This window comes from Ranitomeya imitator, chromosome 5 (genome assembly GCF_032444005.1).
Source record: "Ranitomeya imitator isolate aRanImi1 chromosome 5, aRanImi1.pri, whole genome shotgun sequence".
NCBI classification, from domain to species: domain Eukaryota; kingdom Metazoa; phylum Chordata; class Amphibia; order Anura; family Dendrobatidae; genus Ranitomeya; species Ranitomeya imitator.
In genome coordinates, this window is record NC_091286.1 from 569,827,921 (window position 1) to 569,972,099 (window position 144,179).

At 46.6% G+C, this 144,179-nt stretch overlaps 1 protein-coding gene across 3 annotated transcripts; it reads left to right on the top strand.

The window, feature by feature from the left end:
• Positions 1 to 553: 553 nt before the first annotated feature.
• On the top strand, positions 554 to 71,557 carry PLEKHB2 (pleckstrin homology domain containing B2). 3 transcript variants are annotated; one of them, XM_069727794.1, is made up of 8 exons: positions 554 to 655; positions 33,779 to 33,826; positions 51,261 to 51,413; positions 54,297 to 54,399; positions 56,156 to 56,195; positions 59,221 to 59,301; positions 64,476 to 64,581; positions 70,342 to 71,557. In XM_069727794.1, exons 2-8 carry the CDS (start codon positions 33,790 to 33,792, stop codon positions 70,467 to 70,469), a joined length of 648 nt encoding a protein of 215 aa, XP_069583895.1. In that variant the 5' UTR covers positions 554 to 655; positions 33,779 to 33,789; the 3' UTR covers positions 70,470 to 71,557. The 3 variants fall into 3 exon arrangements, with proteins under 3 accessions (XP_069583895.1, XP_069583894.1, XP_069583893.1); XM_069727793.1 differs by having other exon boundaries at positions 558 to 680; XM_069727792.1 differs by lacking the exon at positions 554 to 655 and adding an exon at positions 28,388 to 28,525.
• The last annotated feature ends 72,622 nt before the right edge of the window (positions 71,558 to 144,179 follow it).

Here is a 144,179-nt window from a genome sequence, read left to right on the forward strand (position 1 = left end):
AGCAAAAAACATGAGAAAAACCAAGCAAAACCGTATTTTTTCTGCAGCTTCTTTCCTGCCAAGAGATCAGGTTTTGCATAAAAAAAATGCTAAAAAAGCTAAAAAGGCAGCACGTGAACTTACCCATATTGCCAAGAGAGCAGGTTTTGCGGCAGAAAAAAAATGTAGCAAAAACGCAACGTGTGAACTTAGCCTTAATAATGACAAAGTATGAGTAAAAGTCGGACGATCAGTATGGGATTTTCTTTTTTTCTTTTGCACACCTATAGACTTGAATGACCCATTCTCAGCCAAAATAAATAAGATCCTGCAATTATGTTTTGACATGGACACTCGGTCTGTGTGAAAAATCTGTCATTAGAACAGTCTTATTGAATTTTTTGGTCAGTATCGTGTCTGATTTCTTATTTATGTAACTGCCCCCTTTATTTTTAGTGTAGTCTGTGAAACTACAAATCCCAGCAGCCTTTGGAACAAGCTAGAACAAATGGCAGCAGCTACAAATAAACAGTCAGCAGTCATAAGACTGTAGTGAAGTCACTGAAGGAGGTGCCAGACAGGAGCTGACACTTGCCAGCATCTGTGTGAAGACGTCGAGAAGAAGGAGCTGCATAGACATAACTACCAGAAGAGGGAGCAGCAGGTGATCGGACAGGTGAGCAGCAGCCTCCACCTAACAGGTCAGTGTGCCATAAGTAACACCCCAGACTTATAGTAAACTTCTGGAACTTTTCTGTACCTTAGATTTGGAGTCATACATAACACATCTGTAACATTGGTCATCACTAGGGTTGAGCGAAACGGGTCGTTCATTTTCAAAAGTCGCCGACTTTTGGCAAAGTCGGGTTTCATGAAATCCGATCCGACCCCTGTGCGGGGTCGGCCATGCGGTACGCGACTTTCGCGCCAAAGTCGCGTTTCAATGACGCGAAAAGCGCCATTTCTCAGCCAATGAAGGTAAACGCAGAGTGTGGGCAGCGTGATGACATAGGTCCTGGTCCCCACCATCTTAGAGAAGGGCATTGCAGTGATTGGCTTGCTGTCCGCGGCGTCACAGGGGCTATAAAGGGGCGTTCCCGCCGACCGCCATGTTACTGCTGCTGATCTGAGCTTAGGGGGAGGTTGCTGCCGCTTCGTCAGAAGCAGGGATAGCGTTAGGCAGGGTCCATTAACCACCAAACCGCTTGTGCTGTAGCGATTTCCACTGCCCAACACCACCTTCGGTGTGCAGGGACAGTGGAAGCTACATTTTTTTTTTTTTCCCCCTCAGCGCTGTAGCTCATTGGGCTGCCCTAGAAGGCTCCCTGATAGCTGCATTGCTGTGTGTACGCCGCTGTGCAAACCAACTGCTTTTTTCAAAGCACAAATCCTCTTGTTCCTTCCTTTCTGCACAGCTATCTTTTTGGTTTGTCCACACTTTTTATTTAATTTGTGCATCAGTCCACTCCTTATTGCTGCCTGCCATACCTGGCTGAGATTACTGCAGGGAGATAGTAATTGTTGGACACTCCCTGTTTTTTTTTTTTTTTGTGGGAGATTAAGATTGACATTTCTGCTAGAGTGCCATCCCTGTGTGTGCCATCTCTCACTCAGTGGGCCATAGAAAGCCTATTTATTTTTTTGCTTGATTTGGGTTATAAAATCTACCTGAAAAAATCACTACATCAATCAGTGGGAGAAAAATATTGGCTTCAGGGCTTGTGTGCCACTCTTGACTCCTGTGTGCATCATCACTCACTCAGTGGGCCATAGAAAGCCTATTTATTTTTTTGCTTGATTTTGGTTCTAAAATCTACCTGAAAAAATCACTACATCAATCAGTGGGAGATTAATATTGGCCTTTGGGCTTGTGTGCCAGTCCTAAGCGTGCCATCTCTCTCTCTCTCTCTCTCAGATAGTGGGCCATAGAAAGCCTATTTATTTTTTATTTTTTTTATTGGGTTTATAAATTTTCCCTGGAAAAAAAAAAAAAAAAAGTGGGAGATTAATATTGGCCTCTGGGCTTGTGTGCCAGTCCTGAGCGTGCCATCTCTCTCACAAATAGTGGGCCATAGAAAGCCTATTTATTTTTTTTTTTTTTGGTTTTATAAATTCTCCCTTAAAAAAAAAAGGGAGATTAATATTGGCCTTTGGGCTTGTGTGCCAGTCCTAAGCGTGCCATCTCTCTCTGTCTCTCAGATAGTGGGCCATAGAAAGCCTATTTATTATTTTTTTTATTGGGTTTATAAATTTTCCCTGGAACAAAAAAAAAAAAGTGGGAGATAAATATTGGCCTCTGGGCTTGTGTGCCACTCCTGACTCCTGTGTGCGTCATCTCTCACTCAGTGGGCCATAGAAAGCCTTTTTTTGTTTTATTTGTTTTCTAAATTCTCCCTGAAAAAAATCATTTTATTTTCTTTGGTTTCTAAATTCTTCCTGAAAAAATCATTTTATTCTATTATTTTTTTTTCCTAAAGTCTCCCTTAAAAAAAAAAAAAAAAATCAAATCAGTGGGAGATTAATATTTACATTTGTGCTTCAGTGACAGTCCTGCGTGTGTGGCATCTCTCTCATTTGTTGCCACCAACAACAGAGTGTGTAACATTGTGCCTGATTTTCGTTGTGGTCTCACTCACCTGTAAAGGGGTAGCTAAATCATACTGAAGTTATAGCTCACCGTGTAATTTGTGTGACAGCAACAAAAATACCGTTAGTTTGTTTACGTTTTTAAAACAATGAGGAAGTATGGTGGAAGAGGTCGTGGCCGGGGGCGTTCATTGTCAGCTGGTAATGAGGGTAGTGGTAGTGGTGGAGCATCAGCTGGTCGTGGGAAAAAAAATATTGCACCTAAGTCTGGAGCTGTGGAGCCAGGTTCGTCGTCTGGCTACACAAGGCCTCGAAAGCTCCCTTTTCTGGGAGTAGGAAAACCGCTTTTAAAGCCGGAGCAGCAAGAGCAAGTTTTGGCTTATCTTGCTGACTCAGCCTCTAGCTCTTTTGCCTCCTCTCGTGAAACTGGTAAATGTCAAAGCAGCGTGTCGTTAGTGGATGTTCACGGTCAGGGACAAGTCGCTTCCTTGTCCTCTTCAGCAAAAACAACAACAGAGAAGAATGCAGCAGGCGACACAACGGGTTACTCCATGGAGCTCTTTACACATACCGTCCCTGGCTTAGAAAGTGAAGCAGTTAACAGTCCATGCCCATTACAAGTTGAATCTGACATGGAGTGCACTGATGCACAGCCACAGCCAGACTACTATGCTGGTCCTTTGACTCAGACCACAACATTGCCCTCGCAGGGTGCTGATCAAGAATCAGACCCTGATGATACTATGTTGCCCCATCACGAACGCTATACCACCGACCGACACGGTGACACAGATGAAGTTGCACACGAGGTACAAGAAGAGGTAATAGATGACCCAGTTCTTGACCCCGATTGGCAGCCATTGGGGGAACAGGGTGCAGGCGGCAGCAGTTCTGAAGCGGAGGAGGAGGGGCCGCAGCAGGCATCAACATCGCAACAGGTTCCATCTGCCGGGCCCGTATCTTGCCCAAAACGCGTGGCAAAGCCAAAACCTGTTGGAGGACAGCGTGGCCATCCGGTTAAAGCTCAGTCTGCAATGCCTGAAAAGGTATCCGATGCTAGAAAGAGTGCAGTCTGGCATTTTATTAAACAACATCCAATTGATCAGCGCAAAGTCATCTGTCAAAAATGTTCAACTACCTTAAGCAGAGGACAGAATCTGAAAAGTCTCAATACAAGTTGCATGCATAGACATTTAACCACCATGCATTTGCAAGCCTGGACTAACTACCAAACGTCCCTTAAGGTTGTAGCACCCTCGGCCAATGAAGCTAGTCAGCAACGCAACATCCCTTCCGGCAGTGTAGGGCCACCATTTTCCGCACCACCTGCAGTATCTGTGCAGGTTTCTTTGCCAGGCCAAAGCAGTCAGGGTCAGGGAATCACCAGTTTCGTAGTAGGAAACACTGCATCTAGGGCACCGGCGGCAACAATACCATCTCCCACCGTCTCTCAGTCTGCCATGTCCACCGGCACCCCCGCTAGTTCCACGATCTCCAGCTCTCCAGTCCAGCTCACCCTACATGAGACTATGGTTAGAAAAAGGAAGTACTTAGCCTCGCATCCGCGTACACAGGGTTTGAACGCACACATAGCTAGACTAATCTCGTTAGAGATGATGCCCTACCGGTTAGTTGAAAGCGAAGCTTTCAAAGCCCTGATGGACTACGCTGTACCACGCTACGAGCTACCCAGTCGACACTTTTTTTCCAGAAAAGCCATCCCAGCCCTCCACCAGCATGTTAAAGAGCGCATCGTCCATGCACTCAGGCAATCTGTGAGCACAAAGGTGCACCTGACAACAGATGCATGGACCAGTAGGCATGGCCAGGGACGTTACGTGTCCATCACGGCACACTGGGTAAATGTGGTGGATGCAGGGTCCACAGGGGACAGCAAGTTTGGGACAGTTCTGCCTAGCCCACGGTCTAGGAAACAATTGGCTGTAGCCGTTCGCACCCCCTCCTCCTCCTCCTTGTCCTCCTGCAGAAGCGAGAGCTCGTCCACAGACCGCAGTCGCACAACCACTCCATCCGCAGCTGCCACTGTTGCACACCAGGTCTCCCATTATGGGGCAGCTACTGGCAAACGTCAGCAGGCTGTATTGGCTATGAAGTGTTTGGGCGACAACAGACACACCGCGGAAGTTCTGTCCGAGTTCTTGCAGAAAGAAACACAGTCGTGGCTGGGCACTGTAGATCTTGAGGCAGGCAAGGTAGTGAGTGATAACGGAAGGAATTTCATGGCTGCCATCTCCCTTTCCCAACTGAAACACATTCCTTGCTTGGCTCACACCTTAAACCTGGTGGTGCAGTGCTTCCTGAAAAGTTATCCGGGGTTATCCGACCTGCTCCTCAAAGTGCGTGGACTTTGCTCACATATCCGCCGTTCGCCCGTACACTCCAGCCGTATGCAGACCTATCAGCGTTCTTTGAACCTTCCCCAGCATCGCCTAATCATAGACGTTGCAACAAGGTGGAACTCAACACTGCACATGCTTCAGAGACTGTGTGAACAGAGGCGGGCTGTTATGTTTTTGTGGGAGGATACACATACACGGGCAGGCAGTAGGATGGCAGACATGGAGTTGTCAGGTGTGCAGTGGTCGAAGATTCAAGACATGTGTCAAGTCCTTCAGTGTTTTGAGGAATGCACACGGCTGGTTAGTGCAGACAACGCCATAATAAGCATGAGCATCCCCCTAATGCGTCTGCTGATGCAAAGTTTGACGCACATAAAGGATCAGGCGTCTGCAGCTGAGGAAGAGGGAAGCCTTGATGACAGTCAGCCATTGTCTGGCCAGGGCAGTGTACAGGACGAGGTAGCGGGCGAAGAGGAGGAGGAGGACGAGGAGGATGATGGGGATGATTATATTTTTAATGAGGAAGCTTTTCCGGGGCCACTGGAAATTGGTGGCGCGGCAAGGCCGGGTTCTGGTTTTTTGAGGGACACAAGTGACGTGGATTTGCCGGAAACTGCCCCTCAACCAAGCACAACCGCAGATTTGAGAACTGGAACTTTGGCCCACATGGCGGATTATGCCTTACGTATCCTCAAAAGGGACACACGCATAACTAAAATGATGAATGATGACGATTACTGGTTGGCCTGCCTCCTTGATCCTCGCTATAAAGGCAAATTGCAAAATATAATGCCACATGAGAACTTGGAACTAATATTAGCAACCAAACAATCAACTCTTGTTGACCGTTTGCTTCTGGCATTCCCTGCACACAGCGCCCGTGATCGTTCTCACACGAGCTGCAGGGGCCAGCAGACCAGAGGAGTTAGAGGGGCAGAAATCAGAAGTGGCGTTGGCCAGAGGGGTTTTCTGACCAGGTTGTGGAGTGATTTTGCTATGACCGCAGACAGGACAGGTACTGCAGCATCAATTCAAAGTGACAGGAGACAACATTTGTCCAGTATGGTTACAAACTATTTTTCATCCCTTATCGATGTTCTCCCTCAACCGTCATTCCCATTTGATTACTGGGCATCAAAATTAGACACCTGGCCAGAATTGGCAGAATATGCATTGCAGGAGCTTGCTTGCCCGGCAGCTAGTGTCCTATCAGAAAGAGTATTCAGTGCTGCAGGTTCAATACTAACAGAAAAAAGGACTCGTCTGGCTACCCAAAATGTAGATGATCTAACCTTCATTAAAATGAACCACAACTGGATTTCGAAATCTTTTGCCCCACCTTGCCCGGCTGACACCTAGCTTTCCTATGAAAAGGTCTTGCCTGTGGACTATTCTGAATGCCTTTTCCAATCTCGTAATTTTCTGCACCTGATTGTCCAGCATACGACATGTTTACACCTCACTAAATGGCCAAACTCCCCACACGGGGCCGTGGTATCGACACTTGGCGACAGCACCCGTGAGAGTGCAGTTTGTCTGAAGAGGTGGGTGAGCCCGCTTTTGGTCGACGGCACTGCCACTGGGTCCCTCATAGTACAATAAAGTGTCTCTGGCGGTGGTGGTGCGCACCCAACGTCAGACACACAATTGCAATATGAGGGGCCCTGGGCCTGTACCGCCGGCCACAAGACAGTTTCCCCCCACCCCAGCTCAAACAGTGCTCTACCACTTGCAAAATTATCTCTCACAGCTCCACCAATGTTTAGTCTATGCGCTGACATCCTTCAATGCCTGCCACTGACAATACCATTGTATTGACATTTTTGTTATGTTAGGCCTTCGATGCCTGTCTGTGGTCACTCCTTCCACTAGGCCTCCACTGACCACACCACTGCTGCCCGTGTACCCCTGTAACCAATTTAAAATTGCCTACAGCCATATGTTATTATTTTAGGCCTTCGATGCCTGTCTGCGGTCACTCCTTCCACTAGGCCTCCACTGACCACACCACTGCTGCCCGTGTACCCCTGGAACCAATTTAAAATTGCCTACAGCCATGTGTTATTATTTTAGGCCTTCGATGCCTGTCTGCGGTCACTCCTTCCACTAGGCCTCCACTGACCACACCACTGCTGCCCGTGTACCCCTGGAACCAATTTAAAATTGCCTACAGCCATGTGTTATTATTTTAGGCCTTCGATGCCTGTCTGCGGTCACTCCTTCCACTAGGCCTCCACTGACCACACCACTGCTGCCCGTGTACCCCTGGAACCAATTTAAAATTGCCTACAGCCATGTGTTATTATTTTAGGCCTTCGATGCCTGTCTGCGGTCACTCCTTCCACTAGGCCTCCACTGACCACACCACTGCTGCCCGTGTACCCCTGGAACCAATTTAAAATTGCCTACAGCCATGTGTTATTATTTTAGGCCTTCGATGCCTGTCTGCGGTCACTCCTTCCACTAGGCCTCCACTGACCACACCACTGCTGCCCGTGTACCCCTGGAACCAACATCAGAAAATATAAAAATAAGTATTTTGCTTATAAAAAAGAAAATACTGGAGAGATATCAAATGCAGACATTTTAACATTAAAAACAAACACATACAACAAAAATCTGGTACAGTACTAAAAATGGCCACCAGCTACAATAACTTTCTCCTGCAAGTAGTTAACTGAAAGGTTTTTTTCAATTTAAAACACAGATATGGCATCCACCGAGTGTTGTCCTGTCGCGTCTTCTTTATATTATTGCCAAGAAGATGCAAAACAATGAAAATAATAAAATCATTATTTACCAAAAAAATAGAGTAAGTCAAAACCACATTGCAAATAAACACTCATTACAAATAAAGAAACAGGGCGCGTCCGAGGGTGAGTATATACCTAATAAGAATATAATCACCCTCGGACGCGCCCTGCTTCTTTCCGACAGCCTTCCTTCCTAAGAATCAGCCCTTCCATGGTGTAGAGAGAGGGTTTGTTACACTCCAAGGTGTTCCCCAGGTTGCCTTTCCTGAGCTTCGATCTTCCGGCTCTCGTTTAGTAGTTGTTGGAAACTACGCTGCATTAGGCCTACAAATTGGGTATGGGGTGTAGAGAGATGGTGTGTTCCACTGTAGAGAGATGGTGTGTTCCACTCCAAGGTGTTCCCCAGGTTTCCTCTCCATTGCTTCGATCTTCATGCTCTCGTTTAGTAGTTGTTGGAAACTACGCTGCATTAGGCCTACAAATTGGGTATGGGGTGTAGAGAGATGGTGTGTTACACTCCAAGGTGTTCCCCAGGTTTCCTCTCCATTGCTTCGATCTTCCGGCTCTCGTTTAGTAGTTGTTGGAAACTACGCTGCATTAGGCCTACAAATTGGGTATGGGGTGTAGAGAGATGGTGTGTTACACTCCAAGGTGTTCCCCAGGTTTCCTCTCCATTGCTTCGATCTTCCGGCTCTCGTTTAGTAGTTGTTGGAAACTACGCTGCATTGGGCCTACAAATTGGGTATTGGGTGTAGAGAGATGGTGTGTTCCACTCCAAGGTGTTCTCCAGGTTGCCTTTCCTGAGCTTCGATCTTCCGACTCTCGTTTAGTAGTTGTTGGAAACTACGCTGCATTAGGCCTACAAATTGGGTATGGGGTGTAGAGAGATGGTGTGTTCCACTCCAAGGTGTTCTCCAGGTTGCCTTTCCTGAACTTCTATCTTCAGGCTCTCATTAAATTGTGGTTAAACGGAACAACTGCATTTGGCGTACTAGTTGGTTTGGGGCCTACTATCGGTGTCTGCCGCTCCTTGCTGTTCTCCTGGTTTCCTGTCCTGAAATTCCGTTTTCAGGCGCTCGTTAAGTAGTTGTTAATGTTAGACTGCATTTGGCCTACTAGTTGGGTTGGGGCCTACTATCGGTGTCTGCCACTCCTTGCTGTTCTCCTCCACTGAACAAAGCTGTGCCGCCTGTTTACTACGGTTGCCAATTTTGAACTGCATTTCGACTACTTACTGATTTGGGCCTACTCTCTGTGTCAGCCTCTCATTCCAGTTGTCCTCCACTGCAATGCCCCCTGATTAGTCCTGTGTTACCAATTTTGAACTGCATTTAGCCCACTTTATTCTTTGGGCCTATATCTGTGTTTCCTCCTCATCCTGCCCATTGCCCAGCCAGTGATAGATGAGTCTGCTGGTACATTGACCCATAACGCAACATTTCCCGTGCACGCTACACTGCAAGATTGTGACCCTGCTGAAAGTCAGGTCCCCCTTCCCGCATACCATACCACCTTACACGGGGACAAACAGGAAGGTGCAGATGAAAGTGCAGGTTCCTTCATCAGGTGGGGGGAGGAATACTAGTTGGCGACGTCACTGGCACAGGGCCTCTCATGGTACGCAAAAGTGTTGCTGCCGGTGGGAGGCGCCCCCGCCGTGCAAACACACCGCTGTACTTTGAGGGGCCCTGTGCCAGTGCCAATGCCAACGAGTGGGCCCCCCCTGCTTGCTCAGGTTCACAGCACTTGCAAAGTTGAAATACTTACCTCTCCCTGCTCCACTGCCGTGACGTGGTCCAGATTTCCTGGGTCCACTAATTACTTGAACCAGCCCTACCCACCACAACTTTAGCCAAATGACCCCCAATTTCAAATGCCTTCCAATTATTATAAGGTAAATTACGCTTGACAAGCTTCATTAAGAAGAATGGATGGTTTTGACATTAAAATGGGCACTCTAGGTGTTTTCCTGGCCCCCACTCACTGCCGACTATGCTGCCCCATTGACTTGCATTGGGTTTCGTGTTTCGGTCGATCCCGACTTTACGTCATAATCGGCCGATTTCACTCGACCCGACTTTTGAGATAGTCGGGTTTCGCGAAACCCGGCTCGACTCTAAAAAGGTCAAGGTCGCTCAACTCTAGTCATCACTTGTCCAAATGGAGCCCACAGAAGGGAAAGAAGCAGGCAGTGTTGTGGTTGTATATTATGACTGGGCGGGACGCTGGTCTACATGATCACCAACTCTGCACAAAAGTTTCTTAGGCCGGTTTCACACGTCAGTGGCTCCGGTACGTGAGGTGACAGTTTCCTCACGTACCGGAGACACTGACTCATGTAGACACATTAAAATCAATGTGTCTCTGCACATGTCAGCGTGTTTTCACGGACCGTGTTTCCGTTTGAAAAACATGGAGACATGTTAGTGTTCGTGGGAGCGCACAGACCCATTAAAGTCAATGGGTCCGTGTAAAACACGTTCCGCACACGGATGCTGTCCGTGTGCAGTCCGTGTGCCGTGCAGGAGACAGCGCTACAGTAAGCGCTGTCCCCCCAGCTTGTAGTGCTGAAGCCCGATTCATTTCTTCTCTCCAGCAGCGTTCGCTGGAGCAAAGGATTGAAAATTTTTTAAAAATTTTTTTGTTGTTAAAATAAAGTTCCCGGTAATCTCCTCACTCCCTCCCTCCCTCCCTCCCTCTTTCCCTCCCTCTGTGCGCCCGCCCGCTGGCATTAAAATACTTACCCAGCTCCCTCTATGCTTCCTCTCAGTGTCGCAGCTCTTCCTGTATGAGCGGTCACGTGGTCCCGCTTATTACAGTGATGAATATGCGGCTCCACCTCCCATAGGGGTGGAGCCGCATATTCATCACTGTAATAAGCGGCACCACGTGACCGCTCATACAGGAAGAGCTGCGACGCTGAGAGGAAGCATCGAGGGAGCTGGGTAAGTATTTTAATGCCAGCGGGCAGGCGCACAGGGGAAGGGAGGGGAGAGATTACCGGGAACTTTATTTTAACAATAAAAAAAACCCTGATTTTTCATTCCTTCTCTCCAGCGAACGCTGCTGGGAAGAAGGAATGAATTCTGGATTCAGCACCCAAAGCAGGGGACAGCGCTTACTGTAGCACTGTCTCCTGCACGGTGCGTGTGGTAGCCAGTCGGCACATGGATGGCACACGGCTGCCGCACGTGTGCCACACTGATGTGCCACATGAGCACACGGACACGGATAACTCCGGTACCGATTTTTCCGGTACCAGAATTATCTGGACGTGTGGGACAGGCCTTGGAGAAATTTACACCCTTAGGCCGGCGTCACACTAGGCGTAAGTAAATATGGTCCGTTTTTACGGCCGTAATATGCAGTAATTGTCCCAAAACACTGTTCCATATTCAATGCGAGGATGCGATTTTTACACACAAATTTATCTGTGTGGCTTCCGTACGGCGATTTTGTTTTCCCGCAGGCTTTCAAGCTTGAAAAAGGATTCTCATATCCGAAACGTTGCCACGCCTGCTCAGGCAACAAAGTCCACTTTTTTTCATTATTTTTTGTGCTGCTTTTCTTTTTTTGATACTATTACTGGAGGCCATTTGGACTGCTGGTTAGGAGAGCTTTGCACACCATTGAGGTAGTATTAGATGCTGTTCCTGTTTTTTCAATATATATATATATATATATATACAGTGGGGCAAAAAAGTATTTAGTCAGTCAGCAATAGTGCAAGTTCCACCACTTAAAAAGATGAGAGGCGTCTGTAATTTACATCATAGGTAGACCTCAACTATGGGAGACAAACTGAGAAAAAAAAATCCAGAAAATCACATTGTCTGTTTTTTTTATCATTTTTTTGCATTTTATGGTGGAAAATAAGTATTTGGTCAGAAACAAACAATCAAGATTTCTGGCTCTCACAGACCTGTAACTTCTTCTTTAAGAGTCTCCTCTTTCCTCCACTCATTACCTGTAGTAATGGCACCTGTTTAAACTTGTTATCAGTATAAAAAGACACCTGTGCACACCCTCAAACAGTCTGACTCCAAACTCCACTATGGTGAAGACCAAAGAGCTGTCAAAGGACACCAGAAACAAAATTGTAGCCCTGCACCAGGCTGGGAAGACTGAATCTGCAATAGCCAACCAGCTTGGAGTGAAGAAATCAACAGTGGGAGCAATAATTAGAAAATGGAAGACATACAAGACCACTGATAATCTCCCTCGATCTGGGGCTCCACGCAAAATCCCACCCCGTGGGGTCAGAATGATCACAAGAACGGTGAGCAAAAATCCCAGAACCACGCTGGGGGACCTAGTGAATGAACTGCAGAGAGCTGGGACCAATGTAACAAGGCCTACCATAAGTAACACACTACGCCACCATGGACTCAGATCCTGCAGTGCCAGACGTGTCCCACTGCTTAAGCCCGTACATGTCCGGGCCCGTCTGAAGTTTGCTAGAGAGCATTTGGATGATCCAGAGGAGTTTTGGGAGAATGTCCTATGGTCTGATGAAACCAAACTGGAACTGTTTGGTAGAAACACAACTTGTCGTGTTTGGAGGAAAAAGAATACTGAGTTGCATCCATCAAACACCATACCTACTGTAAAGCATGGTGGTGGAAACATCATGCTTTGGGGCTGTTTCTCTGCAAAGGGGCCTGGACGACTGATCCGGGTACATGAAAGAATGAATGGGGCCATGTATCGTGAGATTTTGAGTGCAAACCTCCTTCCATCAGCAAGGGCATTGAAGATGAAACGTGGCTGGGTCTTTCAACATGACAATGATCCAAAGCACACCGCCAGGGCAACGAAGGAGTGGCTTCGTAAGAAGCATTTCAAGGTCCTGGAGTGGCCTAGCCAGTCTCCAGATCTCAACCCTATAGAAAACCTTTGGAGGGAGTTGAAAGTCCGTGTTGCCAAGCGAAAAGCCAAAAACATCACTGCTCTAGAGGAGATCTGCATGGAGGAATGGGCCAACATACCAACAACAGTGTGTGGCAACCTTGTGAAGACTTACAGAAAACGTTTGACCTCTGTCATTGCCAACAAAGGATATATTACAAAGTATTGAGATGAAATTTTGTTTCTGACCAAATACTTATTTTCCACCATAATATGCAAATAAAATGTTAAAAAAACAGACAATGTGATTTTCTGTATTTTTTTTTTCTCAGTTTGTCTCCCATAGTTGAGGTCTACCTATGATGTAAATTACAGACGCCTCTCATCTTTTTAAGTGGTGGAACTTGCACTATTGCTGACTGACTAAATACTTTTTTGCCCCACTGTATATATATATATATATATATATATATATATATATATATATATATCAGTGAGACATCTACTATATAATTGTCTAAGGGTCACTTCCGTCTTTCTGTCTGTCTGTCCTTCTTTCTGTCACGGATATTCATTGGTCGCGGCCTCTGTCTGTCATGGAATCCAAGTCGCTGATTGGTCTCGCCAGCTGCCTGTCATGGCTGTCGCGACCAATCAGCGACGGCCACAGTCCGATTAGTCCCTCCCTACTCCCCTGCAGTCAGTGCCAGACACCGGCAAAGTACGCCTGCGCCGGAGCCGTGGCTGAAGATCAGAAGAGGACGTCTTGTAATGAAGATGGGAGGCGCCGCAGCGGACCAGAGACGCCCATCTGACCTGACCAGCAGCGGGACCGCCCCTGGGTGAGTATAATATAACGTCTTTTTCTCCTCTTTCAGGTAACATCGGGGGCTTATCTACAGCATTATAGAATGCTGTAGATTAGCCCCTGATGCCGGTGGGCTTACCTCACCCGCGATTTTCGGGGTGACAGGTTCCCTTTAATTCTGCGATAGATAGCAGAAAAGCCGGTAATTCAATTGCCGGCTTTTCCTATCTCCCTCACAAACCTGACAGGATATGAGACATGGTTTACATACAGTAAACCATCTAATATCCCTTCTTTAATTACATATTCCACTTTAGTAATGTAAGAAGTGTCTTTGTGTCAAATTTGGGGTCTCTAGCTATTAAAGAGATAAATCCCGGAAAAAATTGGCGTGGGCTCCAGCGCAATTTTCTCCACTAGAGTGGGAAAGCCAGTGACTGAGGGCAGATATTAGTAGCCTGGAGAGGGTCCATGGTTATTGGCCCCCCCCTGGCAAAAATATCTGCCCCCAGCCACCCCAGAAAAGGCACATCTGTAAGATGCCCCTATTCTGGCACTTAGCCTCTCTCTTCCCACTCCCCTGTAGTGGTGGGATATGGGGTAATGAAGGGTTAATGGCACCTTGCTATTGTAAGGTGACATTAAGCCAGCTTAATAATGGAGAGGCGTCAATTATGACACCTATCCATTATTAATCCAATAGTACGAAATGGTTAATAAAACACACACATTATTAAATAGTATTTTAATGAAATAAAGACACAGGGTTTTTTAATATTTTATTAGACTCTTAATCGCCTGAAGACCCTTGTCACCTGAAATAAAGCTAAAAAAAACAAACAACAATATTCCATACCTTCCGTCGTTACAGTCTTGTCCCCCGCTGTAAATCCATCTGAAGGGGTTAAATCATTTTACACCCAGGAGCTCTGCTAATGCAGCTGTGCTCCTGACTGTAAAACTTGGTGAATGAATGGAATGTACTGTAGTTACCTCGAGTCGCGGTGATGCGCCCTCTGCTGGATGAACTCATATGAACTCGAGCCTGGGAACTTTTCAGAATATTTTCCTACGCTCGAGTTCATATGAGTTCATCCAGCAGAGGGCCCCTTGAGAAAGGCTACACCGCCGAAACGCGCGTCGGGGAGGACGCCCGCAGACATATCCCTGGCATACTTTGGGTAATGAATCTATCCTTACTATGATCTATTACTGACTTCTTATGTATCATAAAATTATAGCCATGTTGCTGAATATGCTCAGGCTGTATGTGAAATGTGCAATATATACACAATTATGATTTATATAAGTATATTTGTTCTTGTGAACCCTTTTGGCATGTGCGAGTGGTTGTAACCCCTCCTTTTCCTTTTTTGTTGTCATCACTACCTGATTGTTTAATAAATACACTTTTGATATTTTGAACTATACTTGTGAGTTTTCGGTCGTGTTTTTTCTTGTCGCTTATACTTGTTGGCGACTTCCTTTTTTCATGTCCATATTTATACAGTATCACTACATTTGTATAATCTATTAGCACATTAGAATTATTGTGATCCTCTGTTGCTCTCATGAGGTGTTTTGACAGTAAACACTATGGGGCATCATGTGTGGCCATTATACAGTATGGAGCATCATGTGTGACCATTATACAGTATGGAGCATCACGTGTGGCCATTATACAGTATGGATCATCATGTGGGGCCAATATACAGTATGGAGCATCATGTGTGGCCATTATACAGTATGGAGCATCACGTGTGGCCATTATACAGTATGGATCATCACGTGGGGCCATTATACAGTATGGAGCATCACGTGGGGCCATTATACAGTATGGAGCATCATGTGTGGCCATTATACAGTATGGATCATTATGTGTGGCCATTATACAGTATGGATCATTATGTGTGGCCATTATACAGTATGGAGCATCACGTGTGGCCATTATACAGTATGGATCATCATGTGTGGCCATTATACGTTATGGAGCATCATGTGTGGCCATTATACAGTATGGGGCATCATGTGTGGCCATTATACAGTATGGAGCATCACGTGTGGCCATTATACAGTATGGATCATCACGTGTGGCCATTATACAGTATGGATCATCATGTGTGGCCATTATACAGTATGGAGCATCACGTGTGGCCATCATACAGTATGGATCATCATGTGTGGCCATTATACGTTATGGAGCATCACGTGTGGCCATTATACTTTACGCAGCATCATGTGTGGCCATTATAGAGTATTGAGCATCATGTAAGGCCATTATACAGTATGGAGCATCATGTGTGGCCATTATACAGTATGGGGCATCATGTGTGGCCATTTTTTTCCTGTTTAGAATTATTGTTTATGAAACAGTGTGATCAGCAGTGCTAAATGGGCGTGGTCAGGGCGTGGCCTGAATTGCCGCTGCGTGCACCGCAACCTTTGTCCCACTTTGCCTTCAAAAGTTGGGAGGTATGTATATGTATATGAGGGTGTTGGGTTCAGGTTATTAGACCTGAATCTACTGTGACCTAACGATGCGAACTGACAGCATGATAAATCCCTATAGACTACGATAGACATTGGAAAAGTTGTTAAAACCCACTAATTTTAGTGTGACTGTCAACCATGTACGCTGCGCTAAGCATTCATGTGTATGGTGGAGTTGGGAGAAAGAGAGCTTGGCTCCAAGTGAAAGGTTATCTAATTTATATGGGCACCTCATAATGCTGTCAGTTTCTAGCCTATAAGGTAAGGCTACACAGTGCAGTTTTGATAGTCCAAAAGAGTCAGTGTGTTAAAACTGCACTGGGTAGTCTTATCTTTAGGGAAAGTGATTACTGACTTTTTTTTTGTAGTGGATCCACTTTAAAAAAAAAAATTAAAAAATGAAAAAAATCGCTAAAACTCCCAACTTGGCTATGTGCCCGATGAATTCACTTTTGCTGATTTTTATTTTAGCGGAAACTGAGCAAAAACTTGAAGTTTTGAAGAGATTTCTGATTTGGAGGAGGATTTGAAGTCTGCACTTAGTGGCTATGGGCACATGGAGTCTTTTTGGAGCAGAAACTCTCCAAATCCTACTCAAAACGCCACAAAAATTTGTATTTGCCGCTGAGGTTTTGCTCCATAAACTCTGTGCCTATGTGCATATGACATCTTTGATACTCTGGAAAACTGATGAGTTTTTTTTGGGGGGGGGCTGAATGTGCTTCAAGAAACAGAAGATTCTTGAATTGCTTCCTAAGCATTATTCTGATGGTATTAGCCACTAGTGTTTCTTGGAAGGTCTTCCTATGATTTTTATGACTTCTTTTTTTACTGTCATTTTACAGTTGTGTTTTTTTTACTCCATTGAATAATGAAGAAACTACTAATGTCTTTTTAAGCAAAACTTCTGGGTATTGTGATGTACCAACTAGTTGTATCGTGAGAGACAGGTATGTATTGCACAGACAGAGGTTTGCTGCAATCTGAATCCAGGACAGGTTTCTGGGTCTTGTTGTCCCACAAAGGCTACGTTCACATTTGCGTTGTGCGGTGCTGCGTCGGCGACGCAACGCACAACGCAAACCAAAACGCATTGTTTTGTGACGCATGCGTTCTTTTTTGGCATGATTTTGGACGCAAAAAAAAGGCATCTTGCTGCGTCCTCTGCGCTCTGACGCGTGCGCCAAAATAGACGCATGCGTCACAAAACGCAATGCAATGCATGTCCATGCGCCCCCATGTTAAATATAGGGTCGCATGACGCATGCGTCGCTGCGGCTGCGCCCGACGCAGCCCGGCAGAACGCAAATGTGAACGTAGCCAAACCTGTATATTTGAAAAGGGCTGGATTTAAGGGTTAACCAGACAGTGATGGGCGGGTTTGGTTAACCACATACCTTCCAGGTGGTGTGTTTCTGTGAGCTCAGAAAGGTCCTAGATGCTTCCTGGTTGTAAGAGAGATGGGGAGAGAAAGGGTCTTGTGTGAGTCTGGAGTTCCTCAAAATCCACAAAGCTTCTGAGGGTCTGGACTAGTGACAGGACCAATATAAAGCCCGTCTGATAAGAAGGTAACCCAGAGCATGGGGAATTGTGTGCACTGCCGGGAGTTAGGGATTGAACTGTGTGGAAATGGACAAATATGGCAGATACGCGTCTAAAGCGTGCAGATGTATCCGCTGAAGAGAATGTACGGTATGTCGGGTCTGTGAGGTTTACGTGGCCTACAGTGGTTTATGATGGTGTAATAAACCAGAACTGAACTTATGTAAATGAAGAACCGGTTGCTGTATGTTTGAATATCGCTGCCATGTGACTGTCCCCCCAACCCGCTTAGTGATCGCTACGTCACAGGATGTTTTGAGCTTTCCCATTAACTTTCATTGTTAGGTACAGAGCAGAAAACACCAGAAAAATGAATATGTATTTTTTTTTCTTCAACAGCTTGGTGTTTTTAGAAATCTGAACTTCTTAAAAGATGTTCAAAGGCCTTTACATATGCACAGCAAGTTGTTTTTATATAGAAATTTAATACGATCATTCTCTTGAACACTTTTGATTTTTCAAAACAATAAGATATACAGTATGTAAAATAGGGGGCAGTGACCAAGCCATACAGATGCATACGAAAGCAGAGCACCACAGGCCGCCCCTGAGCACGAGGATATAATTAACGAAAAAACTGAAAATAAAGATTAAAAAACAACAACCACAAGACAGATTTCATCAACCAAGGTATCATTGTAATCAGTATAACAGCGCCGACCTGACACTGTCTGTAGGTTACTGCGCAAAATCCTGCTGACAGGTTCCCTTTAAGGCTTTGAAAGCCAGGAAGCAGTTAAAAAAGTAACATGTTCATTCTTTGGGGGCTTCTAATGGGATGCTGCTTGCTGTATAAAAAAACAAACAAACAAAAAGACAGAAAATATGCCAATGAAAATGCTTCAGGAAGACTGTCTGCTTTTTTGCAGCCTTTTGATTGGCCAATGCCTAGTTTGAAGCGTTTTCCGTCACTAGCTACTTCAAAGAAGTGGCATGCGCTTTTTTTTTTTTTTCTTCAACCTGGCATTGTGCAAAGCCTGAGTCAGTTAATACATGCCCAAATGATTCAGCATATGCACAGCAAGTAATTTCTACATAGAACTGAAGAGGAAGATTCTTTTCAGTGTTTCATGAGCCTTCCGACATTTCTAGCAGCTGCTCAGAAGATGGCACAGTGTGAGCATAACCTTGCACTCATGTTTAGGCTGGACTTGTTACTATAATGCACCTGTATCCTGCTCATGTCAAAATGACAATGGCCTGAGGCTATGTGCACAAGTAGGTGGGATGTCTGTGGATTTTTCCGCAACTGCTTTTGTAAATCCGCAGGTAAACCGCACTGCGGATTGCCTGCGGATTTACCGGGGTTTTTGTGCGGATTCCTCCTGCGGTGTTACACCTGCGGATTCCTATTGAGGAGCAGGTGTAAACCGCAGCGGAATCCGCACAAAGAATTGACATGCTGCGGAATGTAAACCGCAGCGTTTCCGTGCGTTTTTTTCCGCAGCATGTGCGCTGCGGATTTTGTTTTCCATAAGTTTACATGGTACTGTAAACTCAGGGAAAACAGCTGCAGATCCGCAGCGTCAAAACCGCTGCGGATCCGCAGCAAAGTCTACACCGTGTGCACATACCCTTATTATTTTTCTTCAGACTTCTTTTTATGCTTTAAATCTAAAATTATAAGAGGGGAAAATTTGAGAAGCTGGCCATGGTAACTAGTACAGTCACCACTCAGGCAATTCCTTATTAGATATTATATTCCTCATTGTAAAATAAAAATAACAGCTCCTCACTTCTGGCGCTGTTCCCCCATGGCTGTCTTGACATTATGTCAGGTGAGCACTGCAGCCAGTGAGCCGCAACTCTCACACTTCCACCGAATGTCCGAGGTTCCTTCAAAGGAAGTGAGTGAGGCAGCCCATTAGAAGACCTTGATATGCCACGTGAGCACTGCAGCCAATGTCACGCAATCCTTGAGGAAAGTGGCACCAACATCACTGGAATAATGCCTGTGTGGGAGCTGAGTATCTCTTATTTTAATTGTATACTATGGAATATTAAGAAGGGGCTTGTCCAAGTAGTGGACCAACCCTTAAATTATATATATTAATTTGTTCAACCCTAATGGGTATGCCATATAACCGGATGTCGATCGCATCAGTATCCGGACTGGCTGGCGGCTCTCCTGACCAGAGCGTGACAGCTGCATAGAAATACATGCTGTCACGCTTGGGTCAAGAGAGCTGCCAGCCAGTCCGAGCACTGCAATGCGATCGTCGTCCGTGGTATACGGTTGTCTGACTGTGCCCTTAAAGGTAGGCCATAGCTCTTGCAAAGCATAATAATCTGGCCATACTTTTAAGCTGTCAGATGATGATTCTTCTAGCTATTCCTCCCAAACCCAGCCATTTATGCTCTGCCATGTGTGTGTTTATCAATGGAAAGTCTGAAATTAGAAGGGTCTGGCAGGGGCTTGTGTTCTGTAGGAACAAAGAGTCGGAGTCATTTGAATTTTCCGTCTGAAGATCCCCATACATAGCCAGTACGGCTGACTTTTGGTGTATGGCCATCTATATGTAGCGTCCTTCTCTCCTATTGCCAGGAAGAGATTCCAGCGCCATGGACCCTGCACAGATATGTGGAGTACTGATGTCCATAAAGCACAAAGAACAGATACAATTGTCCGAGGCTTCATGTGACGATCCCATCAGCAGATAAGTTCATTCACTTCTGTATTTCAGACTGAGAACATAGGAAGAGTTCCTGCTTATATTCGTGGTCAGTAAATTGGAGGAGGTGGATGGGAGTCACATGCGATCCCTTCTTTTATTGCTAGTTTCTGGCACCGACACAAGGAGCCCACACAGGGCCATGGATTTGGGTTTTGCATATTCTGAAGGCGTAAAATGCAAGTTATCTGGAGACTTTCAGTGCTGGTTTTTGCAGAGATATAAAAATATAATGGGGAAACTTTATCCAAAATTGCAAGAGGGGGGGGGGGGGGGGATGTAAAAAATTGAGAGGGTGGGCATAGCAATCAGTCAGGTCACTGTTTAGTTTTTATAGGCAGTTTTTCTGCTCTGCCATTTTGACGTATTTTTCCTTCTTTTTTTTTTTTTTTTTTTTTTGCTGGATCGTCTTTCACTTTTTTAGGCCAGTCTCACACGTCCAGATAATTCCAGTACCGGAGTTGTCCGTGTGCTCACATAGGCCATCCGTGTGAGGTCCGTGAGTACGTTTTTAGGGTCCGTGTGCTGTACTTGTGCTGTACGGGTGTCCGTGTATTGCAACATTTTTTACAATTTTAACCCCATGACAGGAAAATCACACACGGACAGCACACGGACAGCATCCGTGTGCGGTATGTGTTTACACGAACCCATTGACTTTAATGGGTCCGTGTTATCCGTGCACTCCCACGAACACCGACATGTCTCCGTGTTTTGCAAACGGACACACGGTCCGTGAAGACACGCTGACATGTGCAGAGACACATTTATTTTAATGTGTCTACGTGAGTTAGTGTCTCCGGTACGTGAGGAAACTGTCACCACACGTACCGGAGCCACTGACGTGTGAAACCGGCCTTATGCACGGCAAACAATATGATTCTGCCCACCAAAGCTGGTTTTAGACAAAGTTGGGCCCAAAATGCTCACTAAGGCTACGTTCACATTTGCGTTGTGCGGGGCTGCGTCGGCGACGCAACGCACAACGCAAACAAGAATGCATGCAAAACGCATAGTTTTGCGACGCATGCGTCTTTTTTTTTGCCGGATTTTGGACGGAAAAAAAATGCATCTTGCTGCGTCCTCTGCGCCCTAACGCTTGCGGCAAAAAAGACGCATGCATCGCAAAACGCATGCAAACGCATGTCCATGCGCCCCCATGTTAAATATAGGGGCGCATGCGTCGCCGCGGCTGCGCCCGACGCAGCCCGGCAGAACGCTAATGTGAACGTAGCCATATTGCACCATCACACAGAAGCATTTCTGTTGTATTTGCATGTGCTGAGTTCAGGCCATTAAACGAGTGATCGACAGTATTGAAGTCGTTCAACGCTTGTTTCCCGCCCTCTTTACAGCAGCTGAAGAAGAATGATGGGAACAGAACAATCACTAGTAGATCAGTCTGTCCCCATACAGTATCATTTTATCAGCAGCACATCTACAGTTTACACTGGGTGATGTTCTGCTGAAAACAATGATTTTACTTCTGGCATAAACAATACAATCACAAGATGAATAGGTATCATTTTGTTTGTTTAGTATAATACACGCCCTACTCCTCCACATTTTATAATGCACCCCATTGTCCTGCATATTGTATAATGCACACCCCATAGTCAACCATATAGTATAATGTGCCCCATATCCCTCTATATACATTAATACACTCCCCCATTGTATAATGCACCCTCCATAGTCCTCCATGTAGTACAATGTACTCCTCATAGTATAATGCACTCCATGGTCCTTCACATAGTTTAACACATTCCCCATAGCCATCGATGCAGTATAATGCCGGTCCCACATAGTACATATAGTATGCAGTCCTCAATAGAGTATAATGCAACACACACACACACACACACCTCCGTAATTGCTTTAAACTGTATGGCCATTTGTAGACTACATCCTCTTTTCAACTGATGATGCCAATAAGTTGAATGTGGGGGGTGTCGCTGGCACAAGGCCCCTGACTCACGGGCCCCATAGCGCCTACGCTACTGGCTTGGGGCCCCTAGGGTAGCAAGGACCCTAGACAGATGACTAGACTGCATACCCCTGATGCAGGTCTTGCTGCCCGCTTCCGCTCTCATGACCAGAGACCCCTTTAAGATGCAGGGGGAGAGAAAAATTCATGCCAGCACAGAAGTTGTCTATATCACTGTTCAGAGCAGTGCATTGTGGTTATAGTAGTCATTATATAATGTAGTGTACAGTTGCATGTAAAAATTTGGGCACCCCTGGTCAAACTTAATGTTATTGTTAACAGTTAAGCTCCAGGGCAAGCGGGAAGAGCTGAGGCTAAGTGCCAGAACTGGTGCATCTAATGAATGAGGGCTGGTATTATTAGGCTGAAAGAGGGCCAATATATATGCCCCTTCCCAGCCAATTAATATCAACCTGCAGCTGTCTCTTTTGCCTTAATTGTTTATTTAAAAAGGGGGGGGGGGGGGGCAATACATACATAATTTTTTATTCTTGGGATCCACCCTGTTTTTAATAACCAGCTAATGCAAATTAGCAGACAGCTGCAGGTTGATATTTATAGACTGGGCAGTTCCATGGATATTGGCCTTTTTCCAGTCTAAATATACCAGCCCAGCTGTCTGTTTTCCCTTGGCTTGTTTTAAACGGTAATGCACCCTTTTTTTTTTTTTTTTTGTATTTAATTTAACGGTTTGGCCAATCATAGCCATTCCATTACTTGACATGACTGTGATACAACCTTTCAACAAGCTTTATTTATTAGAATTCTTGACCTGAACAGGAAACCGGACGTACAGTAAGAAGTCCTGTTCAGGGTTCACTCATCCCTACTTCCTACAGCTATGCCGAATCACTGAGCTGGGGCAAACAAGAAAAGATTCCCTAACCCTGCAAAAAGTCTATTCAAGCTATTTAGTGAGTAGGAGGAAGAGCCATACAGCCCTTAAGCTTTAGTCACACTAAACGACTTACCAACGATCACGACCAGCGTTGGTAAGTCGTTGTGTGGTCGCTGGGGAGCTGTCACACAGACAGCTCTCTCCAGCGACCGACGATCAGGGGAAAGACTTCGGCTTAGTTGAAACTGTCTTCAATGATGCCAAGTCCCCCTGCAGCACCCGGGTAACCAGGGTGAACATCGTGTTACTAAGTGCAGGGCCGCGCTTAGTAACCCGATATTTACCCTGGTTACCATTGTAAAAGTTAAAAAAAAAAACCAGTACATACTCACATTCTGATGTCTGTCACGTCCCCCGCCGGCGTCCACAGGGTTAAAACTGCTTTCGGCAAGAGCGCTGCTAATGCACGCACTGCTGCCGAGAGCTTCCCTGCACTGACTTGTCAGCGCCTGCAGTAACAGCGGTGACGTCACCGCTGTGCTCTGCTTTACGGCCGGCGCTGACACATTAGCAGCGCTCCTGCCGAAAGCAGTTTTAACCCTGTGGGCGCCGGGAGACGTGACAGACATCAGAATGTAAGTATGTAGTGTTTTTTTTTTTTAACTTTTACAATGGTAACCAGGGTAAATATCAGGTTACTAAGCGTGGCCCTGCGCTTAGTAACCCGATATTTACCCTGGTTACAAGTGAACACATCGCTGGATCGGCGTCACACACGCCGATCCAGCGATGACAGCGGGTGATCAGCGACCAAAAAATGGTCCTGATCATTCCCCAACGATCTCCCAGCAGGGGCCTGATCGTTGGTCGCTGTCACACATAACGAGATCGTTAGCGGGATCGTTGCTACGTCACAAAAAGCGTGACGTTGCAACGATATCGTTAACGATATCGTTATGTGTAACTCCCCCTTTAGAACTGCAGAAGAGATCATTTATGGACATCTTTAAACTATTTACTTACAATTGAACAGCCCCTACTGTTGACCCAAATCCTTCATTCCTTTGTTCTCCTGTAATCGCGCTCTTGAAAAACTGGTCAAAAATGTGCATTTCTTGCAATCTAGGCTGTGCAGCCCATTTAAAGGGAGCCTATCAGCAGGATTGTGCACAGTAACCTACACAGTGTCAGGTCAGCGCCGTTATTCTGATTCTGGCCCGATTCTAACGCATCGGGTATTCTAGAATATGTACAGTCATGGCCAAAAGTTTTGAGAATGAGACAAATATTAATTTTTCCAAAGTCTACTGCTTCATTTTTTCTAATGGCAATTTGCATATACTCCTGAATGTCAGAGTGATCAGCTTAACAGCAATTACTGTACTTGCAAAGTCAATATTTGCCCAGAAAATGAACTTTAACCCCCCAAACACATTTCAACATCATTGCAGTCCTGCCTTAAAAGGAGCAGCTAACATCGTTTTAGTGATTGATCCATTAACACAGGTGTGGGTGTTGATGAGGACAGGGCTGGCGATCAATCAGTCATGATTAAGTAAGAATGACCACTGGACACTTTAAAAGGAGGCTGGTGCTTGGTATCATTGTTTCTCTTCAGTTAACCATGGTTATCTCTAAAGAAACACGTGCAGCCATCATTGCACTGCACAAAAATGGCCTAACAGGGAAGAGTATCGCAGCTACAAAGATTGCACCTCAGTCAACAATCTATCGCATCATCAAGAACTTCAAGGAGAGAGCTTCCATTGTTGTCAAAAAGGCTCCAGGGCGCCCAAGAAAGACCAGCAAGCGCCAGGACCGTATCTTAAATCTGTTTCAGCTGTGGGATCGGACTATCAGCAGTGCCGAGCTTGCTCAGGAATGGCAGCAGGCTGGTGGGAGTGCTTCTGCACGCACTGTGAGGCGGAGACTCTTTGAGCAAGGCCTGGTTTCAAGGAGGGCAGCAAAGAAGCCACTTCTCTCCAGAAAAAACATCAGGGACCGACTGAAATTCTGCAAAAGGTACAGGGAGTGGACTGCTGAGGACTGGGGTAAAGTCATTTTCTCTGAAGAATCCCCTTTTTGATTGTTTGGGACATCTGGAAAACAGCTTATTCGGAGAAGAAGAGGTGAGCGCTCCCACCAGTCTTGTCTCATGCCAACTGTAAAGCATCCTGAAACCATTCATGTGTGGGGTTGCTTCTCAGCCAAGGGAATTTGCTCACTCACAGTCTTGCCTAAAAACACAGCCATGAATAAAGAATGGTACCAGAATGTCCTCCAAGAGCAACTTCTCCCAACCGTCCAAGAGCAGTTTGGCGCCCAACAATGCCTTTTCCAGCATGATGGAGCACCTTGCCATAGAGCAAAGGTGATAACTAAATGGCTCATGGAACAAAACAGAGAGATTTTGGGTCCATGGCCTGGAAACTCCCCAGATCTTAATCCCATTGAGAACTTGTGGTCAATCATCAAGAGACGGGTGGACAAACAAAAACCAACAAATTCTGGCAAAATGCAAGCATTGATTATGCAAGAATGGACTGCTATCAGTCAGGATTTGGTCCAGAAGTTGATTGAGAGCATGCCAGGGAGAATTGCAGAGGTCTTGAAGAAGAAGGGTCAACACTGCAAATATTGACTTGCTGCATTAACTCATTCTAACTGTCAATATAACCTATTGGTACTCATAATATGATTGCAATTATATTTCTGTATGTGATATAAACATCAGACAAACACTAATAATAACCAGAGGGCAGCAGATCATGTGAAAATATAATTTTGGTGTCATTCTCAAAACTTCTGGCCATGACTGTGTGTACTATATATAGCAGCCACATAGTATATAGCACAGGCCACAACATATTCTTGAATACTCGATGCGTTAATACAGGCCACGCAGTATATAACAGTGGCCGAGCAGTATATAACGCAGCCCAAACAGTATATAACACAGGCCACGTAGTATATAACATTGCCCACATAGTATATAACACTGCCACATAGTATATAGCAGCCATGCAGTATATAACGCAGCCCACACAGTATATAACACTGCCCACATAGTATATAACACTGCCCACATAGTATATAGCAGCCATGTAGTATATAACACAGCCCACGCAGTATGTAACACAGCCCACGTAGTATATAGCAATGTGGGCACTATATGCGCGGTTAAAAAAGATTTAAAATAAAAAATAAACATATACTCACACTCCGAAGGCCCCTTGAAGTTCTGACGCCTGTGTGCGGTGCACGCGGCAGCTTCCTGTCCCAGGGTTGGTATGAGCGCAGGACCTGTGATGATGTCACGGTCACATGACCGTGACGTCATGGAAGGTCCTTCTCGCATAGCATCCTTAGCACCGGAACCTGCCGCTTGCACTGCCGAGGACAGCGAGCGACCTCGGAGGGTGAGAATAAGCTTTTCTTTTATTATTATTATTATTATTTGTAACATAAGATGTTTTTACTATTGATGCTGCATACACAGCATCAATAGTAAAAACTTGGTCACACAGGGTTAATAGCTGCGTTAATGGAGTGCGTTACACCACGGCATAACGCAGTCCATTAACGCTGCCATTAACCCTGTGTGAGGGCTGACTGGAGGGGAGTATGGAGCGGGCACTGACTGCGGGGAGGAAGGAGCGGACATTTTTCCACCGTACTGTGCCTGTCGCTGATTGGTCGTGGCTGTCTTGCCAAAACCAATCAGCGACTTGGATTTCCATGACAGACAGAGGCCGCGACCAATGAATATCTGTGACAGACAGATATATATATATATATATATATATATATATATATATATATATATATATATATATATATATATATATATATAATATAATATATATATATATATATACACCTTTGAACTGTTTCCAATAGATATTGTGGACAACAGCTATCCTGTGTAGTTGACATGGACATGATTGGAAAGTGCTGAGCACATTGGTGGTCAGTGGTCACTTCTCCATTCTTGTATGCTTTGTCTAGGGAAACAGGAGTCAAAGACTTCCCTCTCCCAATAGAGTGTCACCTCTGGTGAATTTATGGTAAATACAGTGGATATTCCATAAACATCTAAGATGGAAAAAGATACTAATTTTCGTGTACAGTGGCATGTAAAAGTTGTCCTCTTTCCCTCAGCTGCTTATTAACCCCTTCATGACATGTGCCGTATATAAACGGCACATGTCGTGTCTCCCCCTTTGATGCGGGTTCCCGGAACCCACATCTTTTCGGGCACATGATAGCTGATTTGATTAGCTGACATGTGCCTCTAACAGCCACAGCTGGAATAGCGATCCATCCGTGGCTGTTAGCATGTTAAATACCACCCATCTGCGCCCCTGTTGCATGATTTCGGGGTTACAACTCTGGGGGGGCTTCAATGAATGTATGGATATTTACACATGACACATGACATTGATAAGAATAGTTTACGTTGCTTTACATTGATTTTGGACAGTGTCTTGTCTAGCCTCACACCATTCTGTTGATTAGATCGAGCTTGTTGAGTAAACTAATTCAATGTTTACTGACTAATTTAAGAGAGTTAAGTCATTTTTCTATCCACATTTGTATGAAGGGCAATTGTCCTTCTCTTACCCCCATTTTGCTTTCTTTTGCAGACCCCTAGCCCTTACTATGACCATTATACAGCATCAAAGTTCGGGTCCCCATTAACTTGTATTGCGTCTGGGGTCAAGTTGGGACACAAGCAAAACTTTTATCTCAAGCTCAGGCCGAACCTGGTGAACTGAACTTCCAGGGGTTTGCTCATCGCTAGTAGAAAGCCATAACTGCAGTGCTGGTTACCGGTAGGGATACCCATGAACAAGTCAAGGAAGTTGTACATTGCCTAACTTAAGTTTAGAGAACTGGCACCTTGTATTAACCCTGGTGCTTTGTTTCAAATATCACCCAGCTATTCCCTTAATATTGCCATAGAGTAATAGCAAAACTCAAGCTGCCCATGTATATAACCTAGATTGCACTACGTTCTCCATTATGACAGAAATCGAAGTGAAAGCAAATACCATTTTTGTTTTCTCTTTACTCCCTTATAGTGCCATTAATTCTCAAAATCTAGATTCCCTATGAGAAAATCTTTGTAATGTGGTAGGATACTAGAAAACTCGGAGTAAACCCATGCAAACACAGGGAGGACAGACAAAAGCCTTGCAGATGTTGTCCTTGGTGGGATTTGAACCCAGGACCCCAGGGTTCTAACAAACCAAGTGCTAACCACTGAGCCACCAATATCATTCTAGCTACTCTGAAACCATCTCCGTCTACGTTTTTGAGTTACATAAGTACGTAGGTACCTGATGTTAGTTTCCCATGGTGCAACCTCCCCCATGGGTGCCAACTGTGTCACGTAAACACCCAGCCCAACAACAGAAAAATCTCCCTGGCTTCCAAGTTATTATTTGCCTGGCATTAGGTTATTTTCTGGCAGACGTTCATTTCTACGGTCTTATTTCAGCTTTCTCCAATACATTGTCATAAAGAAGCATCATCGATATGAGCAGCAAACCGGCACCGGAAGACATTGATTTTGCACTGAGCCAGAAAAAGAAAAAGGGTATGTGGTCTGTGGCACGGCCTGCACCGGCAAGTTACATGTTATTAGTGGTAGATAATCTGGATACAGGGTGTATCATTGTTACTGGGGGCATTACTATAGGGGATATAAATGTAACAATCAACCTTACAGACCCCCCTACTAAATGAAAGCTTCAGGGTATTAGCTGGTTGTTACGCAATGATGGATAATTACACGAAATTTTGCTCAATTCTTTATAATCAAGGAAATACTGATCTCATTTTAGACGAGCAAACAAAATAATAAAGCTGGCCATAAATTGTACACCCACTTTGCTGGCAGGTTTAAGGGGGGCATTGGACAGAGATCTGATGCAAGATGCTGTGAATACCCCATATGCTGATGGCACATAGGCATATATACCGTATATATACGGTACGATCAAAAACCAGCGGGATGCAGGGCGACTGTCCTAACCATTTATTGATTTCCAGTAGGAGTTCTGGGGCCCTAGGAACAATAATAATAATTTGCCACAATAGTTGTGATCTAGGATACCCTTGTTTATTTCTTATTGCAGTAGATGTATGTTGGTCTTATACCGACCAGCAGAAAAATCTATGTCATGCGTAGCAACAGTCTGTGTCCCAGTAGACTACTTAAATCTCCAGGGTTCTCTATGTTTTCCAACACTTTATTATAATTTGTCACATGAGTTATTAAAGGACCTAACAGAAAAGTGAAAAGATTTTTATTTTCTCACTTGTCGTCCATTATACAATACTAGATGGCAGCCCGATTCTAAAGAATCGGGAGTCTAGAATCCATATATACTTTATTTATTCAAATGTAAGAATAATACAATTAATAAATAATAGTAAGAAAGAACAAAAATAATAGGCAGTATATGGAGAAAACACCAAACAAAAGTTCAAAATTGGTGTGAAAATGTCACTGAACCACTTCACAACTAAATATATATAGTTTTGGTAAATGGTATTATCATTTTTTTGACGAAATTCGGCAGGAGCTTGAAGAGCAACGTCACTGGGCCCGCCTCCACGCAGTAGAAACTTGCTGTGAGGTAAAAATTCAAAAATCACACCAAAATGGCGGGCGGAGTGTGTCACAGTACGGCACGTTTCTGATTGGTCGCTCGCAGCAGGCGGCAACCAATCAGACACTGGACACTGTTGACGTCACTTATCTCCGGACATTATCTCCGGACATTATCTCCGGACATTAGCTCCGGACATTAGCTCCGGACAAAGCCACGGAAGTTGGCACAAATTGCAGGAAGTAGTATTCTAGGCAATTATATATTAGATACATATATCTAATATATAATTGCCTAGAATACTACTTCCTGCAATTTGTGCCAACTTCCGTGGCTTTGTCCGGAGCTAATGTCCGGAGCTAATGTCCGGAGATAATGTCCGGAGCTAATGTCCGGAGCTAATGTCCGGAGCTAATGTCCGGAGCTAATATCCGGAGCTAATGTGCGGAGATAATGTCCGGAGATAATGTCCGGAGCTAATGTGCGGAGATTAATTGCCTAGAATACTACTTCCTGCAATTTGTGCCAACTTCCGTGGCTTTGTCCGGAGCTAATGTCCGGAGCTAATGTCCGGAGCTAATGTCCGGAGCTAATGTCCGGAGATAAGTGACGTCAACAGTGTCCAGTGTCTGATTGGTTGCCGCCTGCTGCGAGCGACCAATCAGAAACGTGCCGTACTGTGACACACTCCGCCCGCCATTTTGGTGTGATTTTTGAATTTTTACCTCACAGCAAGTTTCTACTGCGTGGAGGCGGGCCCAGTGACGTTGCTCTTCAAGCTCCTGCCGAATTTCGTCAAAAAAATGATAATACCATTTACCAAAACTATATATATTTAGTTGTGAAGTGGTTCAGTGACATTTTCACACCAATTTTGAACTTTTGTTTGGGGTTTTCTCCATATACTGCCTATTATTTTTGTTCTTTCTTACTATTATTTATTAATTGTATTATTCTTACATATTTTTTTTTACTCAGCATCTATTCATTATTTACAGGATCATTTACAGTCTCCTATGATACAGAATTGCTATATATATATATATATATATATATATATATATATATATATATATATATACAGTATATATATAATTGTCTAAGGGTTTTTCTGTCTGTCTGTCTGTCCTTCTGTCACGGTTATTCGTTCGCTGATTGGTCTCGGCAGCTGCCATGTCATGGCTTCCGCGACCAATCAGCGACGGCCACAGTCCGATTAGTCCCTCCCCTGCACTCACTGCCCGGCGCCCGCTCTGTAATCCCCTCCACTCACCGCTTACACAGGGTTAAGAGCAGCGGTAACGGCCCGCGGTGTAACGCACTCCGTTACCGCTGCTATTAACCCTGTGTCTCCCCAACTATTTACTATTGATGCTGCCTATGCAGCATCAATAGTAAAAATATGTCATGTTAAAAATAATTAAAAAAATTTAAAAAAAAAAACCTGCTTTACTCACCCTCCGCCGCCTTTCCCGCTCCTCGCCACGCTCCCCGGACCGCTCCATTGCAAGCGGCAGCTTCCGCTCCCGTCCGAGCGCTGGTGTGCGACAAGGACCTGCCGTGGCGTCAGTCATGTGACCGCGACGTCATCATAGGTCCTGCTCACACCAGCCCTGGGACGGGACCGGAAGCTGCTGCTTGCAATGGAGCGGTCCCAGGAGCGTGGTGAGGAGCGGGAAAGGCGGCGGAGGGTGAGTATAGCAGGACTTCAACGGGCTACAGGTGAGTATATGTTTATTTTTTATTTTTTTTAAGTCTCTATACTACGTGGCTCTGTGCTGGCCAATATACTACGTGCCTGGGCAATATACTAGTGGCTCTGCTATATACTAAGTGACTGGGCAATATACCGTACTACGTGGGCTGGGCAATATACTATGTGGCTGGCCAATATACTACGTGGCTGGGCAATATAGTACGTGGACATGCATATTCTAGAATACCCGATGCGTTAGAATCGGGCCACCATCTAGTGTATCCATAAAAATCTAATTCTATACTGTTGCTCTGTATGGCATACTAATTTTTTTTTTTTTTAACGTATCCAGAGACTATAGTGAGTGAGTCTCATCCGATTTATGGGAGAAACTAGATCATGTTGTGAGTTTTATCACATGCAGAATTGGTCAGTAAAAAAAAAATGTCTCATTTGCACTGCCCCATTGAAAACATTGGTCCGAGTACTGTCCGTTTTTTTTCACAGTCAGCACTCGGACCAAAAATATGGTCAAGTGCACAAGCCCTAAGAAGTGAGAGAATGAGGATCATTTGTATTTTTTAAAATAAACTTTTTTCTTTTTTCAAAACTGTGCAAAGGATTGATGAATTGTGCTCAAAATAATGGGTAAAAAATGCTCTTTTTCAAGCATTATTTTAGAGCAAAGACAGAAAAAGTAAAGTCGCAAAACTCCTTTAAAAAATGCAAAATAAATGTATAGATTTCTACAATGTATCAGGCCACTTATCTCATCTAGACTGGGTACAGTTGTATATTAGGCCTCATGTAGATGCAGGGGGTTAACTATAATGTGACCATGGGTTGGGGGGGGGGTGGAGGGGCAAAAAGTCCTTTTGTCCCATATTGGAAAACCTGTGATAGCTGGAGACCGTGTTGGAGATTTTGCATTGGGGCCCACAAACTCTAAGTTACACCGCTGTTCAGATGTCTGTTTTTTTTTTTTTTTGCATACGATCAAGTGTTCAATCTGATTTCACCATTTGTGTGACATCTGTATTTTTGTAAATGTTGATAATGGTGAGGAATTGAACTACAAGTAACAAACTGTAGCATTTAGTGCTTGTCATATTTGCATAACACTGGAAAACCATTTTAAGGCTTTATTCACATCACATTTTTTCTTTGTTTAGTGAGTATGCAGGAAAGCCTCAATATGCATCAATATGCATAATAAACATGTCCACGAGTGGTACTGTCCCTTTCCCCACACTCACGCAGGAGGTTAGATCAGGCGATTAGACCTGATACACTGAGAAATCTGCTCTAAACTAGGGTGGGGCATGTAGTGTTTTTTTTTTCTTTTCCTTTGAATGTTTCTACTTGGTTATCATTGGCCAGCAACATACAGGGGGAGAAGAACACACCCCCAGTGAAATCTCTCTAATAACACCCACTTTGACTTGACAAAAATATAACAATAGGAGCCAAATACTTTGATTTGCTAATGCCGCCACACTGAAGAGGCAAAATTCTGTGTCCAGCCTCTTGGAATACCGTCGCAACACACACACACACACACACACACACACACACACACACACACACACACACACACACACACACACACACTAAACGCCATAGACATCCATTTGCGCGGTATCACCTGCGGAACACCGTCGTGAACACGCCACCACCGGGATCAGCTGAATGATTCACTGACTGCCGCCATCTTTGCGCAGGAGGAGCGCATGTTCAGTTTTAATGTGACTGCCGCTATCTGTCTGCACAAAGATGGCAGCGGTATGATTTACTGCGCCTGCGCAAATTCCGCAGTGAATCATTCGGCTGATCCCGATGCGCAACATGTCTACAGGCAGAGGAAGCCGGTCACATTAAAGGGGTTTTCCCACGAACGAAAGTTCATTTTAAAAATTCTCTGCCTCTGACCATGTACAGAGCATACCACATCTCCTGGGTGGGGGAGGAAGCAAAAGACAATACTGATATTACAGCAGGGGATCACAGAGGATGTCTTTTGTCAGGTAAAATATTTCATTGACTGTTTTTAAACAATATTTTACCTCACAAAATGTATCCACTGTGATCCCCTGCTGTAATGTCAGTATTGTCTTTGAGGGGAGAACACAGCATAGGAAGGAGAGAGACAGCAGACAAGGGAGCTAGCACATGGGGTAGACAGGTCAAAGAAGAAAGCACAGACGGGAGAAGTCAGCACATGGGGAAAGAGAGAGTGGATAGGTGGGTGAGCACATGGGGGGAAAGATTCTCAACGCTGCAAAGCCTGCCCCCATCGTGACATTACCGCCCTCTCGATGCCTCCATCTAGATAAGTATAAAACACTATGATGGCCAATAATTATTTTTGACGTGTGTCCCATTAAAAACAAAAAATCTTTTTTTCTACTAAATTAATGTATTTTATGTTTTGCGATCTTAACGTAGCGGTGAGATGTGGTGGTCTGATCTGTCTTCAGCTTAATTTGACATAAAGTAAATCATTTATTCCTCACTTATTGATTTTCTTTTTTTTTTCCAGAAGTTGAAGACATGGCTTATATAAAAAGTGGCTGGCTTCTACGGCAAAGTAAGTCATATGAAATCTGCATTTTGAGGCATCTTTACAAAAGGAGTAATTGTTGTGTTATAACCGGTATAATTATATACTAGAGGTGGAACAATTGAATATTTCATGTGTGGGTTGTTTTTTTTTTTCCTTACACCTTTTATACACATTTTAGTCTATGTTGGCTCTTAGGGTTCATTTGCAATGTGCAATGTGCAGCATTAAATGACTGACCACTAGTGTTGAGCGATACCTTCCGATATCGGGAAATATCGGATCGGACCGATACCCCAAAAATATCGGGTATCGCCGATTCCGATACCGGAAACCAATGCAAGTTAATGGGACACAAATATCGGAATGAAAATAAACCCTTTCTTTCCTTGCACATCCAGTTCGGGAGGGGGGGGAAGAGTATGGGCGGTGCGTGGACGGAGACTGTGCGGGCCTCTCGGGGGTCTGTACGGGCCTCTCTGGGGTCTGTGCGGGCCTGCCGGGGCATGTACGGGCCTCTCGGGGGTCTGCGGGCCTGCCCGGGTCTCTCGGGGGTCTGTGCGGGCCTGTCCGGGGGTCTGTACGGGGCTCTTGAGGTCTGTGCGGGCCTCTCGGGGGTCTTTGTATCTGTGTGCAGGCATCGTCCGATGGGACTACAATACTACATACATACAAACATACATACATACATACATCCAACCATACAACATATATACATACTACATACATACAACATATATACATACTACATACATACAACATACTATATACTACATACATACAACATACTACATACAACATACATACATACTACATTCATACAATACATTCATACAATACATTCATACAATACATTCATACAATACATTCATACAATACATACATATAGACATACAGTACATATAACATAGAGTACATACTCACCATCACTTGTCACTTTGATACCCAAAGCCAGTGTCATCTGTAAAAAAATATTAAAATAACAAACAACCAATATACTCCCTAATCCGCAGAAATCCACGAGTGTCCCACGATGATTTCACGTGGAGAACAGCAGCATCAGCTGATGCAACCGCTCTCTAGGGGCTCCAGGAATACAATGACGGGAGGAAGGTATCCTTCCACACTGTATTCCTCCGCCGCTGTAAAAAAACAGTCCCTAGTCTCACTTTTGGCATTGCTGTGTGGGAAAGTCCCCACTCAGCTTATTGACGACTCTCCTTTATTAACCCGACTTAATGTCACCTTACAATAGCAAGGTGACATTAACCCCTTATTACCCCATATCCCACCGCTACACGGGAGTGGGAAGAGAGGGGCTAAGTGCCGGAATTTGCGCATCTTACAGATGTGCCATTTCTGGGGCGATGCAGACTGGTATTTGTAGCCGGGGGGGCCAATATCCATGGCCCCTCTCTAGGCTATGAATATCAGCCCGCAGCTGTCTGCGTAGCCTTTCTGGCTATAAAATATAGGGGGACCCCACGTCATTTTTTGGGGTGAGGGGCCCCCTATTTTAATAGCCAGTAAATTTCTTCTCTTACCCTTGGGAAAATAAAAAATTGGGGACGAAAAGATCATATTTGTGAAAAAATATGATTTTTTTTATTTTGACGGCTCTGCATTATAAACTTCTGTGAAGCACTTGGTGGGTTAAAGTGCTCACCACACATCTAGATAAGTTCCTTAGGGGGTCTACTTTCCAAAATGGTGTCACTTGTGGGGGGTTTCAATGTTTGGGCACATCAGGGACTCTGCAAACGCAACATGGCGTCCCATCTCAATTCCAGTCAATTTTGCATTGAAAAGTCAAACGGCGCTCCTTCCTTTCCGAGCTCTGCCGTGCGCCCAAACAGTGGTTTACCCCCACATGTGGGGTATCGGCATACTCAGAACAAATGGCACAACAACTTTTGGGGTCCAATTTTTTTCTCTTACCCTTGGGAAAATATAACAAATTGGAGCTCAAGTAATTTTTTTGTGAAAAAAAGTTAAATGTTGTGTTTTTTTTTTAAATATTCCAAAAATTAATGTAAAACACCTGAAGGGTTAATAAACTTCTTGAATGTGGTTTTGAGCTCCTTGAGGGGTGCAGTTTTTAGAACACTTGGTTATTTTCTATCATATAGACCCCTCAAAATGACTTCAAATGTGATGTTGTCCCTAAAAAATATTGGTGTTGTAAAAATGAGAAATTGCTGGTCAACTTTTAACCCTTATAACTCCCTAACAAAAAAAAAAATTGGTTCCAAAATTGTGCTGATGTAAAGTAGACATGAGGGAAATGTTACTTATTAATTATTTTTTATGACATATCTCTGTGATTTAAGGGCATAAAAATTCAAAGATGGAAAATTGCAAAATTTTCAAAATTTTCGCCAAATTTCCGTTTTTTTTCAAATAAACGCAAGTTATATAGAAGAAATTTTACCACTATCATGAAGTACAATACGTCACGAGAAAACAATGTCAGAATCGCCAAGATCCGTTGAAGCGTTCCAGAGTTAGTTATATGAAAAAGTTTGGGCACCCCTATTAATCTTAAGGTTAATGTTTTATAAAAATTGTTTTTTTTTGCAACAGCTATTTCAGTTTCATATATCTAATAACTGTTGGACACAGTAATGTTTCTGCCTTGAAATGAGGTTTATTGTACTAACAGAAAATGTGCAATCTGCATTCAAATAAAATTTGACAGGTGCAAAAGTATGGGCACCCCACCAGAAAAGTGACATTAATATTTAGTAGATCCTCCTTTTGCAAAAATAACAGCCTCTAGTCGCTTCCTGTAGCTTTTACCATTCCTCTTTACAAAACAATTCCAGTTCAGTTAAGTTTGATGGTCGTCGAGCATGGACAGCCCTCTTCAAATGATCCCACAGATGTTCAATGATATTCAGGTCTGGGAACTGGAATGGCCATTCCAGAACAGTGTAATTGTTCCTCTGCATGAATGCCTGAGTAGATTTGGAGTGGTGTTTTGGATCATTGTCTTGCTGATGAAAGATCCATCCCCTGCGTAACTTCAACTTTGTCACTGATTCATGAAGATTATTGTCAAGAATCTGCTGATACTGAGAGGAATCCATGTGTCCCTCAACTTTAGCAAGTTTCCCGGTGTCAGCATTGGCCACACAGCCCCAAAGCATGATGGAACCTCCAACAAATTTTACTGTGGGTAGCAAGTGTTTTTCTTGGAATGCTGTGTTTTTTGGCCGCCATGCATAACGCCTTTTTGTATGACCAAACAACTCAATCTTGGTTTCATCAGTCCACAGGACCTTCTTCCAAAAAGAAATTGGCTTCTCCAAATGTGCTTTTGCATACCTCAGCCGACTCTGTTTGTGGCGTGCTTGCAGAAACGGCTTCTTTCGCATCACTCTCCCATACAGCTTCTCCTTGTGCAAAGTGCGTTGTATAGTTGACCGATGCACAGTGACACCATCTGCAGCAAGTTGATGCTGCAGCTCTCTGGAGGTGGTCTGAGGATTGTCCTTGACTGATCTCACCATTCTTCTTCTCTTCCTTTCTGATGTTTTTCTTGGCCTGCCACTTCTGGCCTTAACAAGAACTGTACCTGTGTTCTTCCATTTCCTTACTATGTTCCTCACAGTGGAAATTGACAGGTTAAATCTCTGAGACAGCTTTTTGTATCCTTCCCCTGAACAACTATGTTGAATAATCTTTGTTTTCAGATCATTAGACAGTTCTTTTGAGGAGCCCATGATGCCACTCTTCAGAGGAGATTCAAACAGGAGAACAACTTGCAAGTGGCCACTTTTAAGTAGCTTTTCTCATGATTGCATACACCTAGCTATGAAGTTCAAAGCTCAATGAGGTTAGAAAACCAAAAAAAGTGCTTTAGTAAGTCAGTAAAAAGTAGGTAGGAGTATTTAAAACAAGAAAATAATAAGGGTGCCCATACTTATGCACCTGTCAAATTTTGTTTGAATGCAGATTGCACATTTTCTTTAAGTACAATAAACCTCATTTCAAGGCAGAAACATTACTGTGTCCAACAGTTATTAGATATATGAAACTGAAATAGCTGTTGGGAAAAAAAACAATATTTATAAAACATTAAGCTTAAGATTAATAGGGGTGCCCAAACTTTTTCATATAACTGTATAACCTCATAAAGGGACAGTGGTCAGAATTGTAAAAATTGGCCTGGTCATTAACGTGCAAACCACTCTTGGGGAGTAAAGGGGTTAAAGATAGAAGTGTCATTATAATGCTCCCGAATAAAATAATTGCCCCTCACTATATTGTCTGCATAAAATATGACCCCCACATTGTCCCTCTTATTGTACATGCTTTTTACACTGACCTCTCCTTTCCATACCGGCCCCCATTTTCACATTGTCCTCTCGTACTGTGTCCCCCCCTATAGGGCCCAGTATTTATACTGTACCCTCTCCTCACACTCCCCCTCCTTGGTATACTTTCCCCTCCTGGCTGTGCCCTTACACTGTCCCCTCATGCTACACATGCACACATTCCATCACCCTCACTCACCATACTCTGTCCACATATGTTTTCACATCGCTACTCATACTGTCTGCATACATTCCCCCTTTTGCCCCACATACGGTCTGACCTATCCCCCATACTGTTTCCTCATACATGCCCCCATTCCCCTCTGTTTCCTCATACATGCCCCCCATTCCCCCGTACTGTTTCCTCATACATGCCCCCATTCCCCTGTTCTGTTTCCTCATACATGCCCCCCATTCCCCTGTACTGTTTCCTCATACATGCCCCCCATTTCCCTATACTGTTTCCTCATACATGCCCCCCATTCCACTGTACTGTTTCCTCATACATGCGCCCCATTCCCCCGTACTGTTTCCTCATACTTGCCCCCCATTCCCCTGTACTGTTTCCTCATACATGCGCCCCATTCCCCCGTACTGTTTCCTCATACATGCCCCCATTCCCCAGTACTGTTTCCTCATACATGCCCCCCATTCCCCCGTACTGTTTCCTCATACATGCCCCCCATTCCCATGTACTCTTTCCTTATACATGCCCCCCATTCCCCTGTACTCTTTCCTCATACATGCCCCCAATTCCCCTGTACTGTTTCCTCATACATGCCCCCATTCCCCAGTACTGTTTCCTCATACATGCCCCCCATTCCCCCGTACTGTTTCCTCATACATGCCCCCCATTCCCCTGTACTGTTTCCTCATACATGCCCCCATTCCCCCGTACTGTTTCCTCATACATGCCCCCATTCCCCTGTACTGTTTCCTCATACATGCCCCCATTCCCCTGTACTGTTTCCTCATACATGCCCCCCATTCCCCCGTACTGTTTCCTCATACATGCCCCCCATTCCCCTGTTCTGTTTCCTCATACATGCCCCCCATTCCTCTGTACTGTTTCCTCATACATGCGCCCCATTCCCCCGTACTGTTTCCTCATACATGCCCCCATTCCCCTCTGTTTCCTCATACATGCCCCCCATTCCCCCGTACTGTTTCCTCATACATGCCCCCATTCCCCTGTTCTGTTTCCTCATACATGCCCCCCATTCCCCTGTACTGTTTCCTCATACATGCCCCCCATTTCCCTATACTGTTTCCTCATACATGCCCCCCATTCCTCTGTACTGTTTCCTCATACATGCGCCCCATTCCCCCGTACTGTTTCCTCATACATGCCCCCATTCCCCCGTACTGTTTCCTCATACATGCCCCCATTCCCCTGTACTGTTTCCTCATACATGCCCCCATTCCCCTGTACTGTTTCCTCATACATGCCCCCATTCCCCCGTACTGTTTCCTCATACATGCCCCCATTCCCCTGTACTGTTTCCTCATACATGCCCCCATTCCCCTGTACTGTTTCCTCATACATGCCCCCCATTCCCCCGTACTGTTTCCTCATACATGCCCCCCATTCCACTGTACTGTTTCCTCATACATGCGCCCCATTCCCCCGTACTGTTTCCTCATACTTGCCCCCCATTCCCCTGTACTGTTTCCTCATACATGCGCCCCATTCCCCCGTACTGTTTCCTCATACATGCCCCCATTCCCCAGTACTGTTTCCTCATACATGCCCCCCATTCCCCCGTACTGTTTCCTCATACATGCCCCCCATTCCCATGTACTCTTTCCTTATACATGCCCCCCATTCCCCTGTACTCTTTCCTCATACATGCCCCCAATTCCCCCGTACTGTTTCCTCATACATGCCCCCATTCCCCAGTACTGTTTCCTCATACATGCCCCCCATTCCCCCGTACTGTTTCCTCATACATGCCCTCCATCTCCCCCTATGCTCTTCACTTTGTGTCCTCAAATCTCCCCCACACATTAAATCCCCCCCCATCCCCACTACAAATCTCCCCACACAAAATAAATAACCCCATCTCCACTCCAAATATCACCCCACACATTAACCCCTTCCCGACCTTTGACGCCACGTAGGCGTCATGAAAGTCGGTGCCAATCCGACCCATGACGCCTATGTGGCGTCATGGAAAGATCGCGTCCCTGCAGATCGGGTGAAAGGGTTAACTCCCATTTCACCCGATCTGCAGGGACAGGGGGAGTGGTAGTACAGCCCAGGGGGAGTGGTAGTACCCCCCCCCCCCCCCGTGGCTACGATCGCTCTGATTGGCTGTTGAAAGTGAAACTGCCAATCAGAGCGATTTGTAATATTTCACCTATTATAACTGGTGAAATATTACAATACAGCCATGGCCGATGCTGCAATATCATCGGCCATGGCTGGAAACACTAATGTGCCCCCACCCCACCCCACCGATCGCCCCCCCCAGCCCCCCGATCTGTCCGGTACACTGTACCGGCTCCCCGCCGTCCTGTGCTCCGCTCCCCCCGTGCTCTTGTCCGCTCACCCCCGTGCTCCAATCACACCCCTGTGCTCCAATCACCCCCCCTGCACTCCGATCCACCCCCCCGTGCTCCGTTCCACCGCCCCGTGCTCCGTTCCACCCCCCCCGTGCTCCGTTCCACCCCTCCCGCACTCCGATTCACCCCCCCCCCCCACCCCATCATACTTACCGATACTGCCGGGGTCCGTCCGTCTTCTCCCCGGGCGCCGCCATCTTCCAAAATGGCGGGCGCATGCGCAGTGCGCCCGCCGAATCTGCCGGCCGGCAGATTCGTTCCAAAGTGCATTTTGATCACTGAGATAGATTATATCTCAGTGATCAAAATAAAAAAAATAATAAATGACCCCCCCCCCCTTTGTCACCCCCATAGGTAGGGACAATAAAAAAATAAAGAATTTTTTTTTTCCCCACTAATGTTAGGCTAGGGCTAGGGTTAGGGCTAGGGTTAGGGCTAGGGTTAGGGCTAGGGTTAGGGTTTCGGTATGTGCACACGTATTCTGGTCCTCTGCGGATTTTTCCGCTGCGGATTTGATAAATCCGCAGTGCTAATCCGCTGCAGATTTATGGCAGATTTACCGCGTTTTTTCTGCGCATTTCACTGCGGTTTTACAATTGCGATTTTCTATTTGAGCACTTGTAAAACCGCTGCGGAATCCGCACAAAGAAGTGACATGCGACAGCGATTTTTGTTTACCATATGTTTACATTGAACTGTAAACTCATGGGAAACTGCTGCGGATCCGCAGCGTTTTCCGCAGCGTGTGCACATACCTTTAGAATTAGGCTATGTGCACACGGTGCGGATTTGGCTGCGGATCCGCAGCAGTGTTCCATCAGGTTTACAGTACCATGTAAACATATGGAAACCAAATCCGCTGTGCCCATGGTGCGGAAAATACCGCGCGGAAACGCTGCGTTGTATTTTCCGCAGCATGTCAATTCTTTGTGCGGATTCCGCAGCGTTTTACACCTGTTCCTCAATAGGAATCCGCAGGTGAAATCCGCACAAAAAACACTGGAAATCCGCGGAAAATCCGCAGGTAAAACGCAGTGCCTTTTACCCGCGGATTTTTCAAAAATGGTGCTGAAAAATCTCACACGAATCTGCAATGTGGGCACATAGCCTTAGGGTTAGGGTTGGAATTAGGGTTGTGGTTAGGGGTGTGTTGGGGTTAGGGTTGGAATTAGGGTTATGGCTACAGTTGGGATTAGAGTTAGGGGTGTGTTGGAGGTAGAATTGAGGGGTTACCACTGTTTAGGCACATCAAGGGTCTCCAAACGCAACATGGCGCCACCATTGATTCCAGCCAATCTTGTATTCAAAAAGTCAAATGGTGCTCCCTCACTTCCGAGCCCCGACGTGTGCCCAAACAGTGGTTTACCCCCACATATGGGGTACCCGCATACTCAGGATAAACTGTGCAACAATTACTGGGGTCCAATTTCTCCTGTTACCCTTGTGAAAATAAAAAAATGCTTGCTAAAACATCATTTTTTTTAGGAAAGAAAAATGATTTTTTATGAATAAATGTTCATTTTTTCCTTCCATGTTGCTTCTGCTGCTGTGAAGCACCTGAAGGGTTAATAAACTTCTTGAATGTGGTTTTGAGTACCTTGAGGGGTGCAGTTTTTAGAATGGTGTCACTTTTTTGGGTATTTTCAGCCATATAGACCCCTCAAACTGACTTCAAATGTGAGGTGGTCCCTAAAAAAAATGGTTTTGTAAATTTCGTTGTAAAAATGAGAAATCGCTGGTCAAATTTTAACCCTTATAACTTCCTAGCAAAAAAAAATATTGTTTCCAAAATTGTGCTGATGTAAAGTAAACATGTGGGAAATGTTATTTATTAACTATTTTGTGTCACATATCTCTCTGGTTTAACAGAATAAAAATTCAAAATGTGAAAATTGCGAAATTTTCAAAATTTTCGCCAAATTTCCGTGTTTATCACAAATAAACGCAGAATTTATTGACCTAAATTTACCACTAACATGAAGCCCAATATGTCATGAAAAAACAATCTCAGAACCGCTAGGATCCGTTGAAGCGTTCCTGAGTTATTACCTCATAAAGGGACACTGGTCAGAATTGCAAAAAACGGCAAGGTCTTTAAGGTCAAAATAGGCTGTCATGAAGGGGTTAAATCCCCCATCATCACTCCATATTCCCCCCCACACACATTAAACCCCCCATCCCCATGACAAATCTCCCCCCACACACATTCAATCCCCCCACACATTCAATCCCCCATCTTCACTCCAATTCTCCCCACACACAATAAATCCCCCCATCTCCACTCACATTAAATCCCTTTCCCACAATAAATCCCCCCATCTCCACTCATATTAAATCTCCCCCATCCAATAATAAATCCCCCCATTCCTACTCACATTAACTCTCCACCCTGCACCTTCGTTGTCTTCAGCTCCACTGGAGCACTTACCACCGATCTGCGTCTCTGCCTCTGCTCTGCTGCGCGGGCGAGTGACGTCAGCAGCGTGATCTCATGACCTGATAACGCTGCTGGCATCGCTCTGACCCAGCAGTCAGAGCCTCAACTGTACTCGCATCTCAGATGCAGTATAATTGAACACTGGGAGCCGGCACGCTGCAGCTTCTCTGTGCCGGCTGTCAGCTTGACAGTCGGCACAGAGAACAGCTGACTACCAGTCCAGGGGGCAGCAGAAAGCAGCAGAAAGCAGCCGCCGGGGTAGACACTGCGGCCCGACTGCACCCCCCTGTCGGCTGCGCCCGGCTGCCCCCCCCTAGATACGCCACTGGGGTTGGGGCTAGGTTTATGGTGTGGGTGTTATGGTTGTGGTGTGGGGGTTAGGGTTGTGTTGGGGTTAGGGTTAGAGGTAGGGCTAGGGCTGTGTTAGGGTTGTAGTTAGAATGGAGGGGTTTAGATACATCAGGGGGTCTCCAAATGCAACATGGCTCCCTCTGCCATGCGCTCAGACAGTGGTTTTCCCCCACATATGGGGTATCGTGTACTCAGGAGAAATTGCACAACACATTTTGTGGTCCATTTTCTCCTGGTACCCTTGTGAAAATAAGTTTTGGTCTAACATAAATTTTTTGTGAAAAAAGTAACATTTCATTTTTTTCCTTCCACATTGCTATTCTGCTACCCTTTGATACCTACTGTTACTGATAATACATGTCTGCATCTGCTTACTCTTCACATGGATCAATTTAGTCTAAGTATTTCATAAATTGTATGAAGCATGTGTTATGCCAGCCATCTCCTTTCTGCAGTTTCTCTCCCCTTTTAATTATGTTTTTATAAACTTTTGTTGAATTAAAGATCTATTGTGTTTTTTTTTTTTTTTTACATCCGAGTACAGTCTGATGTGTCACATGCACTCATAGGCTTATATGGGTGCTCGTGATCAGATTATCGGATGCACTCCCAGCATGCTGCTATTCGAATTGGCATGAGAAGAAAATTGCAGATCTGCACTGCCCCGTAGTATAACTGGGCCGAGCGATATCCGATAAAACATCGCTTAGATCTTGGCCGTGAACAAGCCCTTAGTTAAACACTCACAAAGAGTCCTGGTAACTCCGTTATAAAAATACAATAATGCTGCATTGATGTATACAATGGCAGCTATTATGGACAAGAGTCCAACCTCTTTTTCATCTGTCCACTTTAACAAATATGTTTATATTCCTGTGTTGGCATGTCATTACTGCTGGTTGGGATGCGGACTCGCCGACTGTCTAATTTCTGCTGCCAAGCCAGCCCCCTTCTATGCCTATTCATCAGCCCTCCTTACCTACTGCAGTAGTGACGTGCCAACGCAGGAAGCTCTATGAAGAGCCAATCATAGGGCCCCAATGAAGAGTTGCCAGGATTGGGTACAAATGGTGAAATCTGGACTTCAGTGGAGCCATTCCAAACACCAGAACATTAGGGCACCTGTACCAAATGTTTGTTTTCGGCAAGAACATAATCAAACCTGGCTCTTTACTTTACAGGACCACTGGAATCACTTAGAACCATTTCATGACTTTGGATTCTAAGTATTTATACACGTAACCTGCAAATTTTGCAAATCAGAAATAAATCTGCTTCATGAATTTTCACTGAAACATTTTTCAGGGTGTTGAAAATTCATTTTAATAAAACTCTAAATTCAAATTTCCCTTGCCCCATTTGTGTGTAACATCGTAGTTATAGTAATTGTTTCATGCTCCATCTGCAGGTTTTTCATCTTTTTATCATCTAAATGGATAGAAAGTAAGAAATTGTCAATATTAGTGTTCTACCTGAAGCCAGAGCAAGTACTTCTGAGCAGATCAAATGCCCAGGTAAGCGTGGGTGGTAACAGAATGGTCCAGAAAGGCCGTACTGGGGGCCCACGGCACGTAAAGTGAGGCCGCCATGACGGGGTTACGTGGGACCTGGGGAGCTGGAGCAGTTAGAAGGGATACGGTGGTAAGGGGTTAACTGGGAACTTGAGGGGTGGCTTAAGGGGCATTTTTTGAAAATAAGGGGTGGAACTAGGGGACTGTGGGGAGGGGGCACATAAAAAGGGGCACGCTCCTCACGCAGGCATCCATATTAGGTGCCTGCGTGACAAGTGAGGAATCTCTGTCACACTTACCAGAATGGACGTGGAAGCGATCCTCCAGCGTCTCCGGACGGCAGCCAGCTCCCAGGGGACAGATTGGCTGAATGCATCCGTTAACAGCCTTCTCCAGGGGACATCGGGAGCACCATCGCAGGCACCGCAGGACGGGCGCCGGCCGCGGAGGACTAGGCCTCCGGCGCGCCTAAGCCCGGACATCATCCCCAGGGCCCGGCGCCGAAATAGGAGCCCCTCTGCGGACCCTCCGGTAAGCAGCGCTGTTCCCTCCACCTCACAGCGCGGCGCCGGGAGGAATCCTCCAGTGCGGCGGGGCCTACAACGGGGGGTGGATCCTTCCTCCCCTCCTTCAGTGTCCGGGCGACGTGGGGCGGCAGGAGCAGGAGCCGGTACGGCGGCCGTCAGCATGCCCGCTGGCGCCGCTCAGCGTGGGAGGCAGCGACAGCCGAGGAGACGGGGGTCAGGTGCGGTGGCCCCTCAGCGCCGAGGATTATGCGGGCGGCAGTCGGCTGGCCCTGGCATCAGCGTGCGGCCTTCTGCAGTGCACAGCTCTGGAGTCTTCAACGCAGCAGCGCCCTCTGCTGGTGGTGGCCTGGATATTGCAAGTTCTGCGCCCTCTGCTGGTGTTGGCCGGGATTTTCCTGCAGCTGCGCCCTCTGCTGGTGATGGCCGGGATTTTCCTGGATCTGCGCCCTCTGCTGGTGATGGCCGGAACTTTCCTGGATCTGCGTCCTCTGCTGGTGGTGGCGGAAATTTTCCGGATTCCGGCAGGCGACATTCCGTCGCTTCGGTACGCAGTGCCGGGGACGTATCCGTGGCAAGGAGCCGCACATCTTCCATCGGGCGGCAGGATGCTGGCTCGGCCTTTTCCCTTTCCGCAGCACCAGGGCAGTCGACGGCATCACCGACTCGCCAGGACACGGATACGGCCGCCAGGAGTTCGGCGGGCAACATCGCGGATCAAGCCGGTCGGGATGCAGGACACCTTCGGCTGGGAGCTGGATCTTCGGCTGCTGGGCTCACAGCACCCAGGCAGCTAGGTGAGAACATTTTCCCTATCTTTAATTTGCCAGGCATAGTTTCCCCTGAAGCTAGGAATAGTGACATTACTTCGGGAGTTGCTAGCGGGGGTATGGGTTTAATCCTTAGAGGTTTAGGGGAGCTAGCGGGCTTGTGGGGGTCTGGTCTTAGCAGGGGGTCTTTGCCGTCAGCTGCTTGGTTGGGAAATACGGGGTCGTTTGAGGGGTCTAGACAGTTGTCTGAAGTTACGGGTACATCCAGCAGTGCGGGTCCTGCGGCAGACACGGGGAGCTCATCAAGGGAGAAGGACGGAACAGCACCAGGGCCTGGGTCAGGAATTGATGCACCAGGTGAGGGAGCTTTGCAGGATAAGGAAAAGGAGGATGTACCGCAACTAGACGATGCGGCTAGGGGGGAGGTCTATGTCTGCTTCGAGGGCCCGTTAGGGGCACATTTAAAACAAGAGGTTAGGGAAAAAATCTGGAAAGGGGAGTACATAGAAATATTTTCTCTTTTACCCCTAGAGAGATTTAATTTGGATAGACCTAGAAGGGAGGACTCTAAAAAAGAAGATGAGGAGAAACGGAGATATAGGCTGATTCCCAGATCATTTTCAAATTGGCTGCAAGCTTTCGCTATTATGGCTAGCGTAATCGGGGAGAAGGCCCCGGAAAATTGCTCGGCATTATTTTGTTACTTAGATGCCATAGGGGAGGCTTACAGGACCTATGGGGGACAGGGTTGGTTACGCTATGACGAACAGTTTCGTCAGCGTAAGGCTTTTAGGCCAAGTATCAGGTGGGATCACAAGGACATAGCGTTGTGGATGAGAGTTATGGTCCCGTCCCGTTTAGGTCAGACTAGCCAGCCTTTTCACGGGGGCGCCGGGAGTTCAGGGCAGTCAGGACACTCGGCGGCTTTGCAGAAGGGACTGTGTTTCGCCTTCAATGATGGCATATGCAGATTCGGGAGCAAGTGTAAATATAGGCACGAGTGTTCAACCTGCGGGGGGGTGCATAGCGCTTCAAAATGTTTCAGGGGTAACAGGCAAAAAGTTGGAGATTCAGCTGACAAAAGGGGTGACTCCGGTGCAGTGGGTCGTGATGGAGGCCTTTCTAAGTAGATACCCTGATAGGTCAGCTGCAGTTTTATTGCGCGACGGTTTTAAGGAGGGTTTCAAAATCCCTTATGTTGAGCAGGATGTTAGTTTAAAAAGAAAAAATTTGAAATCGGCGTTACAATTCCCGGAGGTCGTGTCGGAGAAGTTGAATAAGGAAGTTGCTCTGGGAAGAATGGCAGGCCCGTTTGTCGCCCCTCCGATTGCAAATCTGAGGGTGTCACCTCTAGGCGTGGTCCCTAAGAAAGAACCTAATAAATTTAGGTTAATCCATCACCTGTCATTTCCGAAGGGATCTTCGGTTAATGATGGTATTGATCCCGAGTTGAGTTCGGTGTTGTACTTATCATTCGATTCAGCGATGGAGTGGGTTAGAGCATGTGGAAAGGGGGCTAAGCTGGCTAAGACCGACATCGAAGCGGCCTTTCGTTTGTTGCCAGTTCATCCTGACAGTTTGCATTTATTGGGTTGTTTTTGGGATGGCGGCTTCTTTGTTGATCGTTGTCTTCCCATGGGTTGCTCGATTTCATGTGCTTACTTTGAGGCCTTCAGCACGTTCCTAGAATGGGTGGTGAAAGATGTATCTGGGATACGCTCATGTTCGCACTATCTGGATGACTTTCTGTTTATAGGGCCAGCGGAATCAGCAGATTGTTCGATTTTGTTGCATACAATGGAGAGTGTGACAAAAAACTTCGGGGTGCCTTTGGCGGAGGATAAAACAGTTGGTCCGGTGACAGTGTTGAGCTTCCTAGGCATTGAAATCGACACGGTAGCAATGGAATGTAGGCTACCTGCAGACAAGGTTACCGCGTTGCGCCAAGATGTGGTTAATACGATTGGTTTGAAGAAGATAAATTTGCGCAGTTTGCAATCGTTGTTAGGGAAACTGAACTTTGCATGTAGGATCATGCCGATGGGTCGAGCGTTCTGCCGCCGCCTATCCTTGGCAACAGTAGGGGTAAAGTCCCCTTTGCATTTCATCAGGATAAAGACAGAGTTTCGGGACGATTTGAAGATGTGGGCGGATTTTTTGGACGAGTACAATGGCAGATCTCTGTGGATTCAGCCGGTGGCAGATGCTACCTCCTTGGGCATTTTGGTGCATGTCGTTGAAATGAGTGGCTTTGGTCTTTTCTTTCATGGTAGCTGGTCAGCAGCGGCTTGGCCGGAAGAATGGAAGGAGGAGGGGTTAACAAACAACCGGCTACTGTTGCATTTGTTCCCCAGGGTAGTTGCGTTGGCCCTGTGGGGTGACAAATTGAGGAATTTGAAGATTTCTTTTCATTGTGAGCATGTTGGAACGGTGACGGCGGTAAACTCGTTGTCAGCGGCTACGCCTGCAGTAGTGAAGGTCTTGCAGCACTTGGTTTTCCTGGGTCTTAAGTTTAACTTATGGATTGTATCTGAAGTTAGCTTGTCAGCGCCTGATCCAATAGTTGTTGCTCTTTCTCAATTTCAGTGGCAGCTTTTCCGGGATTTGGCACCACAGGCGGAGAGCGCGGGCCGGGATTGTCCAGTGGAGTTGTGGAACCTGCCGCGAGGGCCGTAACAGAGTTATTTACCAAATCGCTCGCGGATTCATCTTGGTCTCATTATAATCAGGCTTGGAGCTTGTGGGAATCCTGGATGTCAAGTATGGACCAGGATATGGAGGAGGAGTATGGTTTGTTGTTGTTCTTAGGTCATCATTGGGAGGCAGGTTGGTCTGTGACACGTTTGAATAAGTTTCTGGCGGGGCTAGCCTTCAACCTTAAATGGAGGGGGGGTAAGGATATAACGAAATCCTTCTTGGTTCGGCAAGTTGTTTGGGGTTGGAAGAAAGGCTGGAAGGCTTCGGACGGTCGCCGACCCGTATCTTATGAGGTGCTCTCAGCCATTGAGCGGAAGTTGCAAGAGGTGTGTTTTTCCGAATGGGAAGTGGTTCTGTTCTGTGCAGCCTTTTCTTTGGCCTTCTTTGGGGCATTTCGGTTAGGTGAGTTGGTTAGCCCGTCCGTTAGTAAAAAAGGTATTTTGTTAAGAGAAAACGTGGATGTCGAAGGGAATAAGGTGGTAGTGTTTATTAAGGCTTCCAAAACGGACGTGTATTGGAAAGGGTGCAAAGTGGTGTTGTTCAATGTTGAAGGATCCCCGGTGTGCCCGGTGGCATCCGTGAAGAAGTACATGGCAAAGGGCGGGGTGTTAGACGAGCCATTCTTGATGCACGAAAATGGGTCTTTCTTGTCCCGTTTTCAGTTTATTTCTGTTTTTAGGAAATGTTTGGCGGCAGCGGGCTTACCTGCAACACAATATAGTGGTCACTCCTTCAGGATCGGGGCAGCGACTGAGGCCGCTAGGTGGGGCCTTGGTGAGGATGTGGTTCGGAGAATTGGGAGGTGGGAATCTTCAAGATTCCAGTCGTATGTTCGCCCAAACCTATTGTGAGTTAGAAGCTGTGTTAAGTTAATTGTTTGTTGCCTTTCTTTCTGTGTTGCAGGGCCTGATCCGATGCTCGTCTGGATCATGGGGCATTCGTATGTTGTATGGGCTGCGTTGCGTGCTGCGGTTCGTCCGGACGGTCGTCAGTTGGGTCTTTCTCGAGAGACAGTGACTTTACGATGGATCGGTAAAAGGGGGATGGTGTGGAAGGAATGGTTACCTGAATTTCATCGTTTTGTTAGACTGGATAGAGTGCCGGAGATCGTGGTGATACATTTAGGGGGGAATGATTTGGCTAAACGGTCTTGTAGGGAGCTGATTAAGGATATCAAATTCGATATCCTGAGGTTCTGGGTCATGTTTCCAAAAGTGTTGTTGGTGTGGTCCGACATCATTCCCCGTAAAAGATGGAGAGGTGCTAGATCACACGAGGGGGTGAACAGGGCCCGGATTAAAATAAACAGGGCCATATCTCGGTTTATGGTGAGGAATGGCGCGTTGGCCGTGAGACATGTGGACTTGGAATCGGGTCAAGGAGCTTACTGGAGAGCTGATGGCGTGCACCTGAATGCGGTGGGTAATGATATGTGGTGTTTGGCTATCCGTAGTGGCATTGAATTAAGCTTGAAGGTGTGGAGGGACATGAATGGCTAAGGTGTCAGGCCATTCGTGTTCGTGGCGGGGGTGGAGGTCCTCGAAGTCGGTGGAAATGGTAAATCGTGGTTCAATGGGGTGGGGATCTTGAGAGGTCCTGGACACCCCATGAGAGAATTTAACAAGGCGCGGTACGGTTATTCCGCGTGAGGTGGATTTATGGACCCCTGGCATGGGGGTGGGTTCGGTGGACCAGGATTGGTTGTTATCTATCCCTGAGCTGGTGCTTTACGGCTGGGGGTAAGACTCATCCTGGGCTGAACATTGTGGAGTTTTTGGGATACTGAGTTTTTTATAACTTTGGGGCTTCGAGGACCGCCCCTCCTATTCTGGGTTGTCATAAAAGTTCTGTTATCTTTTATTTAATAAAATGGCTGCTGTGGCCAATTAAATCCAACATATGTCTCCGTCTGCTGTTTTGAGTACGTTAGAAGTTTATTCTTTAGATTGTTAAGAGATCTGTTTAAGGGGGTTGGGGTAATTTTTTCCAGGTCACGGAACTCACGTATACCCTATGTCATGTTCCATCCATGTGGCTAATCCGTCCAACCATAGATGCCTTACGTAAGATAGGGTCGACACAACATTTTCAGAAAATCTGGGGAGCTGCACCACATATCTACTGCGCGCCAATTCTGCTTTCTAATGCCATGTTACATTATTGGAGCCTGGTTGGTCGGCTGCGTGCTATAAGGTCCGGGGTACGAATGGCGCTGACATAGTACAAGAACTATTTTCTGGATGTTTTCTTCCATTATTTACTGACAACATTGTCATTTTCTCCCCAGGTAGCATTTTGAAAAGGTGGAAGAAGAATTGGTTCGACCTGTGGTCAAATGGATACTTGATTTATTATAGCGATCAGGAGAGAGAAGATATGGAAGATAAAATCCTCATGCAGTTAGACTGTATCACTATCCGGGTGGGCAATGATTGCAAAGGTATTAAGGATTATTATTGTCGTTTTCTTTTCTGTACTCCTTCACGTTAGTGTATCTGTATAGACATATTACACACAGCACTGTAATATAAAATTATTTTTTTTTTTAACGAATAGGGGTAAGTATTGTACAGATATTATGTTGGTTAATTCATGTGAAAAAATATATAATTTTTCCCTGCCCCAGCACCATTCACTGCGTTATTTCTTTAACCTCTTTCCATGTTCCGAAACAACTATTTCCTAAATTATGCATTAGCTGAACCATATTCATGTAATGTGTGGCTCCTGGACCTCTAAAAAATCTTATTATTTTTTTGGATACTTTTCCTCTTAGACCGGGGTCACACTTGCGAGTGCAATGCGAGAAACTCGCACGAGTCTGTTGCCTCAATACCTGGCACTGCCGCCGGCACTCGGGACCGGAGCGTGCGGCTGCATGTATTTCTGTGCAGCTGAATGCTCCAGTCCGGGTGCCGGTGGCAGTGCCAGGTATTGAGGCAACAGACTCGTGCGAGTTTCTCGCATTGCACTCGCAAGTGTAACTGTTTATCGCTCTCCTCAGGGGCAGGACTATCTCTGACTCTTTCAAGACTATAATTTGTCCCCTGTTGTGACTTGCTCCAACAATGTCTAACTTTATCCAGGAAAACACTGGTACAATAATTAGATAGGACATTGCTTGTAGTATTATCATTTTTTTTTTAATCCAAAACTTGTACTCATCCAAAGAGTCCTATATATGTGTTCCTCAATCCTTTTTTTTTTTAAACCAAATATCCCTTAGTGACAATCAGGATTCCCTGTAAGCTGAACAATGTGGAACTGAAACCATTGCAGGGAGCCTGTCAGCAGGATTGTGCACAGTAAACCACAGACAGTGTCAGGTCGGCGCCATTATACTGATTACAATGATACCTGGTGATGAAATCCACCTTGTGTTTGTTGTTATTTAATCTTTATTTTCAGTTTTGAGTTAATGATATGCTCCGGGGCTCCTGTGGTGCTCTGATTAGGTATTCATCTGTATGACTTCTGACGGGTCACTGATCCCTCACTGACCTGCCCCCTGGTTTATTCTGATTTCATGTCAGATATTGAGAAAAACATGCATCTTTTTATATAGCGTATGGAAACTTCTAGTTCCAAGTGTGTGTATGTATATATACACTGCTCAGAAAAATAAAGGGAACACTAAAATACCACATCCTAGATATCGCTGAATGAAATATTTCAGTTGCAAATCTTTATTCATTACATAGTGGAATATGTTCAGAACAATAAAACATAAAAATGATCAAGATAAATCACAACTAATATCCCACGGAGGTCTGGAGTTGAAATGATGCTCAAAATCAAAGTGGAAAATTACAGGCTGATCCAACTTCAGTGGAAATACCTCAAGACAAGGAAATGATGCTCAGTAGTGTGTGTGGCCCCCACGTGCCTGTATGATCTCCCTACAACGCCTGAGCATGCTCCTAATGAGGCGGCGAATGGTCTCCTGAGGGATCTCCTATCAGACCTGGACTACAGCATACGCCAACTCCTGGACAGTCTGTGGTGCAACGTGACGTTGGTGGACGGTGCGAGACATGATGTCCCAGATGTGTTAAATCGGATTCAGGTCTGGGGAATGGGCGGGCCAGTTCATAGCTTCAATGCCTTCATCTTGCATGAACTGCTGACACACTCCAGCCACATGAGGTCTGGCATTGTCTTGCATTAGGTGGAACTCTGGGCCAACCGCACCAGCATATGGTCTCACAAGGGTCTGAGGATCTCATCTCGGTACCTAATGGCAGTCAGGCTACCTCTGGCGAGCACATCGAGGGCTGTGCAGCCTTCCAAAGAAATGCCACCCCTCACCATTACTGAAATGCCACCCCACACCATTACTGACCTACTGCCAAACCGGTCATGCTGAAGGCTGTTGCAGGCAGCAGATCGCTCTCCACGGTGTCTCCAGACTCTGTGACGTGCTCAGTGTGAGCCTGCTTTCATCTGTGAAGAGCACAGGGCACCAGTGGCGAATTTGCCAATCCTAGTGTTGTGGTAAATGCCAAGCGTCCTGCACGGTGTTGGGCTGTGAGCAGCACAACCCCCATCTGTGGACATCGGGCACTCAGACTATCCTCATGGAGTCAGGGTGGGGGAGGGTATAGATAAGAGTTGATATAGGAGCATAGCAAGGCATGCAAACCCGGCATCTCCACCTTCAGAAGTGACCCGGAGGGCAGGGATAGACTAGGGACCTGGTTAGCGCCCACAGTCACAAGGCACTGCGTGACAATAGTGTTTGATTTGATTCAAATTTCGCTGACATAAATGCACCCTGAGCCTGCAGGACAGCTTGAATTCTTTGGAACTTGATTGTGGCTGCTTATCAACCATCCGGACTTTCTCTGCCATCCACATCCAGGGAGATTAGCTACAGTGCCATGGTTTGTAAACTTCTTGATTATGTTGTGCATCGTGGAGAAACTAACATCAAGATCTCTGAGGATGGACTTGTAACCTTGAATTATTTTTTTTCCAACAACTTCATTTCTCAGGTCCTCAGACAGGTCTCTTCTGTTCTCCATGCTTAGTATGGCACACACAGTGTGAAGATTCAGTCAATTTCTCCCCTTTTTATTTGACTTCTGGTATTATTTTCATATTGCCCACACCTGTCACTTGCAACAGGTGAGTTTGAATGAGCATCATATGCTTGAAATAAAGTTGTTTACCCACAATTTTTGGGAAAGGTGCCAACTATTTTGTCAGAACCATTTTGGGGATTTTGTATGAACAATTTGCCATTTTTTCCCCCCTCTGTTTGTTTTTTTGTGCTCTTTCCAAATTCCTGTTTCTAACACTTACCCTTTGTTATATACTCCAGATGTGCATTTACCGGAGGGGAAATCAAAAGACTGCTGCCTGCAGATTATTTGCCATGAAGGAAAAGTCATAAACCTTATCGCAGAAAGTGTGGATGACTGCTTGTAGGTATCTCCTTATTCATATAATTTGTGCCATGCAGAAAAGACCACCTGAATTCTAATGTGCTGCTCAATCATTTGCGCTCATGGATGCAATATTTTGTATGGTGGTCACACCTTTAAAGTATGAAAAATTCTAGCTCATCCATTAGGGACTTTGTTAACAGATTTTTGCTACCTCATCTGAGAGCAGCATCATGTAGAAAATGCGACCCTGATACCAGGGATGTTTCACTTGGTTTACTTGGTGCAGCAGTTATGACACAATGTGACATGAGTTTTAGATGTAGCAAAAAGCAGAGCTCAGAAAGCTGACTCTACATACGCACCTTACTATGTACATTGTGTATCAACCGTAAACTATGAAGCAGTGCTGGGAGCGGAGATTGACCAGGTCTCACCACTCCTGGCAGTGATAAACTCCTGCTGATAACCACTCATTGTATAGAAACAGCACACAGCCTAATAAGTGACACATCCCTAAAATTAGTGTCTCAGCCCCAACATCATGCTGCCCTCGGATTACATAGCAAAAACCTGCTGACAGTTTCCCCTTAAGGGTTGACCACTTACCACTAATGGACCTTGCAGTGAATCTGTAGTAAAATCTGAACTTGAAATTGCGGATTTTGCAAGGAATGTTCATACAATTGACCCTCGTTACTGTCAAAGTGATGAAATCTGTAAGTATCCATCTCAGAATTAAAGGGAACCTGTCACCCCGTTTTTTCAGATTGAGATAGAAATACTGTTAAATAGGGCCTGTGCTGTGCGTTACTATAGTGTATGTAGTGTACCCTGATTCCCCACCTATGCTGCAAAATACATTACCAAAGTCACCGTTTTTGCCTGTCAATCAGGCTGGTCAGGTCGGGTGGGCGTGGTGACATCGCTCTTTTCTTCCTCAGCTTTACGTTGGTGGCGTAGTGGTGTGCGCATGTTGAAGTGACTAATCCACTGTGGGCATGTGAACAAGCAGCGCGCGATCTGCGCTATCACCCCCTGTCATCGGTGGGGGCGGCCATCTTCCTGGGGCCGCGCGTGCGCAGATTGAGTGCTCTGCTGCACGGGGCTTCAGGAAAATGGCCACGGGATGCCGCGCGTGCGCACAAGAGATCGCGGCGGCCATTTTCCCAAAGCCGAGATGCAAACTCGGCTTTGGGAAAATGGCCGCCGCGATCTCTTGTGTGCACGCGCGGCATCCCGCGGCCATTTTCCTGAAGCCCCGTGCAGCAGAGCACTCAATCTGCGCACGCGCGGCCCCAGGAAGATGGCCGCCCCCACCGATGACAGGGGGTGATAGCGCAGATCGCGCGCTGCTTGTTCACGTGCCCACAGTGGATTAGTCACTTCAACATGCGCACACCACTACGCCACCAACGTAAAGCTGAGGAAGAAAAGAGCGATGTCACCACGCCCACCCGACCTGACCAGCCTAATTGACAGGCGAAAACGGCGACTTTGGTAATGTATTTTGCAGCATAGGTGGGGAATCAGGGTACACTACATATACTATTGTAACGCACAGCGCAGGCCCTATTTAACAGTATTTATATCTCAATCTGAAAAAACGGGGGTGACAGGTTCCCTTTAAATATCTGCAGGATACTCGTCTTTTCTCAAGCAAAGTGCCCTCAGTATGTAGATGAGATTTGTGATCCTCTGTAGATTTTACCTGCGCAAATCCTCTACATCAAGAGGCTAAAACATCTACATCAAGATTTAACAGAAGAAATGGTACATTTTGTGTTTTTTCCAGAGCCTGGGAAACCGCTCTCCGGGATGCCAAGACTAAATCGGTATGTGTTGTAGCATCAAATCACACCAGTATAACAATATATATATTTTTTAATGAATGGAAGGGTTAGACATTGTCACAAACAGTGGAAGGCAGTTCCTGTGTGATTCCTTCCTGATCTGGAATCCGTGAAAATAATGTATTTTTTCAGTTTCTGTATTAAACTAGAATTAATACTTTGCTCACACAAGTGTGTAACTTGGACCAGGGATATCCAATCTTTTATCAGATAGCACCCGGACCAATGTTAGACTATGGGGCAGTGCTGATCTGCGATATTTCTTTTTTTCCTCTTGATGAGTCGTATTCGACATCTGTCTTCTCCACACCTGTGATACAATGCTCTCATAGGAGAGAATCCGATCACAGTATACTGACACTTGGCACCAGCTCTAATCAGAGTTTGAGTCGAGTGTCATTACTATAATCGATCTGATTCTCTCGGAATATAGAATCATCGCTTGTGTGAGTGAGCCCTTAGAATCATACTTCTTGTTCTGTACAATAGACTTTTCACATTTCTCACAATACAGACATGATTACAATGAAGGGTTATCTCCTCTTTCTACAACAGATAATACACTGCTCAAAAAAATAAAGGGAACACTAAAATACCACATCCTCGGTATCACTGAATGAAATATTCCATTTGTAAATCTTTATTCATTACATAATGGAATGTGTTGAAAACAATAAAACCTAAAAAATGATCAACTTAAATCACAACTAATATCCCACGGAGCTCTGGAGTTGGAATGATGCTCAAAATCAAAGTGGAAAATCAAAGTACAGGCTGACTCAACTTCAGTGGAAATACCTCAAGACAAGGAAATGTTGCTCAGTAGTGTGTGTGGCCTCCACGTGCCTGTATGATCTCCCTACAACGCCTGAGCATGCTCCTGATGAGGCGGCGAATGGTCTCCTGAGGGATCTCCTCCCAGACCTGGACTAAAGCATCCGCCAACTCCTGGACAGTCTGTGGTGCAACGTGACGTTGGTGGATGATGCGAGACTTGATGTCCCAGATGTGTTTAAATCGGATTCAAGTCTGGGGAATGGACGGAACAGTACATAGCTTCAATGCCTTCATCTTGCAGGAACTGCTGACACACTCCAGCCACATGAGGTCTGGCATTGTCTTGCATTAGGTGGAACTCAGGGCCAACTGAACCAGCATATGGTCTCACAAGGGGTCTGAGAATCTCAACTCGGTACCTAATGGCAGTCAGTCTACTTCCGGCAAGCACATGGAGTGCTGTGCGTCCCTCCAAAGAAATGCCACCCCACACTATTACTGACCCACTGCCAAACCACTCATGCTGAAGGATGTTGCAGGCAGCAGATCGCTCTCCACGGCATCTCCAGACTCTGTCGAGTCTGTCACATGTGCTCAGTGTGAGCCTGCTTTCATCTGTGAAGAGCACAGGGCGCCAGTGGCGAATTTGTCAATCCTGGTGTTCTGTGGCAAATGCCAAGTGTCCTGCACGGTGTTGGGCTGTGAGCACAACCCCCATCTGTGGACGTCGGGCACTCAGACCATCCTCATGGAGTCGGTTTCTAACAGTTTGTGCAGACACATGCACATTTGTGGCCTGCTGGAGGTCATTTTGCAGGGCTCTGGCAGTGCTCCTCCTGTTCCTCATTGCACAAAGGCTGAGGCAGGGCCGCTTCCTGCTGCTGGGTTGTTGGCCTCCTACGGCCCCCTCCATGTCTCCTGGTGTACTGGCCTGTCTCCTGGCAGTGCCTCCAGCCTCTGGACACTACACTGACAGACACAGCAAACCTTCTTGCCACAGCTCACATTGATGTGCCATCCTGGATGAGCTGCACTACCTGAGCCACTTGTGTGGGTTGTAGAATATGTCTCATGCTACCACGAGTGTGAAAGCACAACCAACATTCAAAAGTGACCAAAACATCAGCCAGAAAGCATTGGTACTGAGATGTGGTCTGTGGTCCCCACCTGCAGAACCACTCCTTTATTGAGTGTGTCTTGATAATTGCCAATAATTTCCATCTGTTGTCTATTCCATTTGCACAACAGCATGTGAAATTGATTGTCAAACAGTGTTGCTTCCTAAGTGGACAGTTTGATTTCACAGAAGTTTGATTTACTTGGAGTTATATTATGTTGTTTAAGTGTTCCCTTTATTTTTTTGAGCAGTGTACAGCTCACCTCCTCACTGTCCCTGCAGAATGACAGTTCCCCAGATTAAAAAAGCACTTCTCCCATTAAAATTTGTATCCTCTTAACCTATTGCAATCCTCATGTTATATGGCACTGTGTACTTACAATTGCTCATTTTGCCTTTCTACCCAGCTAATCCTTCTGTTTTCCATTAGGTCTATGACATCATGTGATTAAAAACTGACTAGCTGAATCCTTCTAAGCTCTATGCAGAAACAGGAAGTCTCTTCTCTCTGCATGAGTCATCATTAGAACTACAATTCTGTATCACTGAAAGACCAATGGTCATGAGTTGAAGAGGGTAATGACTCATGCAGGGGAAAATAAACATCCTGCTTCTACATAGCGCTTTGACTGATTCAGCTAGTCAGTTTTTAATCACATGATGTCATAGACCTAATGGAAAACAGAAGGATTAGCTGAGTAGAAAGGCAAAATGAGCAATTGTAAGCACACAGTGCTATATAATGTACACAGGAGGCTGCCAACCAGTGTTGTGGGGGGAGTTATATACAGCCCAGCATTCTGACTATTTCTGCATCTTCAACAGATATAAAACAGGGATTCTATCAAAACTGCTTTAAGCAGTGCAGAAAATATTACGCTCCTGGAATCGGGCTCTCTGTCTCTACATCATGCTGCTCTCGTTTTACATGTAGAAAAAAACTGCTGAGCGATTCCCTTTAATAATATGAGTCTAATATGTGGAGTCTTTCTCTAGGAAGAATTGTAATAGGGAACCAAGTTATAGGGCTGATGACACAGATCCTAGAACTTCTGTAGTAATAAAACCATCACCTCCTACATACTAATCGTATGATGTTTTCTTCTCTCATAGCACATTCTGCCCCAGCCTCTGCTCTACGACGACGCCGTGCTCGGTCCTGTCCCACCGTACAGTCAGTTTGATGCACCTCCAGTAAGTCGACAACACTTCAAACATTATACAGAGAGAAAAGTGTCCTCTTCTGAGCGGGTTGTCCTCTATAACCTGACATAAGGCCTCAGAAGGGCAGGAGTGGTACATAGTGATGCTGCCATCAAATCAACAGCTTCTGATTGTCTCAGCCGATGACTAGGGTTGAGCGAAACGGGTCGAAATTTTTCAAAAGTCGCCGACTTTTGGCAAGGTCGGGTTTCATGAAACCCGACCCGACCCCAGTGTGGGGTCGGCCATGAAGTCGGCGATCTTTTGAATCTAGAATCGGAATTCCGATACCGATTCCCGATATGTTTAAGATATCGGGAATTGGTATCGGAATTCAGATTTAAGTGTAAAATAAAGAATTAAAATAAAAAATATCGCAATACTTACCCTCTGACGCGCCCTGGTACTAACCGGGAACCTTCCTTCCTTAGAATCAGCCTTCCAGGACCCTGCGGTGACGTCGCGGCTTGTGATTGGCCGCCCATGTGACCGCTCGCGCGGCCAATCACAAGCCGCGACGTCACCCTCGGACGCGCCCTGCTTCTTTCCGTCAGCCTTCCTTCCTAAGAATCAGCCCTTCCAGGACCTTCGGTGACGTCGCGGGTGACGTCGCGGCTTGTGATTGGCCGCGCGGCCAATCACAAGCCGCGACGTCACCGCGACGTCACCGCAAGGTCCTGGAAGGCTGATTCTAAGGAAGGAAGGTTCCCGGTTAGTACCAGGGCGCGTCAGAGGGTAAGTATTGCGATATTTTTTATTTTAATTCTTTATTTTACACTAAAATATGGATCGCAGGGCCTGAAGGAGAGTTTCTGCTCCTTCAGACCCTGGGAACCATGGAAACCCAATGCACTGCATTGGGTTTCGAGTTTCGTCCGACCCCGACCCCGACTTTTTTATAGGATCGGCCGATTTCACTCGACCCGACTTTTTCAAAAGTCGGGTTTCGTGAAACCCGACCCGATCCTATAAAAGTAAAGGTCGCTCAACTCTACCGATGACTGACGGAAACATGTCACCTGGTTATTGTCCCCAACCTACAGCTGCTGAAAAACTAATGTCTCTGAGATTGGAAACGCAAGGACATCAGTAATATTATGGAACACAACTGGTGTGCGTGGAAGGAGTTGTGTGTTAGGGAGGTTCATCTCACCCATAGTCCAAGGCCACCAGGTCTTTATCCGTACTGTGTGACTATAGTACATACAATATGTGGTCCTTATAAAGCCCTGTAGATCCTGCGTTCGGCATCTCACCGCCCGGCAAAGGGTAATATTGATAGTAAATTTGCTCTAGTTATGTTGAAAAGTGTCTGATCTGCAGGCAGGATGTTAGAGCAGGAGGAGATGATCGCTCGTTTACATTTTGTGGGAAAAGTTTCAGTTAAACTTGCATTTAATTCTTTGAAATCCTTGGTGTTTATGTATAGGAGTTCAGTGGGCGGTCCTATCCAGTGATTGACAGTCTTCCCTGTATTAGAGGAAGATTGGCGTGCACACAGTAGTATGGGTGAGGTGCAGGTGGAAGGAGGTGATGAGCCCGTGGGACATCTAGTTAGGAAAATTCACTGCATGCGCTTGAGATGAATGCAATTACTTTTTATTTCCGAATTCAAGTGCATGTAGACGTGAGCTCGGGATAAGCATGAAGTACAAATTACAGATGCAACATAGAGTATTAACTGGTCTTGTTCACAGTCCTGTTTTATGTGCTGAGCTTGTCCATAAAGGTGCTGGTGGGGTAAAGTATAAGGCTGTGTGCACACATTCCGGATTTTTTGCGTTTTTTTTGCATTTTTTCGCTATGAAAATGCGATAAAACCACGAAAAAATGCTCACATTAAGCATCATATTAAAAGAATGCAATCTGCATTTTGTATGCACATGCTGCGTTTTTTTCCTGAGCGGTAACGCATTCTGGAAAAAAATGCAGCATGTTCATTAATTTGCGGAATCGCGGGGATTCCGCTCACATAAAAATGCATTGATCCGCTTACTTCCCGTATGGGGCTATGCCCACCATGCGGGAAGTAAGCGGATCATGTGCGGATGGTACCCAGGGTGGAGGAGAGGAGACTCTCCTCCAGGCCCTGGGAACCATATCACTGTTAAAAAAAAAAAAAAAGAATTACCGTAAAATAAAAAATAGTGATATACTTACCTTCTTGTAAGAGAGTGAACTGTAGTCCCACTGAGAGGGCACTAGGACCCTGTGGTTTTTGCCTGCTGCAGCAGAGGACAGACCCTGCAAAACTCCTGGAGACAATGTGTGCTGGGGGGTGGGGTCTGGTGTCTTGTGTGTAAAGTGAAACAAGGAAGTGAGAGCTGAGAGAAAAAGGCGGGAAGAAAAGGCAGAAGCTGCTGTGATATCTTAAAAAGAGACTGTGTGTGGATTTACTGCGAGTGTGTTTGGAGGAAAAGAAGCTTTTGAGAGACTTTTGTGGCTAATGTCTCCTGGAGAAGAGCTAACCCTTGATCTAAGAAAAGATTGAGACTTTACTAAAACCCAGTACGTATTTCGAAGTCTGTGGATTCCCTGTGCATTGAGTGAAGAAACAAGTCTCGGCAGACTGCTGATACAGAGACGGACGGGCTGTCGTGGAAGCATTCCTAGGAGCTACAGAAGCAGAGACAACATCGTGAGACCACTAAGTAAGTCCCCGGCGTTTGGGCTCGGCATCGGCCGACAAGACAAGAGGAGCTTGCTGTAACTTATTGGCGCTGAAGATATGGACTGGCTGCAGCCTGTGCGGATTCCTGCCTGAGAGGAAATCCATCTCAGGATACGGTACCATAGTTATAGATACCCGGGTATCTCTGCTCTGAGTGTTTAATTGTTACTTTAGAGGTGTATCTTATATTAGAGTTGTGTAAGTTATACTCAGTGTGCCGTTCCAGGGGCTCCCTTGATAACACTACATTCAATTTACACTTGTTTCCTGTTTTTAGTTGCTCTGTTAGGTAAATTTCTTACTAATCTGTTATAGAAACAGTTCTCAGGAGACCTTGGAGTGGCACAGTGATTTCAGCTGCTGCTGAGCTAGTGTATCTTTGGGGTGCATCTGCCTTAATATTCTCCATATTACCTTTATTATTTTGCTTTTGAGTAAATACCTGTGATGCCCAGGAGACCGGGGTACCCAGCACCGGACCAATGGGGTCTGTCTCTTGAGGGGGATGTCACGGGTGGCTTGACCCGGTGCTGTGGCCTCAGGCAATGCACAGTGTAAGGGGTATCGTGAGGGGACAGGCACTTACTTGATCAGCAGCAGGTTCTCCCAGCGGCGATGACCCCGATCCTGGATAGATGGCTATTGTCCAAATGAAAGACTGAGGCACTGAAACGTTTAACCAGTTTACTTTAACATAAAAGGATTTACAACCAGTCCTGTCACCGGAGTCTGTACGGGAACTCTGAGTTACTTTGACCCTGCCGGGGTCTTCGCCTCTTATTGTGCGCAATTTCTGTGTGGCCCTGCTGCTGTATGTGAACTGGCTGCCGGCCCAATCTGTCCCCTCCGGGTCCTGGTTCGACGGGCGACCCGAGTCCTTTTATCGGCTTACCCCCTCCGGGAGTACCGTCGAACTCTGTGTCTGTTGCTGCGTCCGGCCCTAGTGAAGCTGATATCACCTCACGTTTTTCCGGTTGCTGTATTATATATAATGAATACAGCCACGGATCCGGTATCTGTCTTTGCGCCTGTTCTGGGTAGTGATTAATGCTACCCGGTTCTCACAATGTCCCTTTTCTCTATCCCTCTTCTCCTCAGGCCGGTGATTTGGGCCTGGAAACCGTCATAGGGCTGTTAGAAATTCAGCTGTATGACCTCTCACTTTCAGCTCCTTAGCCCAACTGCCATTTCTTCTCTCAGACCAGAATGGATTAAGGGGAGTCTCTGGAGCTCCCCCTTCTGGCCGGAGGTGGTAGTGCAGTCTTGCTATTTTAGTATTTGTGTCTAGTGTCAGTAACTATTTTTGTGGCAAATACCCCTAGGGGTGCCACATACCGTTGGAGATTTCTGCCTTGGTCTTGGTTTGTGACTCACTGGATCTTATTCGGACCTCTGGTCATTACATTTTGATGGCCCCCGGAGTCCTCCCGCCTCTCAGCGGTGCACGCGGCGGCTTCCGTTACCAGGGATGCTTTGTGCGAACGACCTGGGATGACGTTGCAGTCACGTGACCGTGACGTCATCCCAGGTCCTTCGCACACAGCATCCCAGCCGCCGCGTGCACCGCTAGGAGATCGGTAGACGTCGGAAGGTGAGATTAAAAAAATTTAAAATGGTTAACATTAGATCTTTTTACTGTTGATGCGGCATAAGCAACATCAATAGTAAAAAGTTGGTCACACTTGTCAAAAACAATATGTTTGACAAGTGTGACCAACCTTTCAATCAGTTTTCCAAGCGATGCTACAGATCGCTTTGAAAACGCTAGCATTCTGCAAGCTAATTATGCTTGTAAAATGCTAGTGTTTAGCAGGAATACGCATGCCAATTCCGCATGCGAAATACCCGCGGCAGGAGTTGCGGAATTGCCGTGGAAATTTCCGCAGCAATTCTGCAACGTGTGCATTTAGCTTAGTGGTATCTCCTTGGTTATATGGTCCTGGGGTATGGGCCGTCTTCCCTGTATGATTGACCACTTTCTCTGCACGCACAATCACTAGTAGGACCGCCCACTGGACTCGTATATAAAAACACCACGGGTTTCAATGAATAAAATACAAGTCCTACTGAATCTTTTCCAAAAAAAATCTATATATAATTCTGCTCTGCTTCTCCTTATCTACACTTTCATTAGGCCTCCAGTTGCCATGACAACACATCAACACTCTGGGATCATGCTGCACAGGGGCTTAGGGTCTACAGGGTGACAGAGGGGGCTCACACCATTCATCTAGTCACTGACATGTGATCTGAGCAGGCTCTATAAATACAAGTTATACTGAATCTTACATGTCAGTCAGCTCCTCCTGATCATGCTCATCATTGCCCGAAAGTGTATGGAGGCCTTAACATTAATGTATGAAATAGCAATGACCTAATATTGCATATAAGTTGTATAAATCTCTTATCTACAATCTATTAATAATGTAGTTTATAAAAATATCTGCCTTCTCCTTGACAATCAGTGAGCCTGATATTGTTTTGTCATTACCAGCCATATGGATATGACCAGTATCCTGGGGGCTATCCAGTCCAGGGATCCCAAGTCCTCTATACCAGTGATGGGCAGGCATACGCCTCTTACCCATATCCCCCACAAGGTGAGTAAAAAGCTGAAAAGTAGTGCAAATTAACTTGGCTCTAAGAGGAAAATAGCTGGTCCCTTTTGTGCCTCCCCTTCATGGTAGCTGCCCAATAAGTCAAGGTCTGATTCTTTTCAGAGTCTTACCCTCTGGTTATAAAGAAGCACTCCAATCAAAGTTTTTATCCTCTTAATATATTGCAATCATCATATTATACAGCCCTGTGTACTTACAATTGCTCATTTTACCTTTCTACACAGATAATTCTTCTCTTTTTTCTGCTCTATGTAGAAACAGAAAGTGTCTTGTCCCTGCATGAATCTTCCCCCTCTTCAACTCCTGACCCAGCTGCTCTCTACCTGCCAGGGACTTATGACTTGTGCAGAGAAAATTGACCTCCTGTTTCTACATAGAGTTTAGAAGGATACAGCTAGTCAGTTTTTAATCACATGATGTCATAGACCTAATGGAAAAGAGAAGAATTAGCTAGGTAGAAAGGCAAAATGAGCAATTGTAAGTACACAGTGCTATATAATATGATGATTGCAATTTATTCAGAGGATAAAAACTTTGATGAGAGGAGGGCTTCTTTAAGATTTAGGCCGGGGGTCAGATTTGCGAGTTCAATGTGAGAAACTCGCTCGAGTCTCTCACATCAATTCCTGGCACTGCCGCCAGGACCAGAGTGTGCGGCTGCATAGAAATACATGCAGCCACAAACACCGATCCCGAGTGCCGGTGGCAGTGCTGGTAATTGATGCGAGTTTCTAGCATTGAACTCGCAAGTGTGACCCCGTCCTTAAAGGGAACCTATCAGCAGGATTTTGCTAAGTAACCTACAAACACTGTCAGGTTGCCGCTGTTACACTGATTAAAACAATGCCTGGGATGATGAAATTCCTCTTGTGTTCTCAGTGTTGGAGGTTTGCAACTAATGAGATGCCCGTGCTCCAGGGCCAGACTGCAAGCAGTCTTATCTTCCTGCACTAAAGGTACTGTCACACTAGACGATATCGCTAGCGATCCGTGACGTTGCAGCGTCCTCGCTAGCGATATCGTCCAGTGTGACAGGCAGCAGCGATCAGGCCCCTGCTGGGAGATCGCTGGTCGGGGAAGAAAGTCCAGAACTTTATTTTGTCGCTGGACTCCCCGTAGACATCGCTGAATCGGCGTGTGTGACACCGATTCAGCGATGTCTTCACTGGTAACCAGGGTAAACATCGGGTAACTAAGCGCAGGGCCGCGCTTAGTAACCCGATGTTTACCCTGGTTACCAGCGTAAAAAAACAAACAGTACATACTTACATTCAGCTGTCTGTCCCTTGCCGTCTGGTTCCTGCACTGACTGCTGGCCGTAAAGTGAAAGCAGAGCACAGCCACAGCGGTGAGTCACCGCTGTGTGACTCACCGCTGTGCTGTGCTTTCACTTTCACTTTACGGCCAGCAGTCAGCAGGAACCAGACGGCAAGGGACAGACAGCTGAATGTAAGTATGTACTGTTTGTTTTTTTACGCTGGTAACCAGGGTAAACATCGGGTTACTAAGCGCGGCCCTGCGCTTAGTTACCCGATGTTTACCCTGGTTACCGGGGACCTCGGGATCGTTGGTCGCTGGAGAGCTGTCTGTGTGACAGCTCTCCAGCGACCAAACAGCGACGCTGCAGCGATCCGGATCGTTGTCGGTATCGCTGCAGCGTCGCTAAGTGTGACGGTACCTTAAGCCAGAGAAACCAAGTAGAGACCTACCCAGAAAAATGTTATGCAAATACTCAACGTGAGCACGTATATTAAGGGAATATTCAAATGTGGTGTTTTTGCAGCTCTTTTTCTACAACAAAAAAGTGTTAACGGGAAAAACGCTGCATAAGATACATGCATTTTTTTTGTGTGTGTGTTTTTACTTGCATTTTTTCCCATTCATTACTTTGCAAACAGGCAAGGAAAAAGCTGAGTATTTTAACGTGCATTTCTGATGTGTTTTTAATAGCATTTTTTTCGCATTCATTTGAATGGGTGAAAAACGCTGAATGAATTGGCATGCTGTAGATTTGAAAAAAAAACCACTTTGATGGTTAAAATCAGCAAAGAAAAATTAAGCAGTGTATGAAATTTTGGAAATCTCATTCACTTAGCCTTGGAAAACGCCCTGAGAAAAACAAGCTCTAAGGCAATGTTCTCAAGTTGTGTTTTTTATGCTGCATTTTACAGTGCCAGCAAAAGCTATGAGATTTCAGAAATCTTACGCACACACTTTTTTTGTTTTTTGACTGATTTGGAAATCTGCTGCGTTTTTGCAAACTGCAGCATGTCACTTCTTTCAGCGTTTTTGTAGAGTATTTTTCACCCATAGAAAGCAATGAGTAAGTGCGAAAAACACAGGTAGTTCCATCATGATCTTTTTGAGGGGCACTAAACTTTATCAGCATGCATATGAGACAACAAAAACGTAGCAAAACCTGATTTTTGTAAGCAGCTTCTTTTATACTGCCAAGAAAAAAAAGCTGCAAAAACATGTGAACACAGCCTTAAGGTACCGTCACACTAGACGATATCGCTAGCGATCCGTGACGTTGCAGCGTCCTGGCTAGCGATATCGTCCAGTGTGACAGGCAGCAGCGATCAGGCCCCTGCTGGGAGATCGCTGGTCGGGGAAGAAAGTCCAGAACTTTATTTGGTCGCTGGACTCCCCGCAGACATCGCTGAATCGGCGTGTGTGACACCGATTCAGTGATGTCTTCACTGGTAACCAGGGTAAACATCGGGTAACTAAGCGCAGGGCCGCGCTTAGTAACCCGATGTTTACCCTGGTTACCATCCTAAAAGTAAAAAAAACAAACACTACATACTTACCTACAGCCGTCTGTCCTCGGCGCTGTGCTCTGCACTCCTCCTGTACTGGCTGTGAGCGTCGGTCAGCCGGAAAGCAGAGCGGTGACGTCACCGCTCTGCTTTCCGGCCGCTGTGCTCACACAGACAGTACAGGAGGAGTGCAGAGCACAGCGCTGGAGGACAGACGGCTGTAGGTAAGTATGTAGTGTTTGTTTTTTTTACTTTTAGGATGGTAACCAGGGTAAACATCGGGTTACTAAGCGCGGCCCTGCGCTTAGTTACCCGATGTTTACCCTGGTTACCGGCATCGTTGGTCGCTGGAGAGCGGTCTGTGTGACAGCTCTCCAGCGACCAAACAGCGATGCTGCAGCGATCCGGATCGTTAGCGACGCTGCAGCGATACCGACAAGTGTGACGGTACCTTTAGTCTTCAGCACACCCTGGACCAGAAGATAAGTAAAGAATGCCGATCCTTTCCTTCCATTCTCTTCTGACATCCAATGTCATTAACCCTGAACAAATAGCATCCAATGCTCCCACGGGCGCCGCTATCATGAGGCAAGTTGAGCCCTTTGCTTCAGGCGGCAGTCCTCACTGAAAGACAGGGGGCGGCAGAGCCGCGGTCAGAACACCTGGTGCCGACTCTCCATAATCCCTGACATCTGCTGTCACTAGTGCGGTGCGCGCGCCCCTGCTCACAACCCACAGTGTGCAATATCAGCCGGTCATCCCTGCACCCGCAGAGCAGCACACCACATATTGGCTGCTCTGTGCAAACAGGACCTGTGATGAGGTCACATGAGGGGAGGAGTCAGGGGTCACATGATCGGGACCTTCATGGGTTGCAGAACTCTGCTGTGTTGGTTGCAATGGTAAGTGTGTGTACAAGGTGTATGGAGCGGAGCCGTGTGTGTATGAGGTGTATGGAGCGGAGCCGTGTGTGTACGAGGTGTATGGAGCAGAGCTGAATGTGTACGAGGTGTATGGAGCGGAGCCGTGTGTATGAGGTGTATGGAGCAGAGCTGAATGTGTACAGAGCGGAGCCATGTGTGTACGAGGTGTATGGAGCGGAGCCATGTGTACACGGTGTATGGAGCAGAGCTGAATGTGTACAAAGCGGTGCCATGTGTGTACGAGGTGTATGGAGCGGAGCCATGTGTGTATGAGGTGTATGGAGCGGAGCCGTGTGTGTACGAGGTGTGTGGAGTGGAGCTGAATGTGTATGGAGTGGAGCCGTGTGTGTACGAGGTGTATGGAGCGGAGCTGAATGTGTACGAGGTGTATGGAGCAGAGCTGAATGTGTACGAGGTGTATAGAGCGGAGCTGAATGTGTACGAGGTGTATGGAGCGGAGCTGAATGTGTACGAGGTGTACAGAGTGGAGCCGAGTGTGTATGAGGTGTACGGAGCGGAGCTGAATGTGTACGGAGCGAAGCTGAATGTGTATGAGGTGTATGGAGCGGAGCTGAATGTGTACGAGGTGTATAGAGCGGAGCCGGGTGTGTATGAGGTGTACGGAGCGAGCTGCATGTGTATGAGGTGTATGGAGCAGAGCCAGGTGTGTATGAGGTGTATGGAGCGGAGCCGCATGAGTACTGAGTGGAGCCATATTTGCATGGTGTACGGAGCACAGCCGCGTGTGTAGGAGTAACTGTGTGCCCATTAAACAGTATGGAGTATTATGTGTGGCCATTGTACAGTATGGAGCACTGTGTGGCCATTATACAGTATGGAGCATCATTTGGGGCTCATTATACTGTATGGAGCAATATAATGGCCACACAGTGCTACATATCATGTGTGGCCATTATACAGTATGGAGCACTGTGGGGCCATTATACAGTATGGAGCATCATGTGTGGCCATTATACAGTATGGAGCATCATGTGTGACCATTATACAGTATGGAGCACTGTGTGGCCATTATACAGTATGGAGCATCATGTGTGGCCATTATACAGTATGGAGCCTCATGTGTGGCCATTATACAGTATGGAGCCTCATGTGTGGCCATTATACAGTATGGAGCCTCATGTGTGGCCATTATACAGTATGGAGCCTCATGTGTGGCCATTATACAGTATGGAGCACTGTGTGGCCATTATACAGTATGGAGCACTGTGTGGCCATTATACAGTATGGAGCATCATGTGGGGCTCATTATACTGTATGGAGCAATATATGGGGCTCATTATACTGTATGGAGCAATATATGGGGCTCATTATACTGTATGGAGCAATATATGGGGCTTATTATACTGTATGGAGCAATATATGGGGCTTATTATACTGTATGGAGCACTGTTGTGCCCAGAATACTGTATAGAGGACTGTACTGTCTGATTTAAAGGGAACCTGTCACCTGAATTTGGCGGGACTGGTTTTGGGTCATATGGGCGGAGTTTTCGGGTGTTTGATTCACCCTTTCCTTACCCGCTGGCTGCATGCTGGCTGCAATATTGGATTGAAGTTCATTCTCTGTCCTCCATAGTACACGCCTGCACAAGGCAAGATTGCTTTGTGCAGGTGTGTACTATGGAGGACAGAGAATGAACTTCAATCCAATATTGCAGCCAGCGGGTAAGGAAAGGGTGAATCAAACACCCGAAAACTCCGCCCATATGACCCAAAACCAGTCCCGCCAAATTCAGGTGACAGAGTCCCTTTAAGACCTATTGTAGAATGTACAATAGTTATCACTCATGTAATGTATGGGGGGACTGTATATGAGATGGGAGCCCTATAGGGGGGCTTTACTGTATATGTGTTTGGGGGGGCGCCGTTTTGAAGTTCGCCTCAGGCAGCAGTGTTGCTAGGTTCACCCCTGAATGCTCCATCTGGAGCCACCAAAGATAAAAAGCATAAAGATGGAAGACGGGCGTTGGACTTCTATATTTCTGCTGTTCAATAAGCCGTTTCTTTCACCCACTTTTTCATTGATTCCCATCCAGGACCAGGAACCACTAATCACATCATCATCAGAGAGAGATACTACGACCATGACGGGGACATGGCTATGGGCATGCTGGCTGGAGCCGCTACAGGGATGGCGCTCGGGTCTCTCTTCTGGGGATTTTAGATACAATATTCATCTTAAAGCTTTAATTTATTCCAATTTAATAGTATTCTTTGCAGTAGTTATTTGTACACAATGACTAATGTACTAGCTCAGGTAATTCCATTTTGTCCCAGTTTTACCAAGAAAATATATTTGATGTCGAAAAAAATGCGAGTCACAGGAAATTCTATTTTATTATTACTTAATATTTGCAGCTTGGATTGTGACTTCTTATTTAAAGGGTGATACCTGTTTAGCGCCTAGGGAACTGTAGATGGAGGGGTAGACCGAATATTAGACTCCCATTTCCTGTTCTTTTCAGCAACCGCATCCATAGAAGTAGCCATAGACTGACTCTGACCCCATTGAATTGTATTGAAGTGTGAACTGTGCATGCTGTGACCTAAAGGTGCAAGAAGGGCTGGCCAGCAGCTGACCCGAACGTAACAGCTGTATACAAATATATGAAGTTGTCTCTCTTGGGTCAGGAGAGCTGCCGGCCAGTCCGTACACTGCGTTCCGATCACGGTCCAATACGGCCGTCTGACTGCACCCTAAAGCTGCACATGTAATAAACTACGGTACATACAGTCAAGTACTCATCTCTTACCTGTAGACTCTAGTAATTATAGATATTTGAGGTTTGGATCCAAGTGTCACTTTGAGAAACTTTTCGCTTTTCCTATACGTAGTCCAGGTGGCACTTAACATGTTGTTTTAGTGAAATAAATTCTACTTTACAAGCAGAAGCAGTTCTTATCATCGAGAACAGTGTTGGGGAAGGTGTCAGAATTCCTGCTCACAGGTGTACAGTACTTGCAGTAGTCTGTATTCTGTGAATCACGTGCACATAGACCATTGCAGTGCCCTCTATTGATATGTATGTGAATTCTACAGACAGAATACAGGCTGCTGCAGACAGAACACGGGGAATGTAAAGTGGCCGCACTCATTGTTTGGTAACTCTGATCTTTTCCAGCTGTATTGTACTACATATATAGACAAGGCTGATAATACAGATTAATCCAAAAGGGAGGGGTCATAGATTTTGCTTTTCCTGCATTTGTCCATATTGTGTGATTACATAAAAATAAATATTATTCATTATATACATCTTCCTAGTGGTTTATTTGACACAAAGTATAATATGCACAATGTTTCTACACTGCGTGCAGAATTATTAGGCAAGTTGGATTTTGATCACATGATACTTTTTATACATGTTGTCCTACTCCAAGCTGTTCAGGCTTGAGAGCCAACTACCAGTTAAGTAAATCAGGTGATGTGCATCTCTGTAATGAGGAGGGGTGTTGTCTAATGACCTCAAAACCCTATGTAAGGTGTGCTTAATTATTAGGCAACTTTCTTTCCTTTGGCAAAATGAGTCAGAAGAGAGATTCGACAGGCTCTGAAAAGTCCAAAATTGTGAGATGTCTTACAGAGGGATGCAGCAGTCTAGAAATTGCCAAATGTTTGAAGCGTGATCACCGGACAATCAAGCGTTTCATGGCAAATACTGTAGTCAACAGGGTCGCAAGAAGCGTGTTGGGGAAAAAAAGGCGCAAAATAACTGCCCATGAATTGAGGAAATCAAGCGTGAAGCTGCCAAGATGCCATTTGCCATATTTCAGAGCTGCAGCATTACTGGAGTAACAAAAAGCACAAGGTGTGCGATACTCAGGGACATGGCTAAGGTAAGGAAGGCTGAAAAACGACCACCTTTGAATAAGAAACAGAAGATAAAACTGGGCCAAGAAATATCTTAAGACTGACTTTTCAAAGGTTTTATGGACTGATGAAATGAGTGATTCTTGATGGGCCAGATGGATGGGCCAGAGGCTGGATCAGTAAAGGGCAGAGAGCTCCACTCCGACTCAGACGCCAGCAAGGTGGAGGTGAGGTACTGGTATGGGCTGGTATCAGCAAAGATGAACTTGTGGGGCCTTTTCAGGTTGAGGATGGACCTACTGCCAGTTTCTGGAAGACAACTTCTTCAAGCGGTGGTACAGGAAGAAGTCGGTATCATTCAAGAAAAACATGATTTTCATGCAGGACAATGCTCCATCACATGCCTCCAACTACTCCACAGCATGGTTGGCCAGTAAAGGTCTCAAAGAAGGAAAAATAATGACATGGCCCCCTTGTTCACCTGATCTGAACCCCATAGAGAACCTGTGGTCCCTCATAAAATGTGAGATCTACAGGGAGGGAAACAGTCCACCTCTCAGAACAGTGTTTGGGAGGCTGTGGTGGCTGCTGCACGCAATGTTCATCGTAAACAGATGAAGCGACTGACAGAATCTATGGATGGAAGGCTGCTGAGTGTCATCATAAAGAAAGGGGGCTATATTGGTCACTAATTTTTTGGGGTTTTGTTTTTGCATATCAGAAACGATTATTTCTAAATTTTCCTATCGCCACGACAGCACCCACAACGAGAGAGGGGATCCGCCCACCTTCCAGACAGGAACCTACAGGTTAAAAAGGGGCGGTCCCCCTCGCCCTCCAGTTTGGGTTCCTGTCCGGACGGCGGGAGCCTGCAGGATTTCGTCTTACCCGGGTCTGCCAAGCCTCTGTGCGGTGTCCGGGGGGAACGGCAGAGTCGGGGGCACGGAAGCAGCGTCGGGGGAAGTCCTGTGTCCAGCTTCCCCCCTCGTCTGGCAAGGATCGGTGGCACAAGGGGGCATTCTTTGCGTCTGGAGGAGAGAAGGTTTTTCCACCCACATAGAAGAGGATTCTTTACTGTTAGGGCAGTGAGAATCTGGAATTGCTTGCCTGAGGAGGTGGTGATGGCGAACTCAGTCGAGGGGTTCAAGAGAGGCCTAGATGTCTTCCTGGAGCAGAACAATATTGTATCATACAATTAGGTTCTGTAGAAGGACGTAGATCTGGGGATTTATTATGATGGAATATAGGCTGAACTGGATGGACAAATGTCTTTTTTTGGCCTTACTAACTATGTTGCTATGTTCCTGGGGGAAGGCATGCCGCCCTGGGTCATCCACGCGCGCGATGCTGCTGGAGCAGGTCGGCGCTTATGACCTGGAAGTAAAACTAACGACTTCCGGAGGAGACCGGGAGGAGGAGCGCGGGACTTTTAAAAGAAGACAGCGCTTGGTGAGTGTGTGCGGCAACATGTCTTCTACAGGAGACGCTGAACACCGACAGCTAGGAGAGCAGAGGAGCAGCAGATCTCGTAGTGGTGATGTGGTACGCGGGCAGCAGGACCCTGGCAACCCGACGTCACGTCGCGCCTCACCCCCTCAGAAACCGGTACTCTATATTTGTCAGCAGTGGTGAGTGTTATATCCGAGCCGTTGGCTGATACAACTGTTTTCTGTACTATGCTTTGTTATAGGGGAAGAAGGTCTCTAAATCTAAGCATAAGCAGTGTGCTTTATGCACGGAGCCACTACCTGACACCTATTTAAAGAAGTTATGTCAGACGTGTATATGCCGTACGTTAGAAGAAGAGGCCCCTCTCCGGGTATCGGATTTGAGGGAAGTAATTAGGGAAGAAATAAAATCGTCCCTTAAATCTAGACGGCATGAAAAGATCAGTATGGAGATGGTGTCCGATTCTAGCCCTTCGTTACAAGAGGGCGAATGCTCGAAAAGTTCTTCACCATCCTCCTCAGATGAGGAGGGAAGGCCTTGCTTTTCCACTGACAATATGGAGACTTTAATTAAGGCAGTCCGTGCGACTATGGGGGTTGCAGAGAGTAAAGAAGCGAAAACAACCCAGGAGATCATGTTCGCAGGGCTGAGCCAGAGAAGTCGTAAAGCTTTCCCGGTGGCAGATTCCATTAAAGATCTGGTCAAACGGGAGTGGGACAAGCTGGATAAAGGGTTCTTACCTTCGGCCGCAAAAAGAAGGTACCCTTTTGAGGATGACTCCTTATCCCAGTGGATGAAGATTCCGAAAGTAGATGCGGCAGTAGTCTCTACTTCAAAAACAGCCTCGCTACCATTAGAGGATGTAGGACTCCTTAAGGATCCTTCGGACAGGAAGGCTGACACGCTCCTTAAGAAGCTGTGGGAGTCATCATCTGGAGCCTTTTAAGCCCGCAATCGCAGGCACCTGTACTGCTAGATCAATTATGGTCTGGGTGACTCAGCTGGAGGAACCGCTTAAAGCAAAAGTACCCAGGGATAAATTGTTGAATTCCCTGTCTCAGGTCAGAGAAGGAGCGGCTTATCTAGCTGATGCCTCGATTGATTCCCTGAAATTGGCCGCAAGATCGGCGGGTCTTTCAAATGCATCCCGACGGGCACTATGGCTAAAGACCTGGAAGGGGGATGCTCAGGCTAAAGCCAAGTTGTGCTCCATTCCGTGTAGGGGTGAGTACCTATTCGGCCCGATGCTGGATGACATCCTTGCAAAGGCAGAAGATAGAAAGAAGGGATTTCCTAAAACATTTAATCCCACTTTTAGGAACGCCTTCCGGAGACACATGCCCTTCAGAAAATTCCAGTCAGACCAGCAGGGATATAATCGTGACTGGGAAACATCGGATCAAAAGAAGAAAGGTGGATACTATAAGAACCCTTCATCTTTCTCAAGACGTAGACGTAACTACAGATAGAACAGATCTACCAGTAGGGGGAAGACTGAGGTTCTTCTCAGATGAATGGAAAAAGATAACTTCTAGTGCCTGGATAATGGGGGTAGTTGAGTCAGGGTTAAAATTAGAATTTTTGAGAACTCCCCCAAATCATTTTGTAATAACATCGCTGGACTCTCCGGCCCAACAACAGGCCTTAGAATTAGAGATTCAACAATTGCTTACAAAGCGAGTTATTGAAGAGGTTCCAAAACATCAGGAGAAGTCGGGTTTTTATTCTCCGCTATTTTTAATCTCCAAACCTGATGGGTCCTTTAGGACTATCATAAATTTGCGTAAATTAAATAAATATCTTCAATACCACGCTTTTAAGATGGAATCCATTAGAGCAACAACTAAGCTTTTGTTTCCTAGGTGCTACATGTCGGTCTTGGATCTAAAAGATGCATACTACCATCTTCCAGTTTACAGAAATCACCAGCAATTCCTCAGGATGGCAGTATGGGTAAACCATCAGATTAAACATTTCCAATTCTGGCAATGCCCTTTGGCCTGTCTATGGCACCTAGAGTTTTTACAAAGGTTGTTTCGGAAGTAATGGCCCATATCAGGGAAAGGGAAACCCTTGTAGTGCCCTATCTAGATGATTTTTTAATAGTCGGGAATTCAATTGCTCAGTGTACGGCTAGGGTAAATGCCATAATATCATCCCTACAGGAACTCGGATGGATAATCAACTGGGAAAAGTCAAAACTAGAACCTACAAGATGTCAAATGTTCCTAGGAGTTCTTCTAGACTCAGAAGATCAGTCATCCTTCCTACCAGAAGAGAAGAAGCAGAAGATCATTCGAAGGATCACGGCCGTAAGGAAAGTTCCAAACTTAAGTTTAAGAGACGCAATGTCTCTACTGGGATCATTGACTGCGTGTATACCGGCGGTGAGATGGGCTCAGGCTCATACTCGAATGCTTCAGTACGAAGTTCTTCAAGCAGAAAAAGATCTTCAGGGTTCTCTAAGCAGAAAGTTCAATTTATCACCCGCCACTCTTCACGATCTGAGATGGTGGCTCAATCTAGCACATTTAGCAAAGGGAGTTCTCTGGACCATCACTCCGGACAATGTAGTTACAACAGATGCCAGTCCGTTCGGTTGGGGAGCCCATATGGGAGACATTCTAACCCAAGGGCGATGGTCGATTCAAGAATCCCAGAATTCCTCAAATCTAAGAGAGCTTGCTGCGGTCAATCAAGCTCTTCTTCACTTACTACCATCCCTGAGAAATTCGCATGTACAGATACAAACTGACAATATGACTGTGGTGGCCTACATCAATCATCAGGGGGGGACAAGGTCACGATCCCTAATGACCACTACAGCACAGATATTGTCCCTGGCCGAGAATCACTTGCATTCCCTGTCGGCAGTTCATATAAAAGGGGAACTCAATATAGAGGCGGACTATCTGTCGCCATTCCCTTCGTCAGGGGGAATGGTCCCTAAACAAGCAGATATTCGATCGGATAGTCAATCTTTGGGGGTTGCCGGTAATAGATCTATTTGCTACGAGGGAGAACAGGAAGGTCAGGAGGTTTGCATCTTTACACATAGCAGACCGACCGTTCATAGTGGATTCCCTTCGTGTCCATTGGGACTTCCAGCTGGCATATGCCTTTCCCCCAATGTGTCTGATTCCGATAGTTCTCAGAAACATCAGGGAGGAAAGAGCCAGAGTGATCTTAATCGCCCCCTTCTGGCCCAGGAGGCCTTGGTTCTCTCTCCTCAAGACAATGTCTGTGACCGATCCCTGGGTGCTGCCAGTGGTTCCGGAACTCCTTTCTCAAGGTCCATTTCGTCATCCAAATTTGGAGACTCTTCACTTAACGGCTTGGAACTTGAGAGGGAGCTTCTGAGGGAGAGGGGGTTCTCTAATGCTTTAATAGCTACCTTATTGAAAAGCAGGAAGGAGGTCACTACGAAAATCTACACAAAAATTTGGAAAAAATTCCTTATGTTTTATCAGCAACCATTAGGAGATAAAGCTCCGATTTCGGCTATTTTGGAATTCCTTCAGAAAGGCTGGGAATTGGGTTTAGCAGTCAACACTCTAAGAGTTCATGTTTCAGCCTTAGGGGCTCTGTATAACAGTGATATAGCTGGTAATAGATGGATTGCTAGGTTTATTAAGGCATGTCAGCGTTCTAACCCAATCCATATTGTGAGGTTACCCCCTTGGGATCTAAATTTGGTGCTTGAGGCGTTGACTGAACCTCCTTTCGAGCCATTGGATTCTATTTCGATAAAAAATTTAACCTTAAAAACAGCTCTACTTTTAGCATTAACATCTGCCAGGAGGGTCAGTGATATACATGCGTTGTCAGTAGATCCTCCCTATCTAATAATTCTCCAGGATAAGATTGTCTTAAAACCTGATCCTGCATACTTGCCAAAAGTAGCAACTAAATTTCATAGAAGTCAGGAGATTTATTTACCATCTTTTTATGAAAATCCAGGTTCAGAAGAGGAGAAAAAATATCATACTCTAGATGTAAAGAGGGCGATATTAGAATACTTGAATAGGACACAAAGCTGGAGACAGAGTAGGGCTCTGTTTGTTTCTTTCCAGAATCGGAAAAAGGGTTCAGGTGTCACGAAGAATTCTATCGCTAGATGGATTAGAGAAGCGATATGTCTTGCTTACTCTGCCAGGGGAGTAACACCACCAGAAGGCATCAGGGCGCACTCCACTCGGGCTATGGCATCATCTTGGGCGGAGAAGGCAGATGTCCCCATTGAAATGATATGTAAGGCGGCAACTTGGTTATCACCTTCCACCTTTTATAAGCACTATCGCCTTGATCTATCTGCCAATTCCAGCTTACAGTTTGGCCGTTCAGTACTTAGTGCTGTGGTCCCTCCCAAATAGATAATCTTTGAAAGTCTCTCGTTGTGGGTGCTGTGGTGGCGATAGGAAAACCGTTTTTTACGTACCGGTAATAGGATTTTACAGAGTCCACGACAGCACCCATACATTCCCCCCCGTATTTAGTTACTTATTCTTGCACTCTGTTGGAAGGTGTGCCTTTAGAGATCACTCTATAGAGGTGGTGGTATTTAGTAGTGTTTAAGATAATATTGTCATGTACTGATTCATTGGCGGTATCCCTTGTACTCTGGAACACAAACTGGAGGGCGAGGGGGACCGCCCCTTTTTAACCTGTAGGTTCCTGTCCGGAAGGTGGGCGGATCCCCTCTCTCGTTGTGGGTGCTGTCGTGGACTCTGTAAAATCCTATTACCGGTACGTAAAAACAGGTTTTGTGCAGTTTTATTGGTTTACCTGGTGAAAATAAACAAGTGAGATGGGAATATATTTGGTTTTTATTAAGTTGCCTAATAATTCTGCACAGTGATAGTTACCTGCACAAACAGATATGCTCCTAAGATAGCCAAATCAAAAAAAACACTCCAACTTCCAAAAATATTAAGCTTTGATATTTATGAGTCTTGGGTTGATTGAGAACATAGTTGTTGATCAATAATAAAAATAATCCTCTAAAATACAACTTGCCTAATAATTCTGCACACAGTGTATACAGTGTTTTTAATTTCTGGCATCTAATAATGTAGAGATTCTGATATTGCTGCGGTTTCTCCAGCACTCATTGATCAGCCATAACAATAAAACGGGTGAAGAGTATAACCTTGATGACAATGACCTTGGTCAAGCGGAATTATTAAACAGATATGTAGATATTAACCCCTTCCAGACATAATTGTTATTATTATTTTATTATTATTATTTATTGATATAGCACCATTAATTCCATGGTGCTGTACATGAGAAAGGAGTTATACAGGGTTATAGATATCGATTACAGTAAGCAGGTTTACATTGACAGACTGGTACAGAGGGGAGAGGACCCTGTCCTTGCGGACTTAAATTCTATGGGACATGGAATTTACTGGTACGTTCAAGGCCGAGTCCCGTCAGAATCTAAGCGTGCATCCCCAATAGATGCTGAATTACACAACCAGCATCTGACTCAAACATCAGCAATCAGCGCACCGCTCAAATCTCTGCTGTTTTCCCATTAAATGTACATTTCTTACAGTGTCATTTATGGTCCACGATCGGGGAACTTGCCCTGGCAGTGTAGTGTGGGGTCTGGAGAAGGCCACTGTGCCTGCCATGATAGTACGCCTATGAAGCCCAGCTTCCCGTGAGGCCCAGCCTGTGACTGTGTCATTACAGCATATAGAACAAACAATCAGACGATCACAGATGCAAGTTTAAAAAATATAAATAAAACACTTAATAAAGTTTTAAAATAAATGTGTATGTATATATATATATATATATATACACACTAGCTATTGAACCCGTTCTACGCCCGGGTGGCGAGCATTTATATTGGTATATGGTCTCCATCCTGTCATGTGCTGCTCCATCCTGCGTCCCCATCCTGTCATGTGCTGCACCCATCATGCGTCCCCATCCTGTCATGGGCTGCACCCATCCTGCGTCCCCATGCTGTCATGTGCTGCACCCATCCTGCGTCCCCATCCTGTCATGTGCTGCTCCATCCTGCGTCCCCATCCCGTCATGTGCTTCACCCATCCTGCGCCCCCATCCTGTCATGTGCTGCACCCATCCTGCGTCCCCATCCTGGTATGTGCTGCACCCATCCTGCGTCCCCATCCTGTCATGTGCTGCACCCATCCTGCGCCCCCATCCTGTCATGTGCTGCACCCATCCTGCGTCCCCATCCTGTCATGTGCTGCACCCATCCTGCGCCCCCATCCTGTCGTGCTTCACCCATCCTGCGCCCCCATCCTGGCATGTGCTGCACCCATCCTGCGTCCCCATCCTGGTATGTGCTGCACCCATCCTGCGTCCCCATCCTGCGTCCCCATCCTGTCATGTGCTGCACCCATCCTGCGTCCCCATCCTGTCATGTGCTGCACCCATCCTGCGTCCCCATCCTGTCATGTGCTGCACCCATCCTGCGTCCCCATCCTGTCATGTGCTGCACCCATCCTGCGCCCCCATCCTGTCGTGCTTCACCCATCCTGTGCCCCCATCCTGTCATGAGCTGCACCCATCCTGCGTCCCCATCCTGGTATGTGCTGCACCCATCCTGCGTCCCCATCCTGCGTCCCCATCCTGTCATGTGCTGCACCCATCCTGCGTCCCCATCCTGTCATGTGCTGCACCCATCCTGCGTCCCCATCCTGTCATGTGCTGCACCCATCCTGCGCCCCCATCCTGTCATGTGCTGCACCCATCCTGCGTCCTCATCCTGTCATGTGCTGCACCCATCCTGCGTCCCCATCCTGGTATGTGCTGCACCCATCCTGCGTCCCCATCCAGTCATGTGCTGCACCCATCCTGCGTCCCCATCCTGTCATGTGCTGCACCCATCCTGCGTCCCCATCCTGTCATGTGCTGCACCCATCCTGCGTCCTCATCCTGTCATGTGCTGCACCCATCCTGCGTCCCCATCCTGGTATGTGCTGCACCCATCCTGCGTCCCCATCCTGTCATGTGCTGCACCCATCCTGCGCCCCCATCCTGTCATGTGCTGCACCCATCCTGCGTCCCCATCCTGGTATGTGCTGCACCCATCCTGCGTCCCCATCCTGTCATGTGCTGCACCCATCCTGCGCCCCCATCCTGTCATGTGCTGCACCCATCCTGCGTCCCCATCCTGCGCCCCCATCCTGTCATGTGCTGCACCCATCCTGCGTCCCCATCCTGGTATGTGCTGCACCCATCCTGCGTCCCCATCCTGTCATGTGCTGCACCCATCCTGCGTCCCCATCCTGTCATGTGCTGCACCCATCCTGCGTCCCCATCCTGTCATGTCCTGCACCCATCCTGCGCCCCCATCCTGGTATGTGCTGCACCCATCCTGCGTCCCCATCCTGGTATGTGCTGCACCCATCCTGCGTCGCCATCCTGTCATGTGCTGCACCCATCCTGCGTCCCCATCCTGTCATGTGCTGCACCCATCCTGCGTCCCCATCCTGTCATGTGCTGCACCCATCCTGCGTCCCCATCCTGTCATGTGCTGCACCCATCCTGCGTCCCCATGCTGTCATGTGCTGCACCCATCCTGTGTCCCCATCCTGCGTCCCCATCCTGTCATGTGCTGCACCCATCCTGCGTCCCCATCCTGGTATGTGCTGCACCCATCCTGCGTCCCCATCCTGTCATGTGCTGCACCCATCCTGCGTCCCCATCCTGTCATGTGCTGCACCCATCCTGCGCCCCCATCCTGTCATGTGCTGCACCCATCCTGCGTCCCCATCCTGGTATGTGCTGCACCCATCCTGCGTCCCCATCCTGTCATGTGCTGCACCCATCCTGCGTCCCCATCCTGTCATGTGCTGCACCCATCCTGCGTCCCCATCCTGTCATGTGCTGCACCCATCCTGCGTCCCCATCCTGGTATGTGCTGCACCCATCCTGCGTCCCCATCCTGCGTCCCCATCCTGTCATGTGCTGCCCCCATCCTGTCGTGCTTCACCCATCCTGCGCCCCCATCCTGTCATGTGCTGCACCCATCCTGCGTCCCCATCCTGGTATGTGCTGCACCCATCCTGCGTCCCCATCCTGCGTCCCCATCCTGTCATGTGCTGCACCCATCCTGCGTCCCCATCCTGTCATGTGCTGCACCCATCCTGCGTCCCCATCCTGTCATGTGCTGCACCCATCCTGCACCCCCATCCTGTCATGTGCTTCACCCATCCTGCGCCCCCATCCTGTCATGTGCTGCACCCATCCTGCGTCCCCATCCTGGTATGTGCTGCACCCATCCTGCGTCCCCATCCTGCGTCCCCATCCTGTCATGTGCTGCACCCATCCTGCGTCCCCTGTCATGATCCCAATGGCAGGGGATCACAAAAGGACAAGCACAAAAACAAAACAAGCTCTAGGGTGATGGAACCTGAGCTGACCGCGATCCTGAACCTAAACACACAACTAGCAGTAGCCGGGGAACGTGCCTACGATGATTTCTAGACGTCTCGCGCCAGCCGAAGGATTAACTTCCCCTATCAGAAGAAACACAGACCTCACTTGCCTCCAGAGAAACACCCCACAGAAATAGCAGCCCCCCACATGTAATAACGGTGAAATGAGAGGAAGGCACATACGTAGTTATGAAAATAGAATCAGCAAAAATGAGGCCCGCTAAAGCTAGATAGCAGAGGATACAAAAGTGAACTGCGCGGTCAGCGAAAAACCCTTCAAAAAACCATCCTGAAATTACTTGAACTCATGTGCCAACTCATGGAACATGAGGAGTAATTTCAGCCCACTAGAGCAACCAGCAGCAAGGAATCAAATATCTGCAAGCTGGACTAAGACAAAAATTAAGCAAAACGTGGAACAGGAAAATCAAAACTTAGCTTGTCCTGAAGATAACAGACGCAGGGAGCAGAGGTAAAAAGACACGCTGATTACATTGATAGCCGGCGAGGAAATGACAAAAAAGCCAGGTTAAATAGGAAACTCCCATAACCTGATGGAACAGGTGGACACCAGAGACCGCAGAGAACACAAGTCACCCAGTACCATCAGTAACCACCAGAAGGAGCCCAAAAACAGAACTCACAACAGTCCCCATCCTGTCATGTGCTGCACCCATCCTGCGTCCCCATCCTGTCATGTGCTGCACCCATCCTGCGTCCCCATCCTGTCATGTGCTGCACCCATCCTGCGCCCCCATCCTGTCATGTGCTGTACCCATCCTGCGTCCTCATCCTGTCATGTGCTGCACCCATCCTGCGTCCCCATCCTGGTATGTGCTGCACCCATCCTGCGTCCCCATCCAGTCATGTGCTGCACCCATCCTGCGTCCCCATCCTGTCATGTGCTGCACCCATCCTGCGTCCCCATCCTGTCATGTGCTGCACCCATCCTGCGTCCTCATCCTGTCATGTGCTGCACCCATCCTGCGTCCCCATCCTGGTATGTGCTGCACCCATCCTGCGTCCCCATCCTGTCATGTGCTGCACCCATCCTGCGCCCCCATCCTGTCATGTGCTGCACCCATCCTGCGTCCCCATCCTGGTATGTGCTGCACCCATCCTGCGTCCCCATCCTGTCATGTGCTGCACCCATCCTGCGCCCCCATCCTGTCATGTGCTGCACCCATCCTGCGTCCCCATCCTGCGCCCCCATCCTGTCATGTGCTGCACCCATCCTGCGTCCCCATCCTGGTATGTGCTGCACCCATCCTGCGTCCCCATCCTGGTATGTGCTGCACCCATCCTGCGTCGCCATCCTGTCATGTGCTGCACCCATCCTGCGTCCCCATCCTGTCATGTGCTGCACCCATCCTGCGTCCCCATCCTGTCATGTGCTGCACCCATCCTGCGTCCCCATCCTGTCATGTGCTGCACCCATCCTGCGTCCCCATGCTGTCATGTGCTGCACCCATCCTGTGTCCCCATCCTGCGTCCCCATCCTGTCATGTGCTGCACCCATCCTGCGTCCCCATCCTGGTATGTGCTGCACCCATCCTGCGTCCCCATCCTGTCATGTGCTGCACCCATCCTGCGTCCCCATCCTGTCATGTGCTGCACCCATCCTGCGCCCCCATCCTGTCATGTGCTGCACCCATCCTGCGTCCCCATCCTGGTATGTGCTGCACCCATCCTGCGTCCCCATCCTGTCATGTGCTGCACCCATCCTGCGTCCCCATCCTGTCATGTGCTGCACCCATCCTGCGTCCCCATCCTGTCATGTGCTGCACCCATCCTGCGTCCCCATCCTGTCATGTGCTGCACCCATCCTGCGTCCCCATCCTGGTATGTGCTGCACCCATCCTGCGTCCCCATCCTGCGTCCCCATCCTGTCATGTGCTGCACCCATCCTGCGCCCCCATCCTGTCGTGCTTCACCCATCCTGCGCCCCCATCCTGTCATGTGCTGCACCCATCCTGCGTCCCCATCCTGGTATGTGCTGCACCCATCCTGCGTCCCCATCCTGCGTCCCCATCCTGTCATGTGCTGCACCCATCCTGCGTCCCCATCCTGTCATGTGCTGCACCCATCCTGCGTCCCCATCCTGTCATGTGCTGCACCCATCCTGCACCCCCATCCTGTCATGTGCTTCACCCATCCTGCGCCCCCATCCTGTCATGTGCTGCACCCATCCTGCGTCCCCATCCTGGTATGTGCTGCACCCATCCTGCGTCCCCATCCTGTCATGTGCTGCACCCATCCTGCGTCCCCTGTCATGATCCCAATGGCAGGGGATCACAAAAGGACAAGCACAAAAACAAAACAAGCTCTAGGGTGATGGAACCTGAGCTGACCGCGATCCTGAACCTAAACACACAACTAGCAGTAGCCGGGGAACGTGCCTACGATGATTCCTAGACGTCTCGCGCCAGCCGAAGGATTAACTTCCCCTATCAGAAGAAACACAGACCTCACTTGCCTCCAGAGAAACACCCCACAGAAATAGGAGCCCCCCACATGTAATAACGGTGAAATGAGAGGAAGGCACATACGTAGTTATGAAAATAGAATCAGCAAAAATGAGGCCCGCTAAAGCTAGATAGCAGATGATACAAAAGTGAACTGCGCGGTCAGCGAAAAACCCTTCAAAAAACCATCCTGAAATTACTTGAACTCATGTGCCAACTCATGGAACATGAGGAGTAATTTCAGCCCACTAGAGCAACTAGCAGCAAGGAATCACATATCTGCAAGCTGGACTAAGACAAAAATTAAGCAAAACGTGGAACAGGAAAATCAAAACTTAGCTTGTCCTGAAGATAACAGACGCAGGGAGCAGAGGTAAAAAGACACGCTGATTACATTGATAGCCGGCGAGGAAATGACAAAAAAGCCAGGTTAAATAGGAAACTCCCATAACCTGATGGAACAGGTGGACACCAGAGACCGCAGAGAACACAAGTCACCCAGTACCATCAGTAACCACCAGAGGGAGCCCAAAAACAGAACTCACAACAGTACCCCCCCCCTTGAGGAGGGGTCACCGAACCCTCACGAGAACCACCAGGGCGACCAGGATGAGCCCTATGAAAAGCACGGACCAAATCGGCAGCATGAACATCAGAGGCAATCACCCAAGAATTATCCTCCTGACCATAACCCTTCCACTTGACCAAATACTGGAGTTTCCGTCTGGAAACACGAGAATCCAAGATCTTCTCCACAACATACTCCAATTCACCCTCCACCAGCACCGGAGCAGGAGGCTCAAGCGAAGGAACGACAGGTACCTCATACTTCCGCAACAACGACCGATGGAACACATTATGAATAGCAAACGATGCCGGGAGATCCAAACGAAACGTCACAGGGTTAAGAATTTCCAAGATCCTATAGGGACCGATGAACCGAGGCTTGAACTTAGGAGAAGAGACCTTCATAGGAACAAAACGAGAAGACAACCACACCAAGTCCCCAAAAAGAAGTCGAGGACCCACGCGGCGACGGCGATTAGCAAACTGCTGAGCCCTCTCCTGGGACAACTTCAAATTGTCCACCACATGACTCCAAATCCGATGCAACCTATCCACCACCATGTCCACTCCAGGACAATCAGAAGGCTCCACCTGACCAGAGGAAAAACGAGGATGAAACCCCGAATTACAAAAGAAAGGAGAAACCAAGGTAGCAGAACTAGCCCGATTATTAAGGGCAAACTCGGCAAGCGGCAAAAAGGAAACCCAGTCATCTTGATCAGCAGAAACAAAACACCTTAAATAAGTTTCTAAAGTCTGATTAGTTCGTTCCGTCTGGCCATTCGTCTGGGGATGGAATGCAGACGAAAAGGACAAATCAATGCCCATCTTAGCACAGAACGTCCGCCAAAATCTAGACACAAACTGGGATCCCCTGTCAGAAACTATGTTCTCCGGAATGCCATGCAAACGGACCACGTTTTGAAAAAACAGAGGGACCAACTCAGAGGAGGAAGGTAACTTAGGCAAGGGTACCAGATGAACCATCTTAGAAAAGCGGTCACACACAACCCATATGACGGACATTTTTTGAGAGACAGGGAGATCCGAAATAAAGTCCATGGAAATGTGCGTCCAAGGCCTCTTCGGGATAGGCAAAGGTAACAACAATCCACTGGCCCGAGAACAGCAAGGCTTAGCCCGAGCGCAAACTCCACAAGACTGCACGAAAGAACGCACATCCCTCGACAAGGAAGGCCACCAAAAAGACCTGGCCACCAAGTCTCTAGTACCAAATATTCCAGGATGACCTCGGAGATGACTCTACTGGTCCAATTATCCGGAACAAACAGTCTTTCCGGCGGACAACGATCAGGTTTATTCCCCTGAAACTCCTGCAAAGCACGTCGCAAGTCTGGGGAGACAGCCGACAAAATCACCCCATCCCTAAGGATACCAGTGGGCTCAGAATTTCCAGGGGAGTCGGGCACAAAACTCCTGGAAAGAGCATCCGCCTTCACATTCTTTGAACCTGGCAGGTATGAAACCACAAAATTGAAACGGGAGAAAAACAGTGACCAACGAGCCTGTCTAGGACTCAGACGCTTGGCAGACTCAAGGTACATCAGATTTTTGTGATCAATCAAGACCACCACACGATGTCTAGCACCCTCAAGCCAATGACGCCACTCCTCAAATGCCCACTTCATGGCCAAAAGCTCCCGATTACCAACATCATAATTCCGTTCAGCGGGCGAAAATTTTCTAGAAAAGAACGCACATGGCTTCATCACTGAGCCATCGGAGCTTCTCTGTGACAAAACCGCCCCCGCTCCGATCTCGGAAGCATCAACCTCAACCTGAAAAGGAAGCGACGTATCTGGCTGACGCAACACAGGAGCAGAAGAAAACCGGCGCTTAAGTTCCTGAAAGGCCTCCACAGGCGAAGGAGACCAATCAGTAACATCAGCACCCTTTTTAGTCAAATCCGTCAAAGGCTTAACAACACTAGAAAAATTAGTTATGAAGCGACGATAAAAATTAGCAAAGCCCAAGAACTTCTGTAGACTCTTAAGAGATGTAGGCTGCGTCCAGTCACAAATAGCCTGAACCTTGACGGGATCCATCTCAATAGTAGAAGGGGAAAAAATATACCCCAAAAAAGAAATCTTCTGGACTCCAAAGAGACATTTAGAACCCTTTACAAACAAAGAATTGGCCCGCAGGACCTGAAACACCTTCCTGACCTGCTGAACATGAGACTCCCAGTCATCAGAAAAAACCAAAACATCATCCAAATACACGATAATAAATTTATCCAGATATTCACGGAAAATATTGTGCATAAAAAACTGGAAGACAGAAGGAGCATTAGAAAGTCCAAAAGGCATCACCAAATACTCGAAATGGCCCTCAGGCGTATTAAATGCGGTTTTCCACTCATCACCCTGCCTTATCCGCACAAGATTATACGCACCCCGAAGATCAATCTTAGTGAACCATTTAGCCCCCTTAATGCGAGCGAACAAATCAGTCAACAATGGCAAAGGATACTGATATTTGACTGTAATCTTATTCAAAAGACGATAATCTATGCAAGGCCTCAAGGAACCATCTTTTTTGGCCACAAAAAAAACCCTGCTCCCAAAGGGGACGAAGATGGACGGATATGTCCCTTTTCCAAGGACTCCTTAACATAATTCCGCATAGCAGTATGCTCTGGCACTGACAGATTGAACAAACGACCTTTAGGGAATTTACTGCCAGGAATCAAATCTATAGCACAATCGCAATCCCTGTGAGGAGGAAGCGAACTGAGCTTAGGCTCCTCAAAAACCTCCCGATAATCAGACAAAAATACAGGAACCTCAGAAGGAGTAGATGAAGCGATAGAAATCGGAGATGCATCATCATGAACCCCCTGACATCCCCAGCTTAACACAGACATTGTTTTCCAGTCCAAGACTGGGTTATGAGTTTGTAACCATGGCAGACCAAGCACTAAGACATCATGTAAATTATACAGTACCAGGAAGCGAATCACCTCCTGATGAACGGGAGTCATACGCATGGTCACTTGTGTCCAGTACTGAGGTTTATTCATAGCCAAAGGTGTAGTCAATTCCTTTCAAAGGAATAGGAACTTCCAGAGGTTCCAGACTAAACCCACAGCGATTGGCAAATGACCAATCCATAAGACTCAGGGCAGCGCCTGAATCCACATAGGCATCGACGGAAATGGATGATAACGAACAAATCAGCGTCACAGACAGAATGAACTTAGACTGTAAAGTACCAATGGCAACAGACTTATCAACCTCTTTTGTGCGTTTAGAGCATGCTGATATAACATGAGCTGAATCACCACAATAAAAACACAATCCATTTTTCCGCCTATAATTTTGCCGTTCACTTCTGGACTGAATTCTATCACATTGCATTATCTCAGGTGCCTGTTCAGAAGACACCGCCAAATGGTGCACAGGTTTGCGCTCCCGTAAACTCCGATCAATCTGAATAGCCATAGTCATGGACTCATTCAGACCTGTAGGCGCCGGGAACCCCACCATAACATCTTTAATGGCCTCAGAAAGGCCATCTCTGAATTTTGCAGCCAGAGCGCACTCATTCCACTGAGTAAGCACCGACCATTTCCGAAATTTCTGACAATATATTTCTGCTTCATCTTGCCCCTGAGAGAGAGCCAATAAAGCTTTTTCAGCCTGAATCTCTAGGTTAGGTTCCTCATAGAGCAAACCCAATGCCAGAAAAAACGCATCCACATTGAGCAACGCAGGATCCCCTGGTGCCAATGCAAATGCCCAATTCTGAGGGTCACCCCGCAGGAAAGATATAACAATCTTGACCTGCTGAGCAGGGTCTCCAGAGGAGCGAGATTTCAAGGAAAGAAACAACTTGCAATTGTTCCTAAAATTCAGAAAACTAGATCTATCTCTAGAAAAAAACTCTGGGACAGGAATTCTAGGTTCAGACATAGGCGTATGTACAACAAAATCTTGTATATTTTGAACCTTAGCAGCAAGATTATTCAGGCTGGAAGCCAAACTCTGGACGTCCATGATAAACAGCTGAGGTCAGAGCCATTCAAGGATTAAGAGGAGGAAAGACGCAGTCAAGCTGCAATTAAGGCTAGGCAGCAAACACTGAGGAGGGAAAAAAAAAAAAAAAAAAAACTTCCTCAGACTACTTTTCCTCCTACTTCAGCCAAAACGATGACCAATTTTTTCGGGCCGGCTATACTGTCATGATCCCAATGGCAGGGGATCACAAAAGGACAAGCACAAAAACAAAACAAGCTCTAGGGTGATGGAACCTGAGCTGACCGCGATCCTGAACCTAAACACACAACTAGCAGTAGCCGGGGAACGTGCCTACGATGATTTCTAGACGTCTCGCGCCAGCCGAAGGATTAACTTCCCCTATCAGAAGAAACACAGACCTCACTTGCCTCCAGAGAAACACCCCACAGAAATAGCAGCCCCTCACATGTAATAACGGTGAAATGAGAGGAAGGCACATACGTAGTTATGAAAATAGAATCAGCAAAAATGAGGCCCGCTAAAGCTAGATAGCAGAGGATACAAGAGTGAACTGCGCGGTCAGCGAAAAACCCTTCAAAAAACCATCCTGAAATTACTTGAACTCATGTGCCAACTCATGGAACATGAGGAGTAATTTCAGCCCACTAGAGCAACCAGCAGCAAGGAATCACATATCTGCAAGCTGGACTAAGACAAAAATTAAGCAAAACGTGGAACAGGAAAATCAAAACTTAGCTTGTCCTGAAGATAACAGACGCAGGGAGCAGAGGTAAAAAGACACGCTGATTACATTGATAGCCGGCGAGGAAATGACAAAAAAGCCAGGTTAAATAGGAAACTCCCATAACCTGATGGAACAGGTGGACACCAGAGACCGCAGAGAACACAAGTCACCCAGTACCATCAGTAACCACCAGAGGGAGCCCAAAAACAGAACTCACAACAGTCCCCATCCTGTCATGTGCTGCACCCATCCTGCGTCCCCATCCTGTCATGTGCTGCACCCATCCTGCGTCCCCATCCTGTCATGTGCTGCACCCATCCTGCGCCCCCATCCTGTCATGTGCTGCACCCATCCTGCGTCCTCATCCTGTCATGTGCTGCACCCATCCTGCGTCCCCATCCTGGTATGTGCTGCACCCATCCTGCGTCCCCATCCAGTCATGTGCTGCACCCATCCTGCGTCCCCATCCTGTCATGTGCTGCACCCATCCTGCGTCCCCATCCTGTCATGTGCTGCACCCATCCTGCGTCCTCATCCTGTCATGTGCTGCACCCATCCTGCGTCCCCATCCTGTCATGTGCTGCACCCATCCTGCGCCCCCATCCTGTCATGTGCTGCACCCATCCTGCGTCCCCATCCTGCGCCCCCATCCTGTCATGTGCTGCACCCATCCTGCGTCCCCATCCTGGTATGTGCTGCACCCATCCTGCGTCCCCATCCTGTCATGTGCTGCACCCATCCTGCGTCCCCATCCTGTCATGTGCTGCACCCATCCTGCGTCCCCATCCTGTCATGTCCTGCACCCATCCTGCGCCCCCATCCTGGTATGTGCTGCACCCATCCTGCGTCCCCATCCTGGTATGTGCTGCACCCATCCTGCGTCGCCATCCTGTCATGTGCTGCACCCATCCTGCGTCCCCATCCTGTCATGTGCTGCACCCATCCTGCGTCCCCATCCTGTCATGTGCTGCACCCATCCTGCGTCCCCATCCTGTCATGTGCTGCACCCATCCTGCGTCCCCATGCTGTCATGTGCTGCACCCATCCTGTGTCCCCATCCTGCGTCCCCATCCTGTCATGTGCTGCACCCATCCTGCATCCCCATCCTGGTATGTGCTGCACCCATCCTACGTCCCCATCCTGTCATGTGCTGCACCCATCCTGCGTCCCCATCCTGTCATGTGCTGCACCCATCCTGCGCCCCCATCCTGTCATGTGCTGCACCCATCCTGCGTCCCCATCCTGGTATGTGCTGCACCCATCCTGCGTCCCCATCCTGTCATGTGCTGCACCCATCCTGCGTCCCCATCCTGTCATGTGCTGCACCCATCCTGCGTCCCCATCCTGTCATGTGCTGCACCCATCCTGCGTCCCCATCCTGGTATGTGCTGCACCCATCCTGCGTCCCCATCCTGCGTCCCCATCCTGTCATGTGCTGCACCCATCCTGCGTCCCCATCCTGGTATGTGCTGCACCCATCCTGCGTCCCCATCCTGTCATGTGCTGCACCCATCCTGCGTCCCCATCCTGTCATGTGCTGAACCCATCCTGCGTCCCCATCCTGTCATGTGCTGAACCCATCCTGCGTCCCCATCCTGTCATGTGCTGCGCCTATCCTGCGTCCCCATCCTGTCATGTGCTGCACCCATCCTGCGCCCCCATCCTGTCATGTGCTGCACCCATCCTGCGTCCCCATCCTGTCATGTGCTGCACCCATCCTGCGTCCCCATCCTGGTATGTGCTGCACCCATCCTGCGTCGCCATCCTGTCATGTGCTGCACCCATCCTGTGTCCCCATCCTGTCATGTGCTGCACCCATCCTGCGTCCCCATCCTGTCATGTGCTGCACCCATCCTGCGTCCCCATCCTGTCATGTGCTGCACCCATCCTGCGTCCCCATCCTGTCATGTGCTGCACCCATCCTGCGTCCCCATGCTGTCATGTGCTGCACCCATCCTGTGTCCCCATCCTGCGTCCCCATCCTGTCATGTGCTGCACCCATCCTGCGTCCCCATCCTGGTATGTGCTGCACCCATCCTGTGTCCCCTGTTGTGAGTTCTGTTTTTGGGCTCCCTCTGGTGGTTACTGATGGTACTGGGTGATTTGTGTTCTGCTGTCTCTGGTGTCCACCTGTTCTATTAGGATTTGGGAGTTTCCTATTTAACCGGGCTTTCTTGTCATTTCCCCGCCGGCTATCAAGGTTATCAGAGTGTTTTGTTACCTCAGTTTTTGGCTTCAGTAATCTTCAGGACAAGCTAAGTTTTTTTATATTTTTGTTCCACGTTTTGCTTTATTTTTGTCTTGTCCAGCTTGCATATAATTGTCTCTTTGCTGCTGGTTGCTTTAGTGGGCTGTAATTGCTCCTCATGTTCCATGAGTTGGAACATGAGTTCAAGTAATTACAGGATGGTTTTTTGAAGGGTTTTTTGCTGACCGCGCAGTTTACTTTTGTATCCTCTGCTATCTAGTTTTAGCGGGCCTCATTTTGCTGAATCTGTTTTCATACTGTGTATGTGCCTTCCTCTCATTTCACCGTCATTATATGTGGGGGGCTGCTATTTCTGTGGGGTATTTCTCTGGAGGCAAGAGAGGTCTGTGTTTCTTCTAATAGGGGAAGTTAGATCTTCGGCTGGTGCGAGACGTCTAGGATCAATGTAGGCACGTTCCCCGGCTATTGTTATTTGTGTGTTCAGGTTTAGGGTCGCGGTCAGCTCAGGTTCCATCACCCTAGAGCTCGTTGGTGCTTGTCCTTTTGTGATTCCCTGCCATTGGAATCATGACAGTCCCCATCCTGTCATGTGCTGCACCCATCCTGCATCCCCATCCTGCGTCCCCATCCTGTCATGTGCTGCACCCATCCTGCGTTCCCATCCTGTCATGTGCTGCACCCATCCTGTGTCCCCATCCTGCGTCCCCATCCTGTCATGTGCTGCACCCATCCTGCGTTCCCATCCTGTCATGTGCTGCACCCATCCTGCGTCCCCATCCTGTCATGTGCTGCACCCATCCTGCGTCCCCATCCTGCGTCCCCATCCTGTCATGTGCTGCACCCATCCTGCGTCCCCATCCTGTCATGTGCTGCACCCATCCTGTGTCCCCATCCTGCGTTCCCATCCTGTCATGTGCTGCACCCATCCTGCGTCCCCATCCCATCATGTGCTGCACCCATCCTGCGTCCCCATCCTGTCATGTGCTGCACCCATCCGGGGGCCTGAGCAGGCGGGGACACCGGCGCGCTGTGGGGGTCAGGTGCCGGTATCGCCGCCAGCTCAGGCCCCCCAGCACTTACTATATTCACCTGTCCTGCGTTCCACCGCTGGGCGCCGCCATCTTCCCGGTCTCCTGGCTGTGACTGTTCAGTCAGAGGGCAGCGCCGGCGCGCATTAAGCGTGTCATCGCGCCCTTTGAACTGAAGGTCACAGGCCGAAGACTGGGAAGATGGCGGCGCTCAGCAGTGGAACGGAGGACAGGTGAATATAGCCGATACTCAACCTCCTGGCGGTTCCTGCTTCTCTGTTGGAGATCGCGGTGTGCGTTCAGTGTGAACGCATACCGCGATCTCCCGGGAGCGTCACTCTGTGAGGCCCAGACTGCGCCGGCGCTTGCGCCTGCGCAGTCTATAAAGGCTTCGGACAGAGTGACGCTCCCAGCGTTATATTATAGATATAATTTGAATCAACCCCTCCCCCCCAATAAAGATAGGGATAATCTAATATATAATTGCCTAGAATACTACTTCCTACAATTTGTGCCAACTTCTGTGGCTTTGTCCGGAGCTAATGTCCGGAGCTAATGTCCGGAGCTAATGTCCGGAGACAAGTGACGTCAACAGTGTCCAGTGTCTGATTGGTTGCCGCCTGCTGCGAGCGACCAATCAGAAACGTGCCGTACTGTGACACACTCCGCCCGCCATTTTGGTGTGATTTTTGAATTTTTACCTCACAGCAAGTTTCTACTGCGTGGAGGCGGGCCCAGTGACGTTGCTCTTCAAGCTCCTGCCGAATTTCGTCAAAAAAATGATAATACCATTTACCAAAACTATATATATTTAGTTGTGAAGTGGTTCAGTGACATTTTCACACCAATTTTGAACTTTTGTTTGGTGTTTTCTCCATATACTGCCTATTATTTTTGTTCTTTCTTACTATTATTTATTAAATGTATTATTCTTACATTTGAATAAATAAAGTATATATGGATTCTAGACTCCCGATTCTTTAGAATCGGGCTGCCATCTAGTATATAATATGTGTGTATCTATAATATAATTTTTTTTTAACTAGACATATTTGGTTTCATGTATCACTGAATCTGTAAAAATCTAATCTATTCAGATATTAAATAGAAGCCTTTAAGAGAAAAAAAGTGTTTTTCAGTAACATGAACTCTGCTCAAAAATGTGCAAAAAGCTATAATAGAAAGGGATCAAAACATCTTATCTGTGTCAAAATGGTATTAATAAAAACATGAATTTTCCCCACCAAAAATAAGCCCTTCTACTATTATAATATTAGTGATTAAGCTAATTTTCCCACTAAAGTTATGTTTCATTACCTTGTGCGTCACAGCTGGAAATTATGCATCATGTGACCACAATAAAATTTATAAATATGAGAATTCTTTATCTTTAATGCTCTATAGGGATCTTGTATACAAGTCATGTAATGCATGTAATTTATTCACTAGCATTATCTAAAACTCACCACAAGATGGCTGACATAAGTACAAAATAAAGAATTAGAACAAAGAGACAAAATGACAGATTATTCCAGATTCATCAAAGTTCTGTTTAACCTAATTCATTTGATCTTTTCACGTTCTTTGATCCGCACTGTTCAGAATTATTAGGCAGGGAGGGTAGTGACCATATCATTTTTATGCAGATTTTCCAACTCCGAGCTATATAAATGTGAATGCTGATTGGATGAAGCAGATCAGGTGATGTGTACTTGTGTAATGAGGAGGGTGAGACCTAAGGACCCATCATCCTTTATCAAGGTGTGATGAATTCTTAGGCAGCTCGTTTTCCTTAAGAAAAATGGGACAAAAAACGAGAACTGCACCCTCTGCAGTGTCCAGAAGTGCAAGGTGTTCAGTGCTCAGAGACATGGGCGAGGTAAGGAAGGCCGAAACAGACCATCAGTGAGCAAGACACCGAAGGTGAAACGTCAAGACTGGGCCAAGAAATATCCGAAGACAGATTTTTCAAAAGTTTCATGGACTGATGACATGAGTGACTCTTGAGGGACCAGATGGATGGGCCAGAGGCTGGATCACTAATGGGCACAGACTTCCTTTTCCATTCAGACGGCAGCAAGGAGGAGATGGGGTACTGCTATGGGTTGGCGTTATTGTGAGAGTCTTCCCGGTATTCGAACCCACAACCTTAACATTACAGGCAAATGCTTAAAGGGTTTATTGGGTCCAAATCAATAAATCTGCAGTCAATCTGTGTGACTGTAGACTTATGTATACCCCCATTTCAGCCACGGGATCGGAGGATATGTATGAGTTATACATATTCCCAGCCAGTGGGTGTGGCCTTGCTCCATAAACTTGCATTGAGCAAGGCTGTGCTCTATATAATGATACAACCAGCCAATGGGCCTGGAAGTATGTACAACTCATACATAGTGTGTGTACTTGATCTGTATTGCTGGCTCCGACTCCACACGCAGATTATACAGATAGAAAATTCACTGCTATGTACAATGTATTGTGACAAACGAAAGCCAGGGGATACAGATATCCCACCATCGTCACCAATCTGTAAGGGAGCTTACACCGACACAGCTCTCTGATGCCCTCCTTACCCTAAAGTCAGGGAACTGCACCTAGGATAAGTAGTCGGCTGCCCTGTTATGTACTGGTTATTGGGGCGCTATGCAGTGAGGGCCGTAAAAAAAAAAATATATATATATATATATATATCACCAGTCTCAGGCCAGGAATATCTATAATATAACGCTGGGAGCGTCACTCTGTCCGAAGCTTTTATAGACTGCGCAAGCGCCGGCGCAGTCTGGCCCCCACAGAGTGACGCTCCCAGGAGATCGCGGTATGTGTAAGCACTGAACGCACACCGCGATCTCCAACAGAGAAGCAAGGACCGCCAGGAGGGTAAGTATCGGCTATATTCACCTGGCTCCGTTCCACCGCTGCGCGCCGCCATCTTCCGGGTCCTCTGCCTGTGACGTTCAGTTCAGAGGGTGCGATGACGCGCTTAATGCGTGCCGCCCTCTGACTGAACAGTCACAGCCAGAGTAGCCGGAATATGGCGGCGCGCAGCCGTGGAACGGCGCCAGGTGAATATAGCAAGTGCTGGGGGGCCTGAACTAGCGGCGATACCGGCACCTGACCCCCACAGCGCGCCGGTGTCCCCGCCTGCTCAGGCCCCCCAGCACTCGGCACCCAGCGACGATAGGTGAGTATGTTTTTTTGTTTTTTTTTTCATATATTGCAGCAGCATACAGGGCATATACCATGGAGCATCTTATGGAGCCATAAACCATAATGGAGCAGTGTACGGGGGCATATGCCATGGAGCATCTTATGGGGGCCATAAACCATAATGGAGCAGTGTACGGGGGCATATACAATGGAGCATCTTATGGGGGCCATAAACCTTTATGGAGCAGTGTACGGGGGCATATACCATGGAGCATCTTATGGGGCCATAAACCATAATGGAGCAGTGTACGGGGGCATATACAATGGAGCATCTTATGGGGCCATAAACCATAATGGAGCAGTGTACGGGGGGCATATACAATGGAGCATCTTATGGGGCCATAAACCATAATGGAGCAGTGTACGGGGGCATATACAATGGAGCATCTTATGGGGCCATAAACCATAATGGAGCAGTGTACGGGGGCATATACCATGGAGCATCTTATGGGGCCATAAACCATAATGGAGCAGTGTACGGGGGCATATACAATGGAGCATCTTATGGGGGCCATAAACCATAATGGAGCAGTGTACGGGGGCATATACCATGGAGCATCTTATGGGGGCCATAAACCATAATGGAGCAGTGTACGGGGGCATATACCATGGAGCATCTTATGGGGGCCATAAACCTTTATGGAACAGCGTACGGGGACATATACTATGGAGCATCTTATGGGGGCCATCAACCTTTATGGAGCAGTGTACGGGGCATATACTATGGAGCATCTTATGGGGGCCATAAACCTTTGTGGAGCAGCGTATGGGGCATATGGATGGGAGCAGCAAATTAAAGAACGGTGGTGCAGGATGGGTGCAGCACATGACAGGATGGGGACGCAGGATGGGTACAGCACATGACAGGATGGGGGCGCAGGATGGGAGCAGCACATGACAGGATGGGGGCGCAGGATGGGTGCAGCACATGACAGGATGGGGGCGCAGGATAGGTGCAGCACATGACAGAATGGGGGCGCAGGATGGGAGCAGCACATGACAGGATGGGGACGCAGGATGAAGCAGCACATGTCAGGATGAGGGCGCAGGATGGAGCAGCACATTACAGGATGGGGCGCAGGATGGGTGCAGCACATGACAGAATGGGGGCGCAGGATGGGTGCAGCACATGACAGGATGGGGACGCAGGATGGAGCAGCACATACCAGGATGGAGACCATATACCAATATAAATGCTCGCCACCCGGGCGTAGAACAGGTTCAATAGCTAGTACATATATAAACCTCCAGTCCATCAATGCCTTGATCCCCCAATAACACCAGAACGGTATGCTGCCACCAGTTCCTCATTAGATATAAGCCCGGTCTGTTAACAAGCTTAGATTGGGTCAGAAACCAACCCCAGGTAGCGTGTAAGTATTAGCCTGACTCACGGACATGGAAAATCGGGATTCGGTGGGCAAGAGCAGCCCAAAATTAATTGATATTTTAATTGCCAAAAGGCGCACTAGATAATACAAATATATACAGACTAATACACAGATATTACAGACAGAAGTACATATAAAAGTAGAGTACAGGTATGGGATTACATTTAGCTGTATGTGTCAAGTTACTGGTCCTTGTAGTATGTGGATCCAGGGAAGCTTTCGAATCCACAGGTACTTTCTTAGTTTCTGGTACGTCTCCACACGTGACGTGATGTGACTGCCGAGGCAGAACAATAACACTGGCCAGTAGCGTAGCTACCGGGGGCAGCGGGGGCCATCACCCCAGGCCCCGCACTCTGAGGGGGCCCACCTGGAGCTATGCCACGGTAACTATCGGTGTGTGCACAGCATGCCGATACAATTACATTCTGTGGTAGAGCCTGCCTTATTATCGAGTCTGCCTATGGGGGGCTTCCTTATTACAGAGTTTGCCTATGGGGGTTGCCTTATACTACAGTCTGCCTATGGGGGGCTTCCTTATTACAGAGTCTGCCTATGGGGGCTGTCTTATTACAGAGTCTGCCTATGGGGGGGCTGCCTTATTACAGAGTCTGCCTATGGGGGGCTGCCTTATACTACAAAGTCTGCCTATGGAGGCTGCCTTATACTGCAGAGTCTGCCTATGGGGACTGCCTTATACTACAGAGTCTGCCTATGGGGACTGCCTTATTACAGAGTCTCCCTATGGGGGCTGCTTTATTACAGAGTCTTCCTATGGGGGCTGCCTCATTAGAGTCTTCCTATGGGGGACTGCCTTATTACAGAGTCTGCCTATGGAGGCTGCCTTATTACAGAGTCTGCCTATGGGGGCTGTCTTATTATAGAGTCTTCCTATGGGGCTGCCTTATTACAGTCTTCCTATGGGGGGCTGCCTTATTACAGAGTCTTCCTATGAGGGCTGCTTTATTTCAGAGTCTGCCTATGGGGACTGCCTTATTACAGAGTCTGCCTATGGGGTGCTGCCTTATACTACAGGGTCTGCCTATGGGGGCTGCTTTGTGCTATAGAGTCTGCCTATGGGGGCTGCCTTATGCTATAGACTCTGCCTATGGGGATGCATCATACAATATAAAGTAGGCCTATGGGGAGTGCATTATGCTATATGAAGGCCTATGGGGAGTGCATTATACTATATCAAGGCTATCTAGGGGGCCATCATATAGTGGGGAGATTACAGTGAGGGGGCCATCGTACAGTGTGGGGATTACAGTGCTGGAGCCATCAAACAGTTTGGAGGCTACTAAGGGGTGTGGGTGGTACTATACAGTGAGGGGGCATTATACTGTGTATAATGGAGCTGTACAGGGGGGAGACTCAGCACATTATTAAATGTAAAGTGGGCACTTATTGCTATAGGGGAACTCTATCAAAGGGGCACATAGAGGGCAATATTACTTTCTAGGGGGCAAAATATGGGCACTGTTTTCTAGGTCAATTGCTCCTGGTATTACTATATCATAGAGAGTTGCTTTAGAATTTAGAAGGCACACAGAACCACACAAAAGGTGCAGTAATAGGGACACATACGGCAGCAGCGGCTCAGTATTGGGGTATCAGCAGGATGAGGAGTTTGTGCAGGTTGGGAATAGATGGTGATGGGGTTGGAATATGAGATGTGAAACGTGTCTTTGTTGTATTCTCTGCATCCGAGTTGTGGCTAGAAGTTGTCATGTTGGTCTGGGCCAGATGGAAAAGACAGGAAAAATGAAAGAACGTCAGCGGTAAGTCATTATCTGTAACTGTGCTGTGATCTCTTATATGTTCTATAGGACTGGTATCTACCACTGACCATATGGCGGTAATATCCATGTTGGTCTTTGTATAGAGATTATTTTCAGCAGCAGCGCAGTCATCTGCTGAGGTTCTCCTCCACTATTAGGGTGTGTTACCCAGTTGTAATTAAGGTTACCTGGTGCGTCACCCAGTTGTAATCAAGGTTACCTGGTTAGGGGCCCACTCAGAAGCTTCACCCCCCCCCCCCCCTCCCGAACCAAAATCCTAGCTACGCCTCTGACACTGGCGAAAGGTGTGTCATTTTTAACCCCTAGCTCGCCCCCTCCCATATTTGCCACCGCCCCTCTGGGCCGAACTGAAATGTCCTCCCCTGACCTCCTAGCTGAAATAATTCCCAATATCCAGGATGGGTCATAACTTCCAAGTGGGAAGTGATGTTTTAACAGGTTCGTTTTGGGCTTGACCGATATGGAGAATCCAAACTTGGGTCGGCTAAATGGTTCTAGAGAGCCAGTCTTAATAGCTCAGTATCTGGGACAGCTAGAGAACGATGAAACACAGGTGTGTGTGCAGGCTCCCAGTATACTGGTGCTATATTGGACTTAACCCTGAGATGTACGGTACTTTCATCTCTATGTGTTGGTGCCTCGTTGTCTAGGGTTTCCAGTGTTAGCTGGCAGCCCTGCACAAAAGACAGCAGGGGGTCCCAGCTCTTTAATAAAATTATTATAATAATAAATTGCTTATTATTAAATTATTAAAGCACCGCTCTAGCCGTTTTTTTTTATCACCACTGGAGTGGTGATTTAAGTGCAAGTCCCCTTCCCCGGTCATATACTCATCCTACGGCGTATTCACCGTTTTCTGCCACGGCTCCAATTCCCGTGGCTCAAAGTTATGAATGCAGCTTCTGACTGTCCAGAAGTTAGAAGCTACGTCACAAGCGTCCCTTCATCATCCACACAGTCTCCTAGGCCTAGGCATAGCACTCCTGCGCAGGCGTACTTCTCTGCCCTGTCGAAGGGCAGGGCAAAGTACTGCACTGTGCATGAGCCGAGGCTCTTTGACTTTTCTTGGCATCTGTGCAATGCAGTACTTTGCTCTGCCCTCAACATGGCAGAGAAGTACGCCTGTGCAGGAGTGCAGTGCCAAGGAGACGCGTCATCCACACAAAGCAAGCAGGAGCACGGCATCGCAAGAAGGGAGGCGCCGGACCAAGAAGAGTGATGGCCACTGAACCCGACAGTCCGGCAGGTGAGGTAGTGTTATTTTTCTTCTCTTACAGGTCGGGTGGAGGCAGATATACAGCATTATGGAATGGTGTATATCAGACCTGAAAGGTGATGGCCGTATCTCTTTAGCAAAACCTGGTGGCAGGTTCCCTTTAAGTCATAGCAGACCAAGTGTTTTTTTTTATTTTCCACGGGCCACACCATTGCTTGGCTGCATCCAGCCTTTCTGATGTGAAAGCCTGGAAGTTTGGGGTTATTCTGCACTGTTATTTCAGCTTTTTCTAAGGAGAGTGTACCTTTTGTACACTATTTGTGTAAGGGCCACGAACAGTGCAGTAGTCATGGCCGAGCACTCCGGTGTATCTGTGCCCTGGCCTCCAATTACATAAAAACATTGTCCATCACCTTGCGTACCTGTGGCTCCACTTTCTGCACCGTGAGGGTCACCTCTGTTTTGCTGTAGACACAGTCCTGCTCAACTTTCAAATAAACAACTTTACTGTTTCCTTTACGCAGCACATCCATATTCTTCACAGCATTTACAGCAGGATTCGCATTACACATCTCTACTTCTTTCCCTCCCTATGGAATTTCTGTCACACAGCACACACCCGGGTCGAACTGTGCCACACGGTTCCTCAGAGTCCTTCCAATTCAGCTCTGATACGGATAGACCTTTCTTAGTCTGTTTCGCACCAGACAAGAGATTATCAGCCTCTGAAGTCAGTGGCCACTTGGTGAGCGACCTGCCCATCTGTACTATACTTTGCGATGACCCAGCGCACTCCTGGTCCAAGCTCAATGCATCTGACATTTTCCTCAGCCGTTTTGCCCTGCTTCTGAGGGAATCTGCATCCTCATTCTGTCACTGTTTCTGTCTTTAGTCTCCTTGCTTGCTGCTGTACTGGCCTACTGCTGGTCAGACCCGATGCTTTGGATCGCTGGGCTTCTCCCTCAGTGAACGTTGCGTGGTCGCTATCATCCTGGGCACTTGAGCCCGTGTGGACTGTCTGGGCACCCGGGCCCTTCTAACTCTAATGAGAAAGTTATCCCGCTCTTAGCTACAGCTGACCCCTCCTACATTAACTAGTACCTAACTATGTGGAACTCCCTTCTAATACTATGTACACTATTCTAAGGTACTCCATCTAGTGGGCAAACTTTAGTACTATGCTTTCCCTATTTAACAGGTACACCAAATAGCAAATATATACATTTAGAAGATTACAGGCATAACACCTAGATAGGAAAGACAATATATAAACACTAGATGGTAACCCGATTCTAACGCATCGGGTATTCTAGAATATGTATTGTATGTAGTTTATTTATGAAGATTGTAGACTAATACATTGAATACACAGGATTCGGCCGGCAGCAACCAATTAGCGAAGCGTGGTTCAAATCCCACGCCAATTCGCGGCCGGACTGCGCCTGTCGCTGATTGTTTGCGGCCGGCCACGTAGTATATAGCACAGCCACATAGTATATAACAGCCCATGGTAGTAAATAGCACAGCCACATATTATATAGCACAGCCACGTAGTGTATAGCACAGCCACGTAGTATATTGCACAGCCACGTAGTATATTGCACAGCCCACGGAGTATATAGCACAGTCACGTAGTATATAACAGCCCATGGAGTATATAACACAGCCACGTAGTATATAGCACAGCCCAGGGTGTGTATAACAGCCTACATAGCATATAACACAGCTCATGTAGTATATAACAGCCCACGCACGCAGTATATAACACAGCCCACGTAGTGTATAACACAGGCCACGTAGTGTATAACATAGCCTACGTAGTATATAGCACAGCCCACGTAGTATATTGCACAGCCCACGTAGTATATTGCACAGCCCGCATAGTATATTGCACAGCCAACGTAGTATATTGCACAGCCCACATAGTATATAGCAATGTGGGCATCATATCCCTGGTAAAAAAAAGAATTAAAATAAAATAGTTACATACTCACCTTCCGTTGGCCCCCGGATCCAGGCGAAGAGTTTACCAAATGCTCCTCGCGCGCTCCGGTCTCAAGAGTGCATTGCGGTCTCGCAAGATGATGATGTAGCGGTCTCGCGAGACTGCTACGTCCTCATCTCGCGAGATCGCAATGCATGGAGTGGTCACCGGTGCGTCGTGAGGAGCAGGAAAGGCCTGTTCTGGATCCGAGGGGCCAACGGACGGTGAGTATATAACAATTTTTTATTATTTTTAACATTAAATCCATTCATACAAGGGGAAAAGCTGAGCCACTCATACAAGGGGAGGAAAGCTGAGCCATTCGTACAAGGGGGAGGAAAGCTGAGCCATTCATACAAGGGGGGGAAAGCTGAGCCATTCATATAAGGGAGGGGAGAGCTGAGCCATTCATACAAGGGAGGGAAGCTGAGCTATTTATACAAGGGGGAGGAAAGCTGAGCCATTCATACAAGGGGGAAGCTGAGCCATTCATACAAGGGGGAGGAAAGCTGAGCCATTCATAAAAGGATGGGGGGGAAAGCTGGGCCATTCATACAAGGGGGGAAAGTTGAGTCATTCATACAAGGGGAAGGAGAGCTGAGCCATTCATACAAGGGGGAGGAAAGATGAGCCAATCATACAAGGGGGGAAGCTGAACCATTCAGTTAATAAATTGTTTTTGTAAAGCTTTATAGTGTAGTTTTAGGTCAGGGAGGGATGGTTAGGGATGAGCTAGCAAGGTGCAGGAACAGGTAGTGATGGCTACTTGCGGACCTGTGCTGCACTTGCGGTTTTGCACTTGCGGTGAGACAAAAAACACTGCTAGCAGCGTTTTTTTCCATTGCTGCAAGTACCGCATTTGCCTAATCACGGCAAAACCGCAAGTGCTGTGGAGCGCCCCCGTAGGGCAGTATGTTACTCGGAGCCAGGCCCTTCGGTTCTCAAGGGGGATGTCACGGTGGCTGACCCGGTCCGTAGCCCTAGGGATGTCTGTTGTAAATGGTGAAAGGTCTTTAAAGGGATAATGTTCATGACGCCACCTGTGGTATTCGGTCAGGCTGAACGACGCTGCTTAGGGGTCCGCTGGGGTGATATTATGGCAGCTAGATGGTGTACCTTCCCACAGGTGAAGTGTGTCCCAGGGCTTCCCAGAGTGTGATGGTGGATAGTGGATGATGTGAGGCGCAGTGAAGAACGAGGACACAAGGTTGCAGTCTCTTTACCTTTTTACTGAAGGCTTCAGCGTCCACAGTCCAGAGCACCAGATCACAGGGCAGGCAGAGTCCGGCCGGTCTGAAGGCAAATCCAGAGTCCCTTTATCCAGGTGGAAATCAGTAGCCTTCCTCTAGCATCTGAATGTTGTAGAACCTTACTGCTAAGCTTCTCATAAGGTCCTCACAAGTGATGTTGGTGTTCTAGATGATAAGTCTTTCTGTCCCCCAGATGGATAGGAACAACCCGTATAACTGGTGGCTTGAGGCTTTTTACAGGAGCTCTTAGATACCCCGGCCTCCCATCGTTGCCACCGTGCCTCCTGGGTAAAGGTAGGGCAACTAATATGGAATTAGCTGTCCTACCAGTCTCTGGAGCCAGGCTTGGAGACGATAACTCCCTCGGTGTTCCGGCTACCGGATCCTGCGCCTCAGAAGGGAGGCAGCCTTTTATAGGGCAGAACTCCTTATGGTTTCCTCTCCTTTTGCTATGACTTCGTTTCTCACTCTCTGCAACACAATTCTCCTTCAATGTCTCTTTCTTAGGATGCTGCCGCACATGGGGCAGGCGCAGCTCCGTGGCCTTCTGCCTAGGCCTCTGACAGGATCCCACCCCAGTCAGGGACCCACTACCTGAGTGGAGCTCAGATAGCAGCTCACTGGGTGAAGCCCAGCTCGCTTCTGCCTAACTTCCTATCCAGACAACCAGTTTTACCTAATTGTGAAGAGTGCCCTACTAAATAGCATAGCATAGCTCCCCCTGGTGGACTGGAGTGTGAAGTGTGGTGTGTGGTTTGTGATACCTGGTAAAGTGATCTTCTTTATTTATTTCAGACGTAGCATCTCTCCCCCTGGTGGAAGAACGACATTACTGCAACGACCAGGACCCTGGGGCGCTGCACTCCCCCCGTTAAATCCAGTACTCCAGGACTGGGAAAAGAAAACAACAATATATTAGCAAAAAGACATGCAAATTTTTGAAATGCTGTAAAACAAGTTAATTTAACTGAGCTTCCCTTTATGGGAGGTAAGGACACTTGAACGTTGCAAACAATAACATATTTACATTGCCAACTTGCTTCAATCTTAACAATAACAGATGCTTTAACTAACTATGAAATACTATTACCCATAGAGGTATACTATCTATGAAGTGTAAAAGCAAACATAATTTTATTTAAGTGTAAACAGTTATTCCTTTCCTAAGTGCAAACTTTAACTAAGTGATTCACTAACCCCCATGGGTTCACTTAATTGAAATGCAGACCAGTTATCCCCCCCTCCCCTACAGGCTCACTGTGTCTTCTTTCAATTTTATTCAAAGTACATCATCTTAGACTATCTAGCTCTAATTCTACCATATTAGCTACATACTATTAACTATGTAAACATTATCACTATCTAAACCTAAATTTTCAACTTTATTTGCTATATTGCTCTGTAATATATTAACTTTTTAGCAAAGTGCAACAATGTTCATTCCATTTAAGGGCAAAGTCAAGTCTTTTCAATGAGGTAGTGCAAAACATTAATCACATCGTTAATATTCAAGTCAATTTAAAGGTGACGTGATGCGAGGGACCTGTGACGAACCTCCAACGTTGGTCTTGGGTGGGCTACAATGACCCAGTATCAGCACGGGTTTACTAGGGACCGTTCATGTCAGACTAATTTGATCAGTTTCTATGAAGAGTAAGTTCCGGACTGGACCAAGGGAACCCAGTGGATGTAGTGTATATGGACTTTTCAAAAGCTTTTGATACGGTGCCACACAAAAAGTTGATACATAAAATGAGAATAATGGGGATAGGGGAAAATATGTGTAAGTGGGTTGAGAGCTGGCTCAGGGATAGGAAACAAAGGCTGGTTATTAATGGAGCACACTCGGACTGGGTAGCGGTTAGCAGTGGGGTACCACAGGGGTCAGTATTGGGCCCTCTTCTTTTTAACATATTTATTAATGACCTTGTAGTAATATTTGCAGATGACACTAAACTCTGCAGGGTAATCAATACAGAGGAGGACAATTATATATTACAGGATGATTTATGTAAACTAGAAGCTTGTGCTGATAAATGGCAAATGAGCTTTAATGGGGATAAATGTAAGGTCATGCACTTGGGTAGAAGTAATAAGATGTATAATTATGTGCTTAATTCTAAAACTCTGGGCAAAACCGTCAATGAAAAAGAACTGGGTGTATGGGTGGATGACAAACTCATATTGAGTGGCCAGTGTCAGGCAGCTGCTACAAAGGCAAATGAAATAATGGGATGCATTAAAAGAGGCATAGATGCTCATGAGGAGAACATAATTTTACCTCTATACAAGTCACTAGTTCGACCACACTTAGAATACTGTGCACAGTTCTGGTCTCCAGTGTATAAGAAAGACATAGCTGAACTGGAGCGGGTGCAGAGAAGAGCGACCAAGGTTATTAGAGGACTGGGGGGTCTGCAATACCAAGATAGGTTATTACACTTGGGGCTATTTAGTTTGGAAAAACGAAGACTAAGGGGTGATCTTATGTTAATGTATAAATATATGAGGGGACAGTACAAAGACCTTTCTGATGATCTTTTTAATCATAGACCTGAAACAGGGACAAGGGGGCATCCTCTACGTTTGGAGGAAAAAAGGTTTAAGCATAATAACAGACGCGGGTTCTTTACTGTAAGAGCAGTGAGACTATGGAACTCTCTGCCGTATGATGTTGTAATGAGTGATTAATTACTTAAAGGGAAACCTGTCACCCCGAAAATCGCGGATGAGGTAAGCCCACCGGCATCAGGGGCTTATCTACAGCATTCTGTAATGCTGTAGATAAGCCCCCGATGTTACCTGAAAGAGGAGAAAAAGACGTTAGATTATACTTACCCAGGGGCGGTCCCGCTGCTGGTCCGGTCGGATGGGTGTCTCTGGTCCGCTGCGGCGCTTCCCATCTTCTTTCCATGACGTTCTCTTCTGATCGTCAGCCACGGCTGCGGCGCAGGCGTACTTTGTCTGCCCTGTTGAGGGCACAACAAAGTACTGCAGTGCACAGGCGCCGGAAAGGTCAGAGAGGCCCGGCGCCTGCGCACTGCAGTACTTTGCTCTGCCCTCAACAGGGCAGACAAAGTACGCCTGCGCCGGAGCCGTGGCTGAAGATCAGAAGAGGACGTCATGGAAAGAAGATGGGAGGCGCCGTGTTTCTACTGTGGTGATTCCACTCATGCTATCTCTGATTGTCCTAAGCGCACTAAGCGGTTCGCTAGGTCTGCCACCATTGGTACTGTACAGTCAAAATTTCTTCTGTCCGTTACCTTGATCTGTTCTTTGTCATCGTATTCTGTCATGGCATTTGTGGATTCAGGCACTGCCCTGAATTTGATGGACTTGGAGTATGCTAAGCGTTGTGGGTTTCTCTTAGAGCCCTTGCAGTGTCCTATTCCATTGAGAGGAATTGATGCCACGCCTTTGGCCAAGAATAAGCCTCAATACTGGACCCAGCTGACCATGTGCATGGCTCCTGCACATCAGGAGGTTATTCGCTTTCTGGTGTTGCATAATCTGCATGATGTGGTCGTGTTGGGGTTGCCATGGCTACAAGCCCATAATCCAGTATTAGATTGGAAATCCATGTCGGTGTCCAGCTGGGGTTGTCAGGGGGTACATGGTGATGTTCCATTTCTGTCAATTTCGTCATCCACCCCTTCTGGGGTTCCACAGTTCTTGTCTGATTACCGGGATGTATTTGATGAGCCCAAGTCCGATGCCCTACCTCCGCATAGGGATTGTGATTGTGCTATCAATTTGATTCCTGGTAGTAAATTCCCAAAAGGTCGACTGTTTAATTTATCCGTGCCTGAGCACGCCGCTATGCGCAGTTATGTGAAGGAATCCCTGGAGAAGGGGCATATTCGCCCGTCATCGTCACCATTAGGAGCAGGGTTCTTTTTTGTAGCCAAGAAGGATGGTTCGCTGAGACCTTGTATAGATTACCGCCTTCTAAATAAGATCACGGTTAAATTTCAGTACCCCTTGCCATTGTTATCTGATCTGTTTGCTCGGATTAAGGGGGCTAGTTGGTTCACCAAGATAGATCTTCGTGGTGCGTATAATCTGGTGCGAATCAGGCGAGGAGATGAATGGAAAACTGCATTTAATACGCCCGAGGGTCATTTTGAGTATCTAGTGATGCCATTCGGACTTGCCAATGCTCCATCAGTGTTTCAGTCCTTTATGCATGACATCTTCCGAGAGTACCTGGATAAATTCCTGATTGTGTACTTGGATGACATTTTGATCTTCTTGGATGATTGGGAGTTTCATGTGAAGCAGGTCAGAACAGTTTTTCAGGTCCTGCGTGCTAATTCTTTGTTTGTGAAGGGATCAAAGTGTCTCTTTGGTGTGCAGAAGGTTTCATTTTTGGGGTTCATCTTTTCCCCTTCTACTATCGAGATGGATCCTGTTAAGGTCCAAGCCATCCATGATTGGACTCAGCCGACATCTCTGAAAAGTCTGCAAAAGTTCCTGGGCTTTGCTAATTTTTATCGTCGCTTCATCTGCAATTTTTCTAGTATTGCCAAACCATTGACCGATTTGACCAAGAAGGGTGCTGATTTGGTCAATTGGTCTTCTGCTGCTGTGGAAGCTTTTCAAGAGTTGAAGCGTCGTTTTTCTTCTGCCCCTGTGTTGTGTCAACCAGATGTTTCTCTTCCGTTCCAGGTCGAGGTTGATGCTTCTGAGATTGGAGCAGGGGCTGTTTTGTCGCAGAGAGCTTCTGATTGCTCAGTGATGAAACCATGCGCTTTTTTTTCCAGGAAGTTTTCGCCTGCTGAGCAAAATTATGATGTGGGCAACCGAGAGTTACTGGCCATGAAGTGGGCATTCGAGGAGTGGCGTCATTGGCTTGAAGGAGCTAAGCATCGCGTGGTGGTATTGACTGATCATAAGAACTTGACTTATCTTGAGTCTGCTAAGCGGTTGAATCCTAGACAGGCTCGTTGGTCGCTGTTTTTTGCCCGTTTTGACTTTGTGATTTCGTACCTTCCGGGCTCTAAAAATGTGAAGGCGGATGCTCTGTCTAGGAGTTTTGTGCCCGACTCTCCGGGTTTGTCTGAGCCGGCGGGTATCCTCAAGGAAGGAGTAATTGTGTCTGCCATCTCCCCTGATTTGCGGCGGGTGCTGCAAAAATTTCAGGCTAATAAACCTGATCGTTGTCCAGCGGAGAGACTGTTTGTCCCTGATAGGTGGACCAATAAAGTTATCTCTGAGGTTCATTGTTCGGTGTTGGCTGGTCATCCTGGAATCTTTGGTACCAGAGAGTTAGTGGCTAGATCCTTTTGGTGGCCATCTCTGTCGCGGGATGTTCATGCTTTTGTGCAGTCCTGTGGGATTTGTGCTCGGGCTAAGCCCTGCTGTTCTCGTGCCAGTGGGTTGCTTTTGCCCTTGCCGGTCCCGAAGAGGCCTTGGACACATACCTCTATGGATTTTATTTCTGATCTTCCCGTTTCTCAAAAGATGTCAGTCATTTGGGTGGTCTGTGATCGCTTTTCTAAGATGGTCCATCTGGTACCCTTGTCTAAATTGCCTTCCTCCTCTGATTTGGTGCCATTGTTCTTCCAGCATGTGGTTCGTTTACATGGCATTCCAGAGAATATCGTTTCTGACAGAGGTTCCCAGTTTGTTTCAAGGTTTTGGCGAGCCTTTTGTGGTAGGATGGGCATTGACTTGTCTTTTTCCTCGGCTTTCCATCCTCAGACTAATGGCCAGACCGAACGAACCAATCAGACCTTGGAAACATATCTGAGATGCTTTGTTTCTGCTGATCAGGATGACTGGGTGTCCTTTTTGCCTTTGGCTGAGTTCGCCCTTAATAATCGGGCCAGCTCGGCTACCTTGGTTTCACCATTTTTCTGCAATTCTGGGTTCCATCCTCGTTTCTCTTCAGGACAGGTTGAGTCTTCGGACTGTCCTGGTGTAGATACTGTGGTGGACAGGTTGCAGCAGATTTGGACTCATGTAGTGGACAATTTGACCTTGTCCCAGGAGAAGGCTCAACGTTTCGCTAATCGCAGACGCCGTGTGGGTCCCCGACTTCGTGTTGGGGATCTGGTTTGGTTATCTTCTCGTCATATTCCTATGAAGGTTTCCTCTCCTAAATTTAAACCTCGTTTCATTGGTCCGTATAGGATTTCTGAGGTTCTTAATCCTGTGTCTTTTCGTCTGACCCTTTTTCCATACATAACGTATTCCATAGGTCATTGTTGCGGAGATACGTGGCACCTATGGTTCCATCTGTTGATCCTCCTGCCCCGGTTTTGGTGGAGGGGGAATTGGAGTATATTGTGGAGAAGATTTTGGATTCTCGTGTTTCTAGACGGAAACTCCAGTATCTGGTTAAATGGAAGGGTTATGCTCAGGAAGATAATTCCTGGGTTTTTGCCTCTGATGTCCATGCTCCCGATCTTGTTCGTGCCTTTCATGTGGCTCATCCTGGTCGGCCTGGGGGCTCTGGTGAGGGTTCGGTGACCCCTCCTCAAGGGGGGTACTGTTGTGAATTCTGTGGCAGAGCTCCCTCCTGTGGTCACAAGTGGTACTTCGGCTGATTCTCTCTGTGAGCTTCCGTTTGTGGAGGAAAGTGGTACTGCAGCTTGAGTTTCCTCCCTCAGGTGATCTGGTGAGGTCGTTAGGTGCTTCTCTACTTAACTCCACCTAATGCTTTGATCCTGGCTTCCTGTCAATGTTCCAGTGTTGGACTTGCTTTTCCCTGGATCATTCCTGTGGCCTGCTGCTCTGCATAGCTAAGTTCTTCTTTGCTATTTGTTTGCTATTTTTTCTGTCCAGCTTGTCTAATTTGTTGCTGGAAGCTCTGGGACGCAAAGGGTGTACCTCCGTGCCGTTAGTTCGGTACGGAGGGTCTTTTTGCCCCCTTTTGCGTGGTTTTCTTTAGGGTTTTGTGTAAACCGCAAACTTACCTTTTCTATCCTCGCTCTGTTAAGAAAGTCGGGCCTCACTTTGCTGAATCTATTTCATCTCTACGTTTGTCTTTTCATCTTAACTCACAGTCATTATATGTGGGGGGCTGCCTTTTCCTTTGGGGTATTTCTCTGAGGCAAGGTAGGCTTATTTTCTATCTTCAGGCTAGTTAGTTTCTCAGGCTGTGCCGAGTTGCATAGGCAGAGTTAGGCGCAATCCACGGCTGCCTCTAGTGTTGTTTGGAGAGGATTAGGGATTGCGGTCTGCAGAGTTCCCACGTCTCAGAGCTCGTTCTATGATTTTGGGTTATTGTCAGATCACTGTATGTGCTCTGACCGCTATGTCCATTGTGGTACTGAATTATCTTTCATAACAGGGAGTCCTCTGCTCTGACCCAACGCTCTGGTTCCGGGCGGCTGGCCATGGTGTCCTCCACATGGCTGGCTCCTTCCTCATCCTTTTCCCGCTCTCCTCTTCTGGGGCAGTTTCGTTTTCTTTGTCTCCCCCCACCATTGAGGATCAGGAGGCGGATCTCGGCTGCTGACGGACACGTCCTCAAGGTACAGAGATATTTAGACTGGGCGGCCATTATTTTTCGCGCTTCTCATTTCGTTTACACCCACAACGCCACGCCCTTCTTCTTCTCTTGCACTCCTCATGGTGCTGTAATGGCGGCAGTTTTGGCAGGAATTTTTGGCGGTAAATGGCAATACACAGTTCTTAAGCAATTCACAGTTCAAATACAATTCTGGCACAGTTCTTAGGCGCACATGACCCGATTTTCAGGCTTAAGTAGATCCTGTTCGTGACGCCAAAAGATTGGAGCGCCCCCGTAGGGCAGTGGAGTACTCGGAGCTGGGCCCTTCGGTTCTCAAAGGGTATGTCACGGTGGCTGACCCGGTCCGTGGCCCTAGGGACGTCGATTGTAAATGAGGAAAGGTCTTTAAAGGGATAATGTTCGTGACGACACCTGTGGTATTCGGTCAGGGTGACCGACGCTGCTTAGGGGTCCGCTGGGGTGATATTATGGCCGCTAGATGGTGTACCTTCCCACAGGTGAAGTGTGTCCCCAGGGCTTCCCAGAGTGTGATGGTGGATAGTAGATGATGTGAGGCGCAGTGAAGAACGAGGACACAAGGTTGCAGTCTCTTTACCTTTCTACTGAAGGCTTCAGCGTCCACAGTCCAGAGCACCAGATCACAGGGCAGGCAGATTCCGGCCGGTCTGAAGGCAAATCCAGAGTCCCTTTATCCAGGTGGAAATCAGTAGCCTTCCTCTAGCGCCTGGATGTTGTAGTACCTTACTGCTAAGCTTTTCATAAGGTCCTCATAACTGGTGTTGGTGTTCTAGATGTTATGTCTTTCTCTCTGTCCCCCAGATGGATAGGAACAACCCATATGACTGGTGGCTTGAGGCTTTTTACAGGAGCTCTTAGATACCCCGGCCTCCCATCGTTGCCACCGTGCCTTCTGGGTAAAGGTCAGGCAACTAATATGGTCGGTCTCTGAAGCCAGGCTTGGAGACGATGACTCCCTTGGTGTTCCGGCTACCGGATCCTGCGCCTCAGAAGGGAAGCAGCCTTTTACAGGGCAGAACTCATTCTGGTTTCCTCTCCTTTTGCAATGACTTCGTTTCTCACTCTCTGTAACACAATTCTACTTCAATGTCTCTTTCTTAGGATGCTGCCGCACGTGGGGCAGGCGCAGCTCCGTGGCCTTCTGTCTAGGCTTCTGGCAGGATCCCACCACTGTCAGGGACCCACTACCTGAGTGGAGCTCAGATAGCAGCTCACTGGGTGAAGCCTAGCTCGCTTCTGCCTAACTTCCTATCCAGACCACCAGTTTTACCTAATTGTGAAGAGTGCCCTACTAAATAGGAGCATAGCTCCCCCTGGCGGCTGGAGTGTGAAGTGTGGTGTGTGGTTTGTGATACCTGGTAAAGTGATCTCCATTATTGCCTTCAGACGTAGCATCACTCCCCCTGGTGGAAGAACGACATTACTGCAACGACCAGGACTATGGGGCGCTGCAGCTGCAGATGTCCGCAAGTCTCATAGGGAATGAATGAGGCCGAACGCAGTGTTGCCGTAAGTGATCCGTTATGCGGCAGTTGCGGAAAAACTGCCGGATCTGCCACAAAAGGCTACTTTTACATCAGCGATTTATGGCAAAGTCACTGCCGATAGTGTCATACTCACCAAAGGGGGAGGTAGCACTAAAAGTGCCTAGGGCAGCAGAAACTCTAAATACTGCCCTGACCCCACTCCTCCACACAGTATTATGCCCCCCCGCTCCTCCATACATTACTATGCGTCCCATACATAAAAAAAAAAAAAGTTAAATCCTCATCTCTCCCGCTCCCACCGCAGGTCCCATAGACTTAGTGTCTCTCCGGCTCTGCAATGCTCAGGACAGAGAGGCTGAGCACGTAGTGATGACATCATCGCACCCTCTGCCCTGAGACGTTGCAGAGTCAGAGGGCGCTGAAGACACTGCAGCTGCCGCCCGGAACGAGGAGAGGTGAGTATTAGAAGGGGGGGCCCCGATGGCAGCGCTGGCAATGGACTCCCCCGACTCATGGACCACATACTCCGTGTCCCACCCCCCGTTTGCCCAGGGCCCCAGCGCTTACCTGGGTTCACCGGGTGGTGTCACTGGCCCTGGTCGTGGTGGCGGTCGGTGCCGCCTGAAGATTTAAAGGGCCGCATCCCTTTTTTTTTTTTCTCCTCCTCCTTTCTGGGGCAGCGCCCACCGGGCATTTCACCGGTGTCCCGGTGAGCCAGTCCGACCCTGGAAACAATACAGTGGCAATACAATACTGCATGATTCCGAAGTCATGAGACATGACAACTTCACTATAGAAATCACTGAGCCAACGCCATGCCTCACTGTAGACAGGGTATTATTTTCACCCTATCCTAACCCTGAAAAGTTCCAGTTTTCTTTAATAGATCCACAGAGAAAAAATCCCCAAATGTTCATTTATAAGAATAAGAGCATATTTGTTTAAATCATTTTGTTTGCAACTGTATTATAAGGGAAGTCACGTAGAGCATAACCTGTATAATTAAAATTGTTCTGTATTGATCAAAGCATTCTCTACTGACAAGAAATACTTAAATCTTAGTTGAGGTAAATACTGGTAGCACAGAAACATCAATAACCGCAAAGGTCAGCATTATTGGATCTTAATGAAAAGAGCTAAAAATCTCTCCTGTGTAATCCTAAAGGTTAGTGGAATAATCCTTTGTTTATGTAAATCCTTCATATTCCTCCATTCTTAATCTAATAGCATCCGCAGAGGATCAAAGCCTAACAATCTACCTGTGTAATGTTGGTTATAGGATAACTATTATCAGGCATTGGTCCTAAGTATCTCATACTATCCTTATTGCAAAAATTACCACGTATGTTACTGACAAGGTTAAAGTTAGGTGGATTCATAACTGGTTCATTGATTGTACTCAAAGAGTGGTAATAAATGGTTGCACATCCAATTAGAAGAGCGTTTCAAGTGGGATAGCACAAAGCTCTGTCCTGGCCCAGTGTTGTTCAACATTTTTATAAATGATCTAGATAAGGGAACTAATCAAATTTGCAGACAATGCAAAGCTAGGAACGATGTTTAACACTAGAGAAAACAGAGAAAGGATTCAAAAGGATCTAAATAAGCTTGAACAGTGGGCAGTGAATGGTATTTAACAGGAAGAAATGCAAAATTCTACATCTGGGCAAGAAAAACAAAAATTACATCTACAGAATGGGAATAGAATTAAGCAACAGCACATGTGAAAAAGACTTGGGTATACTAATAGCTCACAGACTGCATAGGAGTCAACAGTGTGATGCAGCAGCAAAAAGGCAAACACAGTTCTAGGATGTATTAAGAGAAGCATAGGTTCTAGATCATGTGAAGTAATTATCCCCCTCTACTCCTCCTTGATCAGACATCATCTGGAATACTATTTCCAATTCTGGGCACCACAGTTTAAAAACACGCTGAAAAACTGGAGTATATTCATAGAAAAGCTACCAGGATGGTGAGCGGACTGCAAACTATGTCCTACGAGAAACAAATAAAGGATCTGGGAATGTTTAGGTTGCAAAAAAGATGGCTAAGAAGAGATTTAATAGCTGTCTATAAATATCTGAAGGTATGTCACAATGTAGAGGGATCATCCTTATTCTCATTGCTACATGGAAACACATGAAGCAACAGAATGAAACTGAAAGGGAGAAGATACAGATTAGATATTGGAAAAAAAAATTTGACCGTCAGGGTGATCAATGAGTGTAACAGCCTGCCAAGAGAGGTGATGAGTAGGGTTGAGCAAAACGGATCGGACAAATTCAAAAATCGCAGACTTTCGGTAGTCGGGCGGCGATCTTCACGCCAAAGTAGCATTTCGTATGACTCTTTCAGCGCCATTTTTCAGCCAATGAAGGAGGACGCAGAGTGTGGGCAGCGTGATGACATAGGTCTCGGCCCCCACCATCTTAGAGAAGGGCATGGCAGTGATTGGCTTGCTTTCTGCAATGTTACAGCGGCTATAAAGGGGCGTGCACGCCGACGGCCATCTTACTTCTGCCGATCTTAGCATAGGGAGAGGTTGCCGCAGCTTCATCAGAAGAAGGGATATAGTTAGGGAGGGAAGATTAACCCCCAAACTGCTTGTGCTGTAACAATTTCCACTGTCCAACACCACCATTTGTTTGCAGGGACAGTGGAGGCTATATTTTTGTGCATCAGCTCTGTAGCTTATTAAGCTGCCTTATAAAGGCTCCCTGATAGCTGCATTGCTGTTTGCATGCCGCTGTGCAAACCAACTGCTTTTTTAAAAGCAAAAATCCTGTTGCTCCTTTCTGCACAGTTATCTTTATTTGTCCACACTTTTGTGTGCAGCAGTCCTTTTTATTGCTGCCATGCTTGTCCTGAGATCATTGTAGGGAAATTGAAATTGTACTACAGTCCTTTTATTTTTTCATACATCTTCCAACCACTGTGTGCCACTTTATGCACAGGGCCTGAGGTTTGGTTTAGTCTCCCCAAAAAAAGTGAGATTCAAATTATCACAAAGTGGATATATTTCAGTCCTGCTAGTTTGTGGTATATCAGCCAGTCACTTTCTGCCACTTAGATTGTGTTGTTATATACACTGGGCCTAAGTTGTGGTTCAGTCTCCCCCCAAAAAAGGGGAGATTCAAATTCTCACAAAGTGGATATACTTCTGTCCTGTTAGTTTGTCGTATATCAGCCAGCCACTTTCAGCCACTTACATTGTGTTGTTTTTTTGCACAGGGCCTGATTTTTTGTTCAGTCTCCCCCCCAAAAAAGGGAGATTTAAAATCTCAACACGTTTATATGCACCTTCTACCTTGTTTTACAGTACCATATAACGTTTGTTATTTTGGTTAGATTTTCCAAAAAATGAGGAAGTCAGGTGGAAGAGGCCGTGGGCGGTGGTTGCGAGCTGGTACTGATGGTGGTGGTGGTGCATCTGGTGGTAGTGGCAAAAGCACAATAGCACCTAAGGCTGGAGGTGTTGAGCCAGCGTCATCGTCTGGCTACACAAGGCCTCGAAGGCTCCCTTATCTGGGAGTAGGAAAACGGTTTTTAAAGCCGGAGCAGCAGGAAAAAGTTTCGGCTTTCCTTGCTGACTCAGCCTCTAGCTCTTTCGCCTCCTCTTCAGAAAGTTCCAAATATAAAAGCAGCGAGTCGTCAGTGGATCAGTGGATGCTCCCGGTCAGGAACAAGACGTTTCCTTATGTCCTTCACCCAAACCAAAAGTGAAGGATGAGTCAGGCGACACTACAGGTTACTCCATGGAGCTCTTTATACATACCGTGCCTGGGTTAGAACGGTAAATTGTTAACTGCCCATTACAAGATGAATCGGACATGGAATGCACTGATGCACAGCCACAGCTAGATTATAATGCTGTTCCATTGACTCAGATCACTACATTGCCCTCGCAGTGTACTGAGCCAGAATCGGACCCTGATGAGACTATGGTGCCTCTTCCCGAATGCTATAGCACCTTACACGGTGACAGAGGAAGGTGCACATAACATTGAAGAGGAGGTGATAGATGACCCAGTTGTTGACCCAGATTGGCAGCCATTGGTGTTATGTAGGCAATCCAGTAACACAGTGTGCAGTAATCAGAGCACATACCGTGATCTGACAATAACCCAAAAACAATAGAACGAGCTCTGAGACGTGGAATCTCTGTAGACCGCAATACCTGAACCTATCCTAAACACAACTAAAGGCAGCTGTGGATTGCGCCTGACACTACCTATGCAACTCGGCACAGCCTGAGGAACTGACTAGCCTGAAGATAGAAATACAAGCCTGACTTGCCTCAGAGAAATACCCCAAAGGAAAAGGCAGCCCCCCACATATAATGACTGTTAGCAAGATGAAAAGACAAAACGTAGGGATGAAATAGATTCAGCAAAGTGAGGCCCGATATTCTAGATAGAGCGAGGATAGCAAAGAGAACTTTGCAGTCTACAAAAAACCCTAAAGCAAAAAACCACGCAAAGGGGGCAAAAAGACCCACCGTGCCGAACTAACGGCACGGCGGTACACCCTTTGCGTCTCAGAGCTTCCAGCAAAAATGAATAGACAAGCTGGACAGAGAAAACAGCAACAAAAGCAAAGAAGCACTTATCTAAGCAGAGCAGCAGGCCACAGGAAAGATCCAGAAGCTCAGATCCAACACTGGAACATTGACAAGGAGCAAGGAAGACAGAATCAGATGGAGTTAAATAACAAGGCAGCCAACGAGCTCACCAGAACACCTGAGGGAGGAAGCCCAGAAGCTGCAGTACCACTTGTGACCACAGGAGTGAATTCAGCCACAGAATTCACAACAGTACCCCCCCCTTGAGGAGGGGTCACCGAACCCTCACCAGAGCCCCCAGGTCGACCAGGATGAGCCACATGAAAGGCACGAACAAGATCTGGAGCATGGACATCAGAGGCAAAAACCCAGGAATTATCTTCCTGAGCATAACCCTTCCATTTAACCAGATACTAGAGTTTCCGTCTAGAAACACGAGAATCCAAAATTTTCTCCACAATATACTCCAATTCCCCCTCCACCAAAACAGGGGCAGGAGGCACAACAGATGGAACCATAGGTGCCACGTATCTCCGCAACAACGACCTATGGAATACATTATGTATGGAAAAGGAGTCCGGGAGGGTCAGACGAAAGGACACAGGATTGAGAATCTCAGAAATCCTATACGGACCAATAAAACGAGGTTTAAATTTAGGAGAGGAAACCTTCATAGGAATATGACGAGAAGATAACCAAACCAGATCCCCAACACGAAGTCGGGGACCCACACGGCGTCTGCGATTAGCGAAAAGTTGAGCCTTCTCCTGGGATAAGGTAAAATTGTCCACTACCTGAGTCCAGATCTGCTGCAACCTGTCCACCACAGAATCCACACCAGGACAGTCCGAAGACTCAACCTGTCCTGAAGAGAAACGAGGATGGAACCCAGAATTGCAGAAAAATGGAGAGACCAAGGTAGCCGAGCTGGCCCGATTATTAAGGGCGAACTCAGCCAACGGCAAAAAGGACACCCAATCATCCTGGTCTGCAGAAACAAAACATCTCAGATATGTTTCCAAGGTCTGATTGGTTCGTTCGGTCTGGCCATTAGTCTGAGGATGGAAAGCCGAGGAAAAAGATAGGTCAATGCCCATCCTACCACAAAAGGCTCGCCAGAACCTTGAAACAAACTGGGAACCTCTGTCAGAAACAATATTCTCAGGAATGCCATGCAAACGAACCACATGCTGGAAGAACAAAGGCACCAAATCAGAGGAGGAAGGCAATTTAACCAAGGGCACCAGATGGACCATTTTAGAAAAGCGATCACAGACCACCCAAATGACTGACATCTTTTGAGAGACGGGAAGGTCAGAAATGAAATCCATTGAAATATGTGTCCAAGGCCTCTTCGGGACCGGCAAGGGCAAAAGCAACCCACTGGCACGTGAACAGCAGGGCTTAGCCCTAGCACAAATCCCACAGGACTGCACAAAAGTACGTACATCCCGTGACAGAGATGGCCACCAGAAGGATCTAGCCACTAACTCTCTGGTACCAAAGATTCCAGGATGACCAGCCAACACCGAACAATGAAGTTCAGAGATAAGTTTATTAGTCCACCTATCAGGGACGAACAGTTTCTCGGCCGGACAACGATCAGGTTTATTAGCCTGAAATTTTTGCAACACTCGCCGCAAATCAGGGGAGATGGCAGACACAATGACTCCTTCCTTGAGGATACTCGCCGGCTCAGATAAACCCGGAGAGTCGGGCACAAAACTCCTAGACAGAGCATCCGCCTTCACATTTTTAGAGCCCGGAAGGTACGAAATCACAAAAGCGAAGCGAGCAAAAAATAATGACCAACGGGCCTGTCTAGGATTCAAGCGCTTGGCAGACTCGAGATAAGTAAGGTTCTTATGATCAGTCAATACCAGTCCTTCAAGCCAATGACGCCACTCCTCGAATGCCCACTTCATGGCCAGCAACTCTCGGTTGCCCACATCATAATTACGCTCAGCAGCAGAAAACTTCCTGGAAAAGAAAGCACATGGTTTCAACACTGAGCAACCAGAACCTCTCTGTGACAAAACCGCCCCTGCTCCAATCTCAGAAGCATCAACCTCGACCTGGAACGGAACAGAAACATCTGGTTGACACAACACAGGGGCAGAACAAAAATGACGCTTCAACTCCTGAAAAGCTTCCACGGCAGCAGAAGACCAATTAACCAAATCAGCACCCTTCTTGGTCAAATCGGTCAATGGTTTGGCAATGCTAGAAAAATTACAGATGAAGCGACGATAAAAATTAGCAAAGCCCAGGAACTTTTGCAGACTTTTCAGAGATGTCGGCTGAGTCCAATCCTGGATGGCTTGGACCTTAACCGGATCCATCTCGATAGTAGAAGGGGAAAAGATGAACCCCAAAAATGAAACTTTCTGCACACCGAAGAGACACTTTGATCCCTTCACGAACAAAGAATTAGCACGCAGGACCTGGAAAACCATTCTGACCTGCTTCACATGAGACTCCCAATCATCTGAGAAGATCAAAATGTCATCCAAGTAAACAATCAGGAATTTATCCAGATACTCACGGAAGATGTCATGCATAAAAGACTGAAAAACAGATGGAGCATTGGCAAGTCCGAACGGCATCACTAGATACTCAAAATGACCCTCGGGCGTATGAAATGCCGTTTTCCATTCATCTCCTTGCCTGATTCTCACCAGATTATACGCACCACGAAGATCTATCTTAGTGAACCAACTAGCCCCCTTAATCCGAGCAAACAAGTCAGATAACAATGGCAAGGGATACTGAAATTTAACAGTGATCTTATTAAGAAGGCGGTAATCAATACACGGTCTCAGCGAACCATCCTTCTTGGCTACAAAAAAGAACCCTGCTCCCAGTGGTGATGACGATGGGCGAATATGTCCCTTCTCCAGGGATTCCTTCACATAACTGCGCATAGCGGTGTGTTCAGGCACGGATAAATTAAATAAACGACCTTTAGGGAATTTACTACCAGGAATCAAATTGATAGCACAATCACAATCCCTATGCGGAGGTAGGGCATCGGACTTGGGCTCTTCAAATACATCCTGATAATCAGACAAGAACTCTGGGACCTCAGAAGGAGTGGATGACGAAATAGACAAAAATGGAACATCACCATGTACCCCCTGACAACCCCAGCTGGATACCGACATAGAGTTCCAATCCAATACTGGATTATGGGTTTGTAGCCATGGCAACCCCAACACGACCACATCATGCAGATTATGTAGCACCAGAAAGCGAATAACTTCCTGATGTGCAGGAGCCATGCACATGGTCAGCTGGGCCCAGTACTGAGGTTTATTCTTGGCCAAAGGTGTAGCATCAATTCCTCTCAACGGAATAGGACACCGCAAAGGCTCCAAGAAAAACCCACAACGTTTAGCATAATCCAAATCCATCAGATTCAGGGCAGCGCTTGAATCCACAAACGCCATGACAGAATACGATGACAAAGAGCATATCAAGGTAATGGACAGAAGGAATTTGGACTGTACAGTACCAATGACGGCAGACCTATCGAACCGCTTAGTGCGCTTAGGACAATCAGAAATAGCATGAGTGGAATCACCACAGTAGAAACACAGCCCATTCAGACGTCTGTGTTCTTGCCGTTCAACTCTGGTCATAGTCCTATCGCACTGCATAGGCTCAGGTTTAATCTCAGACAATACCGCCAGATGGTGCACAGATTTACGCTCGCGCAAGCGACGACCGATCTGAATGGCCAAAGACATAGACTCATTCAAACCAGCAGTCATAGGAAAACCCACCATGACATCCTTAAGAGCCTCAGAGAGACCCTTTCTGAACAAAGCTGCCAGCGCAGATTCATTCCACAGAGTGAGTACTGACCACTTCCTAAATTTCTGACAATATACTTCTATATCATCCTGACCCTGGCACAAAGCCAGCAAATTTTTCTCAGCCTGATCCACTGAATTAGGCTCATCGTACAGCAATCCGAGTGCCAGGAAAAACGCATCGACACCACTCAATGCAGCGTCTCCTGGCGCAAGAGAAAATGCCCAGTCCTGAGGGTCGCCGCGCAAAAAAGAAATAATAATCAAAACCTGTTGAACTGAATTACCAGAAGAATGAGTTTTCAAGGCCAGAAATAGCTTACAATTATTTTTGAAGCTCAGGAACTTAGTTCTGTCACCAAAAAACAAATCAGGAATAGGAATTCTTGGTTCTAGCATAGATTTCTGATCAATTGTATCTTGAATCTTTTGTACATTTATAACGAGATTATCCATTGAAGAGCACAGAGCTTGAATATCCATGTCCACAGCTGTGTCCTGAAGCACCCTAATGTCTAGGGGAAAAAAAAGACTGAACACAGAGCTGAGAAAAAAAAATGATGTCAGAACTTCTTTTTTCCCTCTATTGAGAATCATTAGCTTGGCTCCTTGTACTGTTATGTAGGCAATCCAGTAACACAGTGTGCAGTAATCAGAGCACATACCGTGATCTGACAATAACCCAAAAACAATAGAACGAGCTCTGAGACGTGGAATCTCTGTAGACCGCAATACCTGAACCTATCCTAAACACAACTAAAGGCAGCTGTGGATTGCGCCTGACACTACCTATGCAACTCGGCACAGCCTGAGGAACTGACTAGCCTGAAGATAGAAATACAATCCTGACTTGCCTCAGAGAAATACCCCAAAGGAAAAGGCAGCCCCCCACATATAATGACTGTTAGCAAGATGAAAAGACAAAACGTAGGGATGAAATAGATTCAGCAAAGTGAGGCCCGATATTCTAGATAGAGCGAGGATAGCAAAGAGAACTTTGCAGTCTACAAAAAACCCTAAAGCAAAAAACCACGCAAAGGGGGCAAAAAGACCCACCGTGCCGAACTAACGGCACGGCGGTACACCCTTTGCGTCTCAGAGCTTCCAGCAAAAATGAATAGACAAGCTGGACAGAAAAAACAGCAACAAAAGCAAAGAAGCACTTATCTAAGCAGAGCAGCAGGCCACAGGAAAGATCCAGAAGCTCAGATCCAACACTGGAACATTGACAAGGAGCAAGGAAGACAGAATCAGGTGGAGTTAAATAACAAGGCAGCCAACGAGCTCACCAGAACACCTGAGGGAGGAAGCCCAGAAGCTGCAGTACCACTTGTGACCACAGGAGTGAATTCAGCCACAGAATTCACAACACACTGGGGGAAGAGGGTGCCGCTGCCAGTAGCTCAGAAGCGGAGGAGGATGATCCACAGCAGCCATCTACATCGCAACAGCTGTCATCTGGCAGGCCTGTATCAGGCCAAAAACGTTTGTCAAAGACAAAAACAGCTTTAGGACAGCGTGGCCATCCGGTGAAAGTAGCACAGCATGCAATGCCTGAAAAGGTATTCCATAGTAGGAAGAGTGCAGTGTGGCAATTTTTTAACCAAGATCCGAATGATCAGTCAAAAGTTATCTGTAAGAAATGCTCACAGACCTTTAGCAGAGGGAAGAATCTTCAAAATTTAAATACAACGTGCATGCTTAGACATTTAACCAGCATACACTTGCAAGCCTGGACCAACTACCAAATGTCCCTTACCGTTTGCACCTGCTCAGAATGAAGGTAGTCAGCAACGCTACATTGCTTCCCTCACTGTAAGCCCACCAGTTAGGACACCACCAGCAGCAAATGTGGAGGTATCGTCGCAAGGCCAAAGCAGTCAGGGAATCACAAGGTTATTGGTAGGAAACACTGTATGTAGGCCAACATCGAGAATACCATCACCAACCCTCTCTCAATCCGCCATGTCCACCACCACCGCTAGTTTCACCATTTGCACCTCTCCAGTCCAGCTCACCCTACAAGAGACTCTCGTTAGGAAAAGAAAGTACTCATCCTCTCATCTGCGTACACAGGGTTTGAATGCCCACTTTGCTAGAATAATCTCGTTAGAGATGATGCCCTACCGGTTGGTTGAAAGCGAAGCCCTATGGCAGTACCATGCTATGACCTACCCAGTCGACACATCTTTGCGAGAAAAGCCATCCCAGCCCTCCACCAGCATGTCAAAGACCGCATTGTCCATGCACTCAGGCAATCAGACAGTAGAAAGGTGCATATTCTTAAAAATCCAGGCTTGAAACTTTATTGTGCCAATGTAAAAACAGTGGACACATGCTCTCCGGCCGCACACCGGGACACAGACAGCGACGCGTTTCGATCCCTAAGGATCTTTATCAAAGCTGCATACATGTAATTGTGTGCTCATTATATAAGACCTAGTGACCAATGCAACACCAGCAAGTGGTCACATGATCCAGCACAAGGTCCTTCAGATGAAAAAGGACTCCAGATCATCGCACATAACTTAACAAATTTGACATATAATAAAAGAAATAAACAAGAAAAATTAATTCTTAAAACCATGCCAAAACACATGCAAATAACATTAATAATGAAACATCAGTTCACTACGTTTGTTGAGACCTGCAGGAAACCGGGTGTTGAGGTAATAGATCCAAAAAGCCTCACGAGTGTGAAGCAATCGTCTCATGTCTCCACCCCGTGTTGGTTTGTTAACCCTTTCAATTCCCTGTACTCTAAAGAATTGAGTGCTGCGAGCATGGACTGAAATAAAGTGCTTCGAAGCTGCAGAAATAGTGCGAGTTTAATTGCCAGTGTGACCAATGTCATACAAATGTTCACCTACCCGAACTTTTAATCTGCGTGACGTGCATCCCACATATGATAACTGGCACACGGTACAATCGATTTTATAAATAACAAAATCGGTGTTGCAATTAATATATTGTTTGATATTAAAACTTTGAGAATTATCGCTACTATGAAACATTTTCGTGATATTCGCATGTGCACAAGTCCTACATTTATTAGAGCCACATTTAAAGAAACCATTATAGTCAAGCCATGTTCTACTCCTCTGACTCTTAGTACAAAACAAACTTGGCGAAATTCTATTACCTATGGAGGGGGCTTTCCTAGCCACAACATTAACGCCAGTTTGTAAAATTCTAGCCAAACTTTCATCTTCTAAGATAGGGAGAAATTATTAATAATGCCCCTGATCTGATGGAACTGAGGGCTAAATTGAAAGCAAACATAAGGTTTGCCGGCGTCACGAGGAGCTGACGACATATTAGGCTTGCAAACAATAAGATCCTCCCGTTTCTTATGACTAACAATTTCTTGCGCCCTATTCAAAGTCCAATCTGGGTAGTGGCGACGTTTAAGTTTGCCCGATACCAGATTCAATTCTCTCTTTAAATCGCAGTTATTACTGCAATTGCGTTTGACTCTGACATATTCTCCTACTGGAACAGAACGAATTGTATGCCTAGGGTGGCCACTGCTAGTGTGCAGAATAGTGTTCCCACTAAGTGACTTGTGATGTGTATTTGTTGAAATTAAACAATTGGCAACACCACTCAAACTAAGATCCAAAAAATGAACATGGCTAGTATCCTGTCTATAAGTGAAGCGTATATTATATACATTGGAATTCAGATAATTCACAAATTCCGGTATGGCAGATACATCGGCACCCCAAATAATGAGCAAATCATCGATGTATCTGCCATACCAGACTAGACAAGACAAAAATGGATTGGAGACAGAAAAAATAAACTCATACTCCCAAAATGCCATGACAAGGTTAGCCAGGGAAGGTGAAAATTTAGCACCCATGGCCACACCAGATTTCTGTAAAAAAAAAATTGACCATTGAAAGAAAAAAAATTATGTGTCATGAGAAAAAATGTGGCCTGTAAAATAAAGTTTTTTAAATCACTTGAATAATCACTAAATCCATCTAAATGAAATTGAAGGGCACGCATTGCCAAATCATGTGGAATGCATGTATATAACGAAATTACGTCACAGCATAGCCAAGAATAACTGGAAAGCCACAATTTGTCCGAAAAAAACATTAAGCACCTCCTTAGAGTCTTTAATGTATCCAGGAATTCTGCATACAAGAGGATGAAGTACTGAATCAACCCATTCCCCCAAATGCTCATTGGCTGAGCCAATGCCGGAGACTATTGGCCTCATAGGTAGAATGGCATAAGTCTTATGGACTTTGGGAAGTCCATGTAAAATCGGACATACCGGATCTGTAACAATCAAATAATCCATTTGTTTTTTTGAAAGCACACAAGGCTAAAACCTTCCCTGATGATAATGTCTATTTGTTCCTTGAATTTGGTTGACGGATTGGAGCTCAGTTTATCATAAGTGGACGTGTCCGAAAGCAATTCCATAATTTTACAACAATAGTCAGATGAATTCATAACCACCACCAATCCCCCCTTGTCTGACATTTTAATTATGACGTCTTCCATCTCCTTCAATTCCTGTAATGCTCGCCATTGTTTACTTGAAAAATTCCTAGTGTTGTGATTATAGGAAGTAGATGACAAGCTGTTACTCAATTTTCTTAATTCCTTTTCCACAATTTCCTGAAACCTGTCCATGCACTCAGATCTGGCATGGACAGGATAAAAATATGGATTTTTAGTTGTAAAATCAGGAGATTGATTAATAGTAGGAATATTAAGCTGATCCTCTGTATTGAGAGATTGTAAAGTGACCAAAGACATTTGTTCGGAAAAATTCATGTCCAAAAATTCATTATTGGGGACCTCATGATGATTAATATTATCCCCTGGATCTACATCATTGGTATTATCCAAAAAATGCTTTTTAACAGTCAGATTACGCACAAATTTATTGACATCAAGAATGGTAGCAAATAAGTCAAATTTCTGGTTAGGCACAAAATTAAGACCTAAGGAAAGAACTTCCAATTGGTCCGATGTTAGACTTCTTGAAGATAGATTTAAGACATTATCGTTGTTGGTAATATTCATTTGAAAAGCCGTCTCCTGCGACGAGTCATAACTCCATAGCCTTCTGCGGTGCTTCCTACCGCCCCGCCTTTTGCGTTTTTTGAATGTCGTAAAAACTTTTTTCTTCCAATGGTAGAAGTTTCTCCAGAAGACAAATCCGAGACACTGCGATTATTATCCGAAGAGTCAGGATCGGAAGAATTAAAGTTGACATGCGGTTTGGCTGCTGGTTGTTTATGACTGGCTGAGCTGTTTTTCAAAATAGATCTAGGAGTTCTATTGCCGCTCTCCCATTGGCCCCAATCGTAAACCTTCTGTTAGGTCTCGAGTTCCCGCTTCTGCACAGGGGGAATCTCGAGACATCTCCGCTGCGGTCTCCCATTCTTATCCAGCCGCAGTGGAGTCTGCTCAGCAGGGACGTCGGTCCCAGCGTCTTGCTCAGTCTCACGCTGTACAGAGAGTTACTGCTGCTTCTTCAGCTTCTGCCATTAAAGTCAGTGCTGGTCAGCAGTGAGCGGACTTCTCTGGGACTAAGTCCTTGTCTGCACACACTGAGCATGCCCAGGGCAAGATCTCCCGTTGGAGATCGAGGGTCATGTGCTCAGGCTCTGCAGCACATTCCATTGGTCCTCTTGGCAGGTCTTGGAAGGGCAAAGTTTCTGTGGCCACTTCCTGTGCTGCAACTATATAAACTGCGCATGACCGCACGGCCATGCGCTAGTGTACAATTGTTAATGTGTGTATGTTGTGAGTGCAAGTCGTCCTTGGATACCCCTACCCTATTGAATGCCTGTTCGCGGAAGGTGTATGGTTGCTATCTAGCGCCCGACTTAGCCTACAGCACGAATCACACATTACAGCGTCCAGTTGCTGTGACCACCAGTACGGCGCCATGCACTTCCTCTGTGCTTTCCTTACCCAAGCCTGGGTGGTTAGTGGCGTTCGTCAGTGCGGCACCGCATGCACTCTTGTGCCTTAAAATCGTTATTTAATTTCCTTACACACCCAGTTGCGGTGTTATGCCAGCAAGGGTCTAATCGGACTTCAATCCTAGTTGGGGTTGAGTTCACTGACTACTTGCTCGCGCTCTATGTGCGGTACCGCAGTCCTGTGACGCAACAGGATCGCTTCCTTCACGTTGGGTGAAGTTTAACCCACGTGTGTATACTTATGAGTACCGCCATATAGTCCGTCGTTACTTGGCAGCAGGTTCCATCTCTGCACGGTGGACCCCGGGCTGCGAACGCACCATACTCTATCTGTCTTAATATTTGGTGCGTTCCGCTAGCCCTAACACCTTCTTTGTCGCATAGTCATTTAAATCACGGTCAAATTTCCTTCTTATTCTTTCCATGATGTCATCCTCTAAGGTACTGACATTGTCATGCATCTTGCTGACAAGTGAATCAAAGTGCACAGTTGTCTTAAACTGAACCAGGGATGTATTAATGACTTCCATCTCCTGCTGGACTTCTTTCAATTTAGTATCTTTATATTTAATTATCAGTTTCATGAGGTTCAGAGAACAATTGCTCAGAACAGTATTCCATTCCTCCATAAATTCTGTTGAATAAATCGTAGTGGGTAACTTCTTAATGCGTAGTCCTCTCGGGACCATATCCTTAGAAATATAATTATTTAGAGTTGTTTGATCCCACCATATTTTCGTTTCTTGCAGCAAAAGTTTCTCCAATTTATTTAAACCCTCATGCAAGTCTGGGGCCACATTCAATCCATCTGTCTCATTAAAGAACACTTGCGCAGCCTTCTGAGATCTATCTCTACTCAAATTCGTAGCCATAGTGAACAAAAAAATGTTTAAAATGCAATGATAACAAGAAAAGAAAAAAATGTCCGTCTCGGGTGCTGCATACAATTTGCAACAACACTGTGTGCCAAATAAAACAAGAGCAACACAACTCGGGAGCAACGGCGATCAAAATAGTAGAAAACAGCTAAAATAGACACAGCCAGCTCACCAAGCAGCCACCGCAGGTGCACGGAACTCCACGTAGATCAGCGTAGTCATCAGATGAGGAAAGAAAAAAAAAAAGGCGTTCCAGCTCCATATTCTTAAAAATCCAGGCTTGAAACTTTATTGTGCCAATGTAAAAACAGTGGATACATGCTCTCCGGCCGCACACCGGGACACAGACAGCGACGCGTTTCGATCCCTAAGGATCTTTATCAAAGCTGCATACATGTAATTGTGTGCTCATTATATAAGACCTAGTGACCAATGCAACACCAGCAAGTGGTCACATGATCCAGCACAAGGTCCTTCAGATGAAAAAGGACTCCAGATCATCGCACATAACTTAACAAATTTGACATATAACAAAAGAAATAAACAAGAAAAATTAATTCTTAAAACCATACCAAAACACATGCAAATAACATTAATAATGAAACATCAGTTCACTACGTTTGTTGAGACCTGCAGGAAACCGGGTGTTGAGGTAATAGATCCAAAAAGCCTCACGAGTGTGAAGCAATCGTCTCATGTCTCCACCCCGTGTTGGTTTGTTAACCCTTTCAATTCCCTGTACTCTAAAGAATTGAGTGTCAGAATGGACTGAAATAAAGTGTTCGAAGCCGCAGAAATAGTGCGAGTTGAATTGCCAGTGTGACCAATGTCATACAAATGTTCACCTACCCGAACTTTTAATCTGCGTGACGTGCATCCCACATATGATAACTGGCACATGGTACAATCGATTTTATAAATAACAAAATCGGTGTTGCAATTAATATATTGTTTGATATTAAAACTTTGAGAATTATCGCTACTATGAAACATTTTCGTGATATTCGCATGTGCACAAGTCCTACATTTATTAGAGCCACATTTAAAGAAACCATTATAGTCAAGCCATGTCCTACTCCTCTGACTCTTAGTACAAAACAAACTTGGCGAAATTCTATTACCTATGGAGGGGGCTTTCCTAGCCACAACATTAACGCCAGTTTGTAAAATTCTAGCCAAACTTTCATCTTCTTCTAAGATAGGGAGAAATTTATTAATAATGCCCTTGATCTGATGGAACTGAGGGCTAAATTGAAAGCAAACATAAGGTTTGCCGGCGTCACGAGGAGCTGACGACATATTAGGCTTGCAAACAATAAGATCCTCCCGTTTCTTATGACTAACAATTTCTTGCGCCCTATTCAAAGTCCAATCTGGGTAGTGGCGACTTTTTACTTTTTTTAACTTTTTTTTAACTTTTTTTTCCTCTTTTTTTTTTTTTTCTTTCCTCATCTGATGACTACGCTGATCTACGTGGAGTTCCGTGCACCTGCGGTGGCTGCTTGGTGAGCTGGCTGTGTCTATTTTAGCTGTTTTCTAGTAGAAAGGTGCACCTCACAACAGATGCATGGACCAGTAGGCATGACCAGGGATGTTACGTGTCCATCACAGCACACTGGGTTAATGTGGTGGATGCAGGGTCCACAAGGGACAGCCATAGTGGGACAGTTCTGCTTAGCCCACGGTCTAGGAAACAGTTGGCTGTAGGCGTTCGCCACCCCTCCTCCTCCTCCAGAAGTGAAAGCTCGTCCACAGAGCACAGTCTCACGACTACTCCATCCGCAGCTGCCACTGTTGCACACGAGGTGTCCCATTATCAAACAGCTAGTGGTAAGTGTCAGCAGGCTGTGTTAGAAATGAAGTGTTTGGGCGACAACAGACACACCGCGGAAGTACTGGCCGAGTACTTGCAGCAACAAACTCAGTCATGGCTGGGCAGTGTACATCTTGAGGCAGGCAAGGTAGTCAGTGATAATGGAAGGAATTTTATGGCTGCCATAGCCCTGTGATAACGGATAACGGAAGGAATTTTATGGCTACCATAGCCCTTTCAGAACTTAAACACATACCTTGCCTGGCTCACACCATGAACCTGGTGGTGCAGTGCTTCCTCAAAAATTATCCGGAGTTACCAGCCCTGCTCCAGAAGGTGCGAAGACTTTGCTCGCACATCTGCCAGTCGCCCGAACACTACAGCCGTATGCTGAACCATCACAACCAACGTCAGACACACCGTCGTAATATGAGGGGCCCTGTGCCAGTACCGCTGCCCACGAGAGAGTGTTCCCCCCCAGCACGAACAGTGCTCTACCACTTGCAATACTTACCTCTCCCTGCTCCACCACTGTGTAGTCTGTGCTGTTAAATCCTTCAATGGCACTGCCAATACAAATTTGTTGAAATGACAGATGATAGTTAAAATATACAGGGGCCCTGGCCTCCATTTAGACCAGTTAATACTTTGCGCCTACTACCACTGTCTGCTACTCAGCAGAGGAGCCCACCCCAGTACCTAGCTATGCCGCCTGTTTAGTCCTGTTACCAATTTTGAACTGCATTTAGCCTACTTTTTTATTTATAATGATAATCTTTATTTTATAATAATCTTTATTTTTATATAGCGCTAACATATTCCGCAGCGCTTTACAGTTTTGCACACATTATCATCGCTGTCCCCGATGGGGCTCACAATCTAGAATCCCTATCAGTATGTCTTTGGAATGTGGGAGGAAACCGGAGTGCCCGGAGGAAACCCACGCAAACCTACTAACTGTGTCTGCTAGGGTTGAGCGACTTCTACTTTTTTAGGATCGAGTCGGGTTTCGCGAAACCCGACTTTGTAAAAAGTCGGGTCGGGTGAAATCGGCCGATTACTGTGAAAAGTCGGGGATCTGTCATGATCCCAATGGCAGGGGATCACAAAAGGACAAGCACAAAAAACAAAACAAGCTCTAGGGTGATGGAAACTGAGCTGACCGCGATCCTGAACCTAGACACACAACTAGCTGTAGCCGGGGAACGTGCCTACGATGATCCTAGACGTCTCGCTCCAGCCGAAGGACTAACTTCCCCTATTAGAAGAAACACAGACCTCTCTTGCCTCCAGAGAACACCCCACAGAAATAGCAGCCCCCCACATGTAATGACGGTGAAATGAGAGGAAAGCACATACGTAGTTATGAAAACAGATTCAGCAAAATGAGGCCCGCTAAAGCTAGATAGCAGAGGATACAAAAGTGAACTGCGCGGTCAGCGAAAAACCCTACAAAAAACCATCCTGAAATTACTTGAACTCATGTTCCAACTCATGGAACATGAGGAGTAATATCAGCCCACTAGAGCAACCAGCAAAAAGGAATCACATATCTGCAAGCTGGACTAAGACAAAAATTAAGCAAAACGTGGAACAGGAAAATAAAAAACTTAGCTTGTCCTGAAGATTTACAGAAGCGGGAAGCAGAGGTAACAAGACACACTGATTACATTGATAGCCGGCGAGGAAATGACAAGAAAGCCAGGTTAAATAGGAAACTCCCATATCCTGATAGAACAGGTGGACACCAGAGACCGCAGAAAACACAAGTCACCCAGTACCATCAGTAACCACCAGAGGGAGCCCAAAAACAGAATCCACAACAGGGATCGAACGAAAAACGAAACCCAATGCAAGTCAATGGGGAATCAAAGTCGGCAGTGAGTGGAGGACAGGAAAACACCTACAGTGCCCATTTTTATGCCAAAAACATGAATTCTTATTTCTTAAGCTTGTCAATCTTAATTTACTTTATAATAATAGTTAGGCATTGAAAACAGGGCGTCGTTTGGCTAAAGTTGTGGGGGGTAGGGCTGGCTCAAGATTTTAGTGGGCCCAGGAAACGCGGACTACGTCACGGCGGTGGAGCAAGGAGAGGTAAGTATTGAAACTTTGCAAGTGCTGTGATCCCGAGCAAGCAGGGGGGGCCCACTCGTTCGCATTGGCACTGGCACAGGGCCCCTCAAAGTATGGCAGTGTGTTTGACGGCGGGGGCGCCTCCCACTGCCAGAGACACTTTTGCGTACTATGAGGGGCCCTGTGCCAGTGACGTCGCCAACGAGTGCGCCCCCCCCCTCACCTGATGAAGGAACCTGCACTTTCATCTGCACCTTCCTCTTTGCCTCCGTGTAAGGTGGTATAGTATGCGGGAAGGGGAACCTGACTTTCAGCAGGGTCAGATTCTGGCTGTGTAGAGTGCAAGGGGAATGTAGTGGTCTGGGTCAATGTACCAGCAGACTCATGTAGCAGTGGCTGGCCAATGGGCAGGATGAGAAGGAAACACAGATATAGTCCCAAAGAATAAATTAGGCTAAATGCAGTTAAAAATTGGTAACAGGACTAAACAGGCGGCATAGCTTTGTTCAGTGGCGAAAAACTGCAATGAGTGGCAGGCACAGTTAGTAGGCCCAAGTAATAAAGTGGGCCAAATGAAGTTCAAAATTGGTAACAGGAGTAAACAGGCGGCACAGCTTTGTTCAGTGGAGGAGAACAACAAGCAGCGGCAGACACCGTGAGTACGCCCAACCAAACAAGTAGGCCAAATGCAGTTTAATATTTGATATAGGCTGAAAGCCTGTAAATTTAAGATCACCTTTATTCTGTGGAGAACACCAAGCTGCGGCTCACACCATTTGTAGGCCCAACCAAAGAAGTAGGCCAAATGCAGTTAATTATCTGACACCGGATGAAAATTGAGGCTCAGCTTTGTTCAGTGGAGGACAACAGTAATGGGAGGCAGACACAGTTAGTAGGCCTTAATAAGTAAGTAGGCAAAATGCAGTTCAAAATAGGTAAGTGGAGTACACAGGCGGCATAGCTTTGTAAAGCGGAGGACAGTTGTAATGTGTGGCACGGACAGACAGGCAGACAGAGGCCTAAAATAAAAAAAGTAGGCTAATGTCAGTTCAAAATTTGTTTGAGTAGTACACAGGCGGCATAGCTTCGTAAAGCGGAGGACAGTTGTAATGTGTGGCACGGACAGACAGGCAGACAGAGGCCTAAACTAAAAAAAGGTGGCAAAATGCAGTTCAAAACTGCTAGCAGGACTAACCCGGCGCCCTAGCTTGTTTCAGGGGGGGAGAGTTGTAATGTGTGGCGCAGACAGACAGACAGACAGACAGAGGTCTAAAATAAAAAAAGGTGGCAAAATGCAGTTCGCAACTGCTACCAGGACTAACACGGCGGCCTAGCTTGTTTCGGGGGGCGGGGAGAGTTGTAATGTGTAGCACAGACAGACAGAGGCCTAAAATAAAAAAAGGTGGCTAAATGCAGTTCACAATTGGTTACAGGATTACTCAGGTGGCATAGCTTTGTTCAGCGGAGGACAACTGTTATAAGTGACTGACAGTTAGTAGGCCTAAATACTATAGTTGGCTAAATGTCAGCCAATGAATTGGTCATAATAAATAAACTGGTGGCATTGCGAGGTACAGGGGTGGGCTCCTATGCAGAGTTGCAGACAGTGGTAGTTGGCGCAAAGCATTAAGGGGTCTAAATTGAGGGCAGGGCCCCTGTATAATTTAACTATCATCTATCATTGCAACAAACTTGTAATGGCAGTGCCATTTAAGGATTTAACAGCACAGACTACACAGTGATGGGGCAGGTAAGTTTTGCAAGTGGTAGACACTTCATTGTACTATGAGGGACCCTGTGCCAGTGCAGTCGCCCAAGAGTGGGCCCACCCACCTGTCCAGGCAAACGGCACTCACATGGGTGCTTGCGCCAAGTTGTGACCACAGACCTGTGGGGGGAGACAGCCCATTTAGGGAGGTATAAAAAGGGCCTATGGTGGACATTTGGCACCTGCAAATGGCGGAATTGGAGCAGTCAGTAAGAGGAGGCCAAATACAAGCAATTTTTCAGGCAAGCTACGTGTCTGCAGGTGAAGGTGGAGCAAAATAATTCGAAATCCATGATTGGTTCATTTTAATGAAGGTTAGATCATCAACATTTCGAGGAGCCAGACGTGTCCTTTTTTCGGTCAGTATCGAACCAGCAGCACTGAAGACTCTTTCAGAGAGCACACTAGCAGCTGGGCAAGCGAGCTCCTGTAATGCATATTCTGCCAATTCGGGCCAGGTGTCTAGTTTAGATGCCCAGTAATCAAATGGGAATGACGGTTGAGGGAGAACATCGATAATGGTGGAAAAATAGTTGGTTACCATACTGGACAAATGCTGTCTCCTGTCACTTTGCATCGATGCAGCAGTACCTGTCGTGTCTGCAGTCATTGCGAAATCACTCCACAACCTGGTCATAAATCCCCTCTGTCCAACGCCACTTCGGCTTTGTGCACCTCTAACACCTCTGCCATGTTGCCCCCTACATCTCGTGTGAGAACCATCAGCGCCGCTGTGTGCTGGGAATGCCAGAACCAAACCGTCTACAAGAGTTGCTTGTTTGGTAGCCAATATTTGCTCAAGGTTCTCATGTGGCAAGATACTTTGTAATTTGCCTTTGTATCGTGGATCCAGGAGGCATAACCAGTAATCGTCATCGGTCATCATTTTGATAATGCGGGGGTCCTGTTTTAGGATACGCAAGGCATACTCTGCCATGTGGGCCAAAGTTCCAGGTGTCAATTCACTGCTTGTGCTGGGTTGAGGAGCACTTTCTTGAAAATCTACATCACTTGTGGCCCGCAAAAACACTGTACCTGACCTTGCAATGCCACGAGTTTGTATTTCCCCCTGTGAAGCATCCTCCTCCCATAAATATTCTGCCCCATCATCATCCTCCTCCTTTTCGTCCACCACCTCGTCCAGGAAAGTTCCCTGAGCAGACAATGACTGACTGTCATCAAGGTTTCCCTCCTCCTCGGACGCAGACGCCTGGTCCTTGATGTGCATCAAACTTTGCATCAGCAGACGCATTAGTGGGATGCTCATGCTTATGATGGCGTCGTCCGCACTGACCAGCTGTGTGCATTCCTCAAAACACTGAAGGACTTGACAGAGGTCTTGGAGCTTCGACCACTGCACACCAGACAACTCCATGTCTGCCATCCAACTGCCTGCCCGTGTATGTGTATCCTTCCACAAATACATGACAGCACGCTTCTGTTCGCACAGCCTCTGAAGCATGTGCAGTGTGATGTTCCACCTTGTTGCCACGTCGATTATTTTGCGGTGCTGGGGAAGATTCAGCGATTGCTGATGGTTAAGCATACGGCTGGAGTGTACGGGTGACCGGCAGATGTGGGAGCAAAGTCTGCGCACCTTCAGGAGCAGGGCTGGTAAATCTGGGTAATTCTTGAGGAAGTACTGCACCACCAGGTTCAATGTGTGAGCCAGGCGAGGTATGTGTTTCAGTTCTGAAAGGGCTATGGCAGCCATAAAATTCCTTCCGTTATCACTGACTACCTTGCCTGCCTCAAGATGTACACTGCCCAGCCATGACTCAGTTTCTTGCTGCAAGTACTCGGCCAGTACTTCCGCGGTGTGTCTGTTGTCGCCCAAACACTTCATTTCTAACACAGCCTGCTGACGCTTCCCACTAGCTGTTCCATAATGGGACACCACGGGTGCAACACTGACAGCTGCGGATGGAATGGTCATGCGACTGCGCTCTGTGGACGAGCTTTCTCTTCTGGAGGAGGAGGAGGAGCAGAAGGAGCAAACGCCTACAGCAAACTGTTTCCTAGACCGTGGGCTAGGCAGAACTGTGCCAGTATTGTTGTCCCCTGTGGACTCTGCATCCACCACATTAACCCAGTGTGCGGTAATGGACACATAACGTCCCTGGCCATGCCTACTGGTCCATGCATCAGTTGTGAGGTGCGCCTTTCTACTGACCGATTGCCTGAGTGCATGAACAATGCGTTCTTTGACATGTTGGTGTAGTGCTGGGATGGCTTTTCTCGCAAAGAAGTGTCGACTGGGTAGGTCATAGCGTGGTACTGCGTAGGCCATCAGGGCTTTGAAAGCTTCACTTTCAACCAAACGGTAGGGCATCATCTCTAACGAGATTAGTCGAGCAATGTAGCCGTTCAAACCCTGTGTATGCGGATGAGAGGAAGAGTACTTTCTTTTCCTATCGAGAGTCTTTTAGGCTGATCTGGGCTGTAGAGCTGCATATGGTGGAACTAGCGGGGGTGGTGGTGGACATGGCAGATGCAGAGAGGCTTGGCGATGGTATTCTTGATGTGGGCCTACCTACAGTGTTTCCAACCAAGAACCTTGAGATTCCCTGACTGCTTTGGCCTTGCGACAATACCTCCGCATTTGGTACTGGTGGTGTCATAACCGGTGGGCTTCCAGTTAGGTAAGCAATGTTGCGTTGCTGACTAGCTTCAATATGAGCAGGTGCACCAATGGTACGGGACGTTTGGTAGTTAGTCCATGCTTCCACGTGCCTGCTGGTTAGATGTCTATGGAGCACCCCCTGTTGCAGGGCCACGGGTTACTTGGTACCGGTCCTCTCTGGCTCAGTTCTGGGGTTGTCACGGTGGCTGGACCCGGTCCGTGACCCTGCTAAGGGGCGTCCAATAAAAGGTGATACAAGTCTGTCAAGGTTTCGTGACGCCACCTGTGGTATTCGGTCAGGGTGACCGACGCTGCTTGGGGTCCACTGGGGTGATGTGATGGCAGCTAGATGGTTTACCTTCCCACAGGTGAAGTGAATCCCCAGGGCTTCCCAGTAGTGTAGGTGGTGATGATGTGAGGTGCAGACAATAACGAGGACACAGGGTTGCAGTCTCTTTACCTCTTTACTGGTGACTTCAGGATCCTCAATCCAGAGCACAGTTAACAGGGCTGTCTGAGACCGGCCAGTGCGAAGGCACATCCAGAGTTCTCTTTACAGGTGGAAATCGTGGCCTACCACTAGCGCCTGTGTGTTGTAGTGCTTCCCTGCTGAGCATTCGGGATAGTCCTCACAACTCCTATTCTCGTTCGTTCCAGTTCTTTCTCTTTCTTTCTATTCTCCGTCCCCCAGGTTTGTTATGGCTAGGACGCACCCGTTTGACGGGAAGGCTCGGAGCTCTTCCGGGACCCTAGAGACACCCCTATGTCTGCTTAGGTGATGTAAGGTAGACAGCCAACCTATAATTAACTGTCCTGCGGTATTTGAAGTAAGACATAAAGTCAGTTACTTCCTCGGTGTTCCGAGCACTGGCTACACGCCTCAGTAGGATGTTGCCGTTCTCCGGGCACGACTCCTACTGGCTCTCCTTTGTGCTTTGATCTCGTTTCTCGCTGTCCACAATATCCTTCGCTTCGTGTCCTTTCTTTGGATGCCGCCGCAGATAGCGCAGGCGCGGCTCCGTAACGTTCTATCCTTGTCTGCAATGCAGCTATCAGGGAGCCTTATAAGGCAGCCTAAGCTACAGAGCTGATACACCGAAAAAAAAAAAACACTGTCCCTGCAAAGAAAAGGTGGTGTTGGACAGTGGAAATCACTACAGCACAAGCGGTTTGGGGGTTAATATTCCCTGCCTAAGTATATCCCTGTTTCTGACGAAGCTGCAGCAACCTCTTTCTATGCTCAGATCGGCAGAAGTAAGATGGCGGTTGGCGTGCATGCCCCTTTATAGCCCCTGTGACGCTGCAGAAAGCAAGCCAATCACTGCCATGCACTTCTCTAAGATGGAGGGGACCGAGACCTATGTCATCACGCTGCCCACACTCTACGTGCACCTTCATTGGCTGAGAAATGGCGCTTAAAGCGTCATACGAAACGCGACTTTGGCACGCAGATCGCTGATCTCATGGCCGATCCCACAGCGGGATCGGGTCGGGTTTCACGAAACCCGACTTTGCCAAAAGTCGATGATTTATGAAAATGTCCGATCCGTTTCGCTCAACCCTAGTGACTGCGCCACTCATTACAGTTGTCCTCCACTGAACAAAGCAATGCCGCCTGTTTAGTCCTGTTACCAATTTTGAACTGCATTTAGCCTACTTTATTATTTGGGCCTATATCTGTGTTTCCTGCTCATCCTGCCCATTGCCCAGCCACTGCTAGATGAGTCTGCTGGTACATTTACCCAGACCACTACATTCTCCTTGCACTCTACACAGCCAGAATCTGACCCTGCTGAGAGTCAGGTTCCCCTTCCTGGATACTATACCACCTTACACGGGGACAAAGAGGAAGGTGCAGAGGAAAGTGCAGGTTCCTTCATCAGGTGGGGGGGCATACTCTTTGGCGACGTCACTGGCACAGGGCCCCTTATAGTACGCAAAAGTGTCTCTGGCAGTGGGAGGCGCCACCCGTCGTCGAAAACACCGCCTTACTATGAGGGGTCCTGTGCCAGTGCCTAAGTGCCAACGAGTGCATCCCCCCGCTTGCTCAGGATCACAGCACTTGCAAAGTTGAAATACTTACCTCTCCCTGCTCCACCGCCATGACATATTCCACGCTTCCTGGGCCCACGAAAATCTTGAGCCAGCCCTACCCCCCACAACTTTAGCCAAATGAGCCCCTGTTTTCAATGCCTAACTAATATTATAAAGTAAATTAAGATTGACAAGCTTAAGAAATAAGAATTGATGTTTTTAGCATTAAAATGGCACTGTGGGTGTTTTCCTGTCCTCCACTCACTGCTGACTTTGATTCCCCATTGACTTGCATTGGGTTTCATGTTTCGGTCAGCCCCCGACTTTTCGCAATAATCGGCCGATTTCACCCAACCCGACTTTTGACAAAGTCGGGTTTCGCGAAACCTGAAACGATCCTACAAAAGTAAGTCGCTCAACTCTAGTGATAAGTTCTCCTTCAATGGAAGTCTTCAAACAGAAGCTGGACAGACATCTGTTTGAGATGGTTTAGGCTACGTTCACATTTGCGTTCTGCCAGGCTGCGTCGGGCGCAGCCGCGGCGACGCATGCGTCATGCGCCCCTATATTTAACATGGGGGCGCATGGACATGCGTTGCATTGCGTTTTGTGATGCATGCGTCTTTTTTGGCGCATGCGTCAGGGCGCAGAGGACGCAGCAAGTTGCATTTTTTTTGCGTCCAAAATCCTGCCAAAAAAGGACGCATGCGTCACAAAACAATGTGTTTTGGTTTGCGTTGTGCGTTGCGTCGCCGACGCAGCACCGAACAAACGCAAATGTGAACGTAGCCTTTGTGAATCCTGCATTGAGCACGGGGTTGGACACAATGACCCTGGAGGTAGGTCCCTTACAAATTTAACATTCTATGATTGTTAAGATGCACAATGAGAAAAATAACACTTCAGAACTAGATTTCTCCATTCACTATGAATTACTAGAATGTAGAATCATCCATGTACCATGATTATTTCTATAAACACATGCAATAGTCTCTATATTGGACATGTCTCCTGAGGTTAATGCTCAAGCATGTAAGCAGGGTGGCACTCTGCTGAACTGTCACAAACACTTTATGGTGCAAATAAAGTAGTAAGTACTTTTCTCAGGCAGAGTCATGACAAGCGTAGTGGTTGCTGTCACTTCAAATGTATCATGGGATTGCAATATTAAAGGGAACCTGTCACCCCGAAATTTGCGGGTGAGGTAAGCCCACCGGCATCAGAGGCTTATCTACAGCATTCTGTAATGCTGTAGATAAGCCCCCGATGTTACCTGAAAGAGGAGAAAAAGACGTTATATTATACTCACCCAGGGGCGGTCCCGCTGCTGGTCCGGTCAAACGGGCGTCTCCGGTCCACTGCGGCGCCTCCCATCTTCATTACAAGACGTCCTCTTCTGATTTTCAGCCACGGCTCCGGCGCAGGCGTACTTTGCTATGCTCCGCTTACACTACGCCTACGCCTCCTTGCATCCTGCGATGCCCTGCGTACTTATCTTTAACATTGGGTACAAAGGGACGTACGCTGTATGCGGGTGCCTCCGCATGCGCCATTGTGGCGCTACGCCGACCGCAACAAAATTCAACATGTTGCGTTCGGTGCAGCGCCAAAACAGCGCATGCAGAGGCACCCGCATACAGCATCCATCCCTCACCGCAGGATGCAAGGAGGCGTAGGCAGATCATAGGCATGGTTTCAGGGAGGAAGAAGGGAGGAAGTACGCTGCTATCCGCAGTACTCCCGTACGCAAGTCTGAAACCAGCCCTAAAGAACTTGGGATTTAAGGGATGAGGTTTCTCCTTGTGGAGAGTGACATGTCAAGTCTGTCATGCCAATATGAAGAGACTTAAATGCCTTGCATGCTCCACTGGGAAATTAAATATGACAATTCTTCTTCAGAGAGGAAGAGGACATTTGCATATTTAATTTCCCAGAGAAGCATGCAAGGCGTTTAAGTATTCTCATAATGGCGTGCTTGACCTAGCATGTCACTCTCAAGGTGAAACCTTACCATTTAGATCTCAGTCTTAGCTTCTAATGCAGCCAATTCAGATCTCATACTTTGCACTGACGAGGGGCAATAACCTGAAACACCATGTCTACAATTTGACTTTTATCCTAAGTCATATGGCAAGGCTCGTTAAAGGGCTGATAATGACTTATAGGATAGCTATTTCCAATAGATGGCGCTAAAGTTCAAGTCCTTTTTCTCTCTGAAGAGACAATTTCCATGTTAAAGAGCTTGGAGGGCGTTAGATCCAACCCTAGGAGACCCCAGAGTGTTACACACATCATTTACCGATAATTAGAGTCTTTGGAGCATTGGAATTCACAATCAATTGATTCACTGCAAATCAAATTTTAACTTTAATACACAGGAATACAACAGTATATTATGTACAACACACACTTTTTTCTCCAAATTCTGAAATCGCAGTTCAGTTAGTATGGAGAAAAAGTGATAGTTACTTGTGCTTCCTACAATTTTCTCTCCTTTCAAACATTTTACAAGTATATAAATAATTTCTATATATATTTAAAGGGGGTTTTCATGTATTTTATGTGGACGGCAGACCCATTACACAGCTGATGTAGTTGTGTAGTTCTGCTCTGCTACAGAGCACATCAGGACGGCGCTGGCATTAGTAGGAGCAGCTGGTCAGCGGGGGTACCGTGTGTTGCACCTCCCCCGATCTGTTATTGATTACCTATCCTAAGAATAGGCCTTCAATATAAAATACCGAGCAACATCTTTAAATGTATATACAACCCCTGGCAAAAATTATGGAATCACCGGCCTTGGAGGATGTTCATTCAGTTGTTTAATTTTGTAGAAAACAAGCAGCTCACAGACATGGCACAAAACTAAAGTCATTTCAAATGGCAACTTTCTGGCTTTAAGAAACACTAAAAGAAATCAAGAACAAAAAATGTTGTAGTCAGTAATGGTTACATTTTTTTAACCAAGCATAGGGGAAAAATTATGGAATCACTCAATTCTGAGGAAAAAATTATGGAATCATGAAAAACAAACAAAAACTCTCCAAAACATCACTAGTATTTTGTTGCACCACCTCTGGCTTTTATTACAGCTTGCAGTCTCTGAGGCATGGAGTTAATGAGTGTCAAACAGTACTCTTCATCAATCTGGCTCCAACTTTCTCTGATTGCTGTTGCCAGATCAGCTTTGCAGGTTGGAGCCTTGTCATGGACCATTTTCTTCAACTTCCACCAAAGATTTTCAATTGGATTGAGATCCAGACTATTTGCCGGCCATGACATTGACCTTATGTGTCTTTTTTCAAGGAATGTATTCACAGTTTTTGCTCTATGGCAGGATGCATTATCATCTTGAAAAATGATTTCATCATCCCCAAACATCTTTTAAATTGATGGGATAACAAAAAGTGTCCAAAATATCAACATAAACTTGTGTATTTATTGATGATGTAATGACAGCCATCTCCCCAGTGCCTTCACCTGACATGCAGCCTCATATCATCAATGACTGTGGAAATTTGCATGTTCTCTTCAGGCAATCATCTTTATAAATCTCATTGGAACGGCACCAACCAAAAGTTCCAGCATCATCACCTTGCCCAATGCAGATTCGTGATTCATCACTGAATATGACTTTCATCCAGTCATCCACAGTCCACGATTGCTTTTCCTTAGCCCATTGTAACCTTGTTTTTTCTGTTTAGGTGTTAATGATGGCTTTTGTTTAGCTTTTCTGTATGTAAATCCCATTTCCTTTAGGCGGTTTCTTACAGTTCGGTCACAGACGTTGACTCAAGTTTCCACCCATTCGTTCCTCATTTGTTTTGTTGTGCATTTCCTGGTTTTGAGACATATTGCTTTAAGTTTCCTATCTTGACGCTTTGATGTCTTCCTTAAGGTACCGTCACACTCAGCGATGCTGCAGCGATATAGACAACGAGCCGACCTAAACTAGATCGCTGGAGCGTCGCTGTTTAGGTCACTGTAGAGACGTCAAACACAGCAACTCCAGAACGATGCAGGAGCGATCCAGTGACGTAACGGCAACTCACTTATCGTTCTCGCTGGTTGTTAGCTCCATGTCAAAAAGCCGGAGTGTACCGATCCGACACACATCTAGGGGCCCTATGCTCGTTGCTGGCGTCGTTGCTTTTGATGTCAAACATGACGATATAAGCCGACCTGGCAACGAAATAAAGTTCTGGACTTCTAGCTCCGACCAGCAATGGCACAGCGGGATCCAGATCGCTGCTGCGTGTCAAACACAACGAGTTCGCTATCCAGGACGATGCAACGTCACAGATTGTTGTCGTTCTCTTTGCAAAGTTGCTGAGTGTGACGGTACCTTTAGTCTACCAGTATGTTTGCCTTTAACAACCTTCCCATGTTAGTATACAAAACAAAAGCAACATATAATAAATAGAGTGCATCCACCAGATACTATACTACCTATAATTATGATGCACAGCTCAATATATATGGAAAATCATAATTTTTATTGAATCAAAATGATATAACAAATAAATAGTACAGGGGAAAACAGAAGAGGTGGATAATAATGCAGGATGTCACAGGATATATGTAAATTGCCACACCATACAGGATAATTAACCCCTTCATGACATTGGGATTTTTCGTTTTTCCGTGTTCGTTTTTCACTCCCCTCCTTCCTAGAGCCATAACTTTTTTATTTTTCCGTCAATTTGGCCTTGTGAGGGCTTATTTTTTGCGGGACGAGTTGTAATTTTGAACGACATCATTGGTTTTAGCATGTCGTGTACTAGAAAACGGGAAAAAAATTCCAAGTGCGGTGAAATTGCAAAAAAAGTGCAATCCCAGACTTGTTTTTTGTTCGGCTTTTTTGCTACGTTCACTAAATGCTAAAACTGACCTGCCATTATGATTCTCCAGGTCAGTACGAGTTCATAGACACCTAACATGACTAGGTTATTTTTTATCTAAGTGGTGAAAAAAAATTCCAAACTTTGCTAAAAAAAAAAAAAAATTGCGCCATTTTCCGATACTCGTAGCGTCTCCATTTTTCGTGATCTGGGGTCGGTTGAGGGCTTATTTTTTGCGTGCCGAGCTGGCGTTTTTAATGATAGCATTTTGGTGCAGAAACTTTCTTTTGATCGCCCGTTATTGCATTTTAATGCAATGTCGCGGTGACCTAAAAAACGTAATTCTGGCGTTTCGAATTTTTTTCTCGCTACGCCGTTTAGCGATCAGGTTAATGCTTTTTTTTAATTGATAGATCGGGCGATTCTGAGCGCGGCGATACCAAATATGTGTAGATTTGATTTTTTTATTGATTTATTTTGATTGGGGCGAAAGGGGGGTGATTTAAACTTTTTATATTTTTTTCACATTTTTTTTAACTTTTTTTTTTTACTTTTGCCATGCTTCAATAGCCTCCATGGGAGGCACAGCACGATCGGCTCTGCTACATAGCAGCAATCTGTTGATCGCTACTATGTAGCAGAAATGGAGGTGTGCTGTGAGCGCCGGAAGAGGTAGTTAAATGCGTTTGACAGCGGCATTTAACTAGTTAATAGGTGCGGGCAGATCGCGATTCTGCCCGCGCCTATTACGGGCACATGTCAGCTGTTCAAAACAGCTGACATGTCCCGGCTTTGATGCCGGCTCACCGCGGAGCCCTGCATCAAAGCAGGGGATCTGACCTCGGACGTACTATCCCGTCCGAGGTCAGATAGGGGTTAAACATACATTCAAAACCATGTAGGTAAATTACATTACAAAAATTATTGCTGTGTGGACAATAAAACATATGCAGTTTCTCATGTTAGGTAACCACATTACATGATCCC

Bases quoted from the DNA above. Each gene is read 5' to 3' on its own strand.
- PLEKHB2 (XM_069727792.1), top strand. From the start codon at position 28,465: ATGAGCAGCAAACCGGCACCGGAAGACATTGATTTTGCACTGAGCCAG. The intron at 33,827-51,260 runs GTAAGTCATATG...TTTTCTCCCCAG, and splicing joins TGGCTGGCTTCTACGGCAAA to GTAGCATTTTGAAAAGGTGG. The intron at 64,582-70,341 runs GTGAGTAAAAAG...ATTCCCATCCAG, and splicing joins TTACCCATATCCCCCACAAG to GACCAGGAACCACTAATCAC.